The following is a 118590-nucleotide window of genomic DNA, read 5'->3' as shown; positions in this document are numbered from 1 at the left end:
CTCACAGCAAGCAGCAAGCTATAAAGGGCTTCATAATGTCTAGTGTTTGTAATTTTTTCTTGACTACTTTTTTTACTTTTTCCTTTTGTTGTTGATTGTCTTTCATTTACACACTTTGTTTTGGATTGTTCCATTGGTATCCTATATTGCGTGCATTTATTATTGCAATTTTGTCATTTTAGTCTAAAATGCGATTTTAATTTTTTTTTGCGATATTCAGAATATCTTGTTTGATTCAAAAAAAAATTTCAAAATGTGAGTTTCAATTATTGCAATAATTACCCTGTAGCATTTTTTGCAATAATTTCTTATTATGGGTAATAGGATAACTATATTTGGTATGTGCGTACCTTGCATGGTCCTCATGCCCTTCAGATAGTTTTCACTTGACCTCGACCTCATTTCATGGATTAGTGAACAAGGTTAAATTTTGGTGTTCAAGTCCATATCTCGGATGCTATAAGCATTAGTGCATCGGACTACTAACACAAAGGTTCCTGGTTTGATTCCCGTCTGGGATGAAAATTTCAGGAACTGAATTTTCGGCCCTCCCTTGACACCATTTACAAGTATGGTCTCGAGAGAGCCATATCTCTTGCATGTTTTAAAGACACCCTTGTAAATTTCGAAAAAGAGCAGGCTAATGCCGCTACAAGGCAGCACTCGCACCCGCAAAGTGGAAAGGGATTAATATAAGTTGCAAAACTTGTTTCCCAATCCACTATAAATAAATATGTTTAAACTAATAGGCCTACTATATTCAATATGGAAGGACTGTTAGGTGTACATGTCCAACTGGCAGGTGTCATCTAACCTTGATCTCATTTTCATGGTTCAGTGGTTATAGTTAAGTTTTTGTCTGTTTTTCTTATCATTGTATGCAATAGGTCTACTATATTTTGGTGTGTGGAATTATTGTAAGGTGTACATGTCTAGCTGGCAGGTGTCTTCTGACCTTGATCTCATTTTCATGTTTCAGTTATCAAAGTTAAGTTTTTGAGTTTTGGTCTTTTTTTCTTATACTATATGCAATAGATCAACTATATTTGGTGAATGGAAATATTTTATTATGTACATGTCAGTCTTGCATGTTTTATTTGACCTTGACCTGTCGTTATGAAGAAATCTATCCAAAAGGTTGGGAACAACCCCTCGAATGAGAGTAACCCTTTAATGTAATGACTACACATGAAATGAGGATCAATTTCATGTGATAAAAGCTTTTGTTTTGCTGTAAAAACCACTTCTTAGTACAAAAGGGCATCAGTATTTTTCTTTTAAAGAAACTTTCCCTACGAACTATACGGGTATTATATGATCAAAACATGTATTCCAGGACTTATATCTTCTTTATTGTTAAAAGTATATTGGCCCCTCATTTAGAAAAGTTGTTTAAAATACAATGAATATTTTCCCCTTTTAAGTTAAAAATGTTGTTTTAAAGTAAATGTTTAGTGTTTATTCATTAAAATGTAGATTCTAAAATAAGTTTTAGAGAATAAACATAGACACAATGGGTCAAAATCATCTTATTTAAGGGAAAAAAGGGGGGGGGGGGGGGGTAGAAAAAAAGGTAAATTTTAAACATAATTTTTGATAATACTTGGCGAAAAAATAATAAAGTGGCGAAAAATGTATTGTTTTGGCGAAAGAGGTGGCGAAAAAATATTGGACCCAGGGAAACCCTGTTGACCTCATTTTCATTGTTCATTGCTCAGTGTTTTAGTCTGTTTTTTCTTAAACTATTGGCCATAGGTCAACTATATTTGTTGTATGGAAGGATTGTAGGCTGTACACTTCTCCTTGGTATGGTTCATCTGACCTTAATCTCATTTTCATGGTTAATTGGTCAATGTTTAGTTTTCTTGGTTAAGTCTGTTTCTTAGAAACTAAGAAATGGGTCAACTACAATTAGTGTATTGAATGATTGTAAGGTGACTGGTGTACATGTATTTCTTGTTTGATTTATATGACCTTGACCTCATTATCTTTGATCATGTTTAGTGTATGTGATAGTTGTAGTAAAGCTTTATATTTAGGACTATCAACATAATATCAATGATTAGTAAAGAAAGCAAAACATTTCCGCATGTGCACTCTTGTTTCACTCATTATGACAAATAATATAACTAAATTGATATATAGAATCATTTCAAGATCTAAGTGACCTTCAAACAGAATCCATCTTGCCCTTAGTTAATTTCATCAATCAGTGAACAGTTAATCTTTTTAGGGTCAAGTCCGTTTCTCAGATACTATAATAAACAGTAGGTCGACTCTATTTGGTGTATTAATACTATTATATGGAATTTCTATCGGTCATTAGTCATTATTAGCTTCTTTTTTTTTCTTGGATACTATAAAGAGTAGGGCAACTGTATTTGGTGTATGAAATGATTGTAGGGTGGAAAAATCAATCTTACTTCAGGTATAAAACCACTAATTCATAGCCCCATTGCTTTCTATGTTAAATTGTGCAATTTCAAGCATTTATGGCTTTGTCTTAAGTTCAAATAAAGTGACAGTTATTTCATGTCAAAACTGTACCTTATCCTGACTTGTGCCGAAAGAATCAACATACCTCTAATTGCATATTAGAGCGTACTGGTTCCCTGAAGTTTGATAGTACAAAAACAGGAACTTCTGATCTGAACAACAGGCCAAATGTGCCCTTCTATTGAAATTTCATATACTTCTTTATTATTCAAGTAAAACTTTTAACAAGGGTTCTGCAGTGATCCCAAGTGCCAAAGCTTTCATTTAATACAAAAACTACCAAAATATTCCCACTATTTACAAAGATACAGCTATGCGTAGTTCCTAATTTTGTTTAAAATATGTACTATTTTCTTGTATGTTTTTTCCGACCGGGCCTGAATTAGTGGTTCTATACCTTCACTTCCACAACTCATGGCTTAGCATTTAGTTTTCCTGGTTTAGCATGTTTATCAGATACATTGAGCAATAGGTCAACTGTATTGGTAGGGTTAATCTGACCTTTACCTCTTTCATAAAGGAATATTTTTTGGAGGTGTATTTTCTCACATACTGTTGGCAATAGGTGTATGGAATGATCACAAGGTTTGTATCTATTTATTGGTTGGGTTTATCGGACCTTAACCACTACAAAAGTACACTTAAACTTCGGCCTTTGCATTTTAAGTATATATATATATATTTACTGGATAGTAAATTAGAAAATCAGCTCAGGTAATCGTAATTGGAACCGTTAGTAATGGATATTATAGTCCTGACTTGGTAGAATCGGAGACATATAATAATATATTTTATCATATGTTTAGTAGTAAATACAGTAATTTGCATATGTGCCTAAAGGCCCTTGGGCTGATATTGGTGTCTCGGGATGATACGACATATGATACGGATTTTGCCATGTATTATTCTCTATATATTATATGTCTCTGGTAGAATTGGCGGAAAAGAGCAACTATGTGCCATTCATTTCGAGTGCTCAAGTAAAACATCATCCCATGACGTCTGATTTTACTGCTGCGAGTTTGCTTGTTGTGAAATATGAAAATAAGCTATGCATGGTCAAAATAAAGGTATTTTGACAACAATTACTGCTATACTTAATATCAGTTCTCACAGATAAGTTATCATTATATATGTATTCATCATTTATCCTGTTTGATTACAAAGAGAGTCGTACAGAACAAAGAATATTAGATTCCTTCTGTATTCACTCATTTTAAATTTACTCAAGTGTTATTTGTCGAGACTTCATTCTTTAATCTTGGACCAATATATAAATATTCCAGCTTTAACATGAAATATATCTCAAATGGCTTCTAAGTCTAGACCTAAACATAAGAATGTAAATAAATCGTTTGAAGCACTTCAGTAGATAATTACTGTTTTTATAACAATTATATTCATATTTAGCCTAATTAAATATGTTTACATAACAACACTAATGCACACAAATGTCTTATATTTAATCAGAAATATTTATTGGAATGTTTCTTGTTTTATTTTGCTGTTTCCAATAATCGAGAATTTGTATAACTTGTAAAGCTTGATTATTGAAATGACGACCAATGAAATTCAATGATTGCGTTCAAAATATAGTGCATTTAACAAATGGTTTATATCAGATTAAAAGTAAATTAAAATAAGAGTTTATCTAAAGAAAATAAAATGCTTCAATCTTATAATATACTTCAGTCTTAACGGGAATTCGTTGATTCTATTTCGTTTTGGTCAAATAAAAGAACAATGACCGAAAGTAAGAAGAAATACGAAAAAAATACGTATGGATATTGTGACATGTAATTCTTGTCACGATATGATCTAGGGCGTTAGAAAAACGGCACAACGGTTTGATATTTCATCGTCCCGAATATCCATGAAATATTTGCCACTGAACAACATTAATCACTGACATAGTATTTCGATAAATCAATTTTACTAGAACACACCCGCGAAATCGCAGGCATATACAGCTTGTAGACTGTTGTAGGATGATATTTTGTAAAAGATATTATGTATGGAGAATTTCATAAAAGGTATCAAAAGCCCTCTCCCTTTTTCCAAAATCCGATATTTGTTTCCTTTCTGTTAAATTCAATTATTTTCGTGTGTCTGGCCTCAGACCACAATTATTCTTCTCCTTTGCTACAATGCTTCTTTTGGTAAAAGTCAAATCAAATTAACAATTTGCACCGTTTCAAACATGAAATAAATGTAACTGCTTATATATAGACCATTATTAGTCTAATAAAATATGCTTCTAGAACAATCCATCAGTGTTTTCTTTTTCTTTTGAGAGCCTTATTCACATGCCAATGGTAGGAAATGAATCATGTATAAATGACTAAGGCTAATTTGAGGGGTGGTCGGACGGGTCCTGATCCCGAAATCCCGGGTTTAAAACCATGAAATCCCGAGATGCAGAATTTAACACAATCGAAAAATATATTCCAGGATCCCGTAAGGATCAATCCCCAAATCCCGAGCTTAGAAACACCCGATCCCGACGCCCCGAAAAAGGTCCTGCCTACTTCTAATCTCTACCTTACTTTCATTTTTGCTAAATCACTATTTTCCCTTTCAACAATAAATTGTTATGCCCCATTTATGGGCATTATGTTTTCTAGTCTGTACATCCGTTCGTTCGTTCGTTCGTCCGTCCGTGTCTGTCCCGGTTCAGGTTAAATTTTTTGGTCGAGGTAGTTTTAGATGAAGTTGAGCATGTTTTATTTATTTTAATATATATGCAAGTGGTATGACCCCTTAAATATTAAAAAATTCAAAGGAAACAGTAGACAAAATCAGGACCGACTTTCTATACTAACATACTAACATACTAACATAGAAAGTCCCTGATAGAATACAGACAGTCTCTATATATTGAAGTAGTATAACCGTAGTTTACATGTAGATACATGTAAACGCGAAAAATAATTGTCTTCTCTAAGGAGGTATAATAGTTGTGGTTCTTGCGATCTAAACACCATGATATGAAACGCGAAAAATAATTGTCCTCTCTAAGGAGATATAATAGTTGTGATTCTTGCGATCTAAACACCATGATATTGAGAACGCTCTGAATGGCTTATTTTTTTTCCATTTTTGTTATCCATCATACGATTGGTTGTACTTGTGTCAAATGTTTTACTTATTTTAATATATATACAACTGGTATGACCCCTTAAATAGTAAACACTTCAAAGAAAACAGTAGACAGAATACAGAGAGTCTCTATATATTAAAGTAGTATAAACGCGAAAAATAATTGTCCTCTATATATAGATAAGGAGGTATATAAAGGCAACAGTGGTATATCGCTGTTCAAAACTCATAATTCAGGGACAAAAAACAAAATCGGGGTAACAAACTAAAACCGAGGGAAACGCATTAAATATAAGAGGAGAACAACGACATAATTGTCTTCTCTAAGGAGGTATAATAGTTGTGGTTCTTGCGATCTAAACACCATGATATGAAACGCGAAAAATAATTGTCCTCTCTAAGGAGATATAATAGTTGTGGTTCTTGCGATCTAAACACCATGATATGGAGAACGCTCTGATTGGCTTATTTATTTTTCATTTTTGTTATCTATCATACGATTGGTTGTATTTGTGCATCTCTAAAACCGGAAGTCTTATCTATGACTAAAAGTCAGTCCGATGACGGAATCATATCCGGACTCCTTTTTTGTCGTTTTTCTCCTAAAATAACTCAATCTGAATAATCATAAGAATGGATGACAAATGCGACTATGCATGTTACCTATAGGACACAGAGGCATGATGATTGATTTATTGTGGAAGGAAGAGAAGCGACACCCAAAATGAGGTCTTCTCGTTTAATAGTATAGATATCAACCCATTGTCAATTTATTTCGGTGATGGGTAAAACTTGGAATTCAACTTGAAGAGAAGCTTAGTTACTTATGGTTTTTCCATACTGAGATGTTTTACTTACATAAAATAAAATGTTGTGTCTTTAGTTTTGCACCCACCAAGTTGATTGCAACCGAATTGAGTAGATTAATTCAGTACTGGCGATGTCAAACGTTCATTGGAAATGTAACATACCGTTATTAGTTTCAAGGGACCCAAATTAAATAAAGCAATTTCGAGGATTAACCAAATCATTTATTTAACTATAAAATCAGATAAATACATGTTCAACAATTCAGACTCTTTTTGAAATATGTGTGTGGCTCTGAAAAGAACCTTTTCGAAACTGTCAGTCCGACATACTGCTGTAGTCTAATTAACAGCTTAGCTTCACTATTGCACTTTTGAGATATTCGGATTCCTTAGCCTTTCGGAAAGCAAACTCATGGTAAACGTCACGAAGACCATCAACTACTGCTATTCGGAGCCGCAATGAGTACCTGAAAGGCCGATTTTCTTCTTTCTTAGCTTTATTGTATCTTTGCTCTAGGTTGGAAAGTCGGTGGTTCAGATGATGAATTTGCTGGCAGGCTTTACGGAAGTGGTGTTCGACCACTGCAAGGCGTACTTTTAAATAGACAGCTTCCATGATTGTGACTAATGTGGTAATATTATCTCGATGTGTGTTATAAGAAAACTTGAAATGATGATGACCACAGAAGAACCTCGTATTTTATACCTACACCCCATGTTAGATAGCATACATCAAAGAACCTTAGTAATCCCATTTATCTTCCCGCAAGTACAACTTTTGAAGTGCAACAGAAATACGTATAGGTAGGGTTTCGACTTTAAAGTTATTAGGTTAATTTGCAAAGGTATGGCTTCATTTTTCCAGAAAAGGATTTTGTACTTATTGTTCCAGAAACAGTTTATGAAGAAATTTTATATCTTTTCGTACAAAATATATAAGTCGCTAGATTCTTTAAAAAAAGAATTGGGATGTACAATTAGGCTTATAGTCAATCAAAATAATATATATATATATAGGATACATTTTTTTTTATTGAAAAGCAGTGTTTCATGGGGCATCTTACTAGGTAAAAAGGATAAAATATTTAGGTCGCTCTACCTCCATTTCGAATTTTGATTTAAATACAGTAATGGAATACACATTAAATAATAAAAGAAAAATACAATATATGAATAAATCGGTTAATTGATAAGAATTTCCTGTTACTTGTGTCAATTTTACACAAGACACTGTAATGCCTTACCTAAAATTTCATGTCGAAAATAGGTGCAAACCCAACTAAATTGACAGAATCTGAAATTAAACACTGATAAAAAAACTAAAATAGAATATTTATGATCAAAATAAATACAACAGAATATAAACAAACTGTCTGAGGTCACTAGTATGGTAGTGTCTTAGTGTATATTATTTTTCTTTCGCTGAAAACAAACGTTTCTGACGGAAGAATTATTCAGAAGAAACAAATAACTCATGTGACTGCAGGACTATATATGATAAGGTAAATGGTTCGGAAATCTAAATGCTTTAAAAAATTTCAATTATGCGCATTTCTGCACTAACTTATCTCCGAAACCCAATAAGTAAATTAAAAAAAAAGTACTTTATCTCCCAGTTTCTGCGTATTTTTTATTAATTGAGGTCTAAAGCTGGCACGTCAGTAACTGCTATAGTAGTACTTTGTTAATTTATGTATTTTTGCCATTTTGCCCACTTTCTTTTGTTACCGATTCTGACATGGGACTCAGACTTCTTTCAAACTGAGTTTTATATAACGTTTTGCTGTGTGTTTGGTTTTCTACATTGGACAGATGTATAAGAGAGGGTTGAGATCTCACAAAACATATTTAACCCCGCTTTGCGTCTGTCCCAAGTCTGGAGGCTCTGGTTTTTGTTAGTCTTGTATGTTTAAAATTTTTGTTCAATTATATGTTTTGGAGTTTAGTATGGCCTCCATTATCACTGAACTAGTACGCATGTTTGTTTAGGGACCAGCTGAAGTACGCCTTTGGGTGCGAAATTTTCTTGATGTTTGAAGGGCAGCAGTCCTTTTTCGCCAATTAAGAGCCAGTTTTTGTAAGAATCATGCAAATTTAGGTAAAAATTCAAACATGATCAGAAAAAACCCACCGAATTAATCATGCTATTTAATACTAACCATCATCCTGAGTTAAAAAGTGTTAGTCTTTCGTTTGTTTGTGTCTGGTAATATCAAGTAATTTGGTTAGAAAATTGGTTAGAATGATAGCAAATTACAGAGTTATCTCCCCTTATCCGTTAATTTCTAGTGCATTTCAACCAAATTGTATCTTCTATTACCAGAACAGAAAATGGAAATGAATGTTATTTTTGTGCATAACTACATATTATGAACTGAAATCAATGTCAAATAGGGTGGGTTTTTTTTGGTCATGTTTTCACCACTGCCTGATTCTTAGGCAGACTGGCACTTAATGTATTTCAGGGGTATCATTTGCGCCAAATTTTGTTTTCCAAATGTATCAATTGCGCAAATATTCGGAACTCATATGCGCAAATATTTTAATGATTAATATATATTTATTCTTATTTTTGGCTTAAACAGTATCATATATTCGAATATATTTCACCATTCAGATGAGCATATGGAGAGAAATGACTTAAAATGTATTAGACAGTCCATGTAAAGAGAGAGAAGAAAACTTATTGCTTTGCTGAATATTTAATACAAGATATGCCAAAAGAGAAGAAAGTAGAAGCTTTTGCTGATTATGCTTTAGTCACATATGTTGATGACACAGTGCTTTGTTTCCACCATGCGTATGGGCTGAAATTATGTACCACAAGACGTACCAGTTATGGATCAGAATCAATCCATAGGAATTAAATTGAACTGTTTTATGCATTTCGTCCTTCATTATTTGTGAATTTGGACAATAAAGAAAAGTTACAAGTTACTACATACATTAAATTGGGACAGTACCCATGCAACAGCAGTAATACGAAGATATGTATCATAAAAGGGAACATTTGCCGTGTAAACTGCCGGTTCCAAGTCCGAACACTACCTTAACGTACTTGATGATAAAGATGTTATAACAATGTCGCGGTTTAGGACAATGAACCATAAACTGCCGATTGAAAATGGTAGATGGCAAAACATTCCCCGAGAACAGAGAAAGTGTCCGTTGTGCAGAGTTGCTATAGGTGACGAATACCACTATGTAATGGAATTCAGCAGTCTCTTGACAGATAGATTACTACTTATTGACAAGAAATACCTAACGAACTTTAATGTTTTAAAATTTAATGCTATTATGAACCAAAAACAGAAATCTAAACTTCGAAAATTGTGCCAATTTATTAGAATTATAAATGACAAACTGGATTCTCTCTGATGTTAACCTGTCGGCTATACTGATCATACCGTTGTAAAAAAACTCATATTTAATGCTTCCTCAACAAATGTACATATATGCAATGTAATGTAAACTAATGTGTTTTCTGTATACCTGTGTCCAACTTAGGTGATACCAGAATAAAATGATATATATATATATATATAACAAAGGAGGAGGGAAGTCATTGTTCTTCTAATTGGCGCAAATGATACCACGTAATTTTAAAACAGGTGGCGCAAACGTAGCATTGGAGAAAAAGTTGTGGCGCAAAAGGACGCATTTTGGCAAAAAGGATTTATCCCGTTTGAAGACCCATTGGTGGCCTGCGGCTGTTTTTTTTTCACTCTTTGACCGGGTTGTTGTTTCTTTGACACATTCCCCATTCCCATTAACAATTTTTTTTATCTCAGTTTCCCCGTATTTTACTTATAAATGGAAATCGCTTTTTATTTCTGCATTTAAGATTTACTGGATAATCTGCAGTAAAAGATTTTAAAACAAGAATATAAATGTTTACGGTTCTGTTAAAAAAATGTCATACTTTCTTAAACTTTAAGTCAAGTTATACAGATGGTTTAATTTGAAAGACAAGCTTAGCTACTTCATATATTTTTTGTTTGTTATGAAAAGATTATTATTAACATATCTTTATAGACAATTTAGAATAAAAGTTTAAAAAAAAAATGCAGTTTAAACCAGCTGTATAAATTAGCTGTAAAACTTAAAATTTAAGAAGATATTACAATATTTATACTTTGCATGTTGATATTGACAGTGATAACCATAGAGTATAAGCCATGTCTGTAATTTGAAGCGATGTCATAAACCAGGAAAAAAATAGACAATTTTGACTCTTTTTGAAATGTGTAAGTGGCTCTTAAAAGAGCCTTTTATAGTTGTCACATGGACAGTGAATCTGTAATCTTCTATGTAGACATCAACAGGTCAGCTTCTTGAGAACACCTCTCAGTTCTTCTGCTTCCTTGGCCTTTTGGTTAGCAAACTCATAGTAAACCTCACGGACACCATCGACTACTGCTATCCGGAGACGCAGGGTATACCGGGATGACTTATGTCCTTCTTTCTTGGCTCTGTTATATCGTCGTTCTAAGTTTGAAAGTCGGTGATTCATATGGACAATCTGCTCACAGGCTTTGCGAAAACGGCGCTCGACTACAGCAAGGCGTTCCTGACATAAGGCAGCTTCCATGGTTATACTTCTAGTCGTTCGAGTTGAAGGAGTCGAAACAAATTATTGAATGATGATGGGTATCGTAAAGATCGGCTTTTTATACAACATTTTTAAAAAACCTAAAAAGAAGATTATTGAATCCTTTTATCTTTGAACAAGTTATCCTTTGATCATGTGTTGATCATTTTAGATAAGTCTTAAAAGAATGTATAGGTATGGTTTCATCGTTATAGATAATCTTGTTGAAATACTTACCTGTAAAAACATGGCTTCTCTTGAAAAAATCAAATGATTTAAGTGTGTGGTATGGTTTCATTTTGGCACTCTCATAAAGTCTTTATTGTTTAATGATTATTACTGAAGTTAAAAGTATATGAACAATACACAAATAAATTTTTGTACGATCGAAAAAAGGAATCAAATTATGATTAATCGATTGAATTAATTGATATGCTATAGTTTATACAACAATTAGGTTTATGATACTAGTATGACAACAAAACAAATAAAATAAATTAAATAAATATATTTAGTCATAAATGCATGATTCTTTCATTAGTTGTAAGTAGCTTTGAACTAGCTATCATTAACTGCGAGTACTCCCAGAACAATACTGAGTGTCTTTTTGTTGTTGTGATATAATTACAAGTACATGGCCACGTTCACTCTGTTTTTGTTAGATGTATTTCTATTTGAATCCATCTGATGAGTTAAGCCTTTTTGTTCGTTCATATGTTGTACTGCTACACCACTGTTCCCGGTTAGGAGGGGTTTAAATCCCGCTAACATGTTTAACCCCGCCACATTTTGTATGTATGTCCCAAGTCAGGAGCCTGTAAATTATTCAGTGGTAGTCGTTTTTTTATGTGCAACATTTGCTTTTCGTTAATTTTGTACATAAATTAGGCACTAAGTTTTCTAGTTAAAATTGTTTTACATTTGTCATCTCGGGGCCTTTAATAGCTGACTATGCGTTATGGGCTGTGCTCATTGTTGAAGGTCGTACGATGACCTATAGTTGTTAATTTCTGTGCCGTCATTTGGTCTCTTGTGGAGAGTTGTCTCATTGGCAGTGATATCACGTCTTCTTTTTTATTTATACATTTCGTGTTTTTCATTTAAAAACAAATATTTTTAATAGTGCTCCAGAAGTGTAAAGTTAGCTGAAAATTGGCATTTCTTAGGTCAAATCTTAAAATTGGTTGTCATTTTTATCAGGAACTATGATATTGTCCAGTTGATCATTTCTGCATTATTTATTTAACAGGTATATAGCTTTTGCTAAAAGTACTGAGCAACAAAGAAATATAATCGAATCAGGTTTTCAGAAAATTTCGCAATAGATCGATAATGGACCTGTTGGTCATTTTTACCCTGTCGTCTTTGTTCTTCCTCTGATTTTTTTCGATACAGAAAAAAAGCAGTTATATCCGTATGTTCTATTTTTAGCAACAGCAGTCATTATTATAATTTGTCGATCAAAAGTGAAACCTACAAACCATATACCCAAAGGAATATTCGCACACAGTTTGGTTCAGTACGCCACAAAATCAGTGGTTGCAATTTAATTTATAAGCTACATTCTTACTGTGTAATTTGAATACAGAGATGGTGAATTTTAAACATCACACGACGAAAATTTCTTTTTAATAAACACATATGAGTACTTTCATTTGGAACATGTCGAAGAGTCCATGGAGAAAATATGTATGATAAGGTTACATTTTTAATTCCATTTATTTCGAAAGTAAAAACTGAAAACTTTTTTAAACAATTATATTGTTTGATATATTGTTTTAATGTGCATTTTTAATTACTTTTCATCGAGAACGAGATAACAGTCCAAAAACGAAATGCTTAAAAAAGAAAATTGGTTTAGAAATGTATCTCTTTTAACAAAAAAAAGACCTCTAGAACACGCTCAAAATCTAACAGAGTAATAACATGTTATAATGAAATTATAAACACATTATTTAAAAAAAGTTTACGTTATTTTCCTCCTCTGCGGAACGCGTTGCAAGGACATATATTGTGTGTATCTAGACAGAAACTTCTTTATACTCAAGAGAACAATTCATTAGTTCTTATCAATTTTCACATTAAAACATTAGATTTTTAAGTTAACATTTCTCCTTTTCACTAGCAAGCAGTAGTAAAAGGCGAGACACAATGTTCCGCTGAACTTTTTTTCTCTATAAAATATAAAATAAACTTTTCAAAACCTGACAAATATTGCAGTTTAAACCAATGTATATTATTTAATTAAGGCTAAAAAATTGGACAACAATTTTGACTCTTTTTGAAATGTGTAAGTGGCTCTGAAAAGAACCTTTTGATTTGTCACATGGACACTGAATCTGTAATCTTCTATGACGACATTATCAACAGGCCAGCCTCTTAATAACAGCTCTCAGTTCTTCTGCTTCCTTGGCCTTTTGGTGAGCAAACTCATAGTAAACTTCACGGACCCCATCGACTACTGCTATCCGGAGACGCAGGGTATACCGGAATGATTTGTGTCCTTCTTTCTTGGCTCTGTTATATCGTCGTTCTAAGTTTGAAAGTCGGTGATTCATATGGACTATCTGCTCACAGGCTTTGCGAAAACGGCGCTCGACTACAGCAAGGCGTTCCTGACATAAGGCAGCTTCCATGGTTATACTTCTAGTCGTTCGAGTTGAAGGATTCGAAATAAAATATCGAATGATGATTATTATCTTGAAGATCGCCTTTTTATACAACATTTAAAAAAAAAACCCTAAAAAGAAGATTATTGAATCCTTTTATCTTTGGACAAGTTATACTTTGATCTTTTTAGATAAGTCTTAAAAGAATGTAAAGGTATGGTTTCATCGTTATAGATAATCTTGTTGAAATACTTATCTGTAAAAACATGGCTTCTCTTGAAAAAAAATTCAAATGATTTAAGTGAGACATGGTTTTATTTTGCCACCTTCTTAAAGGTCTTTATTGTTGAATGATTATTATTGAAGTTAAAGATCTATGAATATGAACATTAGACAAATTAATAATTTCAAATTTGAACAGAAGAAATGAATAAAATTATAATTAATTGACTGACTTGATATGTTTTTATTTAAACAATTATAATTTATTTTAGTGTGTTATGTGTTACATCAAAATAAAATAAAAAGTTAAACTCTTGAACAACTTTGCATGTTTATCAATTCTAAGTGTAAATTTTTTCAAATCCTAATGAAACGATTTGTTTAAGGATTACAATGAAATAGAACAAAACTATTAACTGGACATATTTTGAATTAGAGTATATTCCATGTATTTTTTACAACAAAAACTTAAGATTGTTTCAAGATGAACATAAACATTTGTATTTTGCCAGAGAGAGAGAAGTTATCTTCCGTTCATCTTTTAAAAATATAACTATATATCCGATCAGACAATTGTCGTTTTAATTCTTTTTATCTTATGTCTCTTTCTGGTAAATTCTTTTTTATTTGGTCACTCAGATTTCTGTCAGTTTATTTTATTGAAAATTCTAATATTATTGCAATGTCAAACTATTAAAACTACGAAATTGATATTTCATTTGGAAAAAATAGACAAGATACATGCAAATTTGTCATATTAAGCATTGTACCTTCTTGTCCTTATTCATATAATCCGTCTAAGTTTTTGTGATATCTGCTCGTTTTAAGTATTTGAAGAGCTCTGTTGGTGTTTTTTTTATACTTTAAATTCATATTTCGACCATAATAGAATGAAATTCAAAACAGTGTGGCTGTGGCCATTGATTGACACGTTAAGTTCATCCATTGACTGGGACAATTTAGGTGAACGTTTGTATGTGACGACCACTGCTCACTATGTACTTTTTAAAGACACTTAAACCATGGGGTCACCAAAGGTTCTCAACACCTTAATAAAGTAATTCGAAAAATTAATCAGAAATATCACGATGTTTTGATTTATATCAATTATATAAATCAAAACATAAAGGTTATTCCTGATTATTTTTTCGAATTATTTTATAATTAAAGGCGTTAAGAAACCTTTGGTAACCCCACAGTTTAAATGTCTATCGTAGGTACGTCGTGAACAGTGGTCGTTACAGACAAACGTTCACTAAATTGTCCCAGTCAATGGATGAATTTAAGGTGTCAATCAATGACCACAGCCACACTGTTTTGAATTTCATTCTATTAGCACCCTGATAAGCACCACTTGGATTTTTTTTTTTGGTTTGTCTTGCACAGTCAAATCCCGTCTGATTGATAACCTAAAGCAAATTTACTCTTATTCGAAACCACTTCCGCTTAGTTATAGTGTTTTATATTTATTTTAATACAGACACATAAGAAAACCAAAGGGTACACTAAAGCATATCCATAATGACTTGCTAACCTCAGGGAAATGCTCCGTGCTGAAAGGTCTTGCTGTAACTTTCAGATGAAGAGCATCAATTAAGGCGCTGTTCCTTTGCTATTTGCGTGTTATTGTTTTGCAGTGCATGTACTTATTGTGTGTCTGGAATGGAAATCCAACCCTTTGTTTTCTATTAGATTTTGATGTGTGTGGATATCTGGTGAACATTACTGTTAAATGCTCAGACGTTGAAAGATGCTGCGTTTTACATAAATTGAATTATAGACTTAGATTGCTGAGCCAAATGGCACTTCTTTTTTTATCAAACTTTGTATTAATTATGTTTAAGGTTCAAAACAGCAACTTTAAGTTCAATTATACTCTAACATTGAATATATTAACTTAATACCTTAGATTTAAATTCGTTTTATAGTCGAGAGGGAAATTTAGAAAGTCTTATAGTGATTTTCCCTTAATTAATGCAAACATTCGTAACAAAAACAGCCATTAATACTTAACACTGGAATTTTAATAGATTGTATTGACGAAGCAGCGACTGTAAACACGACCCGTTTATTAGACAAAATGTTGTTAGGATTTTAAGGAATTTGAAATTATGAACGATTCATCTCCGCTTTAACCATTCTTGACAGGATCGACAGAAATACAGCAAGTGGTGAATGTTATGCAACAAAAACAATGATAAGTCAGCCATGTTAGACAGGCATAAGTCTCTCTGGGATCGAAAAAGAAAACTCTTGATACGTCAATGTATCTAATTTCTAATAATTTACCAAGATAAAAAAGAAATTCTTGTCATGTGTATACCATTAACTAGATTTCCAATATTTATGACAATTATCATCCACGCAGTTGGATTTTATTTGCACCAGAAAACTTATTTATATACAAAACTATGATGTAAATGTTATGCTTAAAAATAAATCCTTTACACTAAGATTTCTTTAAATGATGGCATGTTTTCAATTTGTTGAAAGGCGCCATGTAGTTTCCTAATTATAGCTGCCTAATTTTTCAAAGAAATAACTACTCTTGTGATTTTTTAAGTAACATATTGCATTGTTTGACAGTTTAAAAGCTTGTCAATGATAAAAGGTTTGTCCCTGTGTAGTAACACCTGTCCCTGACAACTTGTAATAAAACATTTTATTTGAAGATCTGCTGCTCAATAACTCAAAATCAACTCGAATCGGCAACTTTTTTTTATATATTTCAACTTTTAAATTAATATTGCCATTAACACAAATGCTATATTACAACATGTCGAGAGAAGAAAAAATCAAGGAAATCATTTACACCCTGGCTGTGAGGTTTGAGCACACGGTATTTCTGCTGATTCGTCGTACCACTGAGCCATATGTTCTGACTATTGACAAAATATCGAACTCAAATGATTTTATCCTATGATAAAAAAAAGAGACAAAAAAATCCCAATTTCTTTTCGCTGAGCATGCCTTGAAATTACAACTTGCTACTGTTTTAATTCAATACCATATTATGCGCACCTTATATTAATGAGATCTATCAGATATTTCCTGTAGCTGACCACAACCAACGTTAAAGTTCATCTGAATATATTCTTTTAATGACGAGGGCCTTTGTACATGAGAGTAGAAGTCTTTTCACGGCGTGCATAGTGTATAAGAAATCTTTCCATGTTCTTACCACTGATTTTGTCTTGTACACTTATGTTATGGTATGCGAGAATCTCGTTTGTTTTCGGTTGTTATAAAGCTAGAAGTGTTTCTCGTTTCTCGCTTTTTATATAGACAAGACCGTTTTTTGTTTGTTTAAATGGTTTTACATTAGTAATTTTTGGGGCCTTTAGGTGTCAGACCACCAATTAAAAATCCCTATCTGTTCAACCAAATTTTGCAATTTTCACAGCTTTCTAAATATTTTACCTTAAGTTTAACTTCAAGTAAACCAGGTATATCCTGAATTGTACATGTATCACCTTCCTACATGCCAATTTTCAACCAATGTTTAAAGTCTTGTAACAAATTTCTGATTTTGAAAAGACAGGTACTACCAAAATAACTCCCGGTTTTCTGGAAATCTTAAATTAGTGTACTATGTAGCGCATTAATCCTGAATTTTTAATGCAAACTCATAGACAAGTGAATTTTGGCTCAAAATGGTCTAAATATATTTCCCTTTCACCATAAGTTTCATTTCTGCAAATTTGTTGGTTAGTTTAAGTAAACAATGACATCAAAAGCACTATTTTGTGTCAAAGTAGGACTACTTTTACATACGTTCTAAATTGGAGGGAGTAATTGGACACCTAGCTTGCTGTTCGGTGTGAGCAAAGACATCGTGTTGAATACCGTACTTTGATCTATAATGGTTTACTTCTATAAATTGTGATTTGGATGGAGAGTTGTCTCATTGGCACTCATACCATATCTTCTTGTATCTATGACAGCCACTTTTTACTCTTGTATAGAGCCACGAATGACTTTAGGATGAGTGCTCGCAAGTTTAACAACATTTTTATACCTGCTGTTCCTAAATATATTTTTATTGTTCTATTTGTTGTTCCTTCACGTATTATTTTTTTCTTATGCACAATCATTATCTGAGCGTTTTTCTCGTTGTTGATGTAAATTTAATAGCAGATCAGCATCTTGAGTTGTTGTTTATTCACCCTCCAGAAATTAAGTGATGGTAGTTTTAAAATATATCGACGTCAATGTTATGTATAAAATGCTTATCTTTTATAAAAGTAAAAAAATTACTATACACATTGACTCCACTTCGTACAAATTCAATGTTATCGCAGTGTTTTTAATGACATAGATTCTAATGTATTTTACAGAATTCCATGAAAATTTGACAATGCTGCATATCTGTTTGATTTTTATCTTTTTAATTCAACAATTCTACGTTTTCCTTAACCAAAGAGATAACGACAATGTGGAATATTTAAACGAATTTAAAGCGTAACCCTGGGGTAGATCGTATCACACATTGTATATGCATTTCACACAAATCGTTTTCTCTACAGAGAGAGAGCGTTTCTTAATTTAATGCCTGATAACTGAACATTTATCGCGACAATCTGCGAAAACATTTGTATATCAACAGACATTCTTCTTAAATCAGAAGCCAATTATTGTTTTATTTGACATATGGTCGAACGTGTAAGTAATAAACTGCGATAAACCAGGTAAGAATGTTTGGAAATTGTTATGCCTTTCAATATTTTTTAGATTTGAAGTTTTGTTCCGGAACTTATTTCAACTACCCAATGTATCATATCTAAACGACAGGATCCTGGCGTACGTCAGACCAACTATAATTGTGCATAGGGATTAAACTTGCTTGCAAGTTTTAACATATAGATTGATACATGTATAACAAAAAAAAAAAAAGAAAGGAAAATGAAATTTAACCAGATGCTCCGCAGGGCGCAGCTTTATACGACCGCAGAGCAGAGGTCGAACCCTGAACAGTTGGGGCAAGTATAGATACAACATCTAAGCTTGATACAGCTCTGAATTTGGATTGTGATTAAACAGTTGACACAACATAGGTTTCTGACACACCATGAATGTGGTCTAAGAACTTAAACTTAACCAGATGCTACGCAGGGCGCAGCTTTATACGACCACAGAGGTTGAACCCTGAACGGTTGGGGCAAGTATGGACACAACATTCAAGCTGAATTCAGCTCTAAATTTGGATTGTGATTAAATAGTTGACACAGCATAGGTTTCCGACACAGAATGAATGTGGTCTAATGAACTTATTTTTTTGCCTTTGAGCAATTCACTATGCTGTTGAATATTAATCCTCTCAAAAAAAGGTTTAAGAAATTTTCTTTTTATTTATGAAATCTGAGAAAAATTTACCCCCCCCTCATTTTTTTTCACATCCCCCTTTCCCTTTTTCCAAAACTGATCTCAATTCAAATTTCTAATGGAGTTTGCAACAATAACTACTCATTTAAATACATCATAAAATAAAATAAAGCGGCGTTTTGCAAATGCGCCGATCTGCATTTCATTTCAAATAAAGTGCTTGTTATCACTGAATGGTAAAGATTGTTTTAATTTATCAGTTGGTATTAAAAGTGAATATACATTGTATATTGTATAAAACAATGATTTAAGTTGATACAACTACTATTCTGGACAAAGAAAGATAACTCCAATTGAAAATTTCTTGCTATTACACAATATTGTGCAATTACATATTTCTTGCTATTGCGCAATACTGTGCAATTGAAAAAATTTGCTATTGCACAATACTGTGCAATTGAAGATTTCTTGCTATTGCGCAATACTGTGCAATTGAAAATTTCTTGCTATTGCACAATACTGTGCAATTGAAGATTTCTTGCTATTGCTGAATACTGTGCAATTGAATATTTCTTGCTATTGCACAATATTTAATATAATAATTTTGGATCCTGATTGAACCAACTTGAAAACTGGGCCCATAATCAAAAATCTAAGTACATGTTCAGATTCAGCATATCAAAAAAGCCCAAAAATTCAATTTTTGTTAAAATCAAACTTAGTTTAATTTTGGACCCTTTGGACTTTAATGTAGACCAATTTGAAAACGGGACCAAAAATTAAGAATCTACATACACAGTTAGATTTGGCATATCAAAGAACCCCAATTATTCAATTTTTGATGAAATCAAACAAAGTTTAATTTTGGACCCCGATTTGAACCAACTTGAAAACTGGGCCAATAATCAAAAATCTAAGTACATTTTTAAATTCAGCATATCAAAGAACCCCAAGGATTCATTTTTTGTTAAAATCAAACTAAGTTTAATTTTGGACCCTTTAGACCTTAATGTAGACCAATTTGAAAACGGGACCAAAAATTAAGAATCTACATACACAGTTAGAGATTCGGCATATCAAAGAACCCCAATTATTCAATTTTAATTTGATGAAATCAAACAAATTTCAATTTTGGACTCTTTGGGCCCTTAATCCTAAACTGTTGGGACCAAAACTCTCAAAATCAAACCCAACCTTCCTTTTATGGTCATAAACCTTGTGTTTAAATTTCGTAGATTTCTATTAACTTATACTAAAGATATGGTGCGAAAACCAAGAATAACGCTTATTTGGGCCCCTTTTTGGCTCCTAATTCCTAAACTGTTAAAACCAAAACTCCCAAAATCAATCCCAACCTTCCTTTTGTGGTCATAAACCTTGTGTCTTAATTTCATAGATTTCTATTTACTTTTACTAAAGTTAGAGTGCGAAAACTAAAAGTATTCGGACGACGACGACGCAGACGACGACGCCATTGTGATACCAATATACGACCAAAAATTTTTCAATTTTTGCGGTCGTAAAAAAACTTCAAAATTTTAAATTGGACATTTACCTATTCTGGTTCAATATCCAAAATCTAAAAACGTGGTTAGATTCAGCATATCATAGAACCCTAAGAATTCATTTTTTTATGAAATCAAATAATGTTCAATTGTATACCCTTTAGACCTCAATGTGGACCAATTTGATAACCGGGCCCAAATATTAAAAATCTAAATAAATGGTTAGATTCAGCATATTGAAGAACCCCATATATTCAATTTTTGTTGAAATCAAACAAAGTTTTATTTTGGACCCCGATTTGGACCAACTTGAAAACTGGGCCCATAATCAAAAATCGAAGTACATGTTTAGATTTAGCATATCAAAGAACCCCATGAATTCATTTTTTGTTAAAATCAAACTAAGTTTAATTTTGGACCCTTTTGGACTTTAATGTAGACCAATTTGAAAACAGGACCAAAAATTAAGAATCTAAATACACGGTTAGATTTGGCATATCAAAGAACCCCAATAATTCATTTTTAAATGAAATCAAGCAAAGTTTTATTTTGGACCCTTTTGGCCCCTAATTCCTTAACTGTTGCGACCAAAACCCCCAATCAATCCCAAATTTCCCTTTGTGGTCATAAACCTTGTGTTAAAATTTCATAGATTTCTATTTACCTATACTAAAGTTATTGTGCAAAAACCAAGAAAAATGCTTATTTGGGACCTTTTATGGCCTCTAATTCCTAAACTGTTGGGACAAAAACTCCCAAAATCAACCCCAACCTTCCTTTTGTGGTCATAAACCTTGTTAAAATTTCATAGATTTCTGTTTACTTATACTAAAGTTATTGTGCGAAAACACAGAAAAATGCTTATTTGGGCCCTTTTTGGACCAACCTTTTTGGACCAACTTCCTAAACTGTTGGGACCAAAACTCCCAAAAACAATCTCAACCTTCCTTTATAATCATAAACCTTGTGTTGAAATTTCATAGATTTCTATTTACTCATACTTAAGTTATAGTGCGTAAACCAAATGTCTTCGGACGACGACGACGACGCCAACGTCATACCAATATACGACAAAAAAAATATCAATTTTTGCGGTCGTATAACTATACCTTTTTAGATTGCTGACAAAAATCTAGAGAAAGTCGAATTTGAAGTATCAAAGGGTCAATTTAAAGAGTAGTTACATATTACGAAACAACAATTTTCAACAATTTAAAAAAAAAAACAACACTATAATGTTAATCTGTAAACCACTGATCTGATTTGGTACAAAGCATCATCAACACCAATAAAACTGACCGCCATAAAATGTCCTAATAGTGTTGAAGGTGGCGTTAAACATAAATCAATCAATCAATAACATTAAAAGCAAACCACGACATTGTAAAAATTATTAAATAAATAACAGAGTGAAAACTGTCCAAAAATACTAAAAATATGTAATTCAAGCATATTTTAGACGAGAATAAAAAGATCACAAAGAATATCAATTATATTCGAAAAAATTTCGACAGTCATCTCACTTTACCCGATCTTAGCAAAGTTGTCTACTGTCGCAGGCAAAGTTTGGTACGACTTCTTTAGAACATTAAACATATTAAATGTATTGATAATACAGCCAATGTTTTTACGATGAAGACATACATAATACCAACTATTGTCTCATTTTTTTTTAGGCCAAATTGATTTTGTAGTAATTTTATCCTCGAAGATGAACTAACTGCTTACTTTTAAATAATTGTGATGTACATAAATATGTCCGCATGGAAAACTGTACTATTTTATTCATTTTTTTATTTTTGAAATTATAACAATTAACATCTTTTCAACAATTCTATATCGGAACTTTTTATTGACAGTTTGACCTATCTCTGGTACCGAAGGTAGCCATATTTTGTTTTAAACCAATTATTTTGTATTCGGAACATAAGGACCAAGATTGAAGGTTCGGTATAAAGCACTGTCTTAACATGATACTGTCTGCACAAGATAATGGTCTTTTGTACATGTATATATCACAGATGGTGAGCATTAATAACCTTTATCATAAATCCAAGAAGAACTGGAATGTGTTTATCACAGAGAAATATTCCAACGATTACCTTTAGACAACATTTTGCTGTGTTGGCAGTCGACATAAAGGTTTACAAATTTCATCCATTTCCATAAATCCAATAGATTATGCAGCTTAACACAAGAATTATCGCGTATGACACGGTTGTAACTCTAGCGGAATTCGTATTGCTTTCATCCTTGTTTAAATTATGACGAACTTCAATTCTGTGTTGTACACTGTCAGTTATCACATTATCTTCTGTTGTCGTCTGCGCGGTCGTCGAAGCCGTCTGAAATATAGAGAAAAAATACTGCATCCTCGGATGTTGTAGTACAAGATTTTATGATTAAGATACAAACTTATCGAGCTTGTCGTCTGTCATCCAGCGAGTAAAAGAAAATACCCCAAAAAAATTAATACTCATACAAGCATCAAGTTGAATTTAACGTTATTAATAAGATGTTGATTATTTTTTTACTCTCTTAATTGTTCATTTTTACCAAACCAAAGGACATACCACCATATGACTGGCCGCGATAAGAAAGATACCAGAAAATCACAGTCATCGTATAAGTGTATTTCTACACCCATGTATGTAGTAAATTGGACAATTGCAGAAAGTTGAGTAAACCACAAAAAAATAAACGGTTGTGATCAATTCGCACATATTTCTTGTTTTCCTCTCGTTTCCCTTCAAATTACAAGTCTAAGGGGAAGGATTTCTATACCTTATTGTGATAAAATTATTCAGTACAATTCAAAATGATTTAGGATTTTTATAAAACCATTCAAAGTGCATTAATAGGACTAGAAAAATATTAAACATACTTTTCTTAAAACAAAAAAAAATAGAGGGTTAATAAAACCGTGAAGATTCACATTCTTATACTACTAATAAATAAGAAGTATTATCTCGCATAGAAAGAAATACTTAAACCATAAATTAGAATGTCAGACAAGTCTTGTTATCGGTACAACAGGAAGCTGCAGTAGAAATCATCTTCTGTAACATATGTTGTAATATTTACCTATATCATTGTTTTCTGGAATTATCAAAACTTATCTATACAATGAATACAACATATTGCAAATGATTTTAACCTGTTTTACCCATGTACCTTTCAAGAACCTGCTGTTGGTTTGTTTAATACGAAAGGTTCTTAGATCATGGCAAGATAACAATTTATACTGACTTCTTTGAAAGCACCAAATCTTTATCGTATCAATTGATCTATTTATAAAAACACACATGGACAGTTGGAGAGTTCTAGGGTAGTTTACATTGAATTAAACTAAGGGAGCTACCATTTTATTTTTATGGGGGGGGGGGGGGGGGGGCTAGGATGAAAAATTTTGTCCTGCATTTTTTTAGTTGTAATCTCTGTCCTGCCTTTTTATTTTTCACTCTATTCGGTCCTGCCTTTTTTTTTTATTAGTTTATCCTGACTTTATTTACCTAAATTGTCATCCTGCCTTTTTTTTTGCAAAGTGTCTCATCCTGCCTTTTTTTTTACTCAAAACTCCTGTCCTGCCTAAATTTCATCCTAGCCCCCCCCCCCCCCCCCCCCCCATGAAAATCAAATGGTAGCTCCCCAACACATACATGATGAATACTTATAGTCATTGTAAAATCGCATACTTCCCTGTAAATCGAACGGCTATAATCTGAAGGTTAACTTGATGAGTTAACTAAATGTAAATGTAAATGATTGCAGAACAAATGTTCGACTTGTAAACAAACTGATATTTATCAATATGTAAAGAACATTCGACCGCTAAAAACACAAAAAGTAGATTAATAAACATTATACATCAGAAATGAATAGAAACAGACCACCTAGATCAAGTTAAACGATGAAAAACGACAACACGTTACTGTCAATAGCCTTGTATAATTTGGTACGTTAAGAGAGAAGGGACCTAACGAAAGAAGCAACAACCAAGAAATACGCTTTCTTGAATAAACTTTAAAAAAATAATATGTATAAAGCCAATTGTGAACCATATGCTTACTAAAGAAAAAGAGGTATACTCTATCATCGAAAAAAAATTAGAATTACTGCATTACAGGAAAACATAATCTGTAATGCCAAAAGTTTATACACTAGTGAAGTTAAAAAAACTACAAGATATTCTGTTATAAGCTATATAGTGACGAAGAGAATGAAGTGAACTATATACTTTATAGTTGTTTACGTTACAAAAGAACCAAGGTAACATGTAAAAGTATTAATATTGATATGTATGCAGTTCAACCAATTCAAAGTAGTACATACCAGTGAAGCTTACAAATCAATGAATATAAGTTTTCGTATATTATAATTTCAAAAAGATGTCTCTAATCTAATATTATACTTTCTTTTAATAATTCTTTTAAGAATACTGCATAAAAAGCCACTGATAGTAAACAATGCGGTCAGACCACTTGAAACCAAAATGACTACAGTTGGCCACAGACCACAATTAATTCCTCTATCAGTTCTTTATAACCTTTTGCATCATTAAAAAAATTGCACCATGCACTTTTGTCAAATTTTTTGTGTGTGTAATGTATAGTCCTAGTCCAAATATATATCCAAAATTCAGAAAAGATTGAAGCAATCACTTTTACAAACTTAGCCAATACACATCCATACCCCTATTGACAAGTCAAGAGATGTTCCGAAAACTGTAAATATTACCTTTTTGCACTTGGCCTAATCACTCACTCCATATCAAAATCAGTTAAAATACAACATGCAAAAATTTATTTCACCTCTCTTCTTTCATTTCCACCCCAAAAAAATTAAGAAATGAGTGAGGAATGGAAAGAGAAAAAATTAAGGGAAAATACACTCTAATTAAAAGGAACTATTAATTGTGGTCTTGGGCCAGTTAGTGATATTTTCTACTTTTCGCCATATTGATAATTTCACTTCAAAAAGTATGTATTCATGAATTAGAATTACGTACACAAGTATTACATAAGATTAAAACATTTAATTTCTTTCATTATAGTTTAGTTTGATGAAAAACACTGCAATATAAATGTTTTCATTCATATTTATGAATTCAACTGCTAACTCGTGTCATGGTGGAATGCAAATTGTGCAATTATAAGTTTTTCTGCTTTTAAATTTTTATATTGCAAGCAGTATATTTCCCTAGTTTGAAAAAAATGAAAGTTATGTAACGGTTCAAAACATCCTACTCTTTGAATAAGATAAAATTCCAACATAACAGCATCAGAAAATAAAACATTTCTAGTAAGAGATATAGAATAAGTCTAACTAATAAACCAATACATTTGCAACCGTACAAGATTTTGTTTTTAAAACGTGTCGTCTTCTGTGTCTTAACTGACAATATCGTAATAATTGCTGACTGTATATGTTACTGCTATCTTTTCTTGTTTAAATTGTTTTTACATTTGGTCATGTTTTGCTTACATCATTGGTCTCTGTGGAATAGTTTTCTGATTGGCAGTCATACGACATATCTTTTTTGAATTTTTTGTTTAAAAGAGAGGCGAAAAATACCAATGGGACATTTCAACTCTGAAGTCGACAACGCCATGACAAAACACGAAACAGATCATAGAAGCGCAAAACACAACATAGAAAAGTTTAGACTGAGCAATACGAACCCTACCAAAACCCAGGGGTGATCTTACCCGCTCCAGAAGAGTAGGCAGATCCTACTCCATATGTGGCAAATTTCAACTGCGGTAACTGTTCAACGATATCTAACGAGTTAAAACCGTCCACAACAAGATTGGCCGTTAAACATGACATCACTGTGTATTACTTCCCATATGTGATATGTTCCATGTGTACTTCATCATATCGGACACCATATTGCTTAAACAACGAGGTTGTACTGTGCATAGGAGAGACGTTTAGAAGAAGTCAGTTTGAAAACAAGTGAATGGGCATGGGGCAATTTAGAAATAGACGTGCAAATTGTATAGACAGATGTTTTTGATAAATACTGCATGTTGACATTTAGATTCTTGTCCCTTGACTTATATCTCATCACTTGTTTTAAACATATCAACATCACCTGTCGTTGATTTCTCTGCAATTGTTACAAGACCAGGAACTATAATGGGTTTTGTGTGAAGAATGGTCTGAAACAAAAATATATGCCGTCTTCTCGCCATACTTTACATAATCACAGAAGTTGCACCGCCTTACCATAAGTTTGACAAGAGCAAGAATATGACTTACCATTAGAATGTGCGAATCATGATTAAGATCACAAAGGTTGCTCCGTCTTACCATTGGTTTAACAAGAACGGGAACCAAAGCAGCTGCTTCATCGTTACACCGCCTCTTTATTTTTGTTTGTATACAGTTTAAAGTTTTCCTAAAATCTCTAAAAAAATAGTTTTAAAAAATGTAATGATATGGTATTGATGATTTGCAAATGACAAATATCTATATCAAAACAATCGAATAACTGAAGATTTTTGCGCGGCTATTAACTATAAGCGCTATAGTTCACCATACCTATAGACCACATAAAGGTCAATTCCAAGATTCTTCCAAAGTTTGACAACTAAAGGTCAAATCGTCTATCAAAATCAAAATTTCATTTTATAAGACATAGATATAAGATTTCATTGTGCAGACCTAACAAAATCGCTTCAGTATGATCTATAATAAAGAGATGATACATTCCTTAAAATGAAAATATTTAAGCAAGAAAATCCAAGGCATGAGTAGAAATCACCACAAAAGCACATAATGACCATCAGAAAATGGCAGACCTCATTAGCATAAAATATTAGAAAAAGTAATCTTTTTTCACCTTTCATTTCCGTCTATCTGTATGTGGACTTGTTAGATATTTAGACAGACTATAGTATACTACCCGAAGTCTTTACAACTAATTATAAACCTCTTACAAATAATCAAAATATTGATTTTTTTTTCCTCATTTTTTTCATTTGAAACATAACCAAGTAATCTAATAGGTTTGTTGGAGTAAGGAAAACTCCTCTTCTTCATTTTAAATCATTCAGATGTTTGTTTCAGTCTCACTGAAAGCATGGTTGAAATTAATAGTTCAGTAGAATAACACAATAGCTTTCTCTTATTTGTTAATGATCTTATAGAATAGTAACAACTATCATTCGTTTGTTATCAGAGCTTTCTGTGATGACATGAAATACGATCATATATACATATAAATTGTTTATAAGATGTTGAATTATTCTATTTCTACCTATAGGCATAGATGACCTAATTCGTATAAGACTCAACTTATTCATTTTTTTGGTGTTCAAAACTCACGAGCTTCCTACTTGATTTGACCCTTCACCTTTCTGTTTTTTAAGTGTCCGTGTTTTGTCCGGTGATGAAGAAACGCTCGTCTTGCGTAGCAAATTATCATCTTTTAGATTAACTTTGAATTCAGTTTTAAACGCAACTGCTGTATTCCAATTTATAGTGTTTAATCTTTAATTAATGTTAAAGAATTTACAAAGTTTCTACTTACCTACATAGCTGAGGTAGTGATTTGTCGTCGAATCGAGACATGAGTCTAACAGAAGTGTTCATTGTGTCCTCAAAACATCGTTCAGAATAACTTCCAGATGTCAGGAAACAAGTCATATGCCTGGCATACACTACAAAAAAGTTCAACTTTCAGACGCCAAGAAACACGTCATATGCCTGGCATACACTACAAAAAAGAACAACTTCCAGATGACAGGAAACACCAAGAAACACGTCATATGCCTGGCATACACTACAAAAAACAACTACTTTCAGACGCCAAGAAACACGTCATAGGTCTGGCATACACTACCAAAAAAAAAAACCCCAAAACTTCTGGAAACACGTCATATGTCTGACATACACTACAAAAAAGAACAACTTCCAGATGACAGGAAACACCATGAAACACGTCATATGCCTGGCATACACTACAAAAAAGAACTACTTTCAGACGCCAAGAAACACGTCATAGGTCTGGCATACACTACCAAAAAAAACCCCAAAACTTCTGGAAACACGTCATTTGTCTGACATACACTACAAAATAAACAACTTCCAGATGACAGGAAACACCAAGAAACACGTCATATGCCTGGCATACACTACAAAAAAGAATTACTTTCAGACGCCAAGAAACACGTCATTGGTCTGGCATACACTACCAAAAAAAAAAACCCAAAAACTTATGGAAACACGTCATTTGTCTGACATACACTTCAAAAAAGAACAACTTCCAGATGACAGGAAACACCAAGAAACACGTCATATGCCTGGCATACACTTAAAAAAAGAACAACTTCCAGATGTCAGGAAACATCAAGAAACACGTCATATGCCTGGCATACACTACAAAAAAGAACAACTTTCAGACGCCAAGAAACACGTCATATGCCTGGCATACACTACAAAAAAGAATATTAAACTTTCAGACGCCAAGAAACACGTCATAGGTCTGGCATACACTACCAAAAAAAAAACAACCCCAAAACTTCTGGAAACACGTCATAGGTCTGTCATACACTCCAAAAAATAATAACATCCAGACGTCAAGAAACACGGCATATGTCTGGCATAAACACCAATATAAATAACAACTTCCAAGTCAAAGTCGTGTATCTGGTATAACTGTGAAAAATACATAAATAGTTAATTATATCGATAAAATTTGACTACGCCATATAAAAACATGATATGCTTTAAATGTTAGTGACCATATGGATGTATGTATATTGTTTTGTTAAAAAACAGAAATTCATTTTAAAGTACGATCGAGACAAACAGTTTGTATATCCAAATATGCATAAAATCCATGTAGCTATAGAAGAATAGAGTAAAAACAAACAGAAAGTAGCAATATTTAGATAAACAAGATGTTCAAAGACTGACATCTAGGGGTTACTAAGGAAAGTATATATTTATTTCAAGAGCCGTATTATTGAAAATTCTAAATCTTGCAATGTCCGTACAAGTTGCGAATAACCCGGTAAGGGCGATCTGAAATCTCACAGTACCATCAAATACTTGAAAAAGACACGAACTTAAAAATAGACAAGTGCTATGGTAAGAGCCATAATAGTTATACTTAGAATGATTACATAATTGATAAGATAGAAACTTTAAGTGAATAACAATGTAATAAATTATGCAATTGCCGAAGTACTTATGTCTTTAAAATACATTCCATTCGGTAAAATATAAAAATATAGTTCAAAATGCCAGATACGCAATTGAAAGAAAACAGGATAGCGATCAATTATGCCTGATCATAACTTAATATTTAAAGTATTTTCACACACATAAAAGAATACAATGAAAGTATTTAAAGTCAGGTATTTCGTTACCACAAATTACTTAATACCTTTACTAAATTCTTCAAAAGGTACAAACATTTGGTTTGAAAGTTTGGCAATACCGGTAAAAAAAACTTGTTTCAGACGGAATAGCAACAGTTTACGGTAATGTTGTTTACGAGCTTGAAAATTTATATACAATCCGGGTAAACTTATCAATCCTTTAAATAAACGTATTCTAAAAGGTTACTAATTCAACACTGTAATTAGACCATTGGATATTGTGTTTATAGGCATAAATATTGATGTTATCAGTAAATTAAAATCATATTAAAAACTCTATTTTACACTTATGCACTTTAACGGTACTACAATCTATGGATCCTTTATTTTGGCATGGCACAAGGTCATGTATTTTTCTGACTGTTAATGACGTCTTTACACTAAATTCATTGGATGTTGGATTTGTACTGATTAAAATTTCAATTTTTTTTATTAGCTGATATTGGCTTTAAACTAGCTGTCAGTATATGCTTCTGTAATTAGGGATGAGGGATGGATAAATACCCAGCCCCGTCACGGTCAAGTCTATATTTGTGTTTGGTGGTTTTCTGCATTGCATCGATCTAATGAGTTGATCCTTTTTCAACTGATTTGTATAGTTTGTTCTTATGTTGTGCTGTTACACCACTGTCCCAGGTTAGGGGAGGGTTGGGCGCTCAAAAAATTGTTTAACCCCGCCAAATTCTTTATGTGCCTATCCCGAGTAAGGAGTCTGTATAGTTCACTGGTTGTCGTTGATTCATGTCTTTCATTTTTATTTTTCGTTAATTGTTTTGTTATTTAGGCCTTTAGTTTTCCCAATTGAATTGTTTTATATTTTTCATGTAGGGGACTTTTATAGCCTACTATACGGTATTTTACTGGTATTTTAAGGTCATACGGTTGCCTATAATTGCATTCATCAACTTTATTTGAAATTTTATGGATAGTTGTCTCATTGGTATTTATTTGCAATTCAATAAATATTTTGCCAAGTGATGAATAAAAGAAAACATGATCCATACGATCGTGTGATCTTTAAATGAATTAGAACATTGAAAATCAAGTTCATGCTTAGACTGTCATAATAGTTTTTTGTTTAGTGTTTTAAGCTAAACTCGTCGTTAAGACTGTCGATTTTCCTCCGGTGCGGGATTTTATCGTTGTGTTGAACACCCGTTGTTTACATTTAGTTGTTTTCTACCCTTGGTCGGGTTGTTGTCTTTTTGACACACTCCTTATTTCCATTCTCAATTTCATTTCATCTTTTGAATTGTTTAACGGTTTGTAAACCGGAGGCATTGCAAATAGCTACCTTTTCGATTTTGGTTTTACCCCTGTGAAAGACCTTTCGTTTTATTGTAGTTTAAAAACCATTGTCCCTTTGTCTTCGTCCTATATTTGTCAGTTCATTGGCAATCATACAAAATCGGCATTTTTTTTTTATGTCAAAAGAAATAAAATAAAAAAGCAAATATCTATGAGGTCTTAAAAGTTACGAGTATATACCGGTATTATATATAAATAACTCGAACCCCCCCCCCCCCCCCCCCTTTCCCCCCCGCTGAAACTTTATGCTTTTGAGATTTTCTTCTTATGCTTACTCCTAAAACTATACAATGTATTACTAATTCGGATACAATCCAGTACAATAAAGTGTTGCCCTTAAAAGCTACAGAAAATATTGTCAAATTTTAGGTTAAGTTATTTTGCTTTTAATTCTTACCTTCGTATAAAGCATCGTCTTTACACAATTCGCTGAGTTCTTCTCTCGCTCCTTCAAAATGAAACAATGTAACTTCTATCTTTTCATGCAGATTAGATGGGCATTTTTTCTTCAAATTATCTACACATGTCATTGACTGAATATATGAACTGTAAGGAAAAATTAAACCGATTAATAATACTTTTCAAAATGTGCTGGTAAACACACATACAACACACAAACATATATAAAGATGTAATGTATTCATAGAATGAAATTCAAAACAGTGTGGCTGTGGCCATTGATTGACACATTAAACTCATCCATTGACTGGGACAATTTAGGTGAACGTTTGTATGTAACGACCACTGCTCACTATGTACTGTTTAAAGACACTTAAATGTCTATCGTAGGTACGTCGTTACAGACAAAGTTAACGTTCACGTAAATTGTCCCAGTCAATGGATGAATTTAATGTGTCAATCAATGGCCACAACCACACTGTTTTGAATTTCATTCTATTTCCTAAGAAATATCGATATTATGAATAATATAATATATTGTTATTACAAAATTATAAACTTCAATTTATGATAAAATAAATGTGGCATGTGTCAATTGGACATAGATGATACCCCGGCTTGTAGATAACGTTATAAAAGGACATAACTCAAGAGTACATGATCTGAATTTTTTGGTATTCTGTATAAGTTTTCATGACGTTTCAGCAAATTAAAGTTAGAGAACGAAAACAAAAACAAAAAAATCAACATTATTTTCCATTTGTAAAATATTCACGGTTCTACAATCTGTCGATACTTGTATTAGCATTGCACGAGGCAATGTTTTCTCTGACTGTAAATGACGCCTCTAAACTAAATCCATTGGATGTTGAGTGTGTACTGATTGATATTTTAGTCTTAGATGCACGATTGTTTTATTAGTTTTTATTGGGTTTGAACTAGCTGTTAGCTGGAACATATATATTGTTAGTATAATAGTCCCATTTGTCAATAACTGCGAGTACTCTCGAATCTGTACTTATCTTTTTTGTTGTGGGAATGTATAAATACCCTGCAACGTCCGGTCTGTGTTTTTGTTACTAGTTTTTCTGCTTTGTGTCTATTTGATGAGTTAAGCCATTTTCAACTTATTGTTACAGTTTGTTCATTTGCTACTGTCCCATATGAGGGTATGACTGGTCACTCGCAAACATATTCAACACCACCATATTATATATGCGCCTGTCAACTGTCAGGAGCCTGTAGTTCATTGGTTTCGTTAGTTCATTTCTGTCACATTTGTTTTCTGTAAATTGTTTTGTTTTAAAAGAGGCAGTTATTTTTCTAAGCCCCAAATCAGAATCAAATGGTCGTCTCCTAAGTATTGCATTATAAATGTTACTACATGTAGTACGGTATAATGTTTTGATATCGTATTTCTGACTATCGTATTTCAGACTATCATTTTTCTAACTATCGTATTTCAGACTATCGTATTTCTGATAGTGCATGGTATTTTAAACTATCATATTTCTGATTATCGCTATTTTGTCGCGACATTTTCCCTTTGATCTTTTTTTTTGTAATAATTTTTCATATCATGCCACTCGCTTGAGATGGAAAACTATGGCTAGAAACTAAGGAGGCACGTGGTGTTGCCGGTGAAGTTGACATGAAATTGACAACGTCGTCATATGTAAAATAGCGATAAACAGATTATCATTGGTCATCTCAACTCGATTGCTTTTCTCGCTTTCGCCGTACCAGGACTCTTGAAAACTTCTGAAACGTCGTCTGTTCTTATTACTATTTTTGTGTGTATTTTTTGTGTATTCGTTCAACAATAATCTTTTGCAGGTTAAAACATACATTTGAAACTTGGTAAATGTTTCAGATTAAAAATCATTTCTGAAGGATGTGGTTCTACATGTATAACCATCGGTCTGTATCAGTATATAGTTGTCATAAAAAAGCTGTATTCAATCTCCATCAGGAAATACGGCTTACCTGCAGAAGGCTCTCAGAAGTTCTACATCTACACCAGTAAATAATGTTTCTGTACTTTTTTGCATATTTAACAACTGTGTACTGTATCCAGCAAAACATGAGAATGCTTCTCTTTGGACATTACTAGGACACAACGTTCCAATACAAAATGGTAAAACTGAAAATAAACAACAATGTACATTTTTATTATAGCAAGCATTATGTCAGATTTATAATAACCTTTGACTTGTTTCGTTTTAAAATTTACTTACAATTACAGCAAAATGCATTGAGTGTGTAGATAGACGTAATATCTTAAGACTATCTTGCTTGCTAGCTGAACCGTAAAGTCATTCTTAGGTTTGGTATACTATCCTTCTTTACTAGTCCGACAGATAACCAATCCGTCTGTCTATGGGACTAGACTACTCAAAAAAGAAAGATAACCGATCTATCTGACTGTAGGACTACTAGTATACTACTTAAAAAGAGGGTAAGTATACCTTACCTAATAATGGCCTCACTGTTCAGCTAGCAAGCAAGCTATTCAAAGATATTACCTTTACCTACACACTAAATGCATTTTGCTGTAATTTACTTCAAACTATCAGTTTTATGATAATATTATAGTAAACCCCCACAATAAACATTGTACTTTCGATATATCAGCATCTGCATCCCCTACAGAAACATGCGTTTGCCTCAATGAAAAACGTATGCATAACATTCTATAGATCTTTGATATACATATTCAAACACTGGCATATTTTTTTTTAACATTCACCAAAACAAGAAAACAATTAAACTTCCATTTACCGTCACACTGTCGTAGTTCCTGATGGTTTCGCGATCAATTTCAGTAAAGCACGCAGTTAAATAAAGATATCAATAAAGAACTTATCTTGTATAAATCTTAAAACAATATCAGAACAAGTATATATCTAAATATTTACACCAGTACCTACTAAGAAGCATAATAAGCTCTTAACACAAAATTACTCTCATAAAAAGTAATCGGGGCGCTTTTATCTACAAATCCTACAGAGGCAATTAAGCTAATTAGACGATTTTAACAGGAATGTTTGCTATGTTACCTAAAGAATTGCGTTTCAGCACGAAATGAAAGTTTCTAGTTGAGGTAAATGTTGAAAATATATTCCTATCTTCTTTTAGTTAAAAATAAAAGTAAGATTTCATTTGATCATTGAATAGATACAACATACAAACAAGGCTATGAATGAGAGGAACAATTAAACAGTACAGGGTGAGAATGATTTTGTGTAAGACAATTTGTGTACACCGTAAGATAAGCTCGAAAAGCTTTAAAACATCCAGCATTTACATTACATATTAAAATGACAATCACAGAACAACAGAGGGCTTTTAAGCATACAATATCATTAATGAGGACTCTGTGGGACAACTGACAAAAGATACCACTGAAGTACTGTGGAAATAAACTCCTTGGATGAATTAAGCACTAAAAGTAGTATTTCCCAACTAGGCTACTCGAACAATAGAGTTTAAGTGTTCTTCGACCAAGGCAACAATGGCAAAACATCTTATAACCAGGTGCTCCGCAGGGCGCAGCTTTATACGACCGCAGAGGTCGAACCCTGAACAGTTGGGGCAAGTATGGACAAAACATTCAAGCATGATACAGCTCTGAAGTTGGATTGTGATCAAATTTTTGACATTACATGGGTTTTTTTTACACAAAACAAATGCCAAAATTTTACAAATCAATTAAAGATTTCTTCTTCAAACTTTTTAAATCTAAAATTAAATAGTTGACACAGCATAGGTTTCTGACACAGAATGAATGTGGTCTAATGAACTTAAAAGGTTTTTTTTGCCTTTGAGCAATTCACTATGCTGTTGAATATTAATCCTCTCAAAAAAATGTTTGAAGAAATTTTCTTTTTATTTATGAAATCTGAAATGAGAAAAATTTAACCCCCCCCCTTTTTTTTCACATCCCCGTTTCCCTTTTTCAAAACTGATATCAATTCAAATTTCTAATGGAGATTGCAACAATAACTACTCATTTTAATACATCATAAAATATTAAGATGTAAAAAAACTGCTTGTTATCACTGAATGGTAAAGATTATTTAAATTTATCAGTTGGTAGTAAAAAGTGTATATACATTGTATATTGTATATAACAAAGATTTAAGTTGATTCTGGACAAAGAAAGATAACTCCAATTAAAAAAAATTCTTGCTATTGCACAATATTGTGCAATAGGATATTTCTTGCTTACTATTCTGGACAAAGAAAGATAACTCTAATTAAAAAAAATTTTGCTATTTCACAATATTTTGCAATTAGATATTTCTTGCCATTGCACAATACTGTGCAATTGAAAAGACTTGCTATTGCACAATACTTAATATAATAATTTTAGATCCTGATTTGGACCAACTTGAAAACTGGGCCCATAATCAAAAATATAAGTACATGTTCAGATTCAGCATATCAAAGAGGCCCAAGAATTCAATTTTTGTTAAAATCAAACTTTGGACCCTTTGGACTTTAATGTAGAATTTGAAATTTGAAAACAGGACCAAAAATGAAGAATCTACATACACAGTTAGATTTGGCATATCAAAGAACCCCAAGGATTCAATTTTTGATGAAATCAAACAAAGTTTAATTTTGGACCCTTTGGACCTTAATGTAGACCAATTTGAAAACTGGACCAAAAAACTTCAATAATCAAGAATCTAAGTACATTTTTAGATTCAACATATCAAAGAACCCAACCGATTCATTTTTTGTCAAAATCAAACTAAGTTTAATTTTGGACCCTTTGGACCTTAATGTAGACCAATTTGAAAACGGGACCAAAAGTTGAGAATCTACATATACAGTTAGATTCGACATATCAAAGAACCCCAATTATTCAATTTTGATGAAATCAAACAAAGTTTAATTTTGGACCCTTTGGGCCCCTTTTTCCTAAACTATTGGGACCAAAACTCCCAAAATCAATACCAACCTTCCTTTTATGGTCATAAGCCTTGTGTTTAAATTTCATAGATTTGTGTTTACTTATACTAACGTTATGGTGCGAAAACCAAGAAAAATGCTTATTTGGGTCCCTTTTTGGCCCCTAATTCCTAAACTGTTGGGTCCTAAACTCCCAAAATCAATACCAACCTTCCTTTTGTGGTCATAAACATTGTGTTTAAATTTCATAGATTTCTATTTACTTAAACTAACGTTATTGTGCGAAAACCAAGAAAAATGCTTATTTGGGCCCTTTATTGGCCCCTTATTCCTAAACTATTGAAACCAAAACTCCCAAAATCAATCCCAATCTTTCTTTTGTGGTCATAAACCTTGTGTCAAAATTTCATAGATTTCTATTAACTTAAACTAAAGTTATGGTGCGAAAACCAAGAAAATGCTTATTTGGGCCCTTTTTGGCCCCTAATTCCTAAAATGTTGGGACCAAAACTTCCAAAATCAATACCAACCTTCCTTTTATGGTCATAAACCTTGTGTTAAAATTTCATAGATTTCTATTCACTTTTACTAAAGTTAGAGTGCGAAAACTAAAAGTATTCGGACGCAGGACGACGACGACGACGACGACGACGACGACGACGCCGACGCCAACGTGATAGCAATATACGACGAAAATTTTTTCAAAATTTGCGGTCGTATAAAAATCAGTATCAACAATGAAAAAAGTCGTTGTCAATCACATATAAAAGGATTGAATTAATGAAGAAACAATGGAACTTTTGAATAAGTTCAACTGGTTTACAAAGTCATACTATCTATACCATGTGCTGTTCATTGTTGTTTGACTACGTACGTATGTCTTTGTGATAAGTCGGTTGTGCATGTGGTTAGTGTGGTAAGTTGTATTGTCCGAATGTTTTGTAATTCCTGTTATCCTATGTTATGCATTATACAAAAAGAATACCAGGAATAGAAGACTAAGATATAACTAGAAGCTGAAACGAATAAAGGAAACAGCACGCAAATTAACAATTAGAAGCAAAGACGAATTTAATTGAATTTTATTACCAAGGTTCCAACTATTACGTTGGAATACCGCACAACTTGATCTAAAGTAATGAAACAAAATAATAAATCAATTAACAATAAGATTTTGAGGAGTTATATACATTTTGTCTCTCCATTTCAGCGCATGTATACCACTGTTTTATATCGGCTCGATGACATTTTGGTTAACAATTCAATCGAATAGCTTTACAACTTATAGGTGCAAACACATTATTACAATCTAGATACTCAGAAGGTGACTTGATTTGCCGATGATAGCCACTGGGAGAGATTTGTAACTAATTTCATCTCAATGTAGTAGCAAAAATATGCTAAATAAACTAAAATGTATACTGCTATGAGTTCCATGGATTATTTTCAGATAAAAGGTATTTTAAGAACTTTTGTTTACAAAAGAACTTACCCGTCAAAATAGCTCCCATTTCTTAGACTAGAACATTGACATATTAAGGATGAGGCAAATACAAATATTGATACAAGATAGACCTGTATATAGTTTTTCTTAACAGGTTAAAATTATCGCAATCTACTCGATCACCCGCACACCTTATACCATTAGATATTGCAAAATAAACCCCATATACCGAATAGTGAGCAGCATTTTTTTTTTTTTTTTTTTTTTACAAACGACGACTTTCTAGATTAGAAATGATTCGTGAATGAAGTTGATGATGTAAGAACTTTTTGTGAAATTTTAATGTCAACTTTTTAGAAAGTAAATTCATAATCAGTGTCACTAAAATATATATTTCTATATTCTGGCATCACCAACTGCAGAAACCGTACAACATTAACTCGCGAAGAACAGAAATCATTGACCATTTATTGTAAGTTTTGGAATGCAATTAAAAGTATATTTATTCTATGGAAGATCATGTTATGTATATTTGTTCAAAATTAATCGTTAGGACACAACTTAGTTTGATTGTGCCATCTCAGCATAGCTCCTGCGTACTTGAAAATCTAAACAAAACAGTGTAACATTAGTGACATTCATGATTTGAAAACTGTCAGTTGTATCAGGCAGAGGAAGCAATAAAACAAATTTGTTGAAACACATACTGTCCTCTTCGACAGATAAATAAATATTCTTTCATCAGTCTATTTCTCAATAACTTGATAATAGGCTACAAAGACGATTCGGTTGGCATTTTGGACATGTTTACTCCTAAAAAGTAAATTCCAGGCCACAATTTGATGGCCATTCTCTCGTTATTAAGGTCGTTAGAAAAAGCCAGTTCATCAGAAAATGTAAACAGAACAGAAATTCTTGTTTGATCACATGATTATGCACATTTTTTCTCATGATAAAACGTTAGTTTATCACCAGAATTGTTGAAAGTTCAGGGTAAGATGAGAAAAAGATATGTTAAGATTATCATATTTAAATAATTCTTAATTATATTTGTCAAGCCCGTAATGTACAGACTTGGTGCTTTTGTAATGAATTCATCTGATAATTAAAAAAAACACAACTAAGATTTGAGTTGCATAAAATAAAACAAATCTTTCGGGCATAAAAAAGTAACCGATTAAAACAGCTAGAATAGTATTCGTTTAATTTTGAATCTAAGATCTTATTCAATAACAAAATTTTATATAATTTATATACCGAAAATTAAATGCCGAAACATATAGTATGAAATTCAAAACAGTGTAGCTGTGGCCATTGATTGACCCATCAAAATCATCCATTGACTGGGACAATTTACGTGAACGTTTGTCTGTAACAACCACTGTTCATGACGTACCTACGATAAACATTTAAACTGTGGGGTCAACAAAGGTTTCTTAACGCCTTTAATTATAAAATAATTCGAAAAATTAATCAGGAATAACCTTTGTGTTTTGATTTATATAATTGATATAAATCAAAATATCGTGTTATTTCTGATTAATTTTTCGAATTACTTTATTTAGGTGTTGAGAACCTTTGGTGACCCCATAGTTTAAGTGTCTTTAAAAAGTACATAGTGAGCATTGGTCGTTACATACAAACGTTCACCTAAATTGTCCCAGTCAATGAATGATTTTAATGTGTCAATCAATGGCCACAGCTACACTGTTTTGAATTTCATACTATCAACAGTAGCATAGTACACAAAGAAACGAATGAAGTCTGAAAACTATTAGAGATTCAATTTGATTACTTAGTATGTAAAATTCATAAAAACAGAATAAAAATGTGCAATAGAAATTAATATACATTTGTAATACAAACAAAACAAAATGTAAAGTTCTAAAACTGATGTAGCGAAATTATTCTGAATCCAGAATAATAAAATACTCTTTACTCTTTTCTAGTTAAAAAAAAGAGAAACAAAAGATACCAAAGGGGAATTCAAACTAGAAAGTCGAAAAATAAACTGACAACGCCATGGCTAAAAATGAAAAAATCCAACAGACAAACATAAAAACAATAGTACACAAAACGCAATATATATATAATACATGTATAGAAAACTAAATGATATAAATATATGATATATACTTATCTTTTTTATATCAATGAAAATAAATAGGTCACGGATAAAATAAATAGGTCACGGATAAAAGAAATAAAGTATTAATCAACTTTCAACTATAATTTTTTTGAAAATCATCGCAATAGAAAAATTAAATTTTGATCAAAATAATTTATGCAGGAACTCACCTTGTAAAACAACAAGCCATTCTAAAATCCATTTAATATTTGTTATTCGTGGAATGTTTTTAATCCGAAAAGAGAGCATAACATAATTTTTCCACATATTGAACTGTACATTTGTACCCGTTGAAAAATAATTATCAAATCAATTTTATAGATCTATGCAATTACATCTGTATATAGTTTCTGACCGCACGCTGTCTACTATACTGCGACATGCTGCAGATAATAATTGTCTTTACTAACAAGCCACAACACAATTTGGTAGACAATATGATCCGCCAACAAGTGATTCGTTAACATAAGTAAACACTATTTCTGCCAATCATACCGCTCTTAAACATGATAGAAGAAAGTTTAAAGTTTTTCAGATGAAAAGTTTCAACTATTTGTTTTCACCAAACTATCTGTTAGAAATATTTGACTACATCAATCACTGTGACTAACTGATACTAAAAATGATATTCATCTGTTTGTATTTATTTTAGTATCTCTATGAAGTGTATTTTCTTATTTATAAAAACGTGTCTTGTAAACATGCATTTTCCATGTCTGCTGTAATGTACACCTGTTTTTGAAAATGAGCATATTTGAGTGATAAATAGCCGAACTGATAACATTGTTATTAATTGTCCAAGTGAATTAGAATATGACAGAAATTGCTTTGTTTTGTTCGATTTGAAAAATGAATGAAAAATTTCGTTTATCTTGAACAAGTTACTTTCCGCATTGATTGTACTAGGACAATATACTTATTTATAGGAGTTACGATGACTGGTACACTAAATATTTTTCATTTTTTCAATTTTAAAATATATATATATAAAATGGCACAAATGTTTAATGATTGTAATACATTTCCAAGCGTCTTATAAAAATCTAGATTTATTACTGAAATGTTTTACAGTTGGGAAATGGTATTTTAATGGGCTGTGTTCCAGACTATATCGTTCCATTAATTTATCATTAAAACTTTATGTATTTTTTTTAAAGCAAAACAGAAAAAGAACTCTAACCCTTACCCTAATATATCTCAGGAAGGTATACTTGTCAACAATTTTAGTTGTATTTTGACAAATATAGCGATTCACCAACAAACAGATTATCACGAAAGGGGTTACAGCTTTTAGATAAGATGGTACCAACGCCTTATTTAAATCAAGGCAAGTTGTTTAACTGATTTCAATAAAAGACGAAATTCATTTTGAACTCCGTTTTTCACGGTATAATTTAGAAAATTTTAAAAAGTATAATACCAAAACTACCGAACTCCAAGTAAATTTCAAAACGGAAAGTCTTTTATTAAATGGCAAAATTAAAACCACAAACACATCTAACGAATGGAAAACAACTGTCATATTTCTAACTTGGTACAGGTATTTCCTTGTATAGAAAATTGAGGATTAAACCTGGCTTTATAGCTAGCTAAACATCGCACTTGTATGACAGTCGCATTGAATCCCACCATTAAACCATATTTACAGAGAAGGCATGGCGTTGTCCCTTTTTTTTCGGTTTGTGAATTTGAATATCCCTCTGGTATTATTGGCCTCTCTTTTACTTAACATGCATAAAAAATCTCCCGGCTAAATGAACTAAACAAATATTCAGTTGCATCAAATAAACTATTCTAATGCTTGTACACATGGTCAACGTTCTTGGGGTCAATAGTGTAACACATTTGTACTTTTTGTGGAAAAACTATATCATATTCATGAAGAAGATGTCGAACAGTTAGTATGCGGCATAGAAATATGACCTATTGCATGGATGTTCAGCAGTAAACAAACATTGTGGTTATGAGATTGTCAAGGAAGTCCAGCAGTAGACAATCATATAGTGTGACCATTAGGTTAGCTGTTCAAGATTTTTACCAAACATCCATGTTGTAGGTCCTACTTTGACGTATAATGATTTACTTCTACAAATTGTGACTTGGATGGAGAGCTGTCTCATTGGCACTCATACCAGATTTGCTAATGTCTATATAAACACCGTATCAAAGATCGCAGTGTTTGAAAGAATGTTTAACCTGCTTAATATTTAATGCTGAATTACACTCAAATAGGTAGTTGCTCTTTAGAGTACACAAGTTATATCTCCTTTGATTCCTATTATTACATATCCGTTAGTTTTCAATTTTGAATCGTTTCTGTGTCTTGTGTAACTTAGCATACGGCATGGTGTTTGGTCATTTTTGAAAGCCTAAGTTGTTCACATCCATGTTCTGTTTCTTTGTCTTTATAACTTTACTGTTTAGTCTGTTTTTTGGTGATATCCATATTACATGGCTCTGTACTTGTACATCACGTCATTGTGTTATTGTTCTTTTATAAAACAAAATTGTATTCTTGTCTTTCATTTTCGCTAATGTACTTTGTCTATATGACTTTTGGGGTTTTTTGGTTACATCTGACGTGGTTCTGTACTTATACATCCCGTCATGATGTTATTGCGCTAGTGTATTTTCTTTTTGATCTTGTCTTTCATTTTTGCTTATGCCTTTTTGCGTTTCTTTGTTACATATTTCTTTGTTTTTATAACGATTAAAATTATAACACAATATTGACTGCTGTACCCCTATTTTTTTACCTATTATGTCTGTTTGTTTTGTTCACATATCGTGGTCAATGTAATGAATTATAAGCGACTGTCATACAAGTAAGAAGATAAGCTAGCTTTAAAACCAGATTTAAACCACCATTTTCTATATAAGGAAATGTCAAATCCAAAGCGGGAATATGACAGTTGTTTTCCATTCGTTTGATGTGTTTGATCTTTTTATTTTGCCATTTGAAAACGGACTTCCTGAGTTCGGTATTTTTGTTATTTTATTTTCTAAAGTTTACTACACGGCATGTGGATTGGTTTTTTTTCTAAGGCCTAAGCTGTTCACATCCATGCCATGTTGTCTTTTGGAAAATTGTTTCATTGATAATCATAGTTCAGTAGTGTGATAACCAGTACAGGGATACAAGCAATTTCTTGTTTGAAAATGTCTTGTATAAGTTGGATACTCTTAAATCATACTTAAAGGAAATGCTATGAGAATGTTATGCTATTTGCCCCTGAAATCGTCTGCCGTTATGCTTATTTGTTAACCTTAAAATTGAGAATGGAAATGGGGAATGTGTCAAAGAGACAACAACCCGACTTAGTCAATACACTCTTTTTTTCCGTGACGTTTTCAAATTTTCCGTCTACTCGCTTTAAGATCCTAATAATTTCTTAACTATTATTACTCTGAATATGCCAGAATTATTCCCCCTACAGAATGCTAAGTAAAACAATCAATCTGTCATGTTAGAAGTACTGTTTAATTTGAAATATAATGTGTAGGTGTAATCCTCAGTTTAAATATCCATACATAACTTAAGTTAAACTCTATCGGGAAAGAGTAAAAATATACTAACGACATTCCTTATACAAGACTGTATTGACTTTCTTTTATTGCAGCCCTATAAAAACTCTCCTTTCACTGAGTTAATCTGATTTAAAGACATAAGAGGTAGTAATTTGAAACAAGTTATTGTCATAACCAAGAAACAAATTAAGATGATGAAGATCTTGTTTGATTGTCGCTCCATTGTAATAAAGGAACATATTGGTTATTTTCTGTATGACATGGTTATTAATAGATTCCGTCAGAGATAGGCATGACAAATGGGGTATGTATAACGTACATATTTTCTGGTCAGTACACAATGTCATTGCAAGCAAGTTGTGAATTCTACATTTATCAACAATCAAAATTGGGTTTAGACAATTATTATCGGTTTTATCTGATTTGTTTCCTTGAATAAAAGAAATATCGGATAAACGTATAATATGTATGTAGTCGTTAAGCAGAATCAAAACCAGGAAGCAACGGTTTTTCTTAAGTTTAAAGATTTCTTTTTTTTTTATCATCGTTAAAATCAGCATAAATAAAAATTCAGACCATTAAAACTTTATCTAGTTATCAAGCCTTTCAGTTTGTGATATGTAATTAATTTTTTTATTCAAATAAAATTTAGATCCGTGAAAATTGACGAAAATAGTAGCTTGTTAAGTCTTCATAAAAGTTAAAAAAAATAATTTATGATGATTTTATATTGTAAAAAGTTTTATTTATGATACTGACATTTTACAAGCAATCCCTTGAAAGCTTTCGTGATTCTTATTTCACATAGTTTTTATTAAAAAAAAAAAATCCTAGAGTATATCTAATTAATTTGATAAAAGAATAAGTTGGATCTTCACTTTATCTAATTAAACCAAACTGCATATTAATGCCCGCGTCACACTGTCCCGATTTTTATATACGATGGACACCCGAATGCGAAAATTGTAAGTTCGTACGAAGTTGGTCCCGATCTCGTTAAAATACCCAAAAGTGACCGAAGCAAGTACGATGAATAACGAAGTCTATACGAGGGTGCCGAAAGTATATACGATAGCAAAAGATGGACATACGAAGGTTAACAGAAGACGGTATTTGACCTTCATATCTCAGCTGAAGCCTACAAGATGGATCACGAAGGCTACACGATGGATTACGATGATGGCGCGATGTCCATACGATGTCTAAAAGACGTCGTGTACAGCTTACGATGCATTTAAATTATATGCCGAAGGCATCACGCGTTTTAAATTGTTTGAATAATATTGAATATATATTATATTGTTCATTTAATTTTTGGTTTAATCATAAGACGGAAGACCGTGGGTATTTCCAGTTACTGAATAATTTGGTTGATTTCTAAAAAAATAGTTTATGTATCAAATATGCGTATTCAATTTACCATTTTCTGCATGTGTCATATACAAATATAGTGTCCATATTTGTCCCCAATATGTTACATACGAGGGGATGCCACGCTCGGCATTGCCTTGTTTGAACTGTAAAATGTGTGCACTAGTCTGAATAATCACCCATAAGTATGCCCATGTTTACTGATCTATCTTAAAGGTAAGGTAATGAGTTGATCCCTTTTATTCAAAAAGAGCTCTTTCCAGGAGAATATCATAATAATATAGACTAAAGGAAGGATGTGGGGAAAGCAACAAATGCGGCAAAATATGACATATAGAAAACAAAATGTTTATGGAGTAAACATTCGTGGGACAACAACTCAGACGATACATAAAAAATCAGAATAATGAAGAAAAAGTTGGTTTCCCTATATACGTGTACCTGCAGTGTTGGTATACGAATCGCGTTTATGATTTTTATTATGTTATTTGATATGAAAAATTGACAAAAAAAAATTATTTTATTTGTAAAAGTAAATCCTGAACCTGTAATACCTGCTCTTCTTGTTCCATTTGAATTAATAGAAACAATGCTGTCGCCTTTCTTGTTCTCATAGAATCATATGATATGAGGTCCATGTTTTGTGAACGTCTTTCTTAACTGTCGTATTAGACTGACCAGTGCATATCGAGCATGGCATTTTAAATGAATTTAAGCGCGAAAATTAACTTACATTTAGCTGGATTTATTGCCGTCGTAGTTTCATCTTGTCACCTTCGTACTTTTATTCGATGGCATCACGACGGGATTACGAGGTCTTCACGAAGTCGTGTTGCCATCGTAAGACCTTCGGTTAGCTTCGTGATTCATTCGTGTAGACATCGTAATGTCAAAACTGCCCGATGGAAACGATGGAAACACGAATGCAATACGATGTTTAAAGATGCATTCCCGGTGACATTACGATGGTGAGGATGGTGATACGAACTCAATACGAACCATAAACATCGGACGCACCTTCGGGGATTTTTTAACATGTTAAAAAATTTAGAACCCTTCCCGAAGTTGTCCCCGAAGGCTAGAAAAAGTGGCCGATGGTTAAAGATGGTTAAAGATGACACTACGAATAGCCCGATCTGGATACGATCAGTCCCGATTTTGAAAATTTCCATAATCGTGTTGCCATCGGCGTACAAATCGGGACAGTGTGACGCGGGCATAAAGATGTGCATTCCTTTCACACGCTTTCATTTTATCTTCAATTCTCTCTTTTTAAAGAAATTTCTTAAATGATAAGAAATTGTTATTCTTGAATGCTTTTCGCATAAAATTTCTCAAGATATAAATGCGAATAGCAACAAATATATCGCTGTAGCGTACAAAATTCCAAGTTTCTGAATCATATCATATTTTCTGTCAAACCAGGCATCAGTTAATTTAATAAAATACAATATAAAGTTCATGCAATTATAGGAATCAAGCGAAAGTGCTCTACATCGTAAACGATATGGTTTGATTAATAAGAAAAAGGAAAAACAAAGCGATTTGTGTTAAGAAGGTGGCTTGAATCGAACATTAAATATAAAGTTATCTATAAAATTTGAATTATTGTATAATTGCTAATCTCTAAAGAGCTTTTATGCAAAGATGTTTGTATCTTTGTATCTTAATCATTACTTATCATCTTTTTACGAGACGCCAACATCTGATTCTTTAAAAAAGAATGAAAAATCCTTTCATTTGCCCACATAATCAAAGACAGAGACAAAAAATAATTTAACACAGTAAATTATTATAATTAACACTGCTACTGATAATTGTCGACGTATCTTTAATTTACTGGAATAGTATTCTTACCATTCCGGAGCACCTAATATCTTCCCCGAATTTTGGTGGGATTCGTGTAGTTCAGTCATTAGATTTCTATATATGTTGTGTATTGTATAAAATAAAATTACAAAAATACTGAACTCCGAAGAAAATGCTAAACGGAAAGTCCCTAATAAATTGGCTAAATCAAAAGCTCAAACACTTCAAACAAATGGATGAGAACTGTCTTATTCCTTACTTGGTACAGGCGTTTTCTTATGTAGAAAATGGTAGAATTAACCTGGTTATATAGCTAGCGTAACCTCTCACTTGTATGACAGTCGCATCAAATTCTAGTATACTGACACCCATGTGTATACTGTTGTTTGTCTGTTGGTCTTTTTTCTTTTTTGCTATCGCATTGTCAGTTTATTCTCGTCCTTCTTCGAGTTTGAATGTGTCTTTGGAATTTATAAGCAGGTAACCTTGAGGTTAAACATTACACTATATAACCTTATTTTAGCATGTTGACATATAAAATAACTAAACATTTTCTTAAGATATAGATTTATTTGTACAAGGCTTAGAAACAGATGGACTGTAAGGCTTTGTCTGGTATTTCTTTCCTGAGTCGAGTCTATTAAAGTAAAAATTATGGTTGTTACAACTGTTTCGAGTTAAAATATTTTCGTTAACACATATAGTTCAAATGTGATGAGGATAAATCCATAATTCAGTGTACAATTATTTTAATGACTGCATGAATCTATGTCAGCGATAACTGTGGTATTTTTCAGATATTTTTATTTCGAAAGAGACAATAACGCAAGGCATTCTTTTCATGATAACGACTCGATAATACGTGTAATGGTTTCGTCCTAGTCCAATTAAACCATCTTAGAAGGTGCTCGGTTCGTTTGGTATTAATTCGAAAAGGAACCGCAATAACAAGCTCTCAATTTGCAGTCAAATGATAATATTGGATTTAACTTTAAAAGTAAATAAACAAAATCTGGCCATGAAATCTAAGGAAATTAATATATATTATTTTGCAGACTTATGCATGTGTTCTCATTCTATAAAACTTGAAAGAAATGGCGCGAAAATAATTGACACACTCGTAACCAAATGATTTGTTTTAATTTCATTACAACGCTTAGCTCTTTTTAAACTCACATGCTTTAAAAAACAGCTATACCCTGTTATACAAAAATGAAAGATCTACCCTTTTACTGTTCTGCTTAATATTTGATGCATAAGTACTACTCATTACTAGTATATCAGACATCCAAGATTAGATGAAGCATATATATTAGATGACATTTATGATGTGGTAAGCACGCAACAACATGACACTGTTTTGAAAGTTACGACACAAATGGTATTCTAAGCTGTCTTGTTTGTCTGTAGTACACGAAACAACAGCTTGGCACGCGCCTAAGATTATCTACAAGAAAGAAATCTAGATCCATAAAATATGGCGGTCAAATCTTGTTGGCAGATAAGAAATCTATTTGTCTATCTAAATTATGTTTCCGTGTTCATGCTGACAAGAGGATTCTGTATTTATCATCAGAATGAAACATATATATGTGTTGATAATATACATACATTGGTATCTATAGTATAGCAAAAGAAGCTTTAATAACTATTTGTCATACAAATCAATTAAAATACAACATCGTGACTAGCTGTCTTTTCACTTTCATGCGTAGATTAGTTGCCTCGGATTTCGCCTATCCTTACAATTTATCTACCTGAAATACCCACATTGTCGCATTATCAAACAAACCGCCAATAGGTATGTAATGGAAATAGTCAGACTGATAAATATTGCCTCAACTAAATTCTGCAAGTCCACAAATTAAAAAAACGAAAAATATTCAAATAGATATAGGAAGATGTGGTATGAGTACCAATGAGACAACTCTCCACAAAAGTCACAATTTATAAAAGTAAATCATTTTAGGCCAATAACATTCTTTTTTAAAATCGTCTTCTAAATCTGTCAGAGGTAACTTTTTCGATTTAAAGAGGTGTGGATTAGCATAATGGTTCATTTATTTGTACAATTATGTGGTAAAATCTTCTGTGACCGATAGAAAGCACACTCGGGTTTTTTTTACCTATAGAGACATAACAAACAACACGGATCTTTTCAAGATCGAGTTAGAAAATCCAGTTTCTATCATATTGATAGCGTATTTGTTATTCAACAAAGTTTATAACACCATATACTATATGTTTTATACATGTTTTGACTACCATATTTTTGGTGGTTTTACTCTAAAATGAATAATTTTTGCAGAAATACACTTTGATTATATTTTAATGCATGACACCCGTTTCGTCTACGTTAGACTCGTCAGTGGCGCTCGAATCAAAATAATGTTGCGAAGTTAATGAGCAGTAATAGCCGAAATTCCGAAAGTAAAAATTGGGATTGAAAATTCAATATATAAAACCGAGGAAAATAATATCTGCATTTTGTTACCACTAAAAAAGCCCTGTAAAAGTGAAATTAATGATGTTGAATATGATTGCAATTATGTTTTTGAACTCTTGACCGATTCACGCGTAGCTTCTTTTCATTTTGAGATAATACCATAGAACTTTTATCTATATTTTAGATAAAGAATATACTTTATGTGAATTTAAATGCACTACAAATTGGTATATATATAACCCCGTGAATTCCGGCATCAGTCCGTGAAGTTCGGCACGGGTTACATTAAAGTCTGTAGGTCTATAATCGACACTATGGCTGCTTTAAACGCAAGACCGTATAAAAAATATACAAATTTATTAACACAAGTTTACAGTTCGAAAGCTAGGGGAAGACTGCCCCAGCAACAGTTTACAAAACATAAATTAAGTCCAAAGATAAGGGTATTAAAACATTATAAAAGGTTCTCATAAAATATAAATATAATTGTCCAATCTTATGTAATAATAATAGGATTATTGTCCTCCGGCTAAACTTTATAAAATAGCGATAATTGCTTTTGTAGTTTAAGTGTTAGATACATGTATTATCTCTCACACTCTTGACAGCCATCGGATTAAGTTGTAAAATAGTAAATCTATAATCTCTTTGGATATTTGAAATAAGAAACATTATATTTAAGAATAAAGAAACATTTAAAACAAGAAATATTCAACTTAAAACTAAAACGAGAAATAATCAATTTAAAACGAAAGCTCATATAACTATTCGAAACGAGAGTTCATATAAATATTCAATTCAAAACGAGAGTTCATATAAATATTTAATTCAAAACGAGAGTTCATAAAAAGCACTTTTCGAATTATGGTAAAAGTTCCCAACGTCACTTTTCTTCCGGTTATATATATTACAGAATTTTGCAGATTTTATCGGAAGAGATGGTTTAAGGAAAGTGGATGAGACATAATAATCATTTGATCAATGCTAATATTTTGTAAGCTCCGATGCCTATTCTTACCAAAAAAGTATCTCTCCACAGTGTTCTCTCTTATACGGGTGCCAGGTTTTCGAAAGTATCTTATGACTAAGACATGTCTTATGATGGTCTTAGGACATGTTATAGTCGTAAGATATGTTTTCGAAAGTGTCCCAAGTTACTATTTGTCATAACTTTTGTCGTAAACTTAAGACCCCTCGCGACATGACTTGTGATGGTCTTATGATTGTCAACTAAAATTTGAATTACTTTTCATGTATAATTTCATGTTAATTGCAGTAAAAATATTTCTTGTGTTGTTTCTCAGTTAACTAAATAGTAAAGATTTTATTTTTCTCAACTACGTGAATTAAAATTTGAATCTCCTGCTGCATACAATTTGGAATTTCTTCAAACTTATGGTTTTGTATAGTAAATATACATATTATTTCGTTCCTAGTATATTTAATAGTACTGTATTAACGTATGTGCACGGGCATTTCGTTAAGCGGGTACTCGATGTTCCAAATCTAAAAAGTATTCACAGTTAAATAACAATGCATGTATGATAATACACGAAAGCGAAGTTCAAGATTTATTATATATTACAAACTGAATTTAAACAAATTATCAATTCATATTTCAATTCCTTTTTGTATAAAATTTTATGTTCATTATAATGGGGAAAAAATATTCGTAAATATTAAGAATGGTAATAATTAATAGGTTCTTACTTTTCATTTTCATTTTTATATTTATCACTTTTAAATCATTATTTAAAATAATAGAAAATAATGTTCACTTATGACAGTCGTAAGAGCATCATAGCTATGACTCTCTTAAGACAGCTTTGATTTACATCCTATGACATATCATATGATAGTCATAAGATGATCATAAAATATGTCCTAAGATATATCTTATGACTTATCTTATGATACTTTCGAAAACCAGGCTCCTGCATTTTTTTCACAAAAGAAACTAACCATGAGTAAAACACTCATAAGTCATGCAAAATTCAGTATATCATACGATCGAATTTTTTCGTAAGGTTTTTGTGAATACATAGTCGCTGGATCTGCTTACTATACCCTTCCTGAGCACCTGATATTATCCCCGTTTTTTTTAGTTTCATTTTGATCAGTATTTCTGCTTTTGATTTGTTCGATTCGAAAGATACATTTTCTATTAATTGTTCTTCTTTATCGCTAATTTTAATACACGAGAACATCGTCATACAGTTTTGATGCTTGTGATGATTTAGAAGATGGCAAGTGTTTGTCCACTGACAGACTTAATTAAAGTAAAGGTAAATGTAAAGTTATAAGATTATCAACGTGATGCTCAAGTATTTCTTAGATGGTTAAAACGTCATTTTAGTGCTTGGTTTATTGCTCGTCAGATTTGGATACTTTCAAATTCGCTATATATTGGATTTGGAGCACATATGACACAATACGCCGTCAAGGTTTTATAAAGTCCTGAGTAAATTGCTCATCATGAAAAATACACGAACAAAGATATTTAAAAAATAATCGGCAACTAAATATGCTGCTATGCATGGAGGGTGCATGTCTGAGATCAGATATTTATATTTTTGAAAAGTTGAACAGAGGATTAACTTCTTTTTCTGACAAACTATATATTCATTCATTTTGTAACAATCTTAAGTTTTTTCTGTAAATACATGAAATATACTTCAATTTAAAATATAGAGTTTTAATAGTTTTGTTCTATTTTATTGTTATCCTTAAACAAATATTTTCAAACATCTCCAGGATTTGACAAAGTTTGTACTTTTAAAAATAAGATTTGATTGAAAAACATGCAATGTTGATGATGATTTTAACTTTTTTATTTTATTTTGATGTACCAAAATAACAAACTAAAATAAATTATAATTGTTTAAATCATTAAATATCAAGTCAGTCAATTCATTAATTATAATTTGATTAATTTCTTCTGTTCATATAAACTAGATGAATGTAATGTTTGGTTGTTTGGTAAAATTTTCAACAATACAGACTTTAAGAAGGTGCCAAAATGAAACCATACCACATCCTACTTAAATCATTTTATTTTATTTAAAGAGAAGCCATGTTTTTACATGTAAGTATCATAGATCTTTAACCTTAATAATAATCATTAAACAATAAAGACTTTAAAAAGGTGCCAAAATGAAACCATTCCACACTTAAATCATATGATTTTTTTAAAGAGAAGCCATTTTTTACAGGTAAGTATTTCAACAAGATTATCTATAACAATGAAACCATACCTATACATTCTTTTAAGGCTTTCCTAAAAAGATCAAAGTATAACTTGTCCAAAGATAAAAGGATTCAATAATCTTCTTTGATGCATTTAAAAAAAAAAAATGTTGAATAAAAAGGCAATCTTCATGATAACAAACATCATTCGATATTTAATTTCGACTGACAAGAAGTATAACCATGGAAGTTGCCTTATGCCAGGAACGCCTTACTGTAGTTGAGCGCCGTTTTCGCAAAGCCTGTGAACAGATAGTCCATCTGAATCACCGACTTTCAAACTTAGAACGACGATATAACAGAGCCAAGAAAGAAGGACACAAATCATTCCGGTATACCCTGCGTCTCCGGATAGCAGTAGTCGATGGGGTCCGTGAGGTTTACTATGAGTTTGCTCACCAAAAGGCCAAGGAAGCAGAAGAACTGAGAGGTGTTCTAAAGAGGTTGACCTGTTGATAATGTCCAATTAGAAGATTACAGATTCTTTGTCCATGTGACAAATTATAAAAGGCTCTTTTAAGAGCCACTTACACATTTCTAAAAGAGTCAACATTGTTGTCGTTTTTTTAAACCATAAATAAGTAATCTACCGATGGTTAAATCTGCAATTTTTGCCAGATTTTGTCAAGTTTATGTGATATTTTACTCCAAAAAAGGTCAGCGTAACATTGTGTCTTGTCTCTTACTACTGCTTGCTAGTGAAAAGGAGAAATGTTAATTTCAAAATCTAGTGTCTAAATGTAATAATTGATAAAAACTTTTTAAATGCTCTTTTAATTAGGAAGAAGTCCATGCATAGACATTTTTTGGCAGCAGTCCTTTTGCGCCAATTACTGTTTTTCAGGGGTATCATTTGCGCCAAATTTTATTTTCAAAATGTATCAATTGCGCCAATATTCGGAACTCATTTGCGCCAATTTACCCGTACATATATCTATCATAAATATTAATGATTACTATATAAATTATGTATTCTTATTTTTGCCCCAAAAGGTATCACATGTTAGGAGATATTTCACCATAAAGACGAGTTTCTGAAGAGAATTAAATGACTTAAGCAGCATTAGACAGTCAATGTACAGAGAGAGAATAAAACTTATTGCTTTGCTTAACAAAGATATGCCAATATAGAAAATAGAAGTTTTTGCTCTTTATGTTTTAGCCGCAAATGTTGATGACACAGAGCTTTGTTCCCACCATGCGTATGGGCTTTATTATTATTATGAACTATTATTAACTATTTTATTGATTTCATCCTTCAATGTTTGTGTTTTTGGACAATAAAAAGAAGTTAAAAGCTACTACATACATTAAATTGGGAAGTACCCATGCAGCAGCAGTAATAAAAACATATGTTTCAGAAAAGGAAACATGTGCCGTGTTACATTGCCGGTTCCAAGTCCGAATAAAGGAGTAAGGAAGTAATTTCCTTTTAACTGGCGCAATCGTATGTTTTATTTTTGGCGCAAATGAAACCATCTAATTTTAAAACATGTGGCGCAAACGTAGCATTTGAGAAAAAAAGTTGTGGCGCAAAAGGACGCATTTTTGGCGCAAACGGATCTCTCCACATTTTTTTGGGGTAATTTTATGAAAGTTGACAACGTTTTTAAGTTTAGAAATATTTAGTCATAGAATGTACCTCAAAATTTAATGCATGTTTATGCCGACGTGGCGGAGGGGACATCAAGTTTTACCCTTGTTCGTCTGTACTTACCAAAGATAGTTTCTGTTCTCTAACTCAACCAAATGTTTTGAAACTTATACGCAATGCTTATTACAACAAAACACAGATCAAGTTTGAATTTCGATTGCGTCAATTTAACCGTTCTAGAGTTCTGCTCCTTTACAAATGGAAAAATTGCTGAATTTTTCTTTTCGTTCTCTGAGATTTAGTTCAAGTTGCCTCAACCAAATATCATGAAAACTATACACAATGCTTATTACCACAAAACTCAGATCAAGGACAAAAAATAGCATCTGATACATAGTGTACTATTTAAAGTGTCTACATATATTTGTTTTTGCCATGTAAATTTCTTGTTTGGTATAATTAAAAAAAAAAAAACACTTCATGACGGGTTATGAGTTCAAAAGAAAGTTTGTTGTGCCTTCGAAACCAACTATTGCCCTCGACTTCGCCTCGATTGTAACATCACAGGGACATCAAAAATATTTTTCGAACCGGATAGTTGATATCCCAGAGACAATAATATTAAGCAACTTTTTACTGGCTGTTATAACATATATAATGACATCACAGCAAGACATAGAAATTGCTAAATTACTAACAATACGTAGTTTGCTTTATATTTTGATAACAACGAGCACATGTTGGACACAAATACACATTTAAAAGGAATCACCTAGATATGCTGCTGAAATACCTGTGCTCTGTATTTTCAAAGCATAAAACTGTCGAAATTCAGTAAAAAACTGTTAAAATTATAAAAAATAAGAAATAAACTTTCTTCAAAACAACGTAACGTTTATATTTGAACGGCTGCAACGTGATTCATTCTATCTACCCATTATCCATCATTAGTTAGTAAAACTTTTTGACGCTTAAATTTTCGGAGTCCAAAAATGGACCTTTACATTTAAAAAAGATCATAATGCATCAGATGAAATTTATTATCTTGTTATTGCATTTTATTAGATACTACTACAAATTACTGCTTTTAAAAATAAGAAGCCCCGGCTTGTTTTTTCTTTTCTTTCAAAAGCTAGCGTAAAAACCAATTCAAGCAAAATAACTTATAGATTGCTTTTATAAGCGTTTTGTTCCATCTTTATTGTACAACTGCCAATATTTCCTGGATGAATTAAAGTAGAGTTTAGTTATATGTCACAGAGACAGCAACCAAACGACACTTTCATTAACTTTGTTCTCCGAATATTTCTGTCGATGGTAAACCTAAAAGTACGTTTTAGTAAATCGTTTCAGATAATATCTTATCATAAAAGTCTGACGAACCTTTATCTGTTGATAATATTTATGATCTAATTATAATTTTATTGCAGTTTGACTGAATGTACATAGACATTTATTATATGTTTATATTTTTCCAATTATATATTATTGACAAAGCATGTTAATTATATTTGTAAGTAGTCATAAATAATACGCTCATTTGCTTAACGGAAAATAAATCCCTTTTCTCTGCAGATTTATCTTCCAACATAATAAACATTTTGTAAAAGTTTGCAGTGTAAACAAACTTTGAGTGCTACATACACGTTTTCATATAATCGTTAGAATAGAGACATGCTGTTTCCAGTTCCTTCCTTTTAAAAAACTATGGGTTAGTAATATGGGCACTTAGATTTGTCCCGTCAGGCAAAAAAGGAGTAAAAGAGACGTCAACTTGACTGTGTAAAGTTACAGACACTTCCGGTCCTAACTTAGATTATAAAAGCCGATGTATTACGATTGAAAATGCTATGCTTTCTGCATGAAAAAAATAAATTGAAATAATTGATTGGTGAAAAGATGACTTATTGTGAGACAGTTTTTTTTATCCCTCCACGACACATTTCTTACTTGTATCCTGGTAGATCATCGTTTCAGAGCCCACATAATTGATTTAGTGTATAATTGTTCTCTAAAATAGGCACGAAATATTTGAATTCTAGCAAACAAAACCAAGCAATATAGGCAACACCAATATTATAGCCTATAAGAATTATGTTATGAAGTCGGTGCCACCCTGTCTATCGTGGCGTAGTAAGAAAGGTAACTCAATTTGACACACCTTCAAAGTAAACACAATAAAAAAAGTCTTATTAATTAATAAAGTTTCCAACAAGTTGATCAGAGATAATCAACTTTGCCTTTTCATGGTCTATATGAAAAATATATATATGGTATGACTGCCAATGAGACAACTCTCCACAAATGACACAGAAATTAACAGATATAGGTCACCGTACGGCCTCCAACAATGAACAAAGACCATACCACATACTAGTAGTCGGCTATAAAAGACCCCGAAAACACAAATGTACAACAATACTAAAGAGAAAACTGACGGCCTAAGTTTGTGTACCACAACAACAACATTTTGCTTTCTGTTATTTCGAATCCCCAACTAAATGAACTATCTGATTGTAGTTTCTGTTTAGTTGTTTGGGTCATTCATAGTCTTGCTTGCTTGGAAAATAAGTGACAAGTACATGAAAATCATAAAATTAACCAAGGAGATTGTACTTTGATTTTGAAATAAAGTATTTTTTTGTAAGTGGGAACAGTCAAGTGAGATATATCCTATTGAGATTCGCCAAGCACACAACCTAAAGATGTGAATAGCTTACAAATAAGAAAATAGAAGGCTTAGGCTTATAAGCCTCCTAGTAGATTTTATTTGAATTCCGTCAATATTCCAGCACGCCTCGGTTTTTGAATTCATGCTCTAGAACAAAGGAAGTATATCAATATCCTCGTTCTGCTGTCACTAGTGGACAGTTGGCTCGTTACCAATTATACAGCATCTTGTTGATTTTAATATTTATATTTATATAGATTCCTGTATAACCATAGTGAATTAAGTAATTATTATTTTCCTGTTCTAAAGTATGATCGATATATGTATAGAAGTATTTTGGTGCATTCGATTAAAATTCTACACAATTGTGCATAGATCTGACATTTAAAAAGAAACATTGCGTTGAATACTCTTTTAGCTCTCACAAGATAACCATATTTTACGAATCCTCTAAACTGTAGTACATAATCCAAAATGTTTGGAGTGTTTTCTCGAATATACTTTTCACTTTTTCTCTACTTTTAGAAAACAAGGTTTAGTCTTAAATATATGATTGTTTTATTAGTTGTTATTAACTTTGAACTAGCTGTGAGTATATCAGGTCTGTACTTAGTGTTTTTGTTGTTCGAGATGGGGGATGGATAACCTCGCTGCCACGTCCTATCTGTGTTTTTGTTTTATATTTTTCTTGTTAATGAGACAACTATAAATCAAAGTTCAAATAAAGCGAATTTAAGATATTATAGGCAACCATACGGCCTTCAACAATGAGAAAAACCCACACTGTAAATAGAAATAAAAAGATGGGGTGTAAGTGCCAATGAGACAACTATCCATCCAAATTACAATTTGTAAAAGTAAACCTTTATAGGTCAAAGTACGTATGACCTTCAACACGGAGCCTTGGTTCACATCGAACAGTAAACTATAAAGGTCTGAAAGCCTTTTCATCTGATTGTTTATGGTTGGTTCTTATGTTGTGCCTTTACACCACCGTCACCGGTTAGGGGAGGGTTACAGCGTTCTCAAACATGTTTACCCGCCCCATTCTTTATCACTACAGGTTCCTTACTTGGGACATGCACATACATAATATGCATGTTTTTTTCTCATTGTTGAAGGCCTTACGATTGCCTTATACGGGGTATTATAATTGTTTAAATCCACTTCATTCGAACTTTGGTTGTCTCATTGGGAATAGTACAACAACTTCTTTGATTTAATTTACAAATGTTCACAGTATTAATTATAAGGACTCTGCGAATCTTTTGGCACCAAAAAATTTCAAACGCGAACCTTTTCATCAGATACCAACAACAAGATATAACCACAACTATAATGAGAAGACGCTGGAGGTGGATATCACAAAGACAGCACTCCACTGGACCCCAGCAGGTAAAAGAAAGAGAGGAAGACAAAAAAATAACATGGAGAAGAACTGTAGAGGCAGAGGCTAGTAAATATCAACAGACATGTGGCACACTACAGAAAACTGCCAACGACCGACAAAAGTGGAAAATCTTCGTAACTGTCCTACACGCCAATGGCGTACAAGGACAGTAAGTAATGAACTATTATAATACATCAATTTACACGCCAATGGCGTACAAGGGCAGTAAGTAAGTAAGTAATGAACTATAATACATTAATTTAAATGGTTTTAGGTAAGTACTTTTATATGATTATAGACATTAGTTCTTTCATGTATAGGTACAGTAAAATATTACAATTATATACTTTTGTTGGTTTCATTTTATATCTTTTATGTGATCTTTTATGATTTAATTAGATGTCATAAAAATAGAAATAATGAACTTTTATAAGCTCTGCATTTGTCTGTATGACTGCGAATTTTGATAACTTCGGTACTCATGTATTTCATTATTTAGTGTGAAATGTTTTTTGGACCATATTTTGTCTTTATTTCTCTTAGTCATAGTCGTGATATTACAATCTTTATATATATATATATATAAAACGAAGATGTGGTATGTTTGCCAATGAGACAACTCTCCACAAGAGACCAGAAACTTAAAATAACTATAGGTCACCGTACGACCTTCAACAATTAGCAAAGCCCATACCGCATAGAAAGTGAGCTATAAAGGCCTCGAAAGGACAAATGTAAAACAATTCATACGAGAAAAATGACGGCATGATTTATGTACACAAAAAAAATGAACGAAAAACAAATATGAAACACATCAACAAACGACAACCACTGAATTACAGAATCTAGACTTTGGACAGGCACATACATACGGCCCAACAACAAAAAGACACTAAGTACTGATCTGAGAGTACCCACAATTACTGACAGCTAGTTCAAAGCAACTTACAACTAATAAAAAAATCATGCATCTTATGTTTTCATTGTGAAATTCTTTCTTCTATGTTTTCTTTGAAACGGTTCAAGCTTGTTTAGATGACCGAAATTGATAAAGCCATATGTGCTGGCGCTTTTCATTTAGGAAGGTTGTGTGTATATATATCTTTATCTTTTTGTGTCAAACTGATTTCTTTTTTAATTGATCTCTTTTTATTCTTTTATAAAGACTCTCATTGCATAATATGCTCTCAATGAAGATATTTTGACAGGAATAAGTAACAAATTATGTGTTTTGAGAAATATTTTATCACAAATAAAACAAGTTTGCTTTGATTAACATGTACATATAGATATAATAATAATGATAACAAATGTAACAAAATAACGAAAAAATGAAATATTGCAAAAAATAAGCTAAAGAACAGCAACTCCAACTCTACAATAGCAGATGAAATATTATCAAACATGATTATCCCGCATAGGTCATAATCGTATGGAATGTTTTAAAATCAAAAATATTAAACATAGTAAAAGTGTTCTGTGTATATAATTCTTCCATAAACAACTCCCTGAGTTTGAATTATTTCCGTTGTGATCTGGAGACGAAGCTTGCTGAAAAAAAAAGAAAAACAAATATTTATAAAAGAAAACAATAAATGAACATATAAAAGTTGAAATGTTTTTCTTATAAAAATTATAATAATTAACTTTCCAATCCACAAGCAAAGTAGTTCTGTCAGAGAAAAACACAAAAAGGTATATTATATATATCACTATACAGTCTCTGACAATATTTTTCTTTTGTAATGGCAGATGGCGTCATTGTAGATCTATACATTTTAAATTCTTGCTTTTATATCTACTGTTCTTGTTATATGTCTTTTTAAAGTAGTACACGTGAAGAAAATCGGAAATTAATGCAATTAAAATGTTCATTTTCCTTACATGTGAAAAAATGAAAAGACGATCAAAATGTATACACAGAAAAATAAAAACCATTTAAATTTCAAATTTTACAGAAATGGAGTTGTAATCTAAATAAAGGAATCACAGTTAGTTATATAATGTGACTAGAAAATTAAGATGTGACACTATTGCATGACAAACTTGAAATAAGCTTTTTAGGTATAAAACATTAAATACATTGATAAACATCTTTATCGCTCGTTCCACATCTGAATTTTGTACTTAATGCTAAGGATTAGAAAAGCTACAGTTGGCTTCACATAAATTATGTCCCTTTATATGCACACATAGCCATCAAACTTCAGAATAAGGATAAGAAAGATACAAAACACTGACCACGGGGGTGCAATAAAATGTTTGCATATTTATTTAAAGCAAACTAATCTCCTTTTTATCAATATAATAAAAATAACAATACGAATTTCATAATAATGAATAATAAGTGTCAGTTTCAGTATTTGAGAATTATATACACTTTTCCAATTTGAATTAGACATTTTCATACCGAATCATTTTTCTTCAACACGAAATAATTATTTCCCCGCCGAGTTTTTCCATAATAAGATTATAAAAAATTCCTTTGCTAAATAATAAGCGTTTTGTGTGGTCTGTCAATTTTTATTTTATGTAATGCCTCAAAGCACATCATAGTTATTTAAAAACTGATATACTGCAAAATACTTTGACATCTAATCTTGAACTTCATTAATCTGATACATATTTCTCAAGTAATTCTATATCGTTTGAGAAAGAAATATTGAAGTGTTTTGACATCATTCGTATAAAAGCTAGTACTTGCAACGCAGTTTAGGGAATGTTTAATGTGATATCATTTTGAAGACATCTGCCTCCAACAACTTTAATAAATCTATATATCTATCCTTATTGTAAAATCAATTATTCATTTTGTTTGAAGTATTGCCTAAGTTCTAGAGTGCCTGTCAAACTATTTATTCTTTCAACTGGCAACAACAGAAACCAAAAGTTTCAATCTATCACAAGTAATATTTTTTTTAAATCTCTTGGAATTATAAATTACGATTTTCAGTTCTTTGATTTAAACCATTTACAAAATAAATATATTTTTGAAAAAGGAAATTACGAAGTTTTATAAATGCACCAAATAACACCCTTTAGATGATTTTTAGATTTCAATATTTAATTTTTGTTATTTTGTCCGTATCATATTCGCTCAATACCTGGCAATGAATTCAAAACCAAAATTACAGGTCTTATAACTATATTTGAGATCTTGTCATACATATTTAGTCATAGCCTTCCCAATAAGATATCTTGCTTCAATATGTTCTATCGAAGGTAAAATCTATTTGGACAAGGTTTTGGTTCATATCTAATTCATCATTAAAAGGACTACACGAATTTCGACATGTTTATGAAATCAAAATGACATGGCAGCTAAAATTTCTGGACTAAAGTGTCCTGAATAAATCATTCTATTCATCAAAATACATAAAATTTACATAAAAGATTGTGGATTTTTTTTCTAATTTCATGGGCACTTATACCTTTTTATTAATTTGAAGTGAGCAGGAGGGTAGACTATTGAAAACGTATGGACATAAACTACTTAAGTTTCCAATTTTTTAAAACTATTCCCGAATACTTCCTACAGAGCTTATATTTTACTTGTACATTAGCTAAACATACTATATGTCAACTATACAAAATGTAATACCTTATTTTTGTAAAAATGATAAGTAATATACGCGTTACAACTCTTCTGTCGCCAAAATGTAGACATCTATCTTAATATGTCTGTTTATTAATGAAGTTAATCTCACTCTATCGTTTATGATCCACGTTTTGTTTTAACTAAGACCTAATTTTATTCAGTGGAGCATACAGTCTGAAAGCATTTTACATCTTAGGTCCATAATTTGCAAATAAAAACAATTTAATAATATATTGTACAGTTACTAAACATAAGTATTGACATTGCAGGAAATAAATAAAAATATATTGTGTATCGCTGACCACGAATTGTTCATTTTTCTAGTTTTTGTTGTTGGATTTCTGTGCCATTCACATTAACCAGACATCTCCTTTCATTAGTTTTTGAATGTTAAAAATCCAAAAAAATCCAGGGATGGGGTATTGCTTTCATTCGTGCTTGAATATTAAAAAAATACTACAATCCAGGAAGGAGTACGGGATTTGAGGAAACAATTGCGTTCGTTCAAGGATCTGCACTACAAATTGCGGGACATTTTGACATTTTGATGACAAACATCATATTTTTTAGATTTAAGCCTGCTTTAAACCCAGTCCTGCCATCTGATTATTTTGCAGTGTTGAACATTTGCTTTCCCCCTTTAATCTACATAAACCAAGTAAAATCAAAAGAAACTTCACCGTCTTGATGAATATCGTGACGTTTTCACTTTCCTTTACCATTGTGGTTAGTATACTACTTAATTAAAGTGGTCAACTAGAGAAACACAGACAAGAAGCTGTATTTCAAACAGAGATAAATGACTTTGAATATGATTTAATTATAGAAAATTACATAATTATATCTCAGACGTTTCAGAACTGCTCTAACAAGAAATGGCATGTAATCTTCGTATCTACATCTATTCTATACATATCACGACATCTAGTCTCCTCTTTAAGCTTAGTAGTCAGTCTGATCCGTTCTGGGAGTATAACTTCCATCATTTAATAAGCAATCTTATAAATCCAATGCATCCATTTTGTCTATAAATAAGTCTTAGGTTTGCCTCTTTTCGCACATTAAATAAAACCAAATCAGTTTTATCTTTCCCATAATGAAATGCTGCAACCATTCTTATTACAACGTGAATAATAATCCTATATTTTAAGTATTGGTGCTAATTATTCTGGTAAATCAAAAATTAATTGTGTTTTAATGTTCCATCAGTAGTTTATTTGGTTAACTCAAATCTGGATTTTTGGGTGTTTATAATTGAGAGAAATTTAAAATCAGGAAACAACTGTATATTTCATAATTAAAAGCAATGTATAGAAATTTATAATAAACATAACGTTACGTATCATAAGGTATACCCTTTAAAATCGAAAATCAGTGAAAGTCGTTGTGGGATTCATTATTTTTGGGGGGAGGGGGAGTTGGAACAATTTGAACTATTGACGAAACAAGTATATCCCTTACATGATACTGACAGTTTCTTTTACACTTTAGAACCTAAGCAACCGAGCTTCATTTTTCAGAGTTATTTACAACCGAGTATAACCGATACTAAAGCGTACTAGTACTATCAATCAATATCGACTACTTGGTTGCAGCTTAAAATCCTCTGCCAACTTACACGCAATCACTATCAATAAAATATCCATCAAGTTCGAAAATGTCCAATTCGAAAAATTCAATACCTACCGATAAAGGCACTAAATTGTCACATTCGGTACTCCTTTTGATGCTGGCCCTGATTAAAACATCAACCAAACTTTTAGCTTCTTTTCCACATTTTAATTGAGTGTTGTTACTTATACATGTATTCAAACTCTTTAGTTCGCTACAAAATAAAACAATCATACTATTATTTCTTCTCCGAATTACTAAAAAGCAAATGACGCCCTTTTATACGTATGGAAGCAAGATCGATTACTCCTATAAACGGCAAAGTTTAAATTGTAATGTCCAGGAAAATAATTCTTTACCAAGAAAAAAAAAACCAGAAAGATTTAGTCTACACAGTTGTCTTTTGTGTATTCTCTGATTGGGGTCAGTGTAATTACTTCTGGTGTTTAAAAACATTTCGCCGTGCGGGTGGAGAATTTACACCTTAAATAAACTAGCATTGGTTATAAAATTTTACCAGGAAGCTGAAAAATAAATCCATTATTTATTAGTGTCAAGACACGTTTTATTATTTAAAAAAAAACAACTCTGGATTTATATAATGATCCCTTTTTTATCTTTAGACACTATTTTCCCTTTATTTCCTATAAAACAGTACACATTTCAAATAAACCATTTTTATTACTAAAAGAACCTCCAGTAATTCAAAATCCCACTCCTATACACCGACACTTTTGTAGGTTTCTACGGGTACATATTAACATACCATGCTGTTTTTATAGATATATTGCAGTTTTTACCCTGCTTGTATCAATATATGTATGGAACAAGATGATATTGTAATTAAAATGAGCTGATTAAGATAAACTTTATAATTAGTTTATCTATGGATTACCTTATGTAATTTATATTGAATGTTTATTTCAGAAGGAGTGGTTTTACTTCATGCATAAATTCAACATAGAAATCAGCATGATCACGAAGATAACTTTAAATTGCACATTAAATAGCAAGCTTCAGTAGAAAAACTAATTTTGTGAATATCAACACACATACTGTATTATGCTAGAAACCTTGCAGGACAAGTAGTTTCTTGAAGTTTGTTTCATTTCCAAACGAAGCTATGGACGTTCTTTCTTGTTTCCAAATCCCTATGTGTGTAGTTTGTTATATATTTATAAATTATTATAAATGCAAGTTCTTTTGAAAGATAAATATTGTTTAAGCTAAGAAGATATACGAAAATTAAGTTTACAATTTCTGGTTGTATATCACGTCTTTGGTTTCAGTTTTTACGGGTAAGACTCATCTACTTTATTGCTTTTATCATATAATTGTCTTTGCATTCAATTATTAGTTCTATATAAGATATAAGTCAATATTAATACCTGCAAAACTGGTTTAATGGCTTATTGGTAACCTGATTTATGGAAGAGATACTCATGTCAAAAGAAGTCTCAAAACATCGTTCTGAGTAATCTTGATTAGTTGTAAAACAGCTTTGGCTTCTTGCATATACTGAAAATAAGATGGAGTCCGAATTAATAGAGTAAATTCTATTGAATGGTACCAATTTTATAACTTCTTTACAGCTTTAAAACTGAATCACCCAGTTTCGCTCTCTATATATAATATTTTAAGAAGAAAATCCTAGAAGAAAATTTCAAAAGTTAATAACTTGTTTAACCGATATTGTGTAAGAAAAATTCGTTCGTTGCTATCGGATAATAGTGTAAGAATTGCATTCAAACCAGAATGTCGTCTTGTTTTCGGTTCATATTTCATTCCTGGTCCCCTAAACTATTTTCATTTTTCCAAGCTTTAACGCAAAAATTTATTAAAAAAAACCGGTAAGATTTTGTTAAGCCTCAAAAATGAAAGCAGTTGCAATCAATTTAAAAGCCATTAATCGTTACTTAAGAATTAAAAAAAAACAAAAAAACATTTTAACCAAGAAACATTCATGTCAAGACATATTCTGAATTTTATGCTATTTCTGGCAAAGCTAGTCTCTGTTTAATCTTGAGAAACTGATACAACAAAGTGCATGTTGTTATTTCCATTCCTTTTTACTTTCTGTCAAGTACTTCCTGTTTCAGCCATTGATCCTTAAGATGTTATATAAACAACACGGTTTCTGTCCTCTCAGATTCGTATAAACTTTCCTGTACTATCTGTAGAAATTTAAACATTACAAGATTTGCGTTTTTGCATAGAATACCTGGTCAGGATTAACATTTGATTAATGGTAAATGTACTTTTCTCATCATTGTAAAACCAACCAAATATACATTTGATTTCGGTTAATAGTTTGCTTTAAGTCACCACTCTTGTCTTCTGATCCAATATAATGGTTATGTAATGTTTTCTCATTTGATACAACGTTTTATGATTGAGTATATTTGTACAATAAAAGATTGATGTCATGATATCATTATAATTATTCCATTTCTATCTTTAAAGAAATGGAACGCGTCATATTTTATTTTGTCTTTGTGACTAGTCCTCAAATGAAGTCCTTCATTGTCATTTGCAACCACAAAAAGTTGGTTAGACATCTTAATGTCCATCTAGATCTTAAGAAGGGGGGAGAAACAGATAAGGTCATATAATATCATAGTTAATTTATTTAGTCAAAATGATGTCTTTTAAATATACTTATATACAATGCACACTTCCCTCATTAGATATATTTAATTCTTAAGGCAGTAACATCCTTACTGTGGGAATTGATTAGAGGTCGTGTGTTTGGTTGTATTTCAATACGTACATCTCTCTGATTTGGTACGCATTAAAAATTCGAACAGCAGGCACTTAGGTTCGATAAAAAAAGTAATTAATTTCAAGACTAAATTGGCATGAAACTATCTAACACAACCGTGTTATAAAGTTGTAGGGAAAAAGTTAGTTGTAGTAAAAAATATCACCCTCCCGGCCACTTGTAAGCTATGTATTGATATATTATTTGTACTAAATATACAAAAAATATTCCACACTTGACATTCATCTACCAATAAATCAGTAATGACACAAATTCAATGGCGCTGTAAAATCACTCCTTACCATCAAACATGTTATCATCTTTACAAAGTTGTGACGGTTCTGTTTGTGTGTTCTCTAGACTGACCAAGGCAACACGTATCTCATTATGTTTTTCTGCTGGACACTGGTCATGAAGTTTACGTACGCATTTAACAGCTGCTTGATATGAACTGAAATTTAAATTTAAAACTAATACTCAATTTTAAAATTAATTGTTTGATATACTCTAATGATTCCATCAAAAGTAATGCATGCGAAACTCAAATTGATTTTTTTTCCGATTTCGAACTACTTCAATAATTCAGAAAGCACATATCTTGTGTAATTTGAATTAGATATATCATCACAGGAAACTTAATAAAAAAAAAAATTGCAGCAATTACATGAGATTTAAACTACATTGATTTATAGCTTATATCAACCAAAATTACTTTAAATAGCATTTCTCATATTCTAACGAGAATTGTCCCTATTCTTTAAAGAAAAAAAATATGAAACCTAATACTTTAATATTCTAACGTAATAAGCTTGTTTGACATAAAATAAAATGAATCAAATGTAATTTGTCAAAGTAATTTATTTTTGTAATTGGTACAGGAAATTTCGGATGAATTCATGTGTTTTTATGAAGAAGATCATAATTCCACTTTAACAAAAGTTTTCAGTGTTTATGTCAATTGCTTTACATCAAAAGGAGTTTATATATTTTCCGCCCAAAATTTTTAACAGAAGCAGATTAAAGCCAATTACATTTATATGAATAAGAAAATAATTTTGTGTCGCCAACAGGGGTGTAATTACAGCATTTAATACTCTTTATACACCACAGTCAGATATAAACTATAATCCCCCGTAGATTTTTGAAACATAACTGGCAAGCCTTCAATATTTTTTTTAAACTTTATTAAATCTTCCAAAAAATTAAGATTGCCGTTCTGGTTATAACGAAAGCCTGCTAATACATCTATTTAGGTTGGAACTGGCTGTATCGTAACTGTGTTTTTCTTATTACCCATGCTTTGTGATAACTTTTTGAAAGCATTAGTGTGATTTTGTGTAATAACTAAAAAAGTGGTATTGACTTCGCAAATTACATGAAAAAATAATATTTTCTTTTTTTTAATTCGTTGATGGTTATTCCATAGAGACAATTAATGTATTTTCAGTGATGCTAAAAGCAAAAAAAATATAAATATAAAAAAACTATTAAAAAGGTTGAAATATTAAGCTGTAGAAATCACCTTAATAAAATTGAAACTGTGTCTAGATTCCCCATACATTATTAGAATTCAATACATAAAATGCTTATTTATTCATTTATTTCTAAATTGACATTTCTCATATTTTCCAGATTCAATATTTTTTTAAAGTCTCACCACTTGTATAACATATCGGAGTCTTGAATAGCCGACCACACGATATGGGGTTTTCTCATAAATGAAAGCTATACAAGAAATGGAAGTTTTTAACGACATTGACTGGCTATACAGCTCTTGCACGATCAACCCTGGCATGCTCCTTTTGGGGCATTCAAATAAGGCTGTACAACCGTACAGGTTGTCTATAATTGCTTATATCCACTTCATTTGAACTTTGGTGGATAGTTGTTTCATAGACAATCATATTTTAATCTTATTATTTTTATATTCATTGATATCAAATTAACATTTCATTTTTGGGAGGAGTATTTGCGAAAAAACTTTTTCTCAAATGAAAGTTTTCACAAACCCCCAGTGGTGGATTTAGACGAAGGATGGGGCCTGATTCCCTTTTCTGGGAAAAATTAGTTGATTGTATAGAGAATCACTGAAGCATGTCCGGATCAGGCCCCCTCTTAGGCACTGAGTCAGTGGACCCCCACTTATGAATATTTCTGGATCCGCCATTGACTCCCTCCTATACATGGTATGTCTGTTCAATGTCTTACGACCTACAAGAAAAAGTCATTCCGATAAATTCACAAAAATAGCTTACCCAACTAACAACCTTAAATCTTCCATGTGAACACCCAAGAAAAATGTCTTAAACACTAGTGGATGACCTACCTACATAACAACCGTAAATCTTCCATGTGAACTCCCAAGAAAAATGTCTTGTCTGTCTGTTGAATATGAGCTAGGTTTGTATTGTAGTTCCCAAAACAATCTGTCGTATAGGTCTGTACGTCTGACGGACATTGTGCCATACAAAATCTACACACTGTAAAGTAAAAATAAATGTATTTAGTTAGTTTGTTTATACAAAGAAGTCTATCATATCCCTAAAGAATACAGAAAAATATTGTAAGATATAAAGTATGCAAATCTATGTGTTTCAGCTTTTGATGATGCCATTTGAATACGAACTTTCCGTTACTTTTCCTCCGAGTTCTGTATTTTAGTTATTTTACTTTATACACACTTAATATCCTTTTTTTTATTTGGTAAGAGATGGTTATTTACCCGGTGATTTCATACAGAAGGTACAGGGCCCGACATATTTATCACTGAACATACAGAGTATTAACTTACAAAACAAATTCTGGAACAATCAGAGTATAAACTTACAAAAAACACATTTTGGAAAAGTCTATATATCAAATTTTAATCAGTCTTTTATGTAATATACTGTAGACGATTTTGATTTTTACAGTGTATATAACACTGTTGGAATACAATCCTCAAAACAATAACAAGGAGCTTTTGTTTTATTGTATATAAAGGTGTTAAATTGAAACACATATTTTTGTTCTGTAAATTTATCCACCTTAACTTCTGTTTGCTTTTGTTGTAAATATCTCGGTATTTTATCGTCCTTCTCAAATCTCATTTACGATATTATTTATGATGGTGCAGAAAAAAAGAACAGTTCAACCATATAATTATATTTGGTTTAACACTGAAATTGATCTAGTGTTGAGGTGGGACGACGAGTTTTGTAATTTAGGGGTGCTTTGATTGCTATTTTCACGCGATTTATTCGTCAATTTTGTAATATGTCTTTCAGAATACTTACAATTTTTCAATTAAGACATTTTAAGAGCTGCGAAATGGGTTTTACTTGTTACAGAATCATACTTTTATCGATTAAACCAAAATTTTTACAAAAACAGTTGTTCGTAAATACCAAAGCTTTCTTATTACTTGTGCGTATACTTTTGTTAGATATTTTTTAAACAAATGATCGATATCATTTCTACACATACAAAGTACACATTTGTTAAAAGTAAGCGAGTGTTCAGCTTACCAACTTGAAATTTAAGCAGGGATGTGTATTCATATCATAGACAAGAGAAACCCTAGTTCCCCATGTCAAGGAAAAAGACTCCTATTTTGTATGAGGAACAGAGTTTAAATGTTTCCTGATAACATATACTAGTATGTATAAATATTGGTCAAACATCAAGGTTACTCAACAGTCTTGTGTATGGTTCAGGTTTGTGGGCAATACTGTGCTATATCTGTTGACAATTGTAATGACCAAATCTGCAGCTAGTTACCGGACCATACTTAACAGTACTTTGGTTTGCCCACACCCTACCCAAATGTAGAGACAGTTGGTAGGTAGGTTTTTCGTTTGCTTTTTCTTTTGGCAAAGAGAAATTAAAATGTCAGATGTTCTTTAGTTTTTCGTGACTACCCGATTAAAAAAACCTTTTCCACATCAGGACAATTTTCTTGGAAAGTATAGGGTTACGGCAAACAAACAAATTCTTCCTTATGGCCCCGACAATAACAAAGGCCTTAAATAATATCTGAATCCAAAAAGGTGTCTTGACACCATTGCAAGTACTAGAACAATTAATTGCTTGGTAATCAAAGGGTAATGCACAACTTTGCAGTCCTCATTTTCTAGATTCAATTCAAAATAATAAATTGATGGGAATTTAAAGCCTCCACTCATCTGCTTATTTGCTGAAAGAAAGATTATTCCAACAAATAGTCTTATACAACATGGTTCCTATAACTATGTCAAAGAATAAATGTATGTGTATTTATTCAGCTTTCGTTTCATTTATTATCGTAGAAATTATTTTATGTGGTTTGCCAATTTGAATTCTTTCATAAACTTTTAGACAACTTAAACGAAATGTAACAAATAACACTGGTCAATGTCCTTCATATGTATTACTGTCTACCTTACGTAAAATAGTATACAAGACGACACAATTTGTAAGAATAATTAATTTTCTTTTCTTTGTATTCATACTTTCTAATAAGTATGACATTTTTAATGAGACAGGGAGATGTAACATACAAGATATAATTACCAGATACGTGCGCATCACTTGTAACTTTGTAGCAAGGTTCTTGTCTAATTAAAACATGATTTTCAATGTCATGTCATATTTCATAAATCTTACATTTAATGTATATACATTCCACATCTTTGTACATTTTAATTAATACGATATTTTCTCATAAAGGCACTTCAAACGAACAGTTTTTGAAGGATATTTTTGTTTGTAGGATAAAAGTTTTTTCTCGTCTTTGTGCTTCGACAATCATGTGAAGACAGCTGCACCTCATGATCATAAACCATACAACTTAATTTGATCTATTAAATTGACTTATCAGCCAACTTTGTAACTTGTTGTAACTTTACAATATTTGAATGAGTAGTGGTAAAATTGCAACTCCAATTTATTGATATCTGTGAACAAATTTATCCCCCAAAAAGAGTCATTTCAGAGGCTAACTCTTCGTTAATTTTATTTTTGAACACGCTTAAAGTACTTCTTTGCGATATAAAAAAAAAAATCCAGGCACAATAACAAGTATAACATACACAGATAAATCATGAAAATATACATTAAATCAAACACGAGACCTCCCAAGCCCATCTATGCGGCCTAAATGGCGACAGTAAGGAATTAACAATTTTAGTATCTGTAAAATCAACATATTAACTCAAAATTGGTAATGCTGGATCAATTTTAATGAGGCAGTAACCTCACGCACTTTTACCATGTCAGCATCTATATTGAGAGTATACATCAACGACGCTTCAACAGAACATCAAGGATAACACCCACCATGGATTGATACAGCCTTTTAAAATGTGGATTACAACCCAGTAGAAAGGGTGTTCCAAATATATATCCCCATTCATAAGCATTGATGTTAAAAAAAAGGGGGTTGTTCTAACCGGAACTCTCCCCCTTGATCCATCACTAGATAGATATATAAGATAATGACAGTCAGTTATCAAAACAACATACATCAAGCGTATTGTTACATGTACAATGAATTAAAATATAAGATCCGGTTGTCGATGGTGCTATTCATTTTTTAGGGAAAGCTAATGAAAGTAAATCATTAAAGCACACACTTTATTTGTGTGTTCATATTTCTGTATATTTTCTGGATCATTTAATTTGATATGAGTTTCTTCACACTTTTTTACTTGTCTATGCTCTATATTGCCCAATGCCGTTATAAAACCATGCGTACAAAACGGTGTTCCATTAACATTTCTTGCAAAGTATGTCTGTTGGGGCTTTAAATGCATTTTACATAATTAAATGCACAACTTCGCTGGGGGATCTGTGATAACATAAACGTAATTACGTTTGATAAAACATAAATAAAAAAGCCAGCCTGCAGAAAACAGGGAGATGTAAATGAGTTTTATTAGATTTGTTTTAAATCAGTCATTAACGGCTATATAAATATTAATAGGTAAACACATAAATAAGAAGTATTGATGCGCATGTTTTGTGAATTTACACTGTTATAGTCGAGGAAGTTTTCAAAGTGTTTTAGTTTGTTTATTTCCAAAGTGTCATGAAATTGCAGGGTTTGGGAGACTTGCAGACAACATTCTGTTTTTTTTAATCTGTTTATATTGTTATGAATATTTCATAATCCAGTTTAAATTATTAATCATCATGCAATTTCGGGAAACTTATCCCTTTTTAAGTAAGAAAAATGTAAAAGTATAGCTGTTTTAATCGAGTACATTTTCTGATATTGCTTTTTTGTCATTTCCAACAGGCAAGGGTTAAAGGTCATTTTGATATCTATGAGCGGATCTTTTTTAACACTATCTGTTTAATTATATTTAAAACCAATAAAAGATATTGGTAAGTATAAAAAGTAAACGTTATCAGTGCTCAGACAACTCAACATTTGTTTCTCCATGTTTACAGGGTCTTGATATCCATAACTCTCTGTTGCCAGGATGGCTATACACCTGCTTAGACAACAGAAACCGTACATCACATAATCTGTCGGAGAAAGAATGATCTGCATTTGCAATAACGGCTTCCTTCGAGGGCTGAAGAATTTAGCAATCACTATTTTTACAAAGATGCTTGCCATTAAATGCAAACTGCATGAAATGACTTTTCACAATTTTGGGTAGTTTATGAACTCATAAAAGATAGAATGAACAAGATATTTTTTGGCAAGGATTTATGTCACACAATAAAAATATCGGACTGCTAAGTCACTTCTGATTCACTATGATGTCAAACAAACCATCCTGAAAATAACCCGAATCTGGTCGAATTCTTTACTTTAAACTGTAAGACAAACGTCCAGAGGCAAGACTCTGGACAAAAAATATTGGGTAAAAAATGCCATACTTCCAACTTTTTGCGTAAAAAATGCCATACTTCCAACTTTTTGCTTTGCCAAAAGTGTGAAATGAAATTCAAAATAGGACTAGGCTAAAATGTTATCAGAAGGCTTTTCAAATCAGATCCTTATATAGAATATGGTTCACCATAGATGGGTATTACATCTATTGGCTCACAAACACCGGTTTCACAGTTTAAAATTTAAAGTTGTGAAAGTTGAATAATCATTTTTTTCAATATGTTTTACCCTTCAGCCTCCCGTATACTCCTTGAGAGTAACATGGAAACGAATCATTGGTTTAAGGAAAAGAAAACCACACATACGCAGATAATGAGACAACTTGTATGTGTTGAAACACATGTTTTGAATACATTTGCTTTAATTCATAAATCATTATGATTCTGTTACAAGTAAAACCCATCTGGAAGCTCTTAATATGTCTTAATTGAAAAATTGTCTTCTGAAAGACATAATTTTTATAACAATATTGACGAATAAAACGCGTAGAAAATTGCGATCAAAGCAATGCTAAATTATAGAACTCGCCGTTCCACTTCAACACTAGATCATCATTAGCCAAACACAATTAATAGTATAATTAAACTGTTCCCCTTTTCAGCACCCATCATAAATCCTACCTAATAGTTATTTGAGATTCACGTTAAAAAACACAAAGATATTATCAACAATAATCAAATGGAAGCAAAGTTGAACAATTTTTCAAACCATATGTGTTACAATTCATTACCTATAGAAACATTGAAACAATAGTTTCTTGTCATTGTTGGAGGTTTATATGCCGAAAGTGTTTCATTATAAAAATCAAATTAACTAGAGTATATCAAAAGATTAGAATTTGAAATGTAGACATGTTCAGAATGTGTTTTCTGTAATTATACTGGGTATCTTCAAAGACAGTCCCATGACTCCTTGTCGTACTAGCTGTATCATAATTTAAACAATTAGTCAAAGGGTAAAGTTTTGTTTTGTATCAAGATAGTTTCTCAAAATGGGACCTTTTAAGCGTTCTTCATAAAATCGTGTCCTGAATCCAAGTCTAAAATTATATTTCCTCTCTAGATTTTAAGATTGTTAGAATTAAAAATGACAATATCTACACAAACCAAGAATTAACGAGAAATAAACAGGGGTAATTCAAAATTCTAATCACTGCTTTTGTTGCCAGAAATTCGTATCTCAGAAATTGACATTCGTAGTGTAGGATTTTAGAAGGGACATACATTTTGTTAAATCAAAACAACTGCTGCAGATATTTGTATGGTATTAAGTACTTGACAGTGAGCTTTTTTTTTCCCTCTCGAATAGATTGGATTAGTTTAATATTTGAGACAATGTGAACTTTATACGAGGAAACTTTAAAAAAACGTTAGGATCAGAAAAATTGTCACGAAAAATGTTTATCTCAAGAAATAGCACCACTACGAGGATATGAGGGCACATTCGTTTTGATGTTTTTGGGGGAAATGTATATTCACAAACATATACAAAAAAAACCCGATTCAAAGTCTTGTACTAATAATTAGAAACACTTCTGTGTCTCTCGATTAAAAATGTAATTGGTAAAATGACTTCCGGTGTCTCCTTCCACAAATTAACCGTACTATAAAATAAAACTCTGAAAGTTCATTTAAAGCTTTTTTGTTCCACTTTTCTATCTGGGTTTTTAATTTTCGTTGAAAATATAAAAACGTGTTTTACATTCTTATGTTGTAGAATACCTTTTATATCTCCAAGATTACTGCATTTAGAGCCTAACAATGGAATAAACGGTTTCTTTAACCTCGGTTAAAGTTTGAAATATGGCAAGATTTCATCTGTCTTGGGTAAATATTTGTTTAATACAAAATCAAACTAATTTACCGTGTGCCAACTGACATTGAGTAGTTTTAAAAGAGAGATAGATTACTTGACAAAAATAACAATTTGATCTGTTTTCATACACCGCGGGACGTTAAATGTCTAACAACCCAAACGCATTTTACTTTTTCTGGGTGATACGTGCATTTAAAAAACGAAATATTTAAAGCACCAAGTCCTAAATAAACTTTATGATTAAGTTTTCAAAATAACTCTTACTTTATGAGACAAATGAAAGAGAGCGTGCCCTGGTCTAATCCCTAGCTACTTTCTAGGTATGTCTGCATGATGAATTCGTGTGACAATCTTGATAAATGTACAGATCTGTACATGAAAATGAAATGATGTAATAAAAAAATATCCTTTAAATGTCATGTGAACCATTTCTCATTCTTCTGGGAACAAAATCACAAAAATTTACAGATCTTAAATTTTAATGTTATATGTGTACAGTTTTTATCATTCCGATGAAAATATAATATAATCTTGTATTTGCAACATCATGCTCTAATATTAAAAATGTCCTCATACATTTTCAACTTCTCTACCCTGAAGTTATAGTAATAACGATTACTTTTGTATTTAAAAGATGCCAAAATTTTGAAATACAGTCTGCAAAACAATTAAGATGTTCGTGACAATACTAAAGTTAAAATCCCCTGTTATGTTTGTGGGCAAATAGAAAACTCGACTTTTATTGAGATGTGTTGCCGTGCGAGTAAGATCTGACATTTGTCTCAAAAATTAATTACACCAGGTACAAACAAGATAAACTGGACCATTAATGCCACTCTAAACTCTCTGACAAACGAGGATGTGTCAAAAATGAGATTTTATAACATCGAAAATACAATTTCAACCCATGGATTTTAAGTTTTAATAAAAAAAAACATCGCTTAATTGCTTTGTATGGGAAGGATATAAAAAATGAACAAACTAATAGCCAATCTTCTAACTCTAATAACGTATAAATACTATTTATATATAATGGCAGCGTGTCATGTCGGACATGTAGTTAGTTAGTTAAAATGATCGATATCATTTATGCATGTAGCAGTAACAACTTTATATGTTTGCCAAATTTGTATGACAAGAATTATAAAGAAATAAAAGACTTTCATATAACCAATACATGTAGCAGTAACAACAAATTATGTTGGCCAAATTCGTATGACAAGAAAAGACTTTCATATCGGTAACAAAATACTCTACATTGGTATGCAAAAATCTTGATTGATTGACACCAGGTCTTATGGTGAATTTATTCTCTTTTGTTTTAACATTTATTAATAAATAGTATTACAATCAATCATAGACAGAAGTATCTTGTTTATGTCAAGTTGGTAAAATCTTGGCATATAACAGGATAAACCCTTCTTCATAATATGCAAATCAACTTGATCAAAGTACAGTTTCCAGGGCATTTCCTCCCCGAGTCAATGTCAAAATCGTATGTTTATACCGTTCATTGATTTACCACAATATGATCTGTTAAATGGATATTGCGTTAAATTTAAAAATGACCACAAAATTTCTAAACAGCTTGTCTGTAAATTTTATTATGACATGGCAAATGCTGTTAATATTTAAAGAAAGTTTGATGATAGATCTAAAAACCGTTTATTAAAAAAAATATACGACAGAATTATTTGTTTTGAAAACAAAAGATCAATAGGGTAACAGAGTGTGAATTAAATTAATAGAAAAATATAGTGGTCGCAGGGGTCTGTTAGAAAACAGGAAATAAAGTTACAACGCTTGCAAGTTTTCAAGTAAATAAAAAAAGCAGAACAATGACAGTCAAGTCGATAGAATTAATCAAATAGGTCATTTATAAATGTTGTAATGGTGTATATTATCTTTGACCTCGGATATATTGAAATTACAACCAACTTAAACCGAGGACAGAAGCAGCCTCGAGGAAGCAGCTTCCATCCAATCTCTTCCAACTTTTTATTGTAATAATAAAACTATTCCAACAGTGTGTTTCGTGTTGTTAGTAGTCATTGGTCATTTGATAAATGACAATAAAGACATTTAACTTGTGAATCTAAAATTCAGCACGTAAATAACTGAAACATTTAGCCTTACGACACATCGATTTTGACCGTAGATGACCTGTTGCAACAACAAAAACATTAGAATAAATGTATAACATATATCAGTTTTATTCTTAACTTGCTCGCTTCCTAAATACGCTTCTTAAATTTTTCATTTATTGTTAATCAAACAAAAATCAGATTAGTGCTTTTTGAAAAGTTGCGTAATCCATATTTCCCTCAGTTTTAGTTTGTAACCCGGATTTTTTTTCTCTATCGATTTATGAATTTTGAACAGCGGTATACTACTGTTGCCTTTATATATAATATTGCAACGTTTTGACGAATTGTCATTATACCCGTAACCCCACCCACAAAAAGGGGGTTCACGTGATAACTATCAGCTCTCGACGAGTTATTCTGCATGAAAATTGCATATATGTATAGATTTATATTTCATGACCAAAGTAAAACATAAAAATTGGTCTTAAAATTGAATATTTACTATTGATATATATGTACACACCCGTCGTATACCAAGAGTACACAATAAAGTTTTAATCTGTTTACGACCAAAACCTACTTGAAACCTCTTGATTTTCTGTTGATTACTGATATAGATTGCTTAATCACCACTTAACAATTTTATAAGCTGATCATAATAAAAATCTCCTTTCCACTTTATCCCCAGTATTTAAACTAAATCAAGCATTTGAAATATCGATAAGAAAGTTTAAGTTAAAGGTTACCGTCCATAAAAGTCATGAAATGTACATATTTATTGTACAAACTACAAGATTTAGAAATATGGCAACATTGTTAAATTTACAGAAAAATTCCTGTGATTAGAACTTTTATAAATTTTGATTTAGATACAAATATCATCAGAAAACCCAATACACGGTCATATTTGTTAATCTTATCACTGAAATTATTAACTTTAAATTGGAATATCTGCATCTATTACAATAAATCTATTGTGCAATCGGTATCTTTCAAAAAAGTATCAGGGTCTGGTTTTGCCATTCAGTTAAAGTTTGCATGTTTAAATACATAGTAAGAACATAATGTACAAGTGTAATTTTATGTCCACTGTAATTAATTTTGTCATATGAAAGTTTTGATTATCGTCTGTTAAAGTCATTAAGTGAAATGGCTATCCTGCTATAAGAGATTAACATAGCATTTTTCTCCAAGGTCACATTGTAAATACTTTTATATGATTTATATGTTTTATTTTTGTAAACAAAGAGTTGGAGAATATTTGGAGAATATTTGGAGAATATTTAGGTCAGTTGGAGAATATTTGAAGATTATTTAGGTCAGTTGGAGAATATTTGGAGAATATTTGGAGATGATGTGTATATAAGGTTCAGATTTTTGTTATTCAGCTCATAACATTTTTAGATATATCTTAGCAGATTACTGATAGCTTTGGAATTATTATTATTTCTTATATTCTTTTTGTCCGCACAGTATTGGAGACTGTTGCGTGGTTCCGCTCAGTATTGGACGCTGATGCGTGGTTTTGTCCGCACAGTATTGGAGACTGTTGCGTGGTTCCGCTCAGTATTGGACGCTGATGCGTGGTTTTGTCCGCACAGTATTGGAGACTGTTGCGTGGTTCCGCTCAGTATTGGACGCTGATGCGTGGTTTTGTCCGCACAGTATTGGAGACTGTTGCGTGGTTCCGCTCAGTATTGGACACTGAAGCGTGGTTTTGTCCGCATAGGATTGGACGCTATGCGTGGGTTTTTGTGTGTGTACAGCATTAGACGCTGTTGCCGATTTTATACCGTGTGAAAGTAATTTGCTAATGAATATTTCAATTATACATTTTTGTAAACTGTATGTTATGTAAATAGTGTCCGGAATGGAATTTTAATAAATAGATTAGTGAATTTACTTGTGTATTTCTTGACAAAAATACTACAGATTATTGGATTATTTTGTTCTTGAATTTTCTGTGATTTCATAATACCTGGCCTGACCAGAAAGTTTGATGTAACTCGACCGCCATGGCATTTTTGGTGTCAGAAGTGGGATCCATTGAGAACAACTAGTGGATTTTAATATTCAACATATGGACTACCAGATATAACTTTTGGATGTACGTTTATAAATATTTCTGAACTGTGAGTGTTTCGTCAATACATTTTTTATTATTGGATGATTATTTAAATACGTAATTATGGGCCGTACAGGGAAAACCAGAAATAGAAGTCTTTCACCTGCTCCATCTGTGTCTGTAGTGCGAACACTAATTTCATCTACACCTCATGAGCGCAGAGATTTGCCTGAAGTGAAATCACAAGTAACACCGTCGAAATTTTTTGGAGACGTTGGGGAAGATTTTGAAAGCTGGATTAAAATATTTGATAGGATCAGCCGAGCCAATTGTTGGAGTGATGGCAGGAAGGGAGAAATGTTGCCGGCATACCTGAGGGGCAGAGCTGCTGACTATTTCGAGGATTTGGATAGTGAAATTCAAAATGATTTTGATACAGCTGTGCAAAAGTTAAAGCAAAGATTTTGCCCAAAAGAACTTGAACGTATGTACTATAGTGAGTTATTTCAGAGGAAGCAAATTTCTGGTGAAAGTGTTGAAGATTACGGAAATGCAATCTTAAAACTGGCAAAACGGGCACATGGAGGCGTGTCACTTGACGAGCACGACAGGTTAGCTATGGAACACTTTTTGCAAGAACTTCATCCTAGTTTAAGACGATTTGTTATGATGAGGGACCCACAGAGCTTTGAGCAAGAATGCATTGTTTCGGCAACGGGACAGACTCTATATATTACTGGAATTATTGAATGTGAAATTAATGTTTATTGTCTGTGCACAATATATATGTAGTCATGGATTTGCTTCATGATGCTATCATTGGAACTGATATTACGGAATAAATTCGAATAGTGATTGATATGAAAGATGAAGTTGCTAACTGGAATAATATGTATGTAGCGTTCATAGGAAGTGGTGATCAAAATTGTGTCGAATCAAGTGCTTTGTTCAGGATGAATTTAATTCGATGAATAAAGGAATATGTAAATGGAACGATTGGAATTGTTGAACCAATTGTCAATCAACTTCAAAATACAGTGTTATCCCGGCAAAAGTTTTGGCAAAAGTTTGGTTTGTGACAAAGATATTGTGTTTAAAGTGTTGAATCTAACTTCAAAACCAGTTATTAAACTATTCAAGGATACCAACATTGGTACATTTGAGGAAATTGATGAGCTTTCTGATGAGGAACCACTACCAGAAGACCCTTATACAACATTTTCTCTAATTCTATAAAGTGATGTCTTGGACAATGAAATTTTAATAGATGAACAGGAACATTTAGAAAATTTGGACAAAACTTTTTGTGATATCTCAAATGACTTCCAGCTTGGTGATGACATTATTTCCATATCAGATACTTTGACATTTGATGATATGAATAGCTCTTCTCCTTTTATTATAGATGAAACAATTATAACTATATTATCATCGATTAACACAAAGAGACTTTTCTTATTTTCAATGGGGGTAAAAGAAACAGTACGTGGAAGCCGTATCCAATATTCAAACAGATTGAATTCAGAAGAAATAGACTTTTCCGCCTTGGCAGCTAATACCGTTAGTGAAGTCAATGAACATTCAAAAAATTAAGACAACAGATTTACAAGTGCAGACAATTTATAATGGTGTTTATACTGGATTTTATTTGAACAATTAATTTGTTTTATTACTTAGGTTTTATTTTGTTACTATAGATATTATAGAAGTAGAGTTCGATGACTGAGGTCAGTCATCATTTAGAGGGGAAGGAATGTACAAGTGTAATTTTATGTCCACTGTAATTAATTTTGTCATATGAAAGTTTTGATTATCGTTTGTTAAAGTCATTAAGTGAAATGGCTATCCTGCTATAAGAGATTAACATAGCATTTTTCTCCAAGGTCACATTGTAAATACTTTTATATGATTTATATGTTTTATTTTTGTAAACAAAGAGTTGGAGAATATTTGGAGAATATTTGGAGAATATTTAGGTCAGTTGGAGAATATTTGGAGATTATTTAGGTCAGTTGGAGAATATTTGGAGAATATTTGGAGATGATGTGTATATAAGGTTCAGATTTTTGTTATTCAGCTCATAACATTTTTAGATATATCTTAGCAGATTACTGATAGCTTTGGAATTATTATTATTTCTTATATTCTTTTTGTCCGCACAGTATTGGAGACTGTTGCGTGGTTCCGCTCAGTATTGGACGCTGATGCGTGGTTTTGTCCGCACAGTATTGGAGACTGTTGCGTGGTTCCGCTCAGTATTGGACGCTGATGCGTGGTTTTGTCCGCACAGTATTGGAGACTGTTGCGTGGTTCCGCTCAGTATTGGACGCTGATGCGTGGTTTTGTCCGCACAGTATTGGAGACTGTTGCGTGGTTCCGCTCAGTATTGGACACTGAAGCGTGGTTTTGTCCGCATAGGATTGGACGCTATGCGTGGGTTTTTGTGTGTGTACAGCATTAGACGCTGTTGCCGATTTTATACCGTGTGAAAGTAATTTGCTAATGAATATTTCAATTATACATTTTTGTAAACTGTATGTTATGTAAATAGTGTCCGGAATGGAATTTTAATAAATAGATTAGTGAATTTACTTGTGTATTTCTTGACAAAAATACTACAGATTATTGGATTATTTTGTTCTTGAATTTTCTGTGATTTCATAATACCTGGCCTGACCAGAAAGTTTGATGTAACTCGACCGCCATGGCAATAACATGGCAAAATAAAATATACAAAGAGTAGTCAGTCTACAGTATAAATAGTCAGTATTAGCCATTCCTGCTCCAAAAGTGACAAACGTCTTGTTCATATAGAAAGTCAATTGTTGCATCATGTTTTTACATTTGTTTTTCGACTAGTCTAAGATATACATTGTGAAATGCCGAAGACAACACACTTCTTTGGGGCCCTGATTTCATCTTCTTTTTAGTGTTTTATTCGGACAGTAATCTACATGAATATTTATTACTTGGCTGAAACAGAATTTAATAGATCAATTCAAACAAAAATGGCTATCAAGCCTACCCTACAGGAATCAGCAAACGCATTAAATTATCGTTTATTTAAAGATACCTCGGAGTTTGAGAAATATTTAAATATTTTGGATGAACAGGCAGATATCCTTATTTCTGAACTTTCGAACTTTGAACATGAAAATTTCAATTGAAACTGGAAGATGGCAAAACATAGAAAGAGAATACAGAAAATGTGTATTGTGTAATTCAGATGCCATTGGTGATGAATACCATTACATTTTTAATTGTTCAGCTTTTTATAACTGTAGAAAACAATGTATTGCATTTTACTATAGAAACAGACCAAACACATTGAAGTTTTATGACCTAATGAATTCAAAAAAATGTACAGAACTGAACGAACTATGTAGACTTATTAAGGAGGTCAATAACAAATTGTACTTTTCCGGGTGAACAATTGTGAATGCCTATATCTACTTTCGTACATTATTTATTTATGTAATTGTATTGAAATATGTATAATTATCTCTATACCTTGTGAGAATAAAGATATCTAAATGGCTTGGCAGTAACAAGTAACGATATGATAAAGACTTGGTTTGACAAAGTACACGACACTCTAATCCTAAAGATGATTTCCCCTTCTGCGTCTGTATGGTTACAAGTTATATAATTTTTCTGATATTTTCCGAAGGTAAATGACAGCCTTGGCTTATTCTTCATTCATAAAAAAGATAATTAAGGCACCACTGGAAGTTAACCGAAAGTATTGCATAAACATGGCATGTGTCTATCAGACTATTTAGCCAGTCACTGCTTCAATTAAAGCGTTTATCTACCATTATTTAGATTATTTAGACAGAGTCGGGATGCTGCACTATTTTATTTGACAGATATCGTATACACTGAACTCTAATGTGCCAGAGGCTTGATTTTACATCGAAAAAGTTATATAAATCGGGGTTTCATGGGAATAATTGGCAGTAAAAGCTTTTGATAAAATTATTTTGTAAAGATTGCAGACATATTAATGAATAACGTTGTTTTAGTGTAGAACACCTCATCTTTAATGTACTGAAGTTTTATTGCAGTGATTATTAGAATAAGAACTTCACCAATGGCAATACAAAGGGTACCATAATATGAGCCAACGATCATATTATTCAACTGAATGCTGTTTTAAAATGTGAACAAATATAGACGTCATTGAGATAAGACAACGACAAAATGGGAGAGGGGATCTGTACAAAAAATTTGAAAAATTTCGTTTCGTAATACTATCGTTAGATTGAAGTTGTAAGCTTAGCAGAAAAGACACAGAAAGTTGTAGGTACTCACACTGATTTAGAAAAATAAGTTTTGGTAAATTCTCCAAGTTTAGGGCTTTGCCACGGTATTCGTATTTGTCTTTCTCCAAGTTTAAGGGCTTTGTATCCGTATTTGTGCTTTTCTAAGTTCAAGGGCTTTGTATCCGTATTTGTGCTTTTCTAAGTTTAAGGGCTTTGTATCCGTATTTGTCTTTCTGCGAATACCGTACAACGGTTGTGTTTTCCTTGCTTTTGCTGCAAAGGAGACGCCTTTCTTTGCCTGCTTTTAATTTGATTTGCTTGTATATTTTCTACTAGGTTACCAATTTATATTTTTCCAAGCCTTACATGCAGTTGGTTTTATATTTCTACCCAGTTTTCGCCCTAGTCATTAATGAAGGCCACTTATTTTAAAACTTGAATTGTCCAAAAACGAAAACAGTGAACGTTATCTAAGCGACGTTTGTGTTTTTATGGGCATCTTCAAATAAACCTAACATAAACAGTGGTATGTAGCGGTACTCTATTTCGTAATCCCTAAAGTGATTTATGTATACTAAACGGAAAGGCGGGGACAAAGTTTGTTTACAGATCAAGACTTAATGAGAATTAAGTATAAGGCTATACAAACACATTATAATGATACATCAAACGATCACTATGGAATCCTTATCAAAAGTAAACTTAGAACAGGTAAATGAACAGGTGAGAAATAGAAAATGATGAAAAAGTCCAATATTTACTGAAAAGAGATAGAAAGTCATACACACACCATTTTGTCCAGATGTTAATTTACAGATTCTTTTCAGTCTTGGGAGCAATTCTGAAACACGAAGGAAAACGTGGCAACTTGGTGACAGAAGTCAAAGTACATTGATGTACGATTTCAGTTTCGCTCTGGTCATTTCAGAAGTCGAAAGATGCATACATCTTGCCAATAATCATTAGATTACATCTACTATCTAAACCTCAGCTAATATCATATTGTTTAACTTGTTAAAATATTGAATGTGCATGTAATATTTGCCACTGAACGATTAAGCAATCAGAATTAATCATTATTTTTGATAGCATTGAAGTATAAAATCGAACTTCACTGTACTTATATAAACTGATTTGTTTCAGTTTGATGTAGAGACGGCCTTGCAATGCACTTGAAATAGAAGAAAAGAATCAAAATGATTCATTTTAGCAAGACAGTATAAATACGTTGTCACCTACGGTATCTTGCATATCATTCTTTTTACATACCGAACTTTTTGATATCGGGAAATCGGTTCTTTTCTATATATTCTAGCGTCTTATCATTACTGTAAATATTTGTTGTAAATAAAAGATTAGAACGTTCCGTTTCATTAGAATAAAGATTTTTCATCTTGTCAGAATTTGAAACAAAAATAATTACAAATACATTTTTGTAGTTTCATTATTAATGAGCCTGCTAAAAGTCTAAAACTGATAAACGTGAATTGAATATGTATAAACGAGCCATGTTTTATTACATGACAAACGACTATATAGCCTGAAGATATACCGCAAGTTTTATCTTCATGTATCATCGGTTATTATATGCTGTTCGGAATATACTTGTATCATCCATTAGTTTTGTAATGCGTTATAGAACAAAAATATAATTCGAAAACGTAGAAACAGATATTTCTTTTCATTTTGAAAAGTTATATAAGTGACAATATTGATATTGCTCGTATAAGATAAAAATGCCTTCATTCAACACCAATATACAACACTCACAAAATACAATTAGAGATATAATATAATACAAAAAGTTTTAATGTTGCTTATATACATTTTAAAGACGTTGCTGTGAAACTTTAATAGGTTTCCGAAATTATAATTATTGTTTTATTATTGTAACTTGAAGTAGAAAAAAATCCCCCTTTTTTTCACAGATATTTCGATGATACATATTTCTTCCATCAGTGTTCATGTACATCATTATTGAATTTGCAATATATTAGACTTCGGCGAGACATGGTCATCAATATATTATAGAATTACTCGGTGCAAATTTAAGTATGATTAGCTTACAATAAAGGCAGACAAATCAACAAGTTTTCAAAACATTTCCCAATATCCCCAACAGCTCTTCGACATTTGGTTGTCAAATAACAAAATGATATCATCTGCTTTGCATATTGCTCGGTGAGCTGGAATGCATTCACAGATATTTGACAGGAATATCTGGTTATACTGTTCCATTCATAATCATTTAAACATCCTTAATTTGTATATTGACATGTCCAACGGGTGATTTACTGGACAGTGAAACTTACATATCAATTTTATACGGGGTCATTTGGTTGTAAGGTTAACAGTTCAAAAGATTGATTTTATTATAGCTTTAAGTTATACTCTGTCGCTTTCTGTCAGATGTGCAAATTGTGGAACAACTAGAATACCAATTATTCAAAACTAGTTGGAAGTAAAATGAGATATATAATTTGAATTCCTCCAAAGTTCAAGCTATTTCGTTTTTACATGTTTAAGAGAAAACTACTGGAAATTAAGGCAAAAATGAAGAAGATTGTCATTTATAAAAATCTTAGATTCTGCAAAGCTTCAATTGTTATCATGTTTGTTGACGCTACAAAAGATGCTCAGATAAAAAACTGACTATGGCAATGATTAATATGAGATCATATATGACCAAGAAAATAGTTCTTTAAAACTTTGGATCAGTGTTTTTTTTAATTTGTTTTAAAACTACAGACATTATTTATTTTACATTTCCTTTCAAGCGTATACAGTATAATATCTTACAAAGAAAATTTATAATGTGTTTGTTGAATTATTTATTTTTGTTTGATGAACTACGATAGCCTTAGTCTAACTTTATTCAAATATTTAAGTGCACATTTGTCATAACTTATTATCTACACCGTATAAACAATGCAAGACGTGTATGAAGCACTTCACCTGGAAAATTTCGTAAATATTTTTTGGAATCGAAAAATCTGAAGCAGCATACATGCAAGTGTCATCTTTTCTTATTTTGATAATATTTAAATCAATTATATTAAAAATACTCACGCCAAAATAACCATGCAAAGTTCCACACATCCAAGAATTTACACTGTAAGTTTCTTAAAATACGCATTTTTATTTCGTTGTTTTCACGTATTATCTCTAGAATTCATATCCTCGTTTGTGAATGGAACATGTGCAATTGTAAAAGTTGTAAGTAGTTAGTAAATTATGTTTAAATTCCAAGTCATAGTTTATAACATAACTGTTTATATCACCGCCCATTCATCTAACAACAAACAACACACGAACCAATCAAACTTAGTGATATTAATTCTCCGTCAGAGTTGATAAGCGCAATTGACCCGAGCAGTACATACTATAACCTGTAAGCTATGTCATAATACTATGCAACCAGAGCTGTCTAACACCACTTTCAATACAATTGTAAAATCAACAGAATTTCATCTCCTATTAAATAAAGACAAAATCTACTACAAAAAGTCGATTATTTGATTTTATTCAGGTAACAACTTTCGTACTTGGATTTTTAATATCTTCCTCACGGCAGTACAATAAAATGATATTAGTTTTACCGTGTGATATTTTTATTTGGATAATAAATGAGGACTGTCTCGAGCAATCTGTATAAACTGTCCTTGTGTATTGTCGTACGTCACGGGGGTATATCCATATTATTTCTGACTGATTTAACTCTGATACGTCTGTCTTAGTCTGTCGCTTTAAATAGCGTCAGTGCAGTGCTATAGAGAGACTTAGTAGATCCCTATCAGCTGTTAACAAGGTTGAGGTGTAATATTTAATTACAGGTGTAAACCAGGTAAGAAACATACAAGAAGGATTGGAATTTGATGGACTGATTAGGCTTTAATTCAGCAATTATTTTCGGGTTTGGACGTCCCTCTTGTCACATACTTGTTGGCAATTTTGTTATGTAACACATTTAATCTTGATGATTTAATCAGACAATAGATAACAGAATAAAAACTGATGCTTTGTGAGTTATATGATTATTACTACGGATATGTTTATAATCTCACAAACATATGTATATATATTGACAAATATTAATCCTCTTGACCTTATAAATAAATAAAATCTCTGTCACGCGTCTTAGTTTATATCTTCTACGTCTGCGGTAACTTGTTTGTCGGAGACGTCAGGCAGACTGGGCATGATGTCGCGTGATTCCGTCCACATTTGATCAAAATCGGTTGAACGTTATTATGATGTTATATACAATGTATGCAGAAGAATTATTTAATATATTATAAGCTAACTAAATAGAAGTCTTGATAGCAGATGAAAGTTAATCGAAATTGTGTGTTTCAGTACCATTTCAGGTTAAACAATCTAATATAACTGAAGAGAAGTACCGCATCGATTTCGGGAAGCTAAAAAATATACAGGACTGTACAATGCCGACGCTACCGCATTGAGTACCATTCGATTAACCACACGTGCAATGAAGTATACAGGAAAATACGTTTCTAACGTAACCAACACGACACTGAGTGCTATTCGATAAAACAAACACGTGCAAAAGAATAATAGTATACACGAACATATGATTCCGACGCAACACGAAACTAGTGCCATTCGATTAAACAAACACGTTCAAAACAAATATTTAGAACAAGAATGTGTCCATAGTACACGGATGCCCAACTCGCACTATCATTTCTGTGTGAAGTGTACCGTGAAATTGAGATAAAAACTCTTAATTTGGCATTAAAATTATGAGAAAGATCGTATCATAAGGAATACGTGTAATAAGTTTTAATTTGATTGGACTTCAGCTTCCTCAACAACTACCTTGACCAAAAACTTTAACCTGAAGCGGGACAGACGGACGGACGCACGCACAGACCAGAAAACATAATATTCATAAATGGGGCATACCAATACGATTCCGACGCAACAAAAATTGACACTGAAAGCCATTGCATTTGAAAAGCATGCAAGTGTAATTAAACGCTCGGATACTGCAAACGTGTTTAACCAGGAGCCTGTATTTCAGTGGTTGCCGTTTTTGACTGTGTACCATATTTGTTTATCGTTCATTATTTTGTATGTAAATTAGGCCGTTATGTTTTTCGCTTGAATTGTGGGGCCTTTTTATAACTGACTGTGGTATGGGCTTTGCTTTAGTGTTGAAGGCCGAACGATGACATATAGTTGATCTCTTGTGAGGAGTTGTTACATTGGCAACCACACCACATCTTCTTAGTTTTATATCCAATCGAATATCAGGTACTCAAGATAGGTAAAAACATACTGGTTCGTGCTTTTATTTGTACAGCATTCAAAGCCAGTAGATTGCAATTAACCTAACATATATGGAGTCAAAACGAATTTGCGAATGGAACTAGTGAACGAATTGATGATAGCAACTTGAAACACCTATTGTAAAGCAAGCAATAAGTGCCTTACATTCCGCGCTTCATACAAAATGTACTTCGGTCAACCCTTTTACAACCCTATAAAGTTACAAAAAGAAGCATTCAATACTTATAATTACATTTTTTAGCTAGTATCATGAAAACACGATTTTTATCAAGTTTTCATTTAATTTACCTGTGCACTTAATTGTGGGACCTCGTGTCATCATGAGTGATAAATGTTATTGTCTAGTACAATTGTTTCAGGAATAGCATGTGATGTGCAGTTAGCCAATCAGAATAACGTATTATAATGAAACATACATCTAATGTAATTATTGTAGTTAAATTTATAAATTTTCAATTTGGTCAACATGTGTATCTTCCACAAATTATGTGCCAATGCATGTTCCAAAGCAAATATTAAACTGAAGATAAGTTAGGCTCCTGTAGTTATGATTTTGATGGATTTTGGTCCTTTTTCGTTTTCTCAGCAGCATTTACTTTGGCTGTCGTGTTTTCTGAATTCATAATTTCGGTTTTGAGTATCAATGAAGTGATATAATTGGTCGAAATGCGTATTTGATATAAAAATAAGGAAATGTGATATGATTGCCGAGGAGACAATATATGCACATCAACCAAAATTCAAATGAAGTGAACGTAAGTATTATAGGCAACCATACAGTATTAAAATTAACAGCCTTGTTTGAAGCACCAGGAAGCCTATTTTAAACAGTATGTGCTTGTAGGTAGAACATCAAAAGTTCCAAAAAACACCCTATCACATGGAGCAGACCAAAGTAGTATTACAAGTAACTAAAAAAAAAAACATCCTTCCAAACCAACAACAGAAATTGTTGTGGGTTATTCAAAGATTAAATTATAACAGAATATGAAAAAAAAATAACAATAAAATTTTCCTGAAGTTAAATTTTAACTGGACCATTGAAAAGAAATAAATGTAACATACATTATAAAAGCATAAAAGCACATTTATTTTTACATTTCATCTTTCTTGATTCTTTTGATATATATAACATATCAAAAGTAATATTTTTAGACAAAAGATATATATGTTTTAAAAATAGAATTTAATTTCATTTTAAGATATATTATTGTATGTTCTATTATATGTAGGCCTCGCAAATAAGCAACCGCGCAGGCATATAGGGCATGTTACCCCTGTCCGTTATTACGTCCTTCCGAGTTCAACAGTTGTCAGCACATTTATTCCGACAAGGCTGTAGATGTATACATTACGTTCTAAACGTTCAGTGAGAAATATTTCATACATATTTTCAGGAGGAGAAAGGTACATATAGGGTTATGTATTGGGTCGGCTGGGACGAAGGTATATTGAAGTGATAACGCCTACGTATCGTACTCTTAACGTATTCAAAGCATTTTGAATATGTCGCTATTGGTCATCTAGTCCTTCAACTGTTTCAGTTCGTAAACATCCTTGGGTTTCATTTAATCGGCGTTGAGTAATCTGGTGAAGGAAAAGCGCTTCAGACGTAGAGAATTTATAACGTGTTTTCAAATTTTAAAGAGTTTGCCATGTTTCTCTCACGAGGAATTCAACGTCAGCACTTTGACCTGACGTGGCTGGGTATTTCTACCTCTTACAACAATTACAAACGCCTCTCTCTACATCGGATATCACTATAGAATTTGTTGACCAGATTTCTATACCCAATATAACAAGAATGTGTCCTCAGTACACGAATGCCCCACTCGCACTATCATTTTCCATGTTCAGTGGACCGTGAAATTGGGGTAAAAACTCTAATTTGGCATTAAAATTAGAAAGATCATATCATAGGGGACATGTGTACTAAGTTTGAAGTCGATTGGACTTAAACTTCATCAAAAACTACCTTGACCAAAAACTTTAACCTGAAGCGGGACAGACGGACGGACGGACGGACGAACGAACAGACGGACGGACGCACAGACCAGAAAACATAATGCCCCTCTACTATCGTAGGTGGGGCATAAAAAGGAAGATGTGGTATGATTGCCAATGAGACAACTATCCACAAAAGACCAAAATGACACAGACATTAACAACTATAGATCACCGAGTCAACCCAAGTCAACTATAAGGGTCGGATTTGCAGTTGATATGCAAGTGTAGTAGATTAAGATCGCTTTTTTAAACTGAAGAAGATAAATTATTCAAAGTCCAAATCAATAGATAATGTGTCAGTAAAGGTCGATGGTCGTGCGGCGATCTGTAATGATGTAAAAATCTGAATTATGGTATGCAATAAACTGAAAACTATGAGGGACAGTAAGCGGCTTCATCGTACCAACTTCTTTCCTGAAAACTATATCTAGTGCCTAAAAGTATTATTCGGTGAATACCCTTATTTTGACAAGCCAGACTAGGTTTGACGCGGAACATAACTGTCTTATTTTATTCTGAATGGTGTTTCAAAGGGGATTTTCCAATCATTCGATGGGAGGTAGGTTTAAAAATGAAATCATTGTTATTTCCAGTATTTATTGGTCGAAGGACAATTTGCAAAATAACCATAAAAAACCTTCCATTGAAGGTTGAAAAAGCCGTTCAAACTATTGGAAGCTTGACATGCACATTGAAGAAAACCTCAGGCTCGTGCACAGAATGTCTACATATTACACCAAATTTACTGATGGATTATATACATAGGCACCATATTTTTCAGAAGTATACTATTTCATTTAAAGTAATGGCACAAGTTATGTATTTTTGCAATAACTATTTCTTTTTCAATTATTAACGTCATTGTAAATCTCAATGATTCACCAGGTTAATCTGGATGTCACGCAATGAAACAAAAAAGTCCTTGCGTATAATTAGGTTTCAAATCAAACATTAATTTAAAGCCTGTAGAATGGAGAAAAATGATGCACATGTTTTAAATAGATATATTTACATACAATGCATATAAAGTTTATTCTAAACATGCCTATGATCGACATTTATTATGCAATATTAACCAAAATGATGTTGTTTTCAATATAATTAAAATGCGGAAACAGCCTTGATAATTTGCTTTATCACTTTGGTTCTCCGTGGTATTAGGATGTCTTTGTACGAATGTACTTTTGAATAAAAAAGAATCAATGCATACAGATGTTTTATTTCACACTATAAACAGCTTGTAATTAACAACAGAAGATAAAAAAGTAGGTATGAGTGATGCAAAAAATAATTATTATGATATATGTGAGCAAAACATGAGTACTTACTTTCCATTACTTCTGGTCTTTGATCTTTAAAATCCACTCAATGTCCAACTTCTTTCGACTCTTGCTGTCCTTAAATTCTAATTTCACTTCCCTTTTAAATAACACAACAAATCAATTAAAAAAAATCCTTTTTGGTTTCAGATATTAGATATTCTATAAACGTATCGAATTAGAAAAGCGATGAGGTGACATAAAATTTATATCTGCTTATATGCAAAACATTCATCTTTTGTGACGAAAAAAGAGCAGCAATTCACAATCAGAATGTTTTATTAAATACTAAATTTAATTCCATGATCTTTGAAATAAGAGCAAGGGAACTGTTCTGTAGAAACTGTTAGGTTGCGGCCATGTTATCTGTTAGTTTGATAATACATTCATGTATCATCTCAAGTTTTTATCAGGGGCACATTTTTCATACATGTTCAGGATGACACATTATAAAAATGATTATAGCACAATAACACAATGGCGGGATGTATAAGTACCGAGCCACGTACATTGTATATTACCCCAAAACGGACTAAACAATTGTAGGTTAAAAATATATGAAGAAAAATTATAGAAATACTGATTACATACTTTCGTTTGGAAAGCATGCAACTAAACTCATTATAGATATCAGGACTAAATTTTGTATATACGCCAGACGCTCGTTTCGTCTTCAAAAGACTCATCAGTGACGCTTGAATCCAAAAGTCACGTAGGATTCATTGAAATAAGACAAAGAAACTTAAAATATCATTCCTTTTTCTTTTTTTTTGTGTGACGCGCCTGCTTACGGAGTATTTATCTCCCAATGTGTTTCCTATCATGATTTCCTAGATCGAGAGCTGCTGCTCACAAGGAAGCCATTAAATCAAGAGTTAGGTGAATTTGAAATTCTCTTCGGAAATTTAACGGATGTCATCGCAAGTTGTTACACGGTAATGTAATATCAGTCTCATAGATGACACCAGATGTATACAGAATAAGACTAATCACCGGATTTGTATACTAACACGAGCAACACGACGGGTGCCACATGTGGAGCAGGCTCGACTAATCTTTCCTGAACACCTCCAGATTTTGATGGGGTTCTGGTTTTTCTATGTTGTGTTTTGTGTACTCTTGTTTTTTCTTTTTCTTTGTTAATCATGGCGTTGTCAATATAAATCAGAAGATGTTGTATTAATGCCAATGAGACAACTCTCCAGAAGAGACCAAATGACACAAAAATTAACAACTATAGAAATTAACAACTATAGGTCACCGTACGGTTTCAACAATGAGCAAGCTCACACCGCATAGCCGACTATAAAAGGCCCGGAAATCACATATGTAAAACAATTCAAACAAGAAAAATAACGGTCAAATTTAAGTACAAAAAAAATGAACGAAAAACGAATATATAACACACCAACCACTGGATTGCTGGCTCCTGACTTGGGACAGGCACATATAAACAGGATGTGGCGGGGTCCCCTAACCTGGGACAATGGTGTAACAGTACAACATAAAAACGAACTAAAAGTCAGTTGGAAAAGGCTTAACGCATCAGATGGATACAAATACTACACAGAGTGGACGTGGCCGGGTACTCGTATATCCCAACAACAAAAAAAAAAAGAAAAAGAAACGAAGTACATATCTGAGAGCACTCGCAGTTACTGACAGCTAGTTCAAAGGCACTAACAACTAATAAAAAAACATGTATCTAAGACTAAATGTTTGTATTATGAATTTCCTTTTGATATCCTTCACCTCTCTTTTAGAGATACACACATTGCCATTTTAAGTTAGTCTTCATAACATGACCCACTTAAAGTCGTTACACTTTTATCATTGTAAAATGTAGAAATACCAAATTTACTTCTAACCGTTAGACAGTTGTTATCCTTGTATACTCTATCAGAGCCGTTGACAGCACAGGACATATGCAAAGTAAATGCTATATACGCTCACTGTAAAAAAACCCACTTAATAACGAACTTAAATAAAGAAACAAAATAAATGCAAGAACGATAAATTAAGAATGTCAAATTTAGAGCTGAAACCATGACGTTTTATTTTAATATCATAGCTGATCCCATGGGTATAGTAATATGGTCATCCCGGACTTCTCCAATTTCAAAGTTAATGAGGGTGATCCGTTTGGCTGTATATATAATTCGTCTGAACATCAGCAATGGTAGATCTGTAAATTTGCTTTCGCAATTTTTGTTTGTTATAATATATATATATATATATATATATATTGAAATTTAAATGATATGAATGCTTCTTCTTTGCAGTTTTTAACTAATTAATATGAATTTCGTATATGTATTATACATTTACTGTACTTTTATTATGTTGACAGAACTTGCATATGTTGGAGAGGCTATAGGTTTGGTTTCCAAATGATTAAAACCAAACTGGATCTTTGTAAGGCTACTACCAAGACACCAGAAAAACTTGTACCCAATTTACTGGAATTTGTAATAAACAAAGAGGAGATTCAAAATTGCACGCTGTATGGGAACCCACAGCACAAAAAGAGGCCTCTTGATGAAAATAAAAAGTATGCCTTGAAAAGTAAAATCTCTTAAACAACCAATAGATATTGATAACGCCTTTGATTCATTTGTGACCTTTTGTTATGGAGAAGCATATGGAGAAAAATTAAATCGATAAAGTAAAAAAATATCCTTAATTTTAAAATCTAAATTACTTCATAATTTGCATGCTTTATTTGGCTATTGATCATAATTGCATGTTGCATGTCAAAACAGAATAATGTTTCACTTATACATATTTGAAGAAAACACTATAACTTGGGTCTAATCAATTGTTTTTATGAACAAACTATAAAATACATGTTTTAGTTTCCTATCAATCTTTAAATCAAAATTTAGCATTACATTAGTGACAGTAAGCTTACAATTTAAAAACTAGTATCATTTAAAGTTTGTAAATTATAAGCATTACAAATCTTGTTTCAGGTCCAAGTATGCAATTCATTCTTCCAAGGAAAGACCAGAGAAGAAAAGCAAGAGGAATGGAACAAGCTAACAAAGTGTATTAATGATAAAATTAGAAACTTGAGGAAGCTGAATTATGTTCGATGTACCAATAGACAGAATCGTTTGGAATTGTGCTGTTTGATCCAGTGCATGGCGGGGCACATTGAGTAAATGTTAACAAAAGGCAATATTTTAATTGCACCAGAAGAAAGAAAAAGGTTTTTGTCATAATTCTTTGTTATTATACAATTCACTTGTATTATAGGCACAAATGAAATATGGTTTGAGGCGCGGATGAAAGAGTTATTGGCGAAAATAGAATGCCAATTCGCGCATTAGCAAAGTACATGTATGGTGTAGTTGCAGGTCGTCTGTAACAAGGCACAAACATTTGCTCATAATCAACATAATTGTTTTTCTCCGTCTCTCGAAAACGTCCTATGAAGAAACAATGTGATATAGAACTAGAGCCTGTGTCGCTCACCTTGGTCTATGTTAATACTAAACAAAGGAAGCAGATGGATTATACCAAAATTGTGTTTTGGTGAAGGTGATGTGTTTGTACATCTTACTTTACTGAACATTCTTGCTGCTTGCAATTATCTCTATCTATAATGAACTTGGCCCAGTAGTTTCAGTGAAAAATGTTAGTAAAAATTCACAAATTTTATGAAAATTGTTAAAAATTGACTATAAAGGACAATAACTCCTTAGGGGGTCAATTGACCATTTTGGTCATGTTGCCTTAATTTCAGGTCTTACTTTGCTGTACATTATTGCTGTTTACAGTTTATCTCTTTCTATAAAAATATTCAAGATAATAACAAAAACAGCAAAATTTCCTTAAAATTACCAATTCAGGGGCAGCAACCCAACAACGGGTTGTCCGATTCATCTGAAAATGTATGGGCAGTTAGAACTTGACCTGATAAACGAATTTACCCCCATGTCAGATTTGCTATAAATGCTTTGGTTTTCGAGTTATAAGCCAAAAACTGCATTTTACCCCTATGTTTTATTTTTCGCCATGGCGGCCATCTTGGTTGGTTGGCCGGGTCACCGGACACAATTTTTAAACGAGATACCCCAAAGATGATTGTAGCCAAGTTTTGTTAAATTTGGCCTAGTAGTTTCAGAGGAGAAAATTTTTGTAAAAGATTACCAAGATTTACGAAGAATGGTTAAAAATTGACTATAAAGGGCAATAACTCCGAAAGGGTTCAACTGACCATTTCGGTCATGTTGACTTGTTTGTAAATCTTACTTTGCTGAACATTATTGCATTTTACAGTTTATCTCTATCTATAATAATATTCAAGATAATAACCAAAAACAGCAAAATTTCCTTAAAATTACCAATTCAGGGGCAGCAACCCAACAGCGGGTTCTCCGATTCATCTGAAAATTTCAGGACAGATAGATCTTGACCTAATAAACAATTTTACTCCGTGTCAGATTTTCTCTAAATGCTTTGGTTTTGGAGTTATAAGCCAAAAACTGCGTTTTACCCCTATGTTCTATTTTTAGCCATGGCGGCCATCTTGGTTGGTTGGCCGGGTCACCGGACACATTTTTTAAACTAGATACCCCAATGATGAATGTGGTCAAGTTTGATTTAATTTGACCCAGTAGTTTCAGAGAAATTTTTTGTAAAAGTTAACATAAGACGCCGGACGCAAAGTGATGAGAAAAGCTCACATGGCCCGAATGGACAGCAGAAAGTGTTTGCAGTTTGGTTGTGTATATATAATACGTAGATGACCTTTTGTGAGGCAATTGTATCGCTCTTCAACATTCTCTCTTTTACATGGGAAGTCAAATAATCCACCTTTCACCCTGGTTAACCCCCATTGCGGTCATGAACATACATGGAAATTTTGAAATGTCAAAAGTTTTGAGATAAATACGGAAGTTTCATACCTGTAAGTTTGACTGGTGAAATATGTCTTTTTTTGTATAAGCCCACGGGCATACAAATCTTTGAAAATCATGTTGGATGGAACAATTGTCTTCAAAACTGAAAATTGTTAATGCCTCAAAGTCAAGACTTCTCATTGAAACTGCATCGTAATTTTGCCGTAATGCTTTCAAAACTTGCACATGTTTCCAATGTTTTAAGTAATATATTATTCATTCGATCAAAAACCAAAGTGTCATATTTCAGACATAAAAATTTAAATATAGGGCATGTCAATATTTTAATAAAATATTAATGATTATTCAAAATTCATTCAGAGGGTCATCTAAAAAGTATTAATTTGTAGATAAAGATCAATATCGTGTGGCCCTTAACGTCGTCAACATGACTTCAGAGTATCAGAACAAAAGTATGATTGATCGGAAATGTCACAGTACGTTCTAATAAATGGAGCGCTAAAAATTAAAAAAATATTTAAACGACTAAACTACGTTACTTAAAGGTTAAACTAGTCGCGATCTTTTCTTTTAAATTATTTAGCCTCCTATAGCATTGGTATTGTGATAAAAAAGTAATTTTGTATTGAAAATGGAAGATGTTTACATATATTGTATACATCAATATCTATATCCTTTGAGTTGTCATCCTAAACATTGCACCAAGAGCATTCCCTACAGCCAACCATACGAATAAAACGGATTTTCTCCACCAACGATACTGCCAGAAAAAAAACCCGACTACAAGAACTTCGCGGTCACCTAAAACATCCGGTTTCAAATGAAAAGACATTGATAACAACATGAGCCGAGATAAACTTTTACAAAATAAAGACAAAAAGGTCAACAACAGGGTGCCATTTATGTTGACTTATCATCCAAAATTTGACACCTAATCCGCGAAAATTATAAAGAAATCGAAAAACATCCTGAATTATCCAAGATCTTTCTCGAGCCATCTGTATTGGCTTTCCGTAGGCCCAAAAGCCTTAAAGACTTGCTGGTGAGAGCCGATTTATCCTCTAAAGCAGGCTCTTCGTCTGAGGTAGCAATACACAGTTAGAAGTTTAGTTTCGCATTATGGCCCCTGTGAATTTTTTGAATATGAAAGTTTTTGTACAATAAAATTGATTTTTAGATAATTGAAGAATAATATAGCCTTCTTAGTGGGTTTATATGAACATTAAGATTGTTTTTAACATGTTTTATAGGCCATTTATATGATTGACAGTCCGTATTTTCCTATCCGTACCGTTCATAGGTCCATACATTATTGTAGTGTTTATCAACAAAGATTTTGCGCTCGATCTTTTCAATTCAATTTTATGGAAAAACGAGCAGATAAGCATATGATTTTTTTGGGACCACTTGATAGATATAAACCTATGGATTCAGGAAAGGTATCACTGTAATTGATTGAAATTTTCCTTTAGACCAAATTTTGGAGACTTTTGTGACATGTTCTCCCCCCTTTTTTGCTATATTTTGTATCTAAGAAATGCAGATTGTTGCCATGGTTACACCCAAGAGGGATTATATTTCACCCTTATGACCATTAGAAATCAAATCTATGGAAGATTCTCTTTCTATAAGTAGATACATGCATAACACACATATAAAGCCTTCTTTGTTAGACAGGAGGAGAAAGAGGGTGTTTAAAAATTTTGAGTGTCAATTTTAAGTTTTTTTCCTAACTGTGTACTGCTACCTGAGGGCTCTTGCAAGGGTTACGGAAACAAACGATGACTAACTTGCAAACACATACTGGAAACCCAGACTTTTAACAGTCACTAATTTGGTACAGAATACACCATATTTTGCAAATTTTCTTTTAAATTATTTAGCCTCCTATAGCATTGGTATTGTGATAAAAAAGTAATTTTGTATTGAAAATGGAAGATGTTTACATATATTGTATACATCAATATCTATATCCTTTGAGTTGTCATCCTAAACATTGCACCAATAGCATTCCCTACAGCCAACCATACGAATAAAACGGATTTTCTCCACCAACGATACTGCCAGAAAAAAAACCCCGACTACAAGAACTTCGCGGTCACCTAAAACATCGGGTTTCAAACGAAAAGACATTGATAACAACATGAGCCGAGATAAACTTTTACAAAATAAAGACAAAAAGGTCAACAACAGGGTGCCATTTGTGTTGACTTATCATCCAAAATTTGACACCTAATCCGCGAAAATTATAAAGAAATTGAAAAACATCCTAAATTATCCAAGATCTTTCTCGAGCCACCTGTACTGGCTTTCCGTAGGCCCAAAAGCCTTAAAGACTTGCTGGTGAGAGCCGATTTATCCTCTAAAGCAGGCTCTTCGTCTGAGGGCTCTTGCAAGGGTTACGGAAACAAACGATGACTAACTTGCAAACACATACTGGAAATCCAGACTTTTAACAGTCACTAATTTGGTACAGAATACACCATATTTTGCAAATTTTCTTTTAAATTATTTAGCCTCCTATAGCATTGGTATTGTGATAAAAAAGTAATTTTGTATTGAAAATGGAAGATGTTTACATATATTGTATACATCAATATCTATATCCTTCGAGTTGTCATCCTAAACATTGCACCAAGAGCATTCCCTACAGCCAACCATACGAATAAAACGGATTTTCTCCACCAACGATACTGCCAGAAAAAAAAACCCGACTACAAGAACTTCGCGGTCACCTAAAACATCGGGTTTCAAATGAAAAGACATTGATAACAACATGAGCCGAGATAAACTTTTACAAAATAAAGACAAAAAGGTCAACAACAGGGTGCCATTTGTGTTGACTTATCATCCAAATTTGACACCTAATCCGCGAAAATTATAAAGAAATCGAAAAACATCCTGAATTATCCAAGATCTTTCTCGAGCCACCTGTACTGGCTTTCCGTAGGCCCAAAAGCCTTAAAGACTTGCTGGTGAGAGCCGATTTATCCTCTAAAGCAGGCTCTTCGTCTGAGGGCTCTTACAAGGGTTACGGAAACAAACGATGACTAACTTGCAAACACATACTGGAAACCCAGACTTTTAACAGTCACTAATTTGGTACAGAATACACCATATTTTGCAAATTTTCTTTTAAATTATTTAGCCTCCTATAGCATTGGTATTGTGATAAAAAAGTAATTTTGTATTGAAAATGGAAGATGTTTACATATATTGTATACATCAATATCTATATCCTTTGAGTTGTCATCCTAAACATTGCACCAAGAGCATTCCCTACAGCCAACCATACGAATAAAACGGATTTTCTCCACCAACGATACTGCCAGAAAAAAAACCCCGACTACAAGAACTTCGCGGTCACCTAAAACATCGGGTTTCAAATGAAAAGACATTGATAACAACATGAGCCGAGATAAACTTTTACAAAATAAAGACAAAAAGGTCAACAACAGGGTGCCATTTGTGTTGACTTATCATCCAAAATTTGACACCTAATCCGCGAAAATTATAAAGAAATCGAAAAACATCCTGAATTATCCAAGATCTTTCTCGAGCCACCTGTACTGGCTTTCCGTAGGCCCAAAAGCCTTAAAGACTTGCTGGTGAGAGCCGATTTATCCTCTAAAGCAGGCTCTTCGTCTGAGGGCTCTTGCAAGGGTTACGGAAACAAACGATGTCTAACTTGCAAACACATACTGGAAACCCAGACTTTTAACAGTCACTAATTTGGTACAGAATACACCATATTTTGCAATGTTAATTGCAAGACAACAAATGCTGTGTATCCCCAAATGTAAATGTGGTAAAAAGTATGTTGGCGAGTCAGAACAGCCATTTGACAAACGAATGATCGATCATCGTAATCGACTACAAATGCAAGCCAGACCTCCCACTCGGTGGACTTTTTAGATCCCCTGGCCACACTAAGGTAGATCTCAATCGACTGACCATTACAATCATTGACAACTCTACTTGGTCTAGGGAGGATAGACTCATTCGGGAAAGATTTTGGATAAGAAAATTAAAAGCTGTAAATTTAGCATCAAATGAGATAAATAAAAAGATATAGTTCGAATTCGCGCAGTGCTTTATATAAACTTTTATTACTAGTCTCTGTTACTACTTCTTTACCTTACTTTACTCAACTCTGGAAAAAAAATTGATGAATATACCAGTTTATATTGCTTGGTTCTATTCACTTTTGAGGGATGTAAAAGTACCAAGTCACGTCCAACTATTTAATCTTATCAAACATTTAGTATTATATTTTAACTGCTATTATTTGAGATCATTTAAATACGCAGCTTCTGTTTACATTTACAAACTTAGATCGGTCAGTGCTGTTTATTTGGAATTTTTATTGACACAATTGTTCTGTTAACATCATAACTGTCGTCACCGTTTAAATTTTTAAAATTGTGCAGGTTCATATCGCAGATTACTATTTTTATCTGAAGCATATATTTGCAGTCTCTGTTGTAATAAACCATGTTTAAAAATTTTAGAAATGGTGCAAGCGTCTCACTTAACTGATGTTCGGTTTACCTGTTTTATTGTATAGGTTTCAAGATTGTTTTAATTTAATCAAAGTAGACTGATATGATTTATTTAACATCATAATCATACTGTTATCCGAAATATTTATAAATAATTACATTTATAGTTTCCTTCTTTTGGTATTGGTGTTGTTTTATACACTTTTTAGGCGTTTATATATATTTGTAGTATGCAAGAGGGTAGGTAGTAATTGGGGTACCTTCATGACGTACAACGGTAAAAATCTAAGTTGCATACAGTAGTCTATCCTATCCAGAATTTATCTTTTTGTACAAGATGGTATATTTACAAAATCAAATGTATATTATTTGATTTGGAGAGTCCATAAATAAACTCACCATAGATACCAGGATAGAAATCTACGCCAAACGCGCGTTACGTCTACGAACTTATCAGTGACGCTCGCATAAAAAAATGTTGAAAAGGCCATTGAATAAAGTACGGAGTTGAAGAGCATTGAGGACCAAACATTCTGAAATGTTTTGCCAAATACAGCTAAGGTAATCTATTCCCGAGGAAGAAAAGCCTTAGTATTTCAAAAATTCAAAGTTTTGTTAGCAGTTAATTTATAATTTTGAAGATATCAATGATATCTCAAGTCAACACAGAAGTACTGAATACTGGGCTGGTGATACCCTCGGGGAAATAAATCTCCACAAGCAGTGGCATCGACCCAGTGATTGTAAATAAACTCATCATAGATATCAGGATAGAAATTTTATATCTACGCCAGACGCGCGTTTCGTAAACACAGAAGTGCTATAAACCGTAGCTGTTTTGACATAATTCTTTTTTGTGCATAAAGGCAGATGAAAAAAATAAGACCTATTGATAGTGCAGAATCATGACAACAAATGCACATATTCAGCTTTTAAATATAGTGCGAGTGAAAACGGCCATACACAACGCAGGATGTTGCACTTTCTGTTTAACAAGACACACCCTTTTTTGGGGAGATCTATAGATGTTTTGTTTTGTTAACGTATTGGTTCCCAGATATGATCATGAAGACATACTATGTTACTAGTATACAAACAGATGGTACTGGCGAATATTGAATTCTTCTAAGTCCCAAAGTGAAGCTAGGTGTAGTATAGAATTTTTGTATTAATTTAAACTCTTAAGAGACCTTGTGCAACTTCTGGCGCGGAGAAAATTAAGGTTAAGGTAAGGTTTAACTCTTAGAAGTTCGGGCATATAAATGTTGAAAATGTGCTGAACAGCCCTATGTTTTGACCTTTGAATAGTAGTGCATGTGTACTATCCGTTCTAGGATTTATGTTTTTACGAAACTTAATAGTAAATAGTTATCAAAGGTACCAGGATTATAATTTAGTACGCAAGACGCTCGTTTCATCTACATTATACTCATAAGTGACGCTCATATAAAAATAGTTATAAACCCCAACAAGTACCGGCGAAGTTGAAGAGCATTCAGGATCCTGAAAGATGCACAAATTTAGCGGCAAAGGGAGTTCCTATGGGATTTCATTTTTATTTTTACAGATTTTTAACAAATACAGTTGGTATACATATCATTATACATATATAACGAGATTCTAATAATACAATGCAGAGTTAATATATGGCAGCTGACAGAATAGATGCCCTGATATTCATTTGTGTGGCTTGAAATTTCCCCTGTTTTTAATTCATGTTGGGAATTTGTATTCCCCCTTTTAAAAAATTAAATAATATTGCTATGGTGATTTTATTTCTTGGGAACTATTGCTCACCTGAAAACATAATAATTTAGCCGCAAGCTCTCTTGAAATTCTGAAAAAAACCTAAATGTATATGTTAGCATGATGTCAGATCTCATTAGGAATACAAGTTACATGCTAGTAAGTACAGAAAATTCACTTAACTAAGATAACATCATCTTAAATTAGTAAATATGCTACAAGGTATTTTAATGGGTAAATTAAAACAGACACGATTGTTTTTACAGAAAACGTCATGTTTCATTAACTTCTATGCATGTTTACAAACATTTATATAATCTCGGATTTCTGTTCAAACCGAGGTAACGAAATAAGAAAGATTCATCACTGCATCGTCTCAAAATTTTAAGTTAAAACAGTTGAAAATGTCTAAAATGCTAAAATCGAACCACATCTTTTGGTCAGATGTAATGAAAATTTGATGTAATAATTTTAATATATTTATTCGTGGAAAGTTTCATCGGTTCTGAAATTAATTTTGAAATTATCAAATTTTCCCACCTTAGTAGCAATTTACCCAATACACATGCAGACGGTATAGACATTTCTCAACTCATTCGGTGTTAAAGAGGGTGCTTCTGCTACACAGACTTTGTAAAGCGTCACCAGTGTCTAAGCAGGAAGTTGATGTATATTTCTGACTTAATACAGGCATTTACTTATGTTGAAAATAGTGGATTAAACCTTGTCTTTTAAAAGCTAGCTAAACCTCTCACTTGTTTGACAGTCGCATAATTTCCACTACATTGGCAACATGGTGTGAACTAAACACACACACATAAGGGTGCTACCATTTGTTGTTAATGGGAAAGAAGGGATAGGAGGAAAAATGTTGTCCTGCATTATTTTTAGTTTTTATCTCTGTTCATGTGTCCTGCTTTTTTATTTTTCACTCTATTCTGTCTTGCCTTCTCATTTGTTAATTTTCTTCATAAATTGGCATTCTACATTTTGTTGGCTTGCCTTTTGTTTTACTCAAAATTTCTGTTCTGCACATTTTTTCACATTTCATTCTAGCCCCCATAAAAATCAAACGGTAGCTTCTCACTAGGAAAAATGTCACAAATAGGGGTAAAACATTATGATATAATGTTAATCACTATAAAAACAAACAAATATGTCATCAAAGAAACACAAAATGGCATATAAACAAAGCGCATAAGTAAAAAAAAGACTAATTAAAAAACAACCTATATCACAATACTTGTAACGAAATAGCGGGATGTATAAATACCAAGCAACGAAAAAGGAATATTACAAACAATAAACTAAACAGAAAGTAACTAATTTACAATGGCAAGTAACAACTGGGAGGTTTAAATTAGCTGGCTATAAAACCAGATTTAAGCTATCATTTTCTAAGGGAATCAGGAGTATAGCAGTTGTTTTACACTTGTTCCGATGAATGAAAGAATTTGATTGTCTTTTCTGCGGACTTCCCATTCTTGAATTTGCATTGGAGTTCAGTATTTTTGTTAAACTTATTACAAAATATAAATTATAAATTAATTAGCTTGATTGGCGGTTGTTTTGGAACATCAACCAATGATATTAAAGCTTCCATTTTACAATCGTTAACTGTGTCAAAGATTAAAAAAAACCAAACCAACTGCAGGAACATTTTCAAAATTTGTACATTGCTGAGTTGAACTATAGATTCAAAAGTTTTTAAAAAGTAAAATAAAAATCTTCGTGGAAAATTCAAAACAGAAAGTCATTAATCAAATGTCAAAAGCTCAAACACACCATCGAATGGATAACAACGGCCATATTCGTGACTCGGTCTAGGCATTTCAATATTTATTTTGACATGCACTGTACAAGTGAACTGAACTGAGAGTTGCTAAAGATCGCTAAAACGACATCATAAAAAAAGTGTGTACACACGATTACATGGTTTTTATACCATAAGTTTCTGGTATCTGTTATCATTGATAATATGATGCAAGTGCTACCTGATGAGCTATCAAGCTTATTGGAGCATCCTTGTTTATTTATCATCATACTTTTCGGTAGTCAAATATTATATATTAATACCATTTTTTTTTAAATCGAATGATCACGAACACAGTAACCATCAAAAAGTTTTCTTTCTTTCTAAAACCACTATATATTTGAAAATGTCTGTACCAAGTCAGGAATATGACAGTTTTTGTCCATTCGTTTTTGATGCGTTTTGTTATTTAATTTTGCCATGTGATTATGGACTTTCCCAATTGATCTTCCTCTAAGTTCAGTATTTTTGTGATTTTACTTTTTGCACGGAACAGAGGTTAATTCAGATATCAATATTCAATTAACGGTAAAAAAAAATTCAATTCAAATTTTTGAACTTTTAGGAACTTTTTTATGAGATTTTGGTACTCAATGCTCTTCAGTTTCGTACTTCATTTGGCCTTTGTAACTTTTTGGTGACTCGAGCGCCACTGATGAGTCTTTTGTAGACGAAATGTGCGTCTGGCGCAAACACAGAATTTCAATTCTGGTATCTAAGATGAGTTTATTAAAATTGATTTATTTTGATTGTCAGCGACAAATATATAAAATAAGAGCATGACTTAAATCTTTTCCTTGTTTGACTCCCACGTTTACAGGAAAATACTTTATTAGTTACTATACATACGTTGATATTGACAAGAGCAAAATGTTTTTGAAAACAGGTCATGAAGTACAAGTCATATTTGTCAAGAACATTTCAACTTTAATTGAGTGGGAAAACCAACGACAAGGTGTCTAACGTAAGTAAACGATCAAAAGTATTTTCTTATTTTTTCTTAACCATATGCCAATCGTACATTTTAAAGAAATTATTATCTGTTATCTTTAAAATGTGTTATTTGAAATATGCCTGAAAATGCATATTGTTTTCTCGCTATTTTACGATTTTTTCTTTGATCTTGCTGATCGATAATTTTCTTTCTCGCTAGAAACTAAGGGAGCACGTGGCGTATAATGAAAATTGACATGAAATTGACATCGTCGTAATAGGTAAAATAGCTATAAACAGAATGTCGTTGGTCTTCTCAACTCGATTGCTTATCTCACTTTCGCCGTACAGGCTCAAGCGAGAAAATCAACAATAATCTGTAATTACACTACACTGGATCAGAACTGAAATTTAATTTCTTGTGTCGTTCACTTGGGTATACACTATTGTAGATCAGAACAGAACTGATGATAATCTGCTTTTTATTGATCTTGCTATGGAGATTTTTTAAAAATTATTTTACAGTTTCTCTCTTTCTTAAGTTATTTGACAAGTTAATCACAAAAAACAATAACATACAAACATGTAACAAGTAAGCACAAAATGGCAAACAGATCAATCATACTAGAATTTTTTTTAGACAAGAATACACTTTACTTTAGGGTAATGCAATGCACAATGACGGGGTGTATAAGTACAGAGCCACGTCATATATGTAACGAAAAACAAAAAGACATATATACAAAGCACATGGCTAAATTAAAGGACAATGACGGGATGTATAAGTATAGAGCCTCGTTAAATATGTAACGTAGACACTTAAAAGACATATATTCAAAGCACATAGCTAAATTGATGGACAGTTTCGAGGTTACATCAAAAGGCATTTTTATTTCTATTATTTTTTTCTCTTCATTTTTTAGTTAAAGATTTATGCGGCAAAATTATATAACTCGTGACAGGTGTCAAGCTTATATTCAGTCCTGTTAAATTTTAGGGAATTAAAACATAGCGCTTAAGGTAAAGTTTTATCTCCCAAAGGCAACAGTTGGGGTTGGCGTCTACATTACAGAAATTTTACGGTCGTCATCATGAATTGATTGACCTTTACAGTGTAACAGTGACACAAATGACATCAGTCATGCTTACATCGTCTTAAATAGATTGTGACACATAATGGATTGACTTTGTTGGACCTCACGAAGGATGCAGTTGACGGAGCAGGAACTGCTTGCCCTTTCGGAACACATGGGTTCACTTCTCGGTTTAGGAGTCGTGTGGTCAATGTTTTTTTATTCTTCAGTGTTTCTTGTGTTGTTCTCTGTCGTTTATGTATGTTTTCTTGGGTTTGTCTGTCCCTTCGATTTACGTTTTTGTTGATACTAGGTATTTTTGTCATCGGATATTGGAAGTACAGTTTTGAATTTTGCTAGCAGCTCCTGATGAACATGTCCTTCAGCACAACAATAACAACATGAATCAGAATGTCCAAGACCTGAGCTATAATAGCTAAGTTCAATCGGTGATTTACAAGATATTGATGTTCTAAACATCGCAGTTTTAAATAGCAGTTTTGTTGGTGGTAGTAAATGTGAGCTATAAGTGAAGTCCTATTCACCAAGTCCACAAGCAAGAGAGCATAAATAAGGCCGTTAGTTTTCTCGTTTGAATTGTTTTACATTGTCATACCGGGGCCTCTGATGGCTGACTATGCGGTATGGGCTTTGTTCATTGTTGAAGGCCGTACGGTGACCCATAGTTGTTAATGTCTGTGTCATTTTAGTCTCTTGTGGACAGTTGTCTCATTGGCAATCATACCACATCTTTTTTATATTGTTGCTTTTCAGTTAGTCGTAATTTTGAGTATACAACGGGAGACTTGCGACATTCCACACATTCCACCGTCAATCTTGGATTTTTGATGGTGATTTTGGCATTTCAATGTATCGGTTATTTCTGGTAGCACCTTCTTCTGCAGATGCTTCCTGTCTAGTTTCTGAATCATCTACTGCCAAATCACCATTTGAGGATTCTAATTGCTTTTCCTGTACCTTCTTTTGCATTTTCTCCTTCGTTTCCTTTGGAGGTTTTAATGGGGGTCTATTTTTCTCTGTTGTTTCCTGTCTCTTCACCTCCGAGTAAGGCTTTTAATAGTTACCAATGTCATCAACACAGGGTCTGTTAACCAAAAAGGTAAAGGATATTTTGGTGGCAGACAAGAGTTTTCATCACTGCATGTTTTAAGTTGAAAAATATACTAGTAGTGAGAGCTCTTGCTGTTTTTCAAGCCAATATTGATATGACATAACTGTCTTTGAGTGTGCGTTCTATAACTTGTTAAGATCCATAGTGGGAAACAATTCTCGATATTACGTTTAAGGATGCATATCTCTTCATCACTTACTGGTTTCATGACCTAGATCGGTTCATCGTTCAGACTCAATCTGATAAATCTACTCATTTTTGTTCTTTTGACTGGTTCTAATGATTCTGTCCATTCTTCTCTGATTCTCAAGTTTGGCGTGTATTTTCGTGTTACACGAATCTCTGCCATGCAGTTCTTACGTTTTAAAATATTTTCAACGTTTTTCTTAAATGCTGTTCTTTCTAAATAAACTCATCATAGATACCAGGACTAAATTTAGTATATACGCCAGACGTGCGTTTCGTCTACAAAAGACTCATCAGTGACGCTCGAATCCAAAAACGTTAAAAAGGCCAAATAAAGTAGAGACATTATGTAATCCTAAATTCAATATCGACATTTAAATATTAGCCGTGTTGACTCACTCGTAGAACCTTTCATTGAAATAGTTTTTTTTCATATAACACACAACAAATTGGTAAAAATCTTCAATAAAGGACAATAACTCTATATAGTAAGGATTCGCCAGACGATTTTGGCTATGTGAATTATTTGTAGATCATGTCTTGCTAACCATTGTTGCTAGTAGAAGTTTCTGTCTATCTGTTTTACTTGTTCAGATAAGAGACAATCACGGAAAAAATATGAATCGTAATTAAGGACAATAAATGACACTTTTGATAACAAAGACAATTATAGGAAGATCTCAACATTAACAACAATTCTTCCCCGTCCTTTTTTCTCTATTATAGCGGTTTTCAAGATACGGTTGAAAAAATTCTGCTGCTCGAATATCAGGGCATTATATGAGGTAACCTCCACAGCTAATTGTAAAGGCAGTAATAGAGTTGTTAATTCTATAGAAACACATGTCCAATGCTTGTCCATTGCGGTAGTTGTTGGCATTACAAGGGTTATGTTCTTCTCATATATGTTATGATGGTATGATACTAAACCCCTAACGGGAAGGATTGTGCCTGATGTTCATATGGTGAAATCATAATCTTTCAGTCAGTTTAATTGAAGTCTGGAGCTGGCATGTCAGTTAACTGCTAGTAGTCTGTTGTTATTTATGTATTATTGTCATTTTGTTTATTTTCTTTGGTTACATCTTCTGACATCAGAGTCGGACTTCTCTTGAACTGAATTTTAATGTGGGTACTGTTATGCGTTTACTTTTCTACATTGGCTAGAGGTATAGGGGGAGGGTTGAGATCTCACAAACATGTTTAACCCCGCCGCATTTTTGCGCCTGTCCCAAGTCAGGAGCCTCTGGCCTTTGTTAGTCTTGTATTATTTTAATTTTAGTTTCTTGTGTACAATTTGGAAATTAGTATGGCGTTCATTATCACTGAACTGGTATATATTTGTTTAGGGGCCAGTTGAAGGACGCCTCCGGGTGCGGGAATTTCTCGCTACATTGAAGACCTGTTGGTGACCTTCTGCTGTTGTTTTTTTCTATGATCGGGTTGTTGTCTCTTTGGCACATTCCCCATTTCCATTCTCAATTGTATTCCGAATGACGCCATTTCAACCTGATCAAAATTTGAGACAATACTCCTTCATAATACATCTGATCCTATTCGTTATTTCATTACGCAAAAAGCCTCTCTTAGAACTGCATGTCATTTACCGATACGTGTAATATTAAGATATGCAGTGGATATTTTTCATTGTTTTGAGTTGACTTTTCACATGCTTTACAATCATGCCACCCTTACCCTGCCACCGCAAAGAGGCATTCAATCGACCTTGACCTAAGTTATCCCCACCTGGACGATCTCGATCTGCAACAAAAGTGTGATTTACTATAGAGGATCTAACTATCCAAACATTTACATGATATCCTACAATAATTATATAGCAATTAGCTGCATGAAAATATTATGTTTATACATATAAAATACAATTATAATCAACAATTCAAGGCATACTAATTAAAATTTAGAGACTTTACTTCATTATTTAACAATTAGGTACCCCTTCCATTGACAAGGTGGTTGCTGCCCCAATACGAAACGAATGCGAATTATATCTGGTTTGATCTATAGCAGACACATTGATAGCCTTTTTTTTTTTATTATAAAGACACGACCGGTACCCAGTTAAATTACTACCATAAAAATGAGGACCCAAAACTAGGGGTCTAAAATTAAGACACGAAATTTAACAGTACAAATAATCAAATCTGACGGAGAATTAATCTAAATGTTTAAATCTTTGCCCAACTAGTCTGTTTTGGACGAAAGAATCAGACCTGAAGCAAACCACTTTAAATCTGTATGTCTGATATCTGCAATATATGGCTCTGTAAACCATTGGTAACAAAAAATTATCTTACCCTAAATAATCCATGAAAAGCAAGTTAAAAGGCAGCTAGCTTTAGATAAACTTAATTCATACTGAGTTTTACCAACACAAGTTAATGAAAAAAATGATAAATTTCAGCATGTTAATGGATACGTAAATCATTTTTCTTGGGTCTTGAGCGCTTAATACATTCTAAAAGCTTTCGCACCACATATTTGTGCGACACATCCTCATAATTGTAAAAAAAAATCCCTACCGAGTATCGTAACATTTTATTTATGAAAAGAATGAATTTTTCTTAAACAAGTAAGCAATAAAACTGAACAACTCACAGAAAGGAATAGGCCATGTATTCATTAAATCATAAAAGGTCTAAACTCATTAAAAAAAGACTGCCCTCTTAGGTATATCTGTAAATGTACTAGGTGCTACGGAACTTTCGATCAAACTGGTTACTAAAGGTCTGAAATAACAGTAATAAATTCCAATGATATTGGAACAGGGTAAATATCTGCTTTTGAAGCAAAAAGATCTGAAAACGAGAAATGAACACAGCAATAAACTGAACGTTATTAAGCCTCGTTAACAACAAATTAGTTTCATTATTTGCTTGTCCTTTACAGTTTTCTTGTCAACTATACTCACTAGACAAGGTTGTCTATTTTGAAGCGAATATTCTTATTACGTTAAAAATCTCCCAAAAGCAAGAATGTCTGGAAGCAACCCAAACAAAGCCAAATTTTTCAATATGGGCGAAGTACACCAAACTTGAGATTTCTTTAACTGAGCCTGCTTACAATTAAATAAAGCCCCACGACATAAATTCTGATTACCAGAACTATTGGTGAATAGCTGCAAGATATCATTCGATGACCAAACTCTTTCAAGGAAATACAATGACCATTCAAAGCGTTAAAACCTGTAACCTAAGTATTGAGTCAGCTATCATCAGTATATATTCTAACCTTATAGTGATGTTTTTTTTACACTTAACTGTTGCAATGAGATCATAAAGCTTGGGAAGATGGGATGGACATCAACATTATCAATTTCCTATGTAATATAGAACTATGGATTGCAGTTTTTCAAATTTCTCCTGAGGAATAATAACCACCATAAGAAGACAAAACATTAAAATTACAATGTCAGATTTTTTTTTAATTTTCCGCGTAATAGGAACCCCCAAATTCATTGCAAGCATTGCCGAAATCTTCCACTAAATGGCTAGATGATTTGGCACCTATTAAAAGTCATCTAAGTAATATTCAACTGAAAGAAACCTATTCCGCTGAAGAAAATTAGCAAACTTTTCAAATAAACCACACGAGATTGATCAACCAAAAGGAAGAGATTTGTCTATGTAAAATGACCATTAAATTCAATTCAAAGAAAATCTAAAGTCAGATGGATTTACTATTAAATTCCGAAATGGCGACATAACATCAATTCTAGCCAGTAATAATGAAAAACCGCATTGACCTTTTTTTCTCTCTAAAATAGTGTTTAGAGAAGTTTAATTCACCTTGCAATATACCTGGTCAATGACTAAATTAACACTTTCACCTAGTTGGAACGATAAATGTGTTATTAGTCTCAACACTTTTTTGTTAAACTGAAATATTGTTGTTTGGAAAAGAATGAATGCGAGGGCCTGTATACTGAAGTCTGAATCCATGTAAAAACCAAAAAGAATTTCAGCAGCAACCACTTTGACCGGGTAATGTACCAAACATGCTTGTAACAGTTAATTGTTATGGGAGTATGCCCATTGTCCCATAAGTGCATTAGCAGGTATCTGATTTGGATTTGAACCAGGTTGCCTAAATGAGATGTCTGTTTTGAGGTGACCTGAATGAATGTTGGATTAACATCAGGTCTTTGATAATGCAATTCAAATGTCTGCCCATTAGGGCAGTTTATAATAGGATGACATGCATTGCAACGAATGCAAATATGCTTTTAAAACAAATTTGTTTGAAACAAGGTTAAAGAAAGTCATCTTTTATTCTAAACTAGTGTTGGGATGGGATGGTGTTGACGTTCTTCGTGTATCCAAGGTTGTATTGGAAGGAAATAAATTTGATGGTTATTGTTGACCATATTCCATCAGAAATTTATCTTTACTTGGTGAACACAAACTTTCGAAAGAGCTAAACTCTATTATTTGTAATATTGTCCTAAGTTTTGCAGATCAGAATAAGGATTTAGTCCGCTGGGAATGAAAAGTCGCCCCTTTGACAGCCCACAGACATTTTTTTAAACAGTTGATAAGAAGTGATAAGTAGTATCCTTAACGTATAATCAAACGATAAATACACGAAAGCATCAACATCAGTAATACATGATACTTTTTAAAATTGAAAACAAAACCTGGCCCGTTTCTGACCGTCTGGCGGGTAAATACAGTAGTATTGTCCCCTATGTAAACTTTACAACCAAATACAAAACAAACCGGGAATAGTTCAACTCACTATACAAGGACAGGACGACAACCACCAAACCTTAACAATCAGATGAGCAGGAGAAAGTTGCAGAGAAACATAAAAGAACAGCCACACCACAGACCATCCGGTATAAGGTATACAGTTCCCATATTAGACAGCGAGGGATTCTGCTTGAGAAACGCATGTAAACAATATAACTGTCTAACGAATCTTGGTGTATCAGTGGTGCAGGAAAAAGCAGTGGTGGATCTACTCGAAGATGGCATTACAAAGGCACACTCATATTGTTGATTATTTTTGGTCACGAACGTGCGACTTGACCCAAATAAGAGGGTATATTCATAGAATTGAGACACAGAGGTAATAGGGCAATAGAAAAAGATAGCAGTAAACAAATATTTCTCAGCTGAAATAAAATGTTTGACTGCCACGTCATATCAATCTTTACATGAAATAAGAGAAAAGCCCACAAACATCCAGAAAATTTCAAAAATCTGGACAGTCTTCTTACACAATAAGCTCCAAACAAAAACATTTATAAACTTAACTCGACACTTAGAAAGAACTCTATTAAATTCAACCGATTCTTTTTTAGAGGAAGACAAAGGAGAGGAAAGTTTTGGACAAGGAAAACCGTGAACCTAACCATAAACAACAAGGACAGTGTCCACCCTGGCCAAAATCCAAGTTTTATCAATTAAAAAACACATTATCCTGGATTCATACAAAGAGTGCTACTAAGAAGTAAACGAAAAAGACATTGTAACAGATATTGAAATAGAGGAGACTTATTCGCTTCTCAAACAGCTTAATTGGGTTATTCTATATATATGTTAGAAAACTGAAAGCTACCCAATAGATCAATCATAAAAAAGCGCCAATTTCCATGAAAAAATACCATCGATTTATGATTGTTTAACACCGGTATACTAAGGTTGACTTTATCTAATCCATTATGTCGAATGTTACCATTGGGGACTAATAATCATCAGCAGCGGTCACAACACTATGTAAGAAAACGAAAACAACCTTTTTTTTAATATGTAACGCGTCCATAGAGCATTTTTCTGAATTTACAGTCACCGGAATGCTTAAACTCAAATAATATTTTGAAGCCCCGGAAGTTACAGTAATTGAATACGTGAGGATTTGTATTGTCAAAAGTTACATAAAAAAAACTTGGGATTTCATAAGAGGCACCATTGAATGTATTAAGAAAGTTTTACTCTGTGGGTTTCACTTATTTACGCCAAAGAATATATCTAGATATGAGGTACCAAAGCAATAGTCATCTATTGAACAATTTCCGTGTTGACACTATTTTGTGAGTAATTGCACCACTTTTTTCTTTCTTGATTATTTCACTTTAGACGAAAACTTGTATACTCAAAGAGAACTTCGACCAACCTTGTGAATTTATTTAAATTTGTTTTCGCAATTGATACATGTGCATTAAACATTGGGAACTGGAATAGAAGCAAATAACAAATAGATTTGTAATTGCTAGCAATAACGGATGGCACCCTTCCCCCATTGCCAGGTGAGCGGCAGCCATTTTGAAAATTCCAAAGTCAAAGAGCGCATCTACAAATGTCTATTAACATTGTTGTAAAATTTCATGAAGATTGGAGCAATTTGAAACTTTTGAAATTTTTGCTGTTTCCATGGTAACGGTTACCATTTCCAAAATTCCAAAGACAGGTGCCATTTTGAAACATGCCATGTTGCATATCCATGTAGTTTCATTGAGTTTGATCTTCCTTGTTAACGGAGTAAATGCTACTTTAAGGTTTTCCCATAGGGTTTAATGTTAAATGTATTTAGTTTCCATGGCAAGGTAGTAGTTCCAAAAGATTCTCAAAATCCCCTAAAACTTGTATATAGTGGACACCAACAATATATAAAAATTAGATGATTCTATGTTCATGCATACTCAAATTATTCACCAAAAACAAAAATTTTATTTTTCACTTTTTTTCACCATGGTAACGGTGGCCATCTTGAAAATGCCATACCCCGATTGCAAATCTGCACCTGCTGGTTAACATTATGGTATAGTTCCATAACATTTGGTTCATCCAATTCCAAGATATAAGCTGGACAAAAAAAGTGGAAGAAAAATAATAAGAAAAAAAAAAGGAAACTTAGAATAACAATATGTCACCCCAACTCCGTTGAGGGTGCCATAATTAATATATTAACTCGATTGAGGGTGTAACGTTTCGAGCGGTGTATTATCGTTCGGCTGTTTGGATTGCACAAATCCGCGGACACGGCCGGTAGGAATGGGGACATCTAATCAATTAGCTGGCTAGAATATGATTAGCACCACGCCCTCTGTGTTGAAGAATCATCGAAAATTTTAACGGAATCGTTGTTGGCCTGCTGCAGTCAAATTCTGCAGTTTCTATGAACAAAATTGATAACTACCCGTTAGAAAATGTCATCCGTCCGATGCGCTTTTCTAAATTTACCTTCTTCAGGAATACTCTTAAGCCAAATATTTGAAAGCCAAGGATGTATAAGTACCAGTTGAAGAGCTATTTGACAAATGATGTATAACTTTAAAAGCCAAATCTTGCCTGAGGGATACCGTAATTTCAAATAGCAGCCCAATTTTCTAGATCTGAACTCCGGAACATCAACTTAACATTTGTAATTGTCAGTTTGTTGTCCTGAAAATGCATGTAATATTTGCAAATGACGTTATATCATTTGTTTAGTTACTTGAATAAATACACAAATTGCAAACGCCAGTGAATATTTTGTAAATGATTTATAGATTTATGTAACTTAAAGATCTTCACCCCTCTCCAAGTTTTGCTTAAATATGCTAGTTATTCTAGATTTGTCTAGAAATATAATTTCCTTGCATGCAATCTAAAATAACACAGTTAATTAACTCGTTGGCAAATAATACTGATATTTTAGTATACTGTTTTATTTTCAAGTATAACATTTAAAACAAGGAAATCGCCTGTCTGTTGAATTACCGTCATTTATTCAAGTGACTGTTTCGTTGATCACTTCCATAGATCCAAGACGCGCAACACCAATTCGGTCGAAAAAAGTCAAGTATGGTTAAACTCTATGTTTCTTGAAAATCGGTTTTGATAATTGTTACAAGACTTTCCGTTTTGAATTTTCTTTGAAGTTCGGTATTTTTGTTATTTTACTTTTAACCAGTACGATACCTTACGACTCATTGTCTATAAAATATATTTTTTGAGTATTGAGGTTCCATTAAATTTCAGAGGAAATAGTTCCGACTTATTGAAGTTTGGAGAATTTAACCGGGAAAATGTTGGTACCTTGAATTCGTTACCAACAAAAAAAAAACTGTTAACAAGTTTATCCTGAAGATAAATAAAGCTGTATATTCCCCGTACACATTCACAAACTTTCTATAATGAAATATTCAATTTTATATAGAATTTTATAAACAATTTGCAAATAAACTCATCTTCGATACCAGAATTGAAATTTTGCAAAGGTTCCCGGAGAATACATTCGAATCATTCTCCTGGTCAAATTATGATGTGTGTGCATTATTTGGAAACGGATATGTCAGATGTTGACGGTTTTTGTACGAAAGTAATTATCGTTCGAGACCCCAGTATATTATGCAATCTTTAGGAGCGAAAAAAGATAAATTCTGCACGACATCCAAAACAGGACACAAAAGAGAAACTTTGGTGTGTAAATACTGAAACTTAGATGTTTAAAACACGTGTTTAGAAAAATTACAATTTACATTTATACGAAAAATGTCTTTAACAACTTTATTAACAAGGACAAGTCTCAATAATGTATGATGTAATTGATAATACTTATAAAAATACATTTTATACAAGTATTTGGTCCATTATGACAAAATTTACATAAAACGTGTCTTTGACATGTATAAAAAGAGAAGGAATAAATAAGCTAATCCATAGAATTGATTTTTTGGTTTTAATACTAGCACTGGATACAGGGACGTATATCTGGTATCAGCTGATTGCTGGATTACAATGATTAATCACATGCGAACATTATTAATTTGACAAGTTAATGAAAATTACCATTATATGGTTGAAGAGAAATTTTAGGCCAGAAAAGAAAGTTACAAAAACTGACCCTGTTCTGGAAGACAGTTGTTCAGGAATATATATATAGATATAATGTTCCCATGTAAGAACGAATGAAACGTTCAATCGATTTTGTGTACGCTACTTTTATTCTTTAAAAAAATATCCGTACAGAAATGGTAGTACTACATCTAATCTTATCTAATGGTCTGAAATATTTTTCTATCTTTTTCCTGTTACTCGGGAATAGATTACCTTAGCTGTATTTGGCAAAACTTTAAGGAATTTTTGGTCCTCAATGCTCTTCAACTTCGTACTTTATTTGGCCTTTTTAGCAATTTTTTTATTCGAGCGTCACTGATGAGTCTTATGTAGACTAAACGCGCGTCTGGCGTAAATATAAAATTTCAATCCTGGTATCTATGATGAGTTTATTTAATAACAGATTCCTCAATAATATAGAACAAATCCAAATAGAAGACTTAAAAGTTAAAATTAGTAAAAGTCGGCATATAAATTTTTGAAGTTAGAAAAATAATACACAATACGTCGAGATAAACATAGCGTCATCGCGAGTGTCGATGTTTTTTTCTTCCGTTTCACTTTCAACGATGTTACTACACCTAAGTCGATAATTATTTTACATTATATTCTCCCTCGTCTGCTCGTCCGAATTTAAAGTATTTAATCTCTTAATTCAATAGGCTATAAACAAAACAAACACAGATATAGAATTATTTGCTCGCAGTAACATATTATTTTCTCTTGCGATACAATATTAACTGATGCTTTAATGCCTTTAAATAACGTCCAGTGACTATAATTGGATGCTTTTGTGTGTTTTTTTTGTAATTGATTGTTTTGAGATAGTAACTACAGTGATTACTGCTGTACCCATATTTTGACTATTTTTTTTTAGTATGTCTGTTTTGTTCACGGATTGTTTTTAATAAAACGGAATTTGATGCGACTGTCATACAAGTGAGAGGTTTAGGGCTATAAAACCAGGTTCAATCCACCATTTTCTACATTTGAAAATGCCTGTACCAAATCAGAAATATAAAAGTTGTCCATTCGTTTGATGTGTTTTGTCATTTGATTTTGCCTTTTGATTAGGGAACTTCTGATTGAATTTTCCTCGGAGTTCAGTATTTTTGTGATTTTACTTTTTTCATGCATCTTTCAAGATTGTCAATTTTAAATGTTAATCAAACGATTGGTTTAACTACTAGATAAATATAGAAACTGTGATATAAAATAATTTTACAAACATTTGTATTTGCTTAGCCTTAAACATATTCCTTTCTTGACAAGTTAATCTGACAAATTTATGATCTAATGGACAAAGTTGGTTAAATGACCAGCACATATCAGTATTTGATATTCAAATTACTATACCTAGGGAAATTGATCAGATATTGTTCATGCTGCTTAATATGACAAAAAGGTCAATTGGATAATATTGCTTGTATGTCAATTACGATTAAAATGATTATTGGTAATAATTTTCGTCAAAGCTATAATGAAAATAAAAATC

General features: G+C 32.4%; 2 protein-coding genes across 2 annotated transcripts; both read right to left on the bottom strand.

Annotated features, from left to right (window-relative positions):
* Positions 1–22475: 22475 nt before the first annotated feature.
* Positions 22476–40674, bottom strand: LOC139498393 (uncharacterized). The gene is made up of 6 exons (XM_071286781.1): positions 40415–40674; positions 33739–33895; positions 31751–31899; positions 28191–28320; positions 26918–27065; positions 22476–22998 (listed from the first exon to the last, which is right to left on the bottom strand). The coding sequence occupies exons 1-6, from the start codon at positions 40509–40511 to the stop codon at positions 22807–22809; spliced, it is 873 nt and encodes a 290-aa protein (XP_071142882.1). The 5' UTR covers positions 40512–40674; the 3' UTR covers positions 22476–22806.
* An 18852-nt stretch (positions 40675–59526) lies between these two features.
* Positions 59527–87084, bottom strand: LOC139498381 (uncharacterized). Its single transcript, XM_071286774.1, has 6 exons — positions 86433–87084; positions 68596–68749; positions 66572–66720; positions 64897–65026; positions 63584–63722; positions 59527–59850 (listed from the first exon to the last, which is right to left on the bottom strand). Exons 1-6 carry the CDS (start codon positions 86497–86499, stop codon positions 59722–59724), a joined length of 768 nt encoding a protein of 255 aa, XP_071142875.1. The 5' UTR covers positions 86500–87084; the 3' UTR covers positions 59527–59721.
* Positions 87085–118590: the final 31506 nt, after the last annotated feature.

The sequence above is a fragment of the Mytilus edulis genome, chromosome 1 (assembly GCF_963676685.1).
Source record: "Mytilus edulis chromosome 1, xbMytEdul2.2, whole genome shotgun sequence".
Taxonomy (NCBI): Eukaryota; Metazoa; Mollusca; class Bivalvia; order Mytilida; family Mytilidae; genus Mytilus; species Mytilus edulis.
The sequence above is the reverse complement of the archived record's forward strand: the minus strand, read 5'-3'. Positions and strand labels throughout refer to the sequence as shown.

Excerpts from the sequence above, each read along its gene's own strand:
- LOC139498393 (XM_071286781.1), bottom strand. The coding sequence starts at position 40,511 with ATGTGGAAAAATTATGTTATGCTCTCTTTTCGGATTAAAAACATTCCA. Across the intron at positions 27,066-28,190 it reads TCACTACCTCAGCTATGTAG|AGATTTTAGGAAAACTTTAA; the intron begins GTAAGTAGAAAC and ends CTATTTTTTTAG. Across the intron at positions 22,999-26,917 it reads ATGATTCGCACATTCTAATG|ACGGCTTCGACGACCGCGCA; the intron begins GTAAGTCATATT and ends TCTATATTTCAG.
- LOC139498381 (XM_071286774.1), bottom strand. The coding sequence starts at position 86,499 with ATGCGTATTTTAAGAAACTTACAGTGTAAATTCTTGGATGTGTGGAAC. Across the intron at positions 65,027-66,571 it reads AGATGATAACATGTTTGATG|TATATGCAAGAAGCCAAAGC; the intron begins GTAAGGAGTGAT and ends TCTTATTTTCAG. Across the intron at positions 63,723-64,896 it reads CCATTAAACCAGTTTTGCAG|CGAACTAAAGAGTTTGAATA; the intron begins GTATTAATATTG and ends TTTATTTTGTAG.